The sequence below is a fragment of the Cnephaeus nilssonii genome, assembly GCF_951640355.1.
Source record: "Cnephaeus nilssonii genome assembly, chromosome: 3".
NCBI lineage: Eukaryota > Metazoa > Chordata > Mammalia > Chiroptera > Vespertilionidae > Cnephaeus > Cnephaeus nilssonii.
This window is the reverse complement of record NC_137074.1, coordinates 35,657,823-35,802,001: the sequence shown is the minus strand read 5'-3', so window position 1 is coordinate 35,802,001 and position 144,179 is coordinate 35,657,823.

Below are 144,179 nucleotides of genomic sequence, written 5' to 3'. Positions count from 1 at the left end.
GAACATTTGTCATATTTACTAATGGATTTATCAGTCTGTATTGAGTTCCCTGGTGGCCTTAACTTTCCAAACATCAGTTTGTCATATATGATCTGAAGATGACTTAGTGTTGCCACAGCCCCGTGGACTGCTAGCAAACAAACACCCCATCTTTAGGCATGGTTAGTTTCATATATTAGACATTTCATGACTTGCAAGTAATGGCACAGAAGAGCACACAAACTGGTTCACAATGAGTTTCATTATGGAAGAATAATACTCTGGACAAAAAAAAAAGCGGGGATAGATTAATCACCAATGCTATTCATTTGTATTTGGTGCTGGACTCTGTGGATTATTTATGTGTCTGGGCATGGCCTGGGAAGTATTTCAATGAAGCCTAATTTGTCAAGGTTACTTACACTTTACCATATTTTTTCCTAACTATATCTTTCTGGATGGTCCCACACATAAATATTTTCATTGTACTGTGCATTTATTTGCAATATTGATGGCACTGTAAAAAGTGGGATATTAGCACCTCTTTAAGCAACGTCAACTGAGGAATTAAGATCGGAAACACCAGTGCCTTCCTTTTAGAAATATGGAAGTTAACTTTGATTATTATTCAGCTTTTGTGGCTGATGAGCCAGCTATAAGTCATACTGTGGAAAATTTAGTGTCTAGAAATCATGCTGCTGAATATTTTATCTTACTGGAAATGTGCTATAAAGGGGCTGCATCTTTAATCAAATACATGATGATGTTGCAAGCCCTTGGTTGGACTGTCATGTTGAAAAGTCGAGGATAAGCAAAACTAAAGGCATAGCTTCTGGGGAGAGCAGTGATTGTCAATGTGTATGTAGTTACTGTTTCTCTGAGAAGTGGTTTTATTTTAAACCCCTGTGCTATAAAGGAAAACTTTGGCTCATTTTAATGTTCGGATCCCGGTTACACCAGGTAGAGAAGCATGAGTGACAAGACAGGGAGGAAATAAAGAGGAGAAGCAAATAATGGTTGTTCAAGTGTTTGCAGTTTCTATCTCTGATATATGTTCCAGATCTCACAGAATCTGAGGAAATTTCCTGTTCGTAGCAAAACAACTGGTTTAAGGGCAGAGAGAAAATGTCTGGTTGGTAAGCGGTGGTGCCTTAAGGGTGTACTTACTCTAAGTGCCTGGCTGGTGTGGTTCCACAGCCCTGCTCCCCCCGCCCCCCCCCCACCCCACACCTGGATGCTTGCTGGTTTGTGGTGTTGTATTGGGCTTTGTTTTGTTTAGACACTGGGTAGAGGAAATGATTGTTCATTGTTGGATCTGACTTATGACACTCTATCCAGATGCTTTTATTCCTTTCTGAAGGGGATTTCTCAGCTAGCCTGAAAAGACTAGCTGAGGAAAGATCTATAGGAAATTTGAAAACACTACTGAAATATTATCAAACTAGCATTAAGCTTGTCTAGATCTTGTTTAGCTTCTTTTAGTGTCAATCTTACTGTTCTAGTTTTCTCCCCATAGCCCAATTTCCCTTTAAATATCTCTTTCCCTATATCCCCCATAACCTGGAGAAGGCTGCTTGTTTATTGCACAAGGTTTAAAAGCACTTTATTGAGCCTTATAGTTGCTAGATCATTCTAAAGAATTGATATGTAAACCAGTACTGTTCAAAATAGCATTTTCTATGATGAAAATAGTCTGTACTGTGCTGTATGACACAGTAGCCACAAGCCACATGTCACAATTAAGCGTGTGAAAGTGGTTAGTGTGCCTGTGAAACGAAATTGTTATTTAAATTTAAACAGCCACATATGACTATTGGCTACCACATGGAAACTGCATAGCTTATATACATATATTCAGGATACTGTTGACACTTGCTTTCTGAGCAAGTTCAATGATAGTTATTAAATTTTTAAAAAGTGAGATAATTTATTATTGCATTAAAATTAATCTACATACACTCATTTTTGTGTCTTTGTCTATTAGTGTTGGGAGAAGTGAGTAGTATGTGATATAGAGACAACTATAGTCCTAGTTTATATATAATTAAAAGAATCCTACATGGCAAGCACTTTTGAGGACATATATTTTACCATTTTGAACTTAGGAAGGGCTCTGTTTGGTCCAACTTTGGGTCAGCCCATCCCTAGATCATTCAGCTATCGCCAGGATGGCAGGTCATGCTATCTAATAAAAGAGTAATATGCAAATTGACTGTCACTCCAATACACAAGATGGCTGCCCCCATGTGGTCAAAGATGGCTGCCCCCATGTGGACACAAGATGGCCACGACAGATGGCCTGCAGGGGAGGGCAGTTGGGAGGGACCAGGCCTTCAAGGGAAGGCAATCAGGCCTGCAAGGGAGGGCAGTTAGGGGTGACCAGGCCGGCAGAGGAGGGAAGTTGGGGGCGACTGGGCCTGCAGGGAAGGGCAGTTGGGGGGGACCAGGCCTGCAGGGGAGGACAGTTAGGGATGACCAGGCCTGCCGGGGAGGGCAGTTAGGGGCAAACAGGCTGGCAGGGGAGCAGTTAGGCATCAATCAGGCTGGCAGGGGAGTGGTTAGGGGGTGATCAAGCTGGCAGGCAGAAGTGGTTAGGGGGCTATCAGGAAGGCAGGCAGGCGAGCAGTTGGGAGCCAGCAGTCCTGGATTGTGAGAGGGATGTCTGACTGTCCGTTTAGGCCCAATCCTACTGGGATTGGGCCTAAACGGGCAGTCAGACATCCCTTGAGGTGTCCCAGATTGGAGAGGGTGCAGGCTGGGCTAAGGGACACCCCCCCTCCGTGCACGAATTTTGTGCACCGGGCCTCTAGTACCTGATAATATGCTATTTCACATAGGCCTATTTTGGGGAGTGGGGCAGCGACATAATTCCCAAAATATCAGGGTTTCTAGGTAGACAAAATGAATATCCTTTTTAGCTCAATTTTTTTTCTCTCCCTTCTTTCCCAAATCCAATGTATTCCAAGTTCAGTGCAAATGTCACCATAACCACAATATTACCCCTCTATAAAGCTCTCCTGGAATGTCGGAGGAACATAGTTTAGACTGATTTAAGTTCAAGTCCTGGGCAAAGTATTTACTGCTACTTGCTGCTTTGAGACTTGGGCCTTATTTTTTTTTTCACCAATGAGAATAAAGGGATGAAAGGTTAATCGGGATAGGATTGCACAACTTTAAAGGTCATCTAGCAAAAGAAGGTTAATATAGTTTTTTGAACAAGAAATTGTAAGTGGTATTTCAAGAATAATGTGGAAGCTGGTGTAGATTGGGAACCTTATCGTCAAATTCAGTGGTTGTGAAGAAGATCAGGATAATGTTTAACATGAAATCTAATCAGATAAGAAACCCCTAGGAGACACAGGATGTCATTTGATCTTGACAATAGGCTGATGGTTAGATGGTTGCCTTTTTCTTCCTATCTTAGCTCTCCCATCATCTTTTTCCCATCATGCACTATACTTAATTTCTGCCTTTTGCTGACCAAACCAGCCATTTTTCACTCTTAACTTCAGAGCTTGGTAGTTGCTTTTCTTTTTATCAAATCACTCCAGTTTATTTTTTAACTCTTAGCTAAGCTAGGATTTTTAGAGAGAAGATGAAGTGAATGAGATAAAGCTGAGAAAATTATGAATAATAATTGAAAATATCTAATAGATTATTGGAAATAAATTCAATTCAATAAATATATTTTTTTATTACCTACTACTATCAATGTGGTTTTAGTCCAAAGGACTACAGGAATAACTATATTTGGAAACTGAAATCAAGAAGGGGTACAGATTAAGGAATTACTCAGTAGGTTAGTGATTCTCACTTTGTTTAGGTGATAATACACCTGAAATTCATGATGCTTATTGCATAACTAGAGGCCCAGTGCATGAAAATCATGCACTTGGGGGGTCCCTCAGCCTGGCCTGTGCCCTCTCACAGTCTGGGAGCCCTCTCACAGTCTGTGGGCCTAAGCCATCAGTTGGACATCCCCAGAGCTTCCACGGAGGTGGGAGAGGCTCCTGCCACCACCACTGCGCTTGCCAGCCGTGAGCCTGGCTTCTGGCTGTGCGGTGCTCCCCCTATGGGAGCACACTGACCACCAGGGGGCAGCTCCTCTGTTGAGCGTCTGACCCCTGGTGGTCAGTGTGAGTCATAGCAACCAGTTGTTCTGCCGTTTGGTCGATTTGCATATTAGCCTTTCATTATATAGGATAAGCAAAACTTATAAAATATTACTATACAAAATTTAAAGGGAATACATATACAATTGCGTACTTAATCAGATATTATCGTTTGTCAGATTTTAGCAGAGATAATCTTTACTATCTGTCAAAGATTTAGAAATAATTCTAGGAGTAAATCTAGAACATACATTCCTATTGGCTTAATATTGTCTTCTGAATTTGATTTTAGTGGTGACATATTTGGATAGAGCTCAGTGAGAACATGATCTGAGAACCAGTAAATTAGAGCTCAGACTTTGAGTAAGCTCTCCAAGGGACTCTAGGGTAGACTTCATCTCAATGTGTTCTTTCCTTCCTGCTTCCTACCTCCAGTTCCATGGAGTTTAGGGTAAATGGCCCAGCACTGCATACAACAAAGGGCCAGGGGATCTTAACACTGGTTATAGTTAGAATTACTTGGTGAGCTTTCAAACAATTGTAGATGACAGAACCCACCCTAGACCAATTCTATTAGCATCTCTAGGGTGACACTTGGGCATGACTTAAAAAAAAAAGCTCCCTAGTTGTTTCTAATATGCAGATACTGTTGAGAATCACTGATGGAAGAGATGAAAGAGAGTCATGAATGTTCTAGTCTAGCAATCAAGAATTTTAAATTATTATTCACACTTTGGATAGTGAATTGCAACTATTTTATATCTCAATTTCCTTGGCTAGAAATGAAAGGATGAGACTAAAAGACCTTATGTATTTATCTAACTCTGACTCTTTAGATGTACTCCTGGACATTTGTATACAAATAAAATTTTATGGAAATAGGGCCAATATAGTTAAATAAATTCTATAACAAATTCTTTAGTCATGCAAATAATATATGTATAATGCATAAAATGTTTTTGTATATAATTTAATGAGATCAAATTCAGAAATTAAATCATTTATTGTTTCCCTGCCACAGATACTTCAACAAATTAAAAAAAAGATTTTAATAAAAAGACTAGACTCTCCATTATCATCATCATCTAGAGAAAAATTTTATCAGTTCTAACAACTCTCTTCTATTCAGTGTTTCCCAGTCATTCTCTATTAATTTCTCAATGTCTTTTTGAGAATGTCAAAGATATCATTGCACCAGCTTGCTGGGCCATCTGAACAATGTTTTACTTGTCAAAGGCCAAGAGACCTCTAGAATCATTTACCCATTTTTTCCCATGGGTTTAACCAGTGTACATCAAGAGGTTTAGCATGGAGGGGTGTAACTTCAGAGTCAAATAGTGGATAGAATTACTGCTTCACTTGAACTGTTATTTCTCTATCATTCTCACACTTTCTCTCTCATAGCTAATTTCTGACTTAATGCAACTGCGTTTTATTGTTCTCATTTCTGAGCTGGAAATCTGTGTGCTTTTCCTATGTTTCCCAGCAAATACAACAAGGGATTGGTATCAGGACCTTTTTTTTTACTTCAAACTGAGCAGCTTTGTGTAAGCTCCTACATGTTAAATAAAGTGTTCATTTAATAAACATTTAAGGAAAATAATTTGTGTTCATGGAGTCGAGGGTGATAGAAAGGTAATGAGATTAAGTCTCATTGGGATTCCTCTTAAGAGAAGAGAATGTAAGAGATTTTGGTAACATGATTTGATTATTGCTCAGGATGGAAGCTGAGATATAAGGTCTGGGTAGAGCTGCAGGGCTGGGTAAGAGGGAAGTTCTGCTTGTTGTTCCTGAGGAGGAGGGAGAGATTAGAGATGATGAGAAAGAGAGACCAGATAGAACTGGGAGATGATAGGAGATCATGCCCTACCTCAACCCTATTAAGTCTAGCTAGTCTTGAGTGAATTTCACGTGGAAACTAGTAAAAAAATCTTTGTTTTTCATCCAGAATGTCTCAGTATAATCGAAGATGTATGGGAAGGCTATGCCCAGAGGTATATAAAGAAGAAGATGGCCAAGCACTTATAGCTCAAATCATAAAATTGGATTCAGGACAAGTCTAAAAAGATGTCTGCTAGGCAGCAAGTGGGTATGGGGGAAGGGAGAGTTATTAGCTGACATGTGTTATCCCAAAATGAATGGACTATGACCCATTATCTTTGGCCACAAATATGAGAATGAATAATTTTAGAGACAACAGCGATGTGAAAATGATTTACTTTACTTTACTAAAAAGTAATTGCCAATGGCAGAATATCCCCTAATGTTTCAAGATTTGTAAAGGATTATCAAAATCTAAAAGTATAGAAGTATCACAAATAATGGTGGTATCTTACATTATTTCCTTAGCTGAGGAACGCATTGTGCTGAGGTAAGAATGCTGAAGAAGACCAACATTCGCATGATTATAAATGATTTAGAATTCAAGGATTTAGTTACATTATTTTGTTTTCCCCTTAGACACATAGTATTTCATTATGTTAGGCTTATGAGTGTGTGTGTGTGTGTGTGTGTGTGTGTGTGTGTGTGTGTGTATCTATGTGTTTTTTTAATGGCATCCACCTAATTTTTTAACCTGCAATTAGTTTTCTCAATGTAAAATTGCTGTAATGGGCTTTATTACATTCACTGTATTTGAAATCACTACTGTGGCCTGCTTTATTATTGTTGGTGATGAAATATTGCTAAACTTATCAGAATGTACCAACACAATGAGTTGGACAAGTGAATCATATATTTACATGATGTTCTTTTGTTTAAATGCAAAAGGAAATCTTAAATTATTTTAACAGAGCATATGCCTCTGTAATAAGTCAATCTTGAAAATGGTTTGTAATGAATATGCCAGTTTCTTTAGAAGATAGATGATTCTACTGGTTAAAAGTATTAAGCAATTTCCAAAGCACTTAAATTCAATTTGGTTTGACTAGTTCATTACAGTTTTTCATTTAAGCACAGACAAGAGTCCTCAGAATAATGAATCTAGCCCCCAAACTTTCATTCTAATTTTAGGTCAGGTAATTAGTGTGTGTTTCCCACAAGAAACAGGTAATTAAAATGGTAAATGCCATCTACCTGAAAGAGTAGATATCTTATTTGTGTGTTTCAATGACACTGGAATAATTTAAAACCAAGCCTGAACCACAACTTTAAAAATCTGGATTTTGCTGTTTGTATAAATTTGTCATACCTATTTCACACCTTCCTACAGAAACGGCACTAGAGATAACTGCTGCCTGTGTTCACCTTGGAAGAAAATCAAATGGTATATAATTCGGTATGAACGTACAATACCGTACTAAATTATATTTTCTGGCTAATGGAGACCAGCAAAGATATTTTAGGCATCAGTAAATGAGAACCCCGCTTAAGGAGTTTGTGTTCTGCTGTGTCTGCAGTTGCATAATCACTGGGGATCTGATTAGTTCCAAAGGTGTCTTTTCTCATTTATCATCTAACGTAGATTCATATCCAAATGAGAGTTAATTGGGCCATGATGTGGAAGTTGTCATAATTCCTTAGAGATATTACTTCCCCACACAAAAGAATAGTAATTGATTTTTTTTTCATGATAAGAGAAACACTTTTTTTCCATTTAGGTTTCTGGGTACTTTTAAAAATAATTAAAACATATATGATCTTCTTATAGGAGTCATTGAAAATGTATTTGTTCAGTACAGTGATCATTTTAAGCAATCCAGACAAAAAACAGCAACTGGTCTTCTGGTTTGACACATAAGTGTTGGAGAACTTGTACAGTAAGCACACATGAGCTTCTAAATTTCAGCGTGGTGAGCCAGAGCCTAGACTTTGGGGAATTCCTGGGATAAATGCTTCCCAATAAGTAACTTTTTGAAGATAACTTTTTGTCTGTGCTGGTGACTTTTCTGCTTCTTCACACATCGCTGCACTTTTTTTTTTTTTTTAAAGAAAATCTCTACATCATGCATTCCTCCCATCTTTGTCAGAAGTATTCATATGTGAGCAAGTATGAATTATATTCAACTATTGTCATTGATCCTCAACATTATTTCCCTCTTGCATAAAATGACTATATTGCATTTTCTCATTCAGCTCATTTGGTTTTCTTAAAAGCTGTGCAGTAAATCTATTATCTTAAGAATGTCCTATGTTGGTTACTACTTAGATCCAAAGCAGAAAGCAAATGTACCTTAAGGAATGAATGAATGAATGCTTTTAAGTGTTTCTATCCCTATTTTTACCCTAAAATATAATTGAAAATAAATTTCTGCTGCCAAATCCAGAAGTAGAAAATTCTCAAAAAGGGATAGGATTGGATGGAGTTTGTTCAAGTGAAGTTCTATAAAATCCAAGTTATTGACTTAGTTAGGGATTTCCCCCAAAGATCATGTGTAAAATGACCCAGTTTCTTTTCTTTACATCTAAACTATTTTCGGAAGATGTTCTACCCATGATAGATCTTTGATGAGGCACATAAAGAACTGATGTAGGTAGACTGATAAGACAGATGCCATCAATAAATGCCTTCACAAAAATACTTGCCTGTCACAAGTTAATTTGATGCAGTATTTTCTGTCATGAGGGTGGATTAATTTTGTCCATTTTCTCCCCTTGTCGTAATTCTTGTCATGCGAATAAGAATGTATTACAAAGGAGAACATACTAGACATTATAGTTCTGTGATAACTCATTTTTGTGACAAAAAATATAATGAGACCAGACAATAGTGCAAATTCATCATATTCTTACAGTGAACTTAACATTGACTTCCTGGCTTCCGCTCATGATTTTGAGGGCATGTCACTTATGGTTTTATACCAACCAAATGATTAAAGAAACCACCATTGAAAGACTTGTGCTGATTACATAAGCCTTTCTACAGGGAAATAATAGAACCATTTTGATTTTCTTTCTTTTCCAGCTTAAACACACATTTAATGTATACTTGCGATTTCATTTTGATGAAGACTCATTGATTTGATAAAGTTACTCAGAAAATGTTATAAGCTTGCAGATTAGACTGCATTTATCATTGAGGAAAGAGTGAATTTTCTCAATAAATCACTATTACAAGTCATAAAGGAAAAACAAAGTTTTATAATAAAGAACCTTTCAGAAATGTTCCTCATATTTTGTCCCAGTAGCTTAAGCAGCAGAGCAATGATTTTTAGCATGGTCTGTAGCTCGAACCAGAAAACCCTGATTCAGGAAATACCTCCTTATTAAACAGACTAGTAGTTTTTAATTGCCTTTCATTTCTACTACCCCTGCTCTAACTCCATGTATTCTCTCATTTCTTATTTTCATGTTGGAACAAAGCAATTATCCACAATCAACCATTTCTTTTGTACAACTTCAGGAAAATATTTAAATAGAAATATAGGAGATAGAATCTATAGAGAGTATTAGAGCTAAAACAATAATCTTACAATAGGAATGTCATCTAAGTAACACATTTACTATCATTATTATGCTCCTTGTGATCAGTGAAAATAGTACACAAGTACTCTTTCATTCTGTGTTTAGATAGCTCTTCAGAATCCTTCTTTTTTTAAAAAAAATGTTTCTTACTGGTTTTAGAGAGAGAGGAAGGGAGAGGAAGAGAGAGAGAAAAAAAACATTGATGAGAAAGAGAAACATTAATTGGCTGCCTCCTGTACACCCGCTACTGCAGATTGAGCCCGCAACCCAGGCATGTGTTCTGACTGGAATTGAACCTGTGACTTCCTGGTACATGGGATGATGCTGAACCAACTGATCTACACTGGCTAGGGCCTTCAAAATCCTGCTTAACACAGCACTAGAAATGAGCTGCTGATAATTGCCTTTGTCTCAGGAGTTGAAGTCTACTAATACTTTTCTTTCATAAAGTTCACTGTCTATATGCCTGGCATATGGATAATGTGAAATAAGTGCTCACTGAATGGATGATTAAATATTTCAAATTTAAAATGAGAAAAAAAAAACACCACCCTACATCTACATAGCTGGGTTTGATTTCTCTTGTGACATAAAATAGATGTGCTTCTGTTAACAAAGTTCTTTGTGATTTGACTCTCCTAATTAGAGAAGGTGAGGATCATCCATAAAAATGCATGTGAGGAATTATTTAGGTATCTATGTTCATGCACCTGAAATCTATACATTTTTTATTACAAACATAGACATAAATTCAGTCAGAGTAATGTGTTGTGGAAAGTCTGTCACACTTTGCCTTACTTTCCCATTTATATGACCTTGGGTCTCAATTTCCTCAGCTATAACATTTAAGCAGTGAATATTTCTCTTTTAATTCTAGCCTTCTGCGTGCAGATACACATACGCAAAATCAATCATAAAATAAAAGAATAAATTTCACTTGACCTGATTTTAAGGACTTATTTATATGTTAGATAATAAATTAGGCATTTTTCTTTAATTTTTCCCAAGGGTTTTTGATGAAGCTATCAAAACCCAATGGCTGGTTTTCCTTTTCCTAATTACAATTACCTGTAGGAAAAATAGGAGATAGTATTATTTTCTTGTTAGAAACCAGATATTCTATTCCGGTGTTGCAATAATATCTCCAGCCTCTTTGAAATTAAGCACAAAGAATAGACTCTGACTGAGGCTGAATTGACCCGGAGAGAGACTATCTGCTTCCTTCTGAGAACAAAAGGCCCAATCTGATTGGATTCTTGCAAAAGGTACTCACACAGGAAACCTCAGTTGACCAATGGGGAAGCAGCTATTTGGCCAGACAGTCTTGGTATGAATTTAGCTGCTGGTTGGCAGGTGGGGGTACATGTAAAACACCACATCTAGGCTACACAGTAATTTGTTTTTAATTACTGTATTTGCTTGGGAAAGGCTGTGAGGTCTACTTACTGCTCATCTTGGTGTGCTAATTGACTGTTTGGAGATTTACTAACTGAGTTTTACACAGTGTCCTTTCCATAGCCTGTGGTGTTCTGAATAACATGTCATTTATTTAGTTCTTCTAAAACTTTGTTTTAATATCTCAAAGATAAAAGAGAAAACGTATCTCTTATTAAATCCCTCAACTTTAACGAGTCAAGACTTTAAACATGTCTTTGATTTCATTTTGTTTCCTGGCTTACAAAATGGAATATTTTTGTGTGAAATGTTTATGAGTGTCAACAAGTAAATGCTGATTTATGTGCATGCTCTTACAGCCCAGGGAGGTGGGACGTGGGAGAGGAAGGTGAGGTGGGTGTGAGGAGAACAGCCAGGGCACAAGAGAAGCCAAACAAATGGTGAGCCAGGTGTCTGCCCAGCAGGAAGTGTGCCCAGGGGCAGAGCCTGGCAGCCCACGGTGGGTCGGATGGAGTTCAGAGGAGCACAGGTGCTGGGCAAGTCCGCACCCACAACTGGGAACAGTCATGGCTCAAGCTGGGCTGGATGAGAATAGGCAGAGAGATGACCTACATGAATGAAGAAGAGGCAGTCAGAACTGGGTCAGGGACACATTGGAGGCAGTGAGTGAGAAGGTGAGCATACATGTAGAAGGGCTGTGTGAAATTCTACTGGCCAGAGAGATAGTTCTGAACTGAGAGCAGAAATTGTATTATAATTATGTCTTCAGGGTCTCAATGCTGTTGGGGTGAGGATAAGAGGCTAATGTAAATTATTAGTAATCTAAGAAGGGGTCAGTGCTTGTTGCATTCGTATTGATATAAAATTCCTGATAACAAGTTTAAAATGTAAAAATCCCATGTTGCATATTTAGCCAGTCTGTGATTCCTGAGGTTGGGGGTGCAGTTTTTGTTTTTTTAACCAGGTGACTCTAGCTCAGCCCTTCAGGGTCTAAAATAGTTCCTGATGGATAATTGTTGCTTAATAAGTTTCATGTAATATTTATCAGATAAAAGGTAATTCTTCTTTCTGTAATGTTTTAGCCCTAGATCGTAAAGATAAAAATTGTGGCTCTGTGTCCATAGGAATTCAACATAAGCAGAATGAAGTTTAGAACCTCTCTGTGAAACGTAGGTACCAATTCATTTTGACTTGTTAATCTAAATATTTTTACTTTGCTCTTTTTGGGAGATGGTTATAGGTTATGCTTTCTGCATAATTTCCTGAATTTTAAAATATATTTGGTTATTGTCAATACTGTAGAAGTCATTATTGTATTGGAGTGCTATTAATATGATATTATGTGGTCAGGGATTTAGGAATTCTGACCTGGACCCAAAGTACCCACTATAAATAGAAAGATGAATGTCTCCACCCATGTGCTCAATGATATTTTATCTTTAAAAAAAAAATTACACTCCTAAAAACATGGCTAAATGACCACTTCTCCAACTGGAGCCACACCCTCTTCCTTGGCAATGATGGGGTGGTGGGATGAAACGAATATTACATAGGGTTTAGAGCAGCAAGTCAGATTTCTTTGGTTTTTTTTCATTGGATTCAATTCAGGTTCTCTACCACTTGCTAGTGTGATGATGTAGCTCAAGTCATCTCATCTGTAAATGGGAGCAGTCACAGTACTTACTTAATAATGTTGATGTGAGGATCATATACGTTCATATATGTAACGCATTTAGGACACTGTCAGAACACACAATAAGCACTTATGGGTTGGCTATCATCAATAAAATTATGACTACAATAATTATTAATTTTGATTCATATTTTAGAGGCAGGAAATGACTAGAGGCTAGAGAGAAGAATTTGACCATTCTTAAAGGCCAACAAATATAGTGGTAGATAGTATGAAAATAGAAACATTCATTAGAAAATTGGAGAAATTTTCTCTCTACCTAGACATTTAACAAAGATTTTATTTTCTGTCCAGATGTTTGATAACCTGGCGGGTACAATGTATAGATTTTTTATGAATAAAGATGATAAAGTCATAGACCACACTACAAAAGAATTACTTATACACAGATTAATTCTTTGTGCTTTTTAAAGCTGTGCTTTCATGACAAGTGTAATTGTGAGATAATATTGATAGAGAATTCAAGGCGTGCAATTAACACAAAATGGTAATAACCAAGCATGTTGTAATCTACTGATAATCATAAAGCAAATTTATTTTATTAAAACAAGAAAAAGAGTTCTGACATGAAAATATACATGGAGGAACCAGAAAGGTAAAGAAAAATTTGGATAGCCAAGTGATTAAAGTTGATCATCCTAGGACAGTGATGGCGAACCTATGACACGCGTGTCAGCACTGACACGCGTAGCCATTTCTGATGACACGTGGCCGCTGAGGCGGCCGCATGCCGAGGATGAAACATTTGCTGCTCCTGAGGATGAAACATTTGCGAAATAATGTTTTTTCCTCAAAGTGACACACTACCCGAGTTATGCTCAGTTTTTTGGCGAAGTTTGACACACCAAGCTCAAAAGGTTGCCTATCACTGTCCTAGGATAATCATGGCTCTTATAAAAGTTGTTATCAGAACTTTGCTGAGCGATGTTACCTCAAAGCCCAATTGTGATATCAAAATCAACACACCCACCTAGATAATTTTTTCCTGGGATTGCCTTCTATTGTTTGAAATCACATTTAATCCTTCCACAATAGGAGGCTGATATACAATTGTGAATGCCTGAATCACACTGATTTACTCCCTAATTTCATTTGAGAAAACCACTTTATAAACTAATATTCTGATTCTAAGCAGAAAAGGAATAGCATACAAAATAAAATGTCCACAGGGGGTTTTAGCATTTCATTTGGGGTGTCTTATTGAACATTAAAATGCAATGTAATAAAAAAATGTTTAGAAGAGATGAGATGATGGTGTCCTTTTGAATAACTCAAAGAAAAAAAAAACCTACTGCCTCAGATTTGAGTGCTACATTTTATTTATAGCTTCAACTCGTATCTTGACTTCAATCATGGAACCTCTAGTTAGTTTGCAGAGATGGTTTTATAAGCCTCCTGGGTGAAGGGAAATAGCCCCAGCTGATTGGCCCACCACTAGGAGGCTAGCTGCAAAAAACAAAGGAGGAAAGATGAAGAGAACTAGTCAGCAGTGTGAAAGGTGGAACAGAAGTTTCCCAGGGGAAATGTGCGTGAGTGGAAGATTAGTTCAAAACCTAAGAACTTGGAGGACAATGGAAGGGCAAGATAATAAGAGGAGAAAAATAGAAAGGGAGGAAACTCTGCTACACTGTGAGCAAATAGCTGGTTTAAAGGAGAAAAATTCAAACTGGATATTTAAAAAATATTTGTAGACCAAAGAGCTGAACATGGCAAAATAAAATAGTGTTAATAGCTATGCTTGTTAATAGCTATTTTATAGAGCTTTTCCGAATACCATGTTTTTAAACAAAACAAAATAAAACTGAATTTCCTTAAGTAAATTTTAGAGTATACTCATCTAGCTTATAATATACAAGAGGCCCAGTGCACGAAATTTGTGCACTGGGGTGAGGGTTTCTTCAGTCCAGCCTGTGCCCTCTCACAGTCCGGGACCCCCTTGCAATCTGGGATTCCCGCTTCTTACTGCCCGCCTGCTTGCTCCTTCCTGCTTGGCTCACTGCTCCTTAGTGCTGCCGTGGAGGTGGGAGCCTCTCCCACCACTGTGCTCACCAGCTGTGAGCCTGGCTTCTGGCTGAGCGGCTGCTCCCCCTATGGGAACGCACTGACCACCAGGGGGCAGCTCCTGCATTGAGCGTCTGCCCCTGGTGGTCAGTGCGCATCAAAGTGACCAGTCATTCCCATCGTTCTGCCCTAATGGTCGCTTAGGCTTTTATTATATAGATTTGTGCTAAGAACGTGTGTAGACTATACACTGAGTGGCCAGATTATTATGACCACCCATTAGTACTTCGTTGGGCCATCTTTTTTTGCCTTCAGTACTGCAGCGATTCTTCTTGGCATTGACTCCACGAGATGTTGAAAGGTGATGCGAGGAATCTGACACCATGCCTGATGACTAGCACTGTCTAGTTCTGTGAGATTTGATGGTTGTGGAACCAGCTGCCTGATGGCTCTTTTAACTTCGTCCCACAAATGCTCAATTGGATTGAGATCTGGTGATTGTGGGGGTCACCTAAGCAAGGTAAAGTCTCCCTCATGTTTTTGAAACCACTCCTGCACAATACGAGCACCGTGGCATGCCGCATTGTCTTGTTGGAAGAAGCCATCTCCATTGGGATACGCCATCAACATGATAGGATGAACTTGATCAGCAACGATACTTAGGTATGTTGTGCTATTCAGACATTGTTCCACATGAATTAAAGGGCCCAAATCATGCCAGGAAAACATGCCCCAAACCATAACACTGCCCCCACCAGCTTGAAGGGTTGTACTCATGCATGTGGGGTACATGCTTTCATGCTATTTCCGCGAAATTCTCACTCTGCCATCTGCATGATGCAACTGGAAACGTGATTCATCAGACTGTATGACTTTTTTTCCAATGCTCGACTGTCCAATCCTTGTGTTCCTGTGCGAATTTGAGACGTTTTATCTTGGTAACTGCAGACAGCAAAGGTATTCGAACAGGCCTTCGGCTTCCATATCCCATACGATGCAGTGTATGGCTAATTTGCCTACAAACTTCAGGTGGTCATAATAATCTGGCCACTCAGTGTATACTTTTGAATTTGTGAATAGATTTTTTTAATTTATATATTGTTTTATTATATTATTTTACATGACACATATGTTAGACTATGTTAATGTAATATATACTTAGTTTGTTCTAGCCTCTATTTTTCTTTAAGGTTAATATTATTTCCCTGAAAGATAAACGTTGTTTAAGAGTTGTTAAATATTATTTTGTAGAGCAGAGTCATTTCCAAATGGATAATGCTCAGTTAAGGGGACTTTGAGGATCAAATCCTGTCAGTTCTACCTTTCAAATATATGCAGAAGCCCATTGCTTCTCATCCTCTCCCCTGCTGCTCCCCACCATCTTTTACTAGATTATGGAAATAGGCTTCTAACTGGTCTCTTGGCTTCTACCTTAGTCCCGAGATCACAGCCAGAGAGATGCTGTGAAAATGAAAGTCACACCAGGCTACTCCTCTGCTCACACTGAAGGCTCCGTCTCACTCGCAGTCCAAGTCCCTGTGTGCGGCCCCTGCAGAAAGGCCCAGAAGCTCCTCAGAGCCGAGTCTGCGTGGTACAGCCTTTGTATTTGTATTACATTCAAAGCACTCCTTTTCACTGGGTAATTCACTTCAAAGAGGCTGGAAGTCACCCATTTTGCTTCCAAGTTCCACAGACCTGGACCTAATTTCTGGCACTACGTTCGCTATAACCCAGTTCTATTAGAATATAACCATTTGGCAGTTTTATGGAGTTTGTCATAATCTGGTTTCACCTGTTATAATTCACAATATGCGTTAATGATTCCTATCTGGGCCTGTTGCTCAGTGCCCAAGGTTGAGAGTTCCAAACTGACTTTTGAGGAAGTTGGAATAAATATTAAAATTATCATTTCGAGAGTAGAAAGTTAGAGATGGAGATGTGTGGCTGTAGAAATTTGAGGGTCTTTTTTTTTTTAATTGTAAGGAGGTATGCTTTTAACTTAGAGTGACCCATGTAGGTCAACACAGAGGGAAATGTTTTACTGAGCTCTTAAGATGTTTTCTAGTAAAGGACAGACACAACATATATAATTGATGACAATGCAGCATTAAATAAATATTAGATAAATTTTGCACTAGATACAATGGTTCCCAAACTTAGCGTTCATTGGTAAAGTACAAATGCAAGGGCTTGCTTATAATATTGTGATTTAGAACTAGAGTGGGCTCTAAAATATGTTTATTTATTTATTTATTTATTTATTTATTTATTTATTGCAATCCTCAGTTGAGGATATGTTCTAAATGATTCAAGAGGGAGAGGAAGAGAGAGAGAGAGAGAGAGAGAGAGAGAGAGAGAGAGAGAGAGAGAGACAATAATAGATCGGCCACTTCCTGTATATGCCCTGAATGACGGGATCAAACCTGCAACTCAGGTATGTGCCCTGACCCGGAATCAAACCTGTAACCGTCCTGGTGTACATTCCAATCAACAATCAACTGAACACCCGGCCAGGGTGAAAATTATGTATTTATTTAAAAGTAGTCCCTCAACCACCTGGCTGGTGTGACTCAGTGGTTGAGTATAGACCCATGAACCCGGAGGTCAAGGTTTGTTTCCTGGTCAGGGCATATGCCTGGAAATTGGGCTCAACCTCCAGTAGGGAGGCTTACAAGAGGTAGCCCATAGATGATTCTCTTTCATCATTGATGTTTCTATCTCTCTCTCCCTCTCCTCTGAAATCAATAAAACCACATATAATAAAATAAAATAAAAGTCCATGGACCTCTAGTAGAAGAAATTAGTAGAAGCTAGAAGACAAGAAGATGGGCTCTCATCTTGAGCACAAAGAGTTGTGGAACCTTGGCCATCTAATGTTCTGTCTCTTTTCAGTTTTTCTATCCATGATATTAACAATTCACATTTGTATATAAATTTTGCAAAACATAAATATTATTTTCATGAATTATCTAATTTAATATTTCTGGAATTTTGCAAGGTAGTTATTATTGTCTCCATTTTATGAGGAAAAAAGCCCCAAGGTTCAGAAGGGTTATCACAGTTCAGTGACAGATCAATGACAAAACCATGATGGGAAATCATGCTACTTTATTCCTATACTACTGGTATGTCTGTTACTGTACTGTAGATGCAAAACAGAGTAGATTCAGATTTTATATGTTTCCTTCTAATTGAATTCTATGATTTAGTGAGACAATTTAGATAGATACAGAGTTATTTTCAGCCCACATTTCTACCAGAGCAGGGTTCAATTCCAAGCTAATCTTTTGTTGGTCTAGACTATTCTGTTTTATTACTCACTGAATACAGATGATTTACTTGATAATCAATTCTATGGATTAGTACCCAACTTTGGAGGAATTAGATGCAATGGAAAGGGAAGGAACCAGCAAAAATGAATTGACTCACTCTAAGAAATAGCTGAAGACATTGCAGCAGATTTCTCCCATAGAACAGAGACTAATAATTTTATATCGGGAGCAGCAGCAATAACTCCCCTGCACATGTGCTTTCTGAACAAAATGCAAAGTAAGACCAAACAGTAAGGGAAGATGAGGGATCCAATAGCAATCTAATTGGATGCGGAGAATGTGGCTTCCTAACCTGAAGCAGAGAGTCAGACAGCCTCTCCTCAGGGAAGGGGACTTTCAGCACAAGCAGGTGTCCTGCTTCTGCAGGAGGGCTGCTCCCGAGAGGATGGGAGGTGTAGGGAGCTGAGCTGTGCAAGCCAGGTTCCTCTTCCAAGGTCACCAATAGGTCACTTGCTCCTCCTCCTTGGAGATGAATAAAGGTAGGGCAAGAGGCCAGGCGCTTTGAGGGAAAATCCCTCTTCAAGCAAATGAGAGGAGAGAGAAGTGGGGAATAAATTGCCCTCCTAGACACCATCTTCCATCTAATGAGAGAGAAGCGGGACTTGCAATGGAAATGGGAATCTTGAGTAGAATTTGGAGGGTCTTCCTTTGAGTGGAAGAAACAGTGAGATGGGTGGGAGTGGACCTTTTCTAGGTCTCATATAGAAAGTTCAGTGTCTGGTCTTTTTTACCTGCTCTGAAATGAAAGCTTCTGCTTTCTTCATACACTGAATTTCTCTCTTTTTAGAGGCTCCCTTGAGGAAACCTGTCTCCACTCTAGCTTGAGATTCCAGCCCATTGCATGCAGCGCATCTCCCCGCCTTGCACACATTGTTCCGGAATAATAATAAAAAAATCCCCATGTCCTCAGCAGACAGAAATAGAAGGGCTATATTTTTGAAAGGTTACCAAGTTGAAGACTTGTCTAGTAGCATTGTTGATATTTTATTTTCAGGACCAGAAAAGCATCTAATTTGAAGGAGTAGGGAGTAAACAGCAGTGCACAAAATTGGCATCATATTAAGCCTGCACAGTCCAACCTCACTGAGTGACACTGGCTAGAGAGAGCTCTATGGTAACCTAGGAAATAAGAATTTAGAGTGTCAGCCAACAGAGAAAATCAAATTATTGTCGACTTGCTACAGAAACTCTGTTCAAGCAAATATGTCATGCAGTCAGTGGCAGACATTTCAGAAGCCATACCTCTCAGTGAATATATTGCTTGGTTACTCCCTTAAAGCATTTTTAATCTCACCTTCAAGATCTTTTATCCCCAATTCTGTCCCTGTTCTCTTGAACCACATAGCTTTCTTCTGCCACCACCAGAAAAGATAACATGTTTAAGAATCAGAGTGGAGCAGAGTTGAAAGCAACCTGAACACTTCTAAGGGCTTCATTTTACCCACGTACACTGAGTCTCAGTGACGTTATTGGATTTGCCCTAGTTTCCCCTCTCCCCCATAAAGCAGCAACACAGACAGGGGTAGGTAGAACTCAACTCCCCCAAGCAACCGCTGGTGATGAAAGGCCACACAATTACCTGACAGCTGACTGTTTTCTATTTGCTCCCTTCTACTACTTTAACATTTAAAAAAACGATCTGATTTAAAAGTCATGCATAACCCTTTATAGCAGCTTATAGGGTTGATATTTCTGGAGATTCTTGGAGCTGTTCTTGTAGGAACTACTTGTTATAACAATGTTGTTGTTACTATTGATCACTCCATGCTTGACACTCTGCTAAGTGCTTCGCAAATCTAATTTCTTTTAACCTTCACAACTGTATTACACGGATCTCAGCGAGCTTAAGTTATTCAGGAGATACGATGTCAGATCTCATCAAATTCAGTTACAGCCTTTACCTTAGTGTCCCAGTGAGGACAAGGAAGGGATCATTATTTCTTTAAAGCAGAGACCCTGACTAATCATAACTGAATCCATTAGATCGTGTCAGATAGAATGCTGCTTACTCTGTGGGTGCCAAGTGCTATTTCTAATGAGTTGTTCAAGGGGGTGAGGGGGCGGGGAGGAGTATATTGTTAAATACAGCTATCACAGAGGTTGTCTTGAACACAGCAGTCGTGGCTCCAGTGAACTATTAACTGAGTCTATGGCCTTGGGCAAGACGCTTAATGAGGTGTGGGATCAGGGTGTTTGTTGAGGCCATAACTCAGGTGGCTTACATTCTGGACATGCATGTTGGGAACTTGATGGAATAAGTCTGCAAGCAAACCTTCAAATAGCACCTTGTCGTATTGAGTTACCATACAGGGTGCTCATCGCCCAAGTTCCACAAGGACCTGAACGAGGTGCTTTGGAAACTCCTTTTCAATTTTCATGACAACTGCATGATTGCCATTTCATATAGAAAAATATTGAGGTTTAAAGAAGACCTAATGCTAGTAAATGATAGCAGTTGCCCCTGGTGTGCGGGACTGGCTCCTCCATGTGTTATATCACAGAACCAACACCAGCCACCTCTGCCTCCCTTTTGCTCTGCCCTTTTCTACCCTGCCCTATTCATGCAGTTTGTTTAGAACCTCCTGCATATAACGTATACTTTGAAAACAATTAGGAATTCCATAACTGCTGATGAGATTGATTTCCCCAAGTTTCCCACTTGACTGATCTGTGATTGACATTCCTAGTCGTACCAGTTGTTTGAGTACTAGTACTTCACTGCAAGATCACTTAGCAATTGCTATCTGTACAATGCATCAAGTGAGTGTTATTGCAATGGCAGCTCATGAGTTCCAAACTGCTTTTATGAACCCAGCGTTTGCTATAGCAAAGATGAATGCTACCAGTTCAAATTGCTTTTCACCAGTAAAATTGTAACTTGGATGCATCTAATGGGCACAAACGAAAATGAGTATAGCAAATACAGTGCAGATGGATCATTTTATATTTTTACAGAAAATAGTTTGATTTTAACCATTCACTTAGTGTTTATTTAGTGCCTGCTATGTTCTGATCACTGTACTTCACACTAAGAGGAATACAAATATTGTTAGACATATTTCATCCCTAAGTTCATACCCTAGAAAGGATGGGAACACACATCCAGCCATAGCTCACATGAGCTTTATTCAGAAAAAATGTCAAGGCACATATACATGTGTGATAACATTCAAGCCTCATTACAGACCTACAAAACAGGTATCACCAACCCTAAATTTAATGAAAACACAGAGACTGAAAAGAGGTTAAAGAATACAGTGAGAATGTTGGAGAGCCAGGATTTGAACCCAAATAATTACTAAAGATCTGGGCACTTTCCACTATTCTGGTTTGCCACCTTGAAATGAATAGTGCAGAATTACATACTATAGAAAAGGGAGATCAGTTGGTCTTGGGTGATGGACAAGACTCAAGCAGATGAAGAGGAGGGAGAAGGAGGACTTCCAAGGAGGAGACATGAGAAGAATGTCTAATAGAAATATGAATTAGATGTGCTCAGGGAAGTAGATAAGCCAAAGTGAAAGAAGTAGAGAACTGGTCTCAAACAGGGCTCAGAGACTGGGTTGGAGGGGCAGGTGGGCCAGGTTATGCCAAGCCATGGATGCCTGTTTATCAAACTCTGACCTTCCCCAGGCCTGGGACTCCCTGGGGATTGAAGAAATGCCTCCTCTCTGACTCTCCTCTGCTGCCCTGCAGCTGAAACATATTATTTTCTTGTTTTAAAGGTCACTGTAAGTCTTTGGGAGGCTTTCACTGACTGTGACAATTCAGATATTCTTCCCTCAAGGAACTCCTAGAGCATCGGTTTTTGCCCTGCAAAAAACCACTTAATAAGATTCTTTGTTTTGTTTTTCCTTAATTGTTTTGAGTGAGTTTGTCTTATGATCTAACCCAGAAATTAAACTTCTGGATAACAGAGATTAGGTCTTATTTATTTGAAGCTACTGAAAATTCCTTCAAATATGCATATTATAAAGCAATGGTAAAATGTAGTTAAGCACAAAGAATCAAGAGCAGGGAAAACAGAATGGGAATGAGGACCAACATAAATAAGCACACTTTAAGAATGATAACACTATTTCCGATAGATGCCAGATTGTAAGGAAGCAAAGTATCATAATTCTTACCCTTCAAGAGGAAGAAACATTCTGTGTCTTCAGGTAAGCTGTACTTTTCTCAGCAATTACTTGTGAAAGATTAATTTTGACTTTAGATCAAGGCACATTATTTAACAAGTTATCAAAAGCAGTGTGCCAACTATCTATCAGTGTATTGCCGCTGAGCTCCAAGTCCACTCTTCATTGCCTGCTGTGCAAAACTGGAGCAGGACTAAGTATTTCTCCTTTGCCAGGCAGCATGGTGTTAAACTTTGTCCACAGAGGGCTCCAGAGAGACACTGCAGGAGGAAGCAGCTTCTCCTTCAGGTCCGACCTGCTCCTTGCAGAACCAGTCATGTCTTTATGGGCAGCGTCTCACAAAGTTCTGAGAGCTGTATCCCAGCAAGTGCCGCTGGTGTGGCTCCTCCCAGGGGTCGGTTTCCCCTGGCACCTTGTGCCAAAGCTCTGGAACTCGGTAGCAAGTTCCAAGGAATAACACTTCCCTACGGACAGCTTCCATGGCACCCCCCAGGTGGCTTCACAGTGAGTCACGAGGCCTGGCACCTCCCCATGGATGACTTTCTCAGCACTGCCCTGCAAGTGGCTTGTAAGCAAGTTCTGGAACACCTTCTCATGCATACAACCCCAGCACCCAGAGAGTTTTCTGGTGAGGGCCACTTTTACTGCACCTCCCCGCTGATGGCTTCTTTATCGGCACCCCTAGAGGATGGCTTTCCAATGAACCCCACCCAGGCAGCCATCAACAAACTTTTAACATCCATTTCCTTACAGAATTGGTACAGATTTAACATATGGGAACCATTCAGGAATGTCTCACTATGCTATCTGGCCTCTAGCCCTGATGTTGACCCTCAACGGGGATGTGACCATGAGCATATTTCTTGAGGGCATTAGGCTTAATTTTTTCTTCTACAAAAGGAAATGAAGAGAATAAAATTGTACATCTATGAAATATATTTCAATTATTGGATTCACATATCCTCAAGGTGTCTGTTCACTTATAACCCCTACTATAGGACTAAATTTAATTCCTAGTGTTGTTGTTAAGTAAGTATGACGCTGAGTATCTGCTACCTCTCAGGGACTTTGTAAATACACTCTGTTGTGTTCTCCAGAGCTACCTACTGCAGGAAGGAGACCTGGTAGTCTTTGTCTCTGCTCCTACCATACTCACTGATCAAGCTAACCACCATGAGTCATGGTCATTGTTTATGTCTTATCTATGGCTGCTTTTGCTCTATCATGGCAGAGCTGAGTAGTTGGTACAGATACCATATGTGGCTCTCTCTCTCACTTGGCACTGCTACTTGGCCCATAATGAATGGCAGTTAAAACTCAATAGCATTTTGAGTGCTAGTCATACCACTGACATTTAGTTCTATTTATTTTTTACTTACCAGTGCATACTAAGCATGTCAAAGCAAGGGGAGAAAAACAAAAAGCCTGACCATTGTGAACCTTTTCCTGGGCTATGTATAAATACAATTCTGTCTATATGACTAATTCTATTTCTTAAACTTGCATTAAGCAACTGACTGTTGAAAGCAGTGTGCTAGACAATATGGTGCTTCATTTTCTTCATGGCAAATACTGGCACAGCAATCAATGTATAATAAGACAGATTTAATCAAGAATCCCTGAAAATATTCTTACCTCATCTGTTTGTATATTTAACAAATGTTTATTGAATGCCTATGTCTCAGGCATGTTTTTAGGTTTTAGAGGAACAATAGAAAGCACAAATACCCAGTCATGGAGCTTACCATTAGTGGAAGAGGTAAATAATCCTACTATATAAAAACCCAGGGTTTGTAATGACCCACTGAAGGCTCAACTGAACACTGGAAGTCAGTCCTGCAGTCAGTGCTGGGTTGCTATGGCGACCCAGCACTGACTGCCACTGGTGGGGGTGCAGTGACTCAGCACTGACTACCAAGGGGGCTGTGGATCAGGCCTGGAGAGAGGCTGGAAGAGAGAGGCAGGGTCTGATCCACAGCCTCTGTGGCAGCTGTTGATCAGCCATTGCCTCTCTCTTTCTCTCCAGGCTTCGCTAGCAGCTGCGCCTCTGTTTCTCTCCAGGCCTTCGCGGGGGGGGGGGGGGGGGGGGGGGAGGGCTGCTGATCAGCCCCACCTCTCTGATCAGCCCCGGAGATAGGCCCGGAGACGCTGACTGGCATAGAAACCAACCAATCAGAAGAAATCTGGGTGAACTGTGAGGAGCCAATGGCTGCCTAGGAGGTGGAGATTTTGACACTGACTGGCATAGAAACTGACAAATCAGAACCAAATTGGCCGGCAGGGGAGGGTAGTTGGGGGCGAGATCAGATCAGCAGGGGAGGACAGTTGGGGGTGAGATCAGGCTGGCAGGGAGGACAGTTAGGGGTGATCAAGCAGGCAGAGGCAGTTGGGGGCGAGATCAGGCCTTCAGGGGAGAGCAGTTGGGGTGATATCAGGCCTTCAGGGAAGGGCAGTTAGGGGTGATCAGGCAGGCAGGCAGAGAGGTTAGGGGCAATCAGGCAGTCAGGCAGAGGCAGTTAGGGGTGATCAGGCAGGAGGCAGGTGAGCAATTAGGAGCCAGCGGTCCCTGATTGCAAGAGGGATGTCTGACTGCCGGTTTAGGCCCAATCCTTGTAGGACAGTTGGATATCCCTCAAGGGTCCCCGATTGGAGAGGGTGCAGGCTGGGCTGACGGAACCCCCCTCCATGCACAAATTTCATGCACTGGGCCACTAGTATCAAATAACCACATGCAGGAGTCTGTTTGCAACAATGAACAGTGATACAATTTGGTGCATGGGAGTATGAACCTAAAAGAAAGGCTTTCACTTAGGGATGTCAGGGAAGCCTTTACTGAGAACTTATCCTTGAGCTGAGAACAGAAGGATGAATAGTAGTTAACGTACTAATAGGAGAGGGAACATTCCTCCATTCAGAGAAAAGTATATGTGCACAGATTCAATGTCAGGAAACAGCACAGAAAGTGCAAGGAGAGGCACAAAGCCCTGTGTGACTGAGGAGCAGGGAACAAGGGGAGGATGATAGAGGATGGGTGGATAGGCAGATGGTGACCAGGCACTACAGAACCTCGTAGACTCTATTGAATGTTGTGTTTTTCCAATAGGCTGGGGAGCCATTGAAATATTTTAGGCAAAAAGGTGGGCACTGCCATGTATTGTTGCAATTTACAACTTGGCGATCTCTCAGGAAACCTTGTAGAGAATGAACTGGAGGTGGTCAGAGTGGATCCATGTGGGCCAGTGAGGAGGCTGGTAAATAGAATTAAATATTTACCATGAAATAATTTGCCTCAATTTTAACTGAAGACTGTTGGGTCTTTAGAAGAAATAATTATTTCCTAAACCAAACTGTGATGCAGGCCTTTGCACTCCTCATCTCCCAAATATTTGTGCTTATTTATGGGCTGGGTTTATTGCCAGTTCCTGGACTGTCTTGCTGTAAACAACTAAAGCATCCTGATACAGTGTAGTAATTGCAATGTAAGATCCAAATCCTTCCCTCCAGTCATAAACCAGACATGAATTCCTAACAGCCAGGCAACTGCATAGAGTGTACGGAGGCACAGTTGAAACAGGGTTTATATCTCCTTGATGAACAAATTGGCTTATCACACAGGCTGTCTGATCGTTAGCCTCACAGCCAATTGCTAAGACAACAGAAAATTGCAAATCCTCTTAGCCTGTGAATTTGGCAGTGTCTTGTGGACTTGGTAATAAACTCTATTTCCAACTGTCTTCATAAAAAGTAAACATATAACAGTTGAAAACCACCCTGCAGGATATAGCAGGCATTTTTCAGATTTGTTCTGGTGATACCAATGTTGTTATATTAAAACTTCAATTCTATTGCTTAAATGAAACTTAATTTCCTTTATTTGCCTTTTGTCTTGCTTTGCCTCAACTAGAAGACCTAGGATTGGACTTTACCCCCTAAAATTTTCAGTGGTGTATGGAAGTGAGAGTGATCTACTCACTAATTAAGCTAAAGACAAATGTAATCTTTCCATTTAGGTCATTGTAGACATCCCCTTTAAAATTACAAACTTGCTTGGTGTATAAGACTTAATAAGAACTAGTGCCTCAGGCATGCTTGTTATAGGTAAATAAGTATTTCTACAATAGGAAAAACATGAAAATAAGTTGTTATGTGCACTGCTTTATTCTAACAGAAAAAGTCAAATAGAAAATATTTTGCATTGAACTTAGTGATTACACAGCTTCATTTTATAGGAACATGGATTATCACACAAAAATTTCTGAAAAATAATTCACAAAAATGATTTATTTTCCTATAGACGTCCCATACCAGATGTTTACTAATGAAGAGATTTACCAAATTAAATGGTGCTCTCTTTAACAAGTTAAGAATCTAAAACTAAGCTGTAACTCATTTTAAGTTCCAAGAATTGTAGGACTTGGGGAAATTATTTGGGAAAGTGGTATATAGAAAAAGTTCGACATACTTTCTCTCCTGTGGCTTTAACAATACCTAAAAGTACCTGATAGTTCTTTATTAGTTACTACTTATAGAATCTGAGATTCTTAACATGATATCCAAGACATTTCTTAAGCCCTTACCATGTTATAACATAATTTTTTGTTTAATGTATCCATTAGCATATCATGATATGTTAATTTTTTATTATTTTCATAACAAGTTACTACAGATGTAGTAGCTTAAAATGACACAAATTTAGTATCTTATAATTATGCATGTAGCAAGTTTTATGGAGCTAAAATCAAGGTGTAGGCAGGATGCGTCTTTTCCCAGAGGCTCTTCCAGGAGAGAGTCCTCTTCCAGGCTTATTCAGTCCTTATTGTTTCAGAATTCAGTTCTTTGCAGTTATCAGACCCAGGTACCCATTTCCTTGCTGTATGCTGAGGGGTCCACCCATCTTCTAGAGATCATCACATTTTTTCGTCCTGGTCTTCTTCTCCATCTTTGAAGTCAGTTATGCCAAGTCATGTCCTTCTTATATTTCATTTCTCTGACACACCATTATGTCTCGTCCATGTTTAAGGATTCACTTAATTAGATTGGACTCATCTAAATAATCCATGAATCTCCCCATCTGCAAGTAAGCTGATTATCAACTTAATTCCATCTGCAGCCTTAACCCCCCTTTGCCAGGCGATGTAACTGTCACAGGATTAGGATGTAACCATCTTTGGGAGAGTGGGTGGGTGAATGGGGAGGGAAGTTGTCTGCCTACCACACACTTTAATAGATTTTTTATGTGTTTGCTCATTCCTGAGGTGAGGACACTATAAACAGTTTATCTGTGTAACTGTAGCACTTAGTAATATAGGGTCTGGTTGTCAGTGGTCATTCAAAACATCCTATACTAAAGACCCAGTGCATGAAATTCATGCACTGGGGCGGGGGTCCCTCAGACTGGACTTTGAGGGAGCCCCACGATTGATTGCCCCACAGAGGGAGGCCCTGCCCACCTGCTGCAGCCCGCCAGCCAGGTAGCCCGGGTCTCCCTCTTTGGGGTGATTGATTGCGGGGCTCTGCTATTGATAGCCCCTCAGAGGGACGCCCTGCCCACCAGCCGCAGCCTGCCAGCCGGTGGCCTGGGCATCCCTCTGCAGGGCAATTGTGAGGCAATGGCAGGGCCCCTTGACCAATCACATCACCCTGCCTTGGCTGGCCTGGTATAAGTGTGTGTCATAGCGTGGTTGTCTGGATGGTCATTTTGCTGTTCAGCCATTTGGTTGATTTGCATATTACACTTTTATTATTATCCTATATAATAAAGAGGTAATTTGCAAATTAACCCTCACACCCTCACAAGATGGCTGCCTACTATCAGGCTGGCAGGGGGTTAGTGAGGGATGACCAAATGACTGAATAGCAGGCTGCGTGGGGTGACCAGGCCAGCAGAGGGGCAGTTGGGGGCGACAGGCCAGCAGGAGGGGCAGTAAGAGGCGACCAGTTCGGTGGAGGGGGCAGTTAGGGGCGACCAGGCCAGCAGGGCGTGTGCAGTTGGGTGCAACCAGGCCAGCAGGGGGGGAAGTTGGGGGTGATTAGGCTGGTGGGGGGCAGTGAGGGGCAACTAGGCTGGCAGGGGGGCAGTTGGGGGCAACCAGGCCAGCAAGGCGGGCCAGTTGGGGGCAACCTGGCTGGCATTGGGGGACACTTAGGGGCGACCAGGCCAGCAGGGGGGGCAGTTAGGGGCAATCAGGCTGGCACACAGAGGCAGTGAGGGGCGATCAGGCCAGCAGGGTGGGGCAGTTAGGGGCAACCAGGCAGGCAGGCAGGTGAGTGATTAGGAGCGAGTGGTCCAAGATTGTGAGAGGGATGTCCGACTGCCTGTTTGGGCCCGATCCCCGGGATTGGGCCTAAACTGGCAGTCAGACATCCCCTGAGGGGTCCCGGATTGGAGAGGGTGCAGGGTGGGGTGAGAGGACCCCCGCTCCCCCTGTGCACGAATTTTGTGCACCGGGCCTCTAGTAGATAATAGAAGCTTAATATGCTAAGTGTCTAGTCGTCTGGTCTTCCGTTCAACCAATCAAAACATAATATGCTAATGATATGCTAAGGCTGCTCAACTGCTCGTTATCACGTGCACTGACCACCAGGGGGCAGATGCTCTGACCCAGGCGTCCTCAAACTATGGCCCGGGGGCCACATGTGGGTGTTTTTGCCATTTTGTTTTTTTACTTCAAAATAAGATATGTGCAGTGTGCATAGGAATTTGTTCATAGTTTTTTTTTAACTATAGTCCGGCCCTTCAATGGTCTGAGGGACAGTGAACTGGCCCCCTGTTTAAAAAGTTTGAGGACCCCTGCTATGACCCATAGGTTAGCTTGCTGCTGGGGTCTGGCCAATAGGGACTGAGCGAGACAGGCTGGACAAGCCCTGGACCCCTCCTGTGGTCCCTCCCTGGCTGGCCATCCTCTCGCATCCCTCCTTGGCCCCAATCGGTCTGGCCTACACCCTCTTGCAATTTGGGACCCCTTGGGGGATGTTGGAGAGCTGGTTTTGGCCCAATCCTGCAGGCCAGGCCATGGGACCCCACTGGTGCACGAATTCGTGCACTGGGCCTCTGGTGTTTAAATAATGAGAGAAAAATTAAGTTTTTAAATAACTAGCCCCAAATATAGAATCTCAATTACCAATAAGCAAGGAGTCTTAGTTCTACTATTTAATGTGTTAGATATGAAGATGCTCTGAAACATAAATATTACATAATAATGACATGGTATTATTTTTAATGTTATGTTTGCTTTGGTGGCTAACATAACATCTCTCCTCATTCCCTTCAACCTTGCTTGCTTCCACTATGGGTTCTAGGACAGATGCTCACTTCCTCAGTCTCTCAGCAATGGAAAAAAAAAAGACACATTTCTGGCCAATGGGTTTAAGCAGGCATCTGCTAGGGAAGATTTGGGGAAGGCTTGTGGCTTTCCTGATAAAAGGGACAATGCAGTCAGCACAAAGTGCTACAACCCCAAGAGTTGAAGGGCAGCCGATCAGAACCTGAGTCTTTCATGGCATTATTAATTAATTACACTGACATTGGTGACCAGCCACATCCAAACTTTGTGTATAAGAAAATAAATCTAATTCAGTTCTGTTGCTTTAAGCCAATAGTATTCACACAAACACAGAGACTTTGTGCTCATGCTTATTCTTTATCAGTTTCTCAGAAACAAATTGAGCCCAATTTAATAAAATATGGGTTAGCATACTTAAATTTGTGACAGCAAACAGTCTTGAAACTTAGTTGAACTAGCCTAGTGAAAATAAAAATCAAAAACCTAAAAAGAAAATCTTTAAAAGGAAATTTTAAAGGAGAGAATAGTGTTCACTTATTTCTTTTTCAATAGTACAAGAAAGTCTTTCAATTTAAGGCCTTCTTCCTTATTCTCTAGAACTAAAAGTGGAAAAACAGTTATCTATTTATCTTTGATCTAAAAACCAAGGCAATTCATTCAGTAACTTTCTTATTTTCTACACTAGTTTAATTTTCTTGAAAAAGTCAACCCATTTGGGAAATTCTAGTCCCAATTTATAAAAAAATGTTTTAGAGACTTAGGTCAGCTAGATTTACAGAAAGGCCAAATGCATGAATATTTACAATTTTTTTTTTGTTTTACTTTCATCTATCAAAGTATCTAGAGATCAAAGCTTTTATCTGATATTATTAAATTAATTTCAATCATAATAAAAATCTAAGGCTTCTCTGACATACACAGTTATCTGTACAATTTTGTAAAATGCTTTAAAGATAGAATAAAGGGATAAAACAATTTAACAATTCAATGCATCCCTTCTGAAGTTTAAGCCTGGTATGTACAATAATAAGATATCCTATTGGTATGGCTCTACATGGAATATCAGTCATGTTATAGTACTAATAGCATCTAGCAAGGAAGCCTTTGTAGAAATCATCAGGCATAATATATAGGAATAATCATGCTATCACTGTACTTAAAGTTCACAAATATATTTATTTTTTAGTGAGAATCAATACTTGTTTGGTAAGTGTTAAGATACCGTGTCAACCTTTCGCATGCTTTAAGTTATGCTTTAGTCCTCTAGCAATCCTGTGAAACAGGTATTCTTATTGTTATTCTCATTTTTATGGATGAGGAAACAGTCTGATGAGCAGTGGGTGATTTGCTCCTAATGGCACAAGTAAGGGGAACAAAGATTCAAATTGCAACAATCTGATTGTAGAGACATGTCTGAGCTGCCGCTACTGGGGCAGAAGACTGGAGACATCACATACACTGGGCTGAGCTTGCTCAACTGCCAGCAGACAGAGCATCTCATAACCTCCAAAGGGCAAATCATCAGGGAGATTGAACGAACCTCTGCATGACACGTCTTTGAAAACCAAACGTAGTGTAGTAAACATTGTACATTTTGGCCAGGTGAGGTTGCCATGAATCTGAGGATCCTTATACTTCAGGTTTTCTTAATTGGTCTGGACCCTTTCAAGGCTGTGTACCTGATTTTGTATTAATAATTCTTTTTTTAAAACCATAAAATGATCCCCCAAATTGTGCAAAGTTCAGGTTTCTAAATCTGAGATCATCTCGGGTTAAGCTAAATACATTGTTTGCATTCAGGAAATTACTAGTGTGAAACTATCTTAGTTACTTGGAAAAATTCAAGCTGGTGAGTAAATTTGTCAATCTCATCCAGTAATTATCAAATGTTTTGTGGTTTCTCCTTAATCAGAGCAGGTGAAGTAATTGGACTTCATGCTATTAAACTGAAAAAAGTATTATCATTTCTAATATTAATCAAGCTTGACAACATTTTGTTTAGCCAATATGAGATGTAAATTGCTATCAATCATTTTTATACAAAACGGCACTGGTGATATTATTCTTACCTCTCCACATTTATCAAAAATGTGTTAATCCTTCCATTTGAGAGGTAACAGGTTTATTTGAGTGGATTTTATGTCAGACCTACCCCTCAAATAATTCCTCCCATTAAAACTCTATCTAACGCTACAAAATGCTGGTGATGCTTAGGAAAATAAGTTGTTCTGTATCCTCAAACATAACATAGAGATTGAAACTTTAAAAGTACATTGAAAAAGCAAAGCTATATCAAATAATTAATCTGTCTCTAAATGCTACAAACTAAGTTGCAAATCTAATCTAATAATAGACAAATATGCAAATTGACCACACCTTCGCTACGTCCAAGCCACGCCCACCAGCCAAGCCACGCCCACCAACCAATCAGGATGAATATGCAAATTATCCAAACAAAGATGGCGGCTAATTTGCATATCGCGACAGCTTAGAAAGAAGCCAAGAGCTGCAGAAGGGAGCAAAGCTGCAGAGAAGCAAGCAAGCCGGGGGGAGGAGAAGGGAGGAGCGGAGGCGGGGCCGGGGGAGAAGGAAGTTGAGCAGGCGGGGCCGGGGGAGAAGGGGCGGGGCCGGGGAGAAGGGAGGAGCGGAGGCGGGGCTGGGGGAGAAGGAAGTTGAGCAGGCGGGGCCAGGGGAGAAGGGGCGGGGCCGGGGAGAAGGGAGGAGCGGAGGCAGGGCCAGGGAAGAAGGAAGGAGAGCGGGCTGGCGGAGAAGTTAGAAAAGCAGGGGGGCTGGCAGAGATCGCAGGGCAGGGGACAAGGGAGGAGAGCAGGCAGGGTGGGGTAGAGTGCAACAGGAAACCCTATTGCAGGATTTTTCCTGCAACGGGAATGCTAGTTTAAGAATAAAAGAATGTCTTCAGATTCCATCACCTATAATTAAGGGATCAGATGGCTACTGATTGCAAACAATGGGGGTTTTAGGTATACTATGGAGAAGTAGTCAATACTTACCAAGACCACATTTGCATGATACTTACCAAAACCACAGCTCATATTTGAATATCAGTTGTTGCTTAAATCCAAATTGTTACAGGAGGAATCTTGTTAGTAGGCAGTTGAGTATAATGTTAAGGCCTTGAAATTTTAAGCACAGAAACTTGTTTGGATTCTTTGGATTTGGGCATGAACATTTAATTATATACATACTAGAGGCCCAGTGCACGAAATTTGTGCATGGGGGGGGGGTGTCCCTCAGCCCAGCCTGCACTCTCTCCAATCTGGGACCCCTCGAGGGATGTCCGACTGCCCGTTTAGGCCCGATCCCAGTAGGATCGGGCCTAAACGGGCAGTCAGACATTCCTCTCTCAATCCAGGACTGCTGGCTCCCAACTGTTCGCCTTCCTGCCTTCCTGATTGCCCCTAACCGCTTCTGCCTGCCAGCCTGATCAGCCCCCAACCACTCCCCTGCCAGCCTGATTGATGCCTAACTGCTCCCCTGCCAGCCCAATTGCCCCTAACTGCCCTCCCCTGCAGGCCTGGTCCCCCCCCCAACTGCCCTCACCTGCAGGCCTGGGTCCCCCACAACTGCCCTTCCCTACAGGCCCGGTCGCCCCCAACTTTCCACCTCTTCCAGCCTGGTCACCCCTAACTGCCCTCCCCTGCAGGCTTGATCACCCCCAACTGCCCTCCCTTGCAGGCCTGGTCCCTCCCAATGGCCCTCCCCTGCGGGCCATCTTGTGGCGGCCATCTTGTGTCCACATGGGGGCAGGATCTTTGACCACATTGGGGCAGCCATCTTGTGTGTTGGAGTGACAGTCAATTTGCATATTACTCTTTTATTAGATAGGATTAGATAGGATAGAGGCCTGGTGCATGGGTGGGGACCAGCTGGTTTGCCCTGAAGGGTGTCCCAGATTAGGGTGGGGGTTCCCTTGGGGCATGGGGCGGCCTGGGTGAGGGGCCTGTGGTGGTTTGCAGGCCAGCCACGCCCCCTGGTGACCCAAGCGGAGGCCCTGGTATCTGGGATTTATTTATCTTCTACAATTGAAACTTTGTAGCCTGGAGCAGAGCCAAGTCTCCTGCTCGCTCCGTGGCTGCCTCCATTTTTGTTGGTATTTATTTATGTTCTATAATTGAAACTTTGTAGCCTTGAGTGGAGGCCTGGGCCCACCAGAGTGTGCGGAAAGCTTGGCTTCTTCCATTGCCTGGGGCAACTCAAGCCTCCTGCTCTCTCAGTGGCCGCAGCCATCTTGGTTGGGGTTAATTTGCATACTCGCTCCTGATTGGCTGGTGGGCATGGCTTGTGGGTGTAGCGGAGTGATGGTAAATTTGCATATTACTTTTTTATTAGATAAGATACTGTATATTATAATTAAACTAGAGGCCTGGTGCACGAAATTCATGCATGGGGGGGTGTCCCTCAGCCCAGCCTGCACCCTCTCCAATCTGGGACCCCTCGAGGGATGTCCGACTGCCCGTTTAGGCCCGATTCTGATCGAGGGATGTCCGACTGCCCGTTTAGGCGGGATCGGGCCTAAACGGGCAGTCGGACATCCCTCTCCCAATCCAGGACTGCTGGCTCCCAACTGCTCGCCTGCCTGCTTTCCTGATTGCCCCTAACCGCTTCTGCCTGCCAGCCTGATCACCCCCTAACCACTCCTCTGCCAGTCTGATTGATGCCTAACTGCTCCTCTGTCAGCCTGTTTGCCCCTAACTGCCCTCCACTGCAGGCCTGGTACCCCCCTCCCCCCCACTGCTCTCCCCTGCAGGCCTGGGTCCCTCCGAACTGCCCTTCCCTGCAGGCCTAGTCACCCCCAACTTCCCTCCTCTGCTGACTTGGTCACCCCCAACTGCCCTCCCTTGCAGGCCTGGTCCCTCCCAACTGCCCTCCGCTGCTGGCCTGATCGCCCACAACTGCCCTCCCTTGCAGGCCTGGTCCCTCCCAACTGCCCTCCCCTGCTGGCCTGATCGCCCACAACTGCCCTGCCTTGCAGGCCTGGTCCCTCCCAACTGCTGTCCCCTGCTGGCCATCTTGTGGTGGCCATCTTGTGTCCACATGGGGGCAGCCATCTTGTGTGTTGGAGTGATGGTCAATCTGCATATTACTCTTTTATTAGATAGGATAGTAAAGATTTGTGAATAAAATGTGAATCAATTCTTTAATATTAAAGTCAATGGGAACTTTTGCTTGCAAAGAACAGATGAAATAGGTTTATTAAAGTTGGCTTGAATATTTTAGGAATTTTTTCTGAGTCGTTATGAAAATCCAGTTAAGGGTAAATGTAGCTGACTGAATTACTTCTCATGATACGTTACCTGCACTTTTTCTGTACCATTTATCAACAGATTGTTCCTTAGGTATTTATGTATCAGCTTTTTCTCTCCCAAGATATTTTAAGATCTTACAGGCAGGGCTTCAGTCTGAATGCTCTCTTTTGTCCTTTATTGCATCTTTATTTGATGGTGTTCGATGGATTGTTGTTAAATAACTGAGCTTTTGTTCAGTTTAGTGGGAGTAAAGTTCAAGAGACACGCATTTGCATGTACAGAACATTTGTTACAGGATAGGAGAGGGCCTTGTCTCCCTCGGTTGCTGGTGGGGGTGGGGTTCTTGGAGTACCAGTGGAATAAGAATTTCCAGAGGTCCCATGGGTGAATGGGGTAAGGAAGAAAGCTTTATTTCCTTGATATTATACCCCTGACTTTCCAAAATCCCATTTCCCTTTGCCCAGTCGTAGAAGAAGTGTAGCTGGGGTTTCAGCAGAACTAAAATCAAAGCCAGTGTCCAGAGTTTCCTTTCCGGGTCCAGTACAGCATCGGGCTAGCTTAGCTTGTGTTGGAGCTGGGTCCAGTACAGCATCGGGCTAGCTTAGCTTGTGTTCCTGCTAAGTGGAGGTCTGCATGGCCGCAGGCCACCAGGGCAAGAGAACCAAGAGAGTGTGCCCCGAGCAACAAGAGGAGCAAGAAAGGGCACCCCTGTGTTTAGGGTATTATGTATTCCCCAAATTTTCATGCTCGTAGCAGCCATGCCCATTCTGGGCAATTATCTCTGTTCCCAGGTTTAATTGACAGGCACTTTCCCTAGTCACCCCAACTTTACTGGGCATGCATCTATCCTTTGTTGGATCCCTCCCCTAGTGTTTTGCAGGGAATAGGCTGTGGTTCCTTGGAAATTGCAAGACCATGCTGAGACTTTGGGATAAGGTTTGACTGCTCATGGAGGTCAGGCTCACATACAATACCCAGGAAATATCTGGAAAAGTTAACAAAATCTCTAATATATAGTTTGCCAATGGGTGTTCTAAAGAACTTGCATTAAAATCTCTTGGGATATCTATGAAAATACAAATTTCTAAGTATCACCCCAGTCCTACAAAATCGAACTTTCTAGAGAAAGGGTCTGTAGATTCTCATTTTCACTATACTTTCTAGTGATTCTTGTGGGCACTGAAGTTTGAGGGCTACTGGTGTTCAGGCCATGGAATCTCTTAGCTGCACCTGGAATCCATTTTTTGTTTGTTTGTTTGTTTGTTTGTTATATTATACTAGGGGTCCGGTGCACGAAATTCGTGCACTGGGGAGGAGTCCCTCAGCCCAGCCTGCCCCCTCTCACATACTGGGAGCCCTCAGGGAAATGTCCTACTGATGGCTTAAGCCCGCTCTCCATTGGGAGCAGACCTAAGCCGCAGTCTGGCCTCCCTTTGTGGGAAGCGATCAGCTGATCAGGGGAAGGCGCCAGCCCCATCACCCTGCAGCTTCAGCCACTGCCAGTCACTGCAGCTACCAAGGTATTTTCATCATCACAGACTACAGTCCCTTCACCATGAAAAAAGGACAACTTTCTTTTAAGCATTTTCAAGATGTGCCTTTCATAGGATATGACATTTCTTTCTTTATTTTTCTTTTTATCCTCACCTGAGGATATGTTTCCATTGAATTTTTCCCCTTCCCTCCAATCCCAGGCTCAGCCCCTGCCCAAGCCTAAAGCCTCTGCCCCAGGCTTTATGCTTGGGAAGGGGTTCCCCCCCACACCTCTGATCACAGGCTCGGCCCCTTCCCAAGCCTAAAGCCTCTGCCCGATGGCCGGCTGGGAGTGACCTGGGTGCCGAGGAGGTTCCCAGGACCCAGGTATGTATGCAAATTAACCGCCATCTTTGTTGGGTTAAATTGCATACTCACTCTGATTGGCTGTGGGTGTAGCGGAGGTACAGTCAATTTACATGTTTCTCTATTATTAGGGAAGTTGCTTTTTGTGTGTTCATACTTGAAAACATCTTAAGTTGCTACTCTTCCACAAGAAATTGGAGGTTGTTTTTTGGGGAGTTATTACTAATGTGTGTGTGTGTTTTTTCAGGGATCCACAAGAAATTTAGTTTACATGGAATATAATAGTCTCAAAATGGAACCAAATACACCATAATGGTTTGCATTAAATCGACTGAAATTGCTACTAAAGAAATGAGCCCTAATTGTCATTCTTCATCAAATTATTCATTTTTATAAACTAGAGCTTTTAGTGCATTCATGAGATCCAAATCAATCTAACTGGGAGCACAGGAAGCAATTAAAGTTTTGTAGGGAAAGGATGCAAGGAAATTACTGATAGTATAAAGTTTTCTCTGACTTAAGGAGAAATGCTTTTAAATAATGGTAAGGCATCCCAAGATAATAATTACTGTCTTTCACAAATAGAGCTGCTATGAAATTAACTTTCGAACCATTTAGATCAATTATTGTCCTTTTATTCACATCTTCAAAAAACGGGTCTGAAAAAATACCAGAAATAAATCATGTTCATTCCTTTTTATATATTTATATGGCATAAGTTAAGATTATGACCTGCCAAAAATGTAGTGGCTACAATATTACCCTTGAACCACTTACTGTTTTTATTTTATTCAGTCAGTAAAGACCAGAGTGCAAGCAATTATCAACAATGTGTTCAGGTTTCACATGGCACAGATGTGTCTAGGATAACACAAATGAAAACATCCAGCAATTTCTCAGTCCCCTAACTGCTTTTTTTTCTGCATTACCTTCTCTGCCTTCTCATGAATCATAAACATGCTTTAAAACTTAGCTCAAATGTAGCTTCATACTCAAACATTTTTCTGTTCCTTTAATCATGTCACATCTATCTCCTACATGCATTTTATACTATCTAATTATACTTATGTAATAAGTAATATTATATGCATTTGTATGCATATGTTATCCCCAATTATTGTCCAGATTTCTTATAGTGAATGCCATGTGCTACTTACTTCTGTACCCCAAATGCTGCTTAATACATGCTGCTCAATACATTGTGAACAAATAAGAACATTTGAGAATGAATCCAGTTTGAGTTCTAGTTTGCTTACAATATTGTGTCCCAAGTGGGATTAAGACATGTCCAGTGATCTGGTGAGACAGACTTGCCAGGGGCCCGTTTATATGAAGATCAGGGACCTCTTGGAAGAGACTGCATCATAAGGGAGAAAAGAACCTGGCATGATAAGCTTGCCAAGAGGAAGTCCTTAGTGACTGGAGAAGAGAGCTGATTGTGTAGAGAGTATGGGGTTTGACTCTATCCTGTGCCATCTCTCACTGGACTCAAGTGTGAGTCCTTTCACTTGAAAAAACATAAAGGGGATTTTGCCCTGAAAACTCTTCAAACACTGGGGCATCAGCATTACTGCCCAGATGCCTTGTAGAGTGTTGATGATCAGAGCGGGGAGATGCAATGTTCTTCCTCACTGCCCGATAGAGCAGAGCTGTGCAAGGTGTAGTCCGAGGACTGGTGCCAGTCTATCAATTGGTCCATGATGAGATAAGGAGCTGGAGTCAGAGCATAAATCAATCATGCCAATGAGCACACTGTTTAATTTAGCTGACATTTTCATTTTATGACAGCAAGACATTCTTGATGAAGGAGGAAAAGTGTTCATTTTCATTCTGGCAGGAGCTCCTTACTCTTGGTAATAAAAAGTTTGTGGACTCTTCATTAGTTTGTGAGTGTATCTTTGCATCTTTACAGGATCTAGCACATAGTAAATACTTAAAAAACACTTTAAAAATGTAAGGAAATGACCAACAAATAAATCTGGATAGTTGAGTTGAATGGACAAAAAGGATAAGGTATTCTGAGGCAAATCAGCCCACAAAATCCTCACTTCTCCTCCTGGATGACCTAGTTTGACCCTAATTGTACCTTTGTTTGCTGAGACCTAATGTCCCTGCAGGCGGCCATGGTTGTTTCCCTGGGCCATTTAGTTAGAACTCAGCAATTTAGCATTTCTGTTGTGTCTGAATAAAAGTACATGATTTCTGCTTTTTTTTAAAAAAAATTATATTTTTATTGATTTCAGAGAAAGGGAGAAGAAAAGAAAGGTAGAAACTTCAATGATGAGAGAGAATCATCAATAGGCTACCTCCTGCATACCCACTTCTCGTGATGGAGCCCACTACTCAGGCATGTGCCCTTGACTGTAATCGAAGCCGGGACCCTTCAGTCCACAGGCTGATGCTCTATCCACTGAGCCAAAGCAGCTAGGGCAATTCCTGCTTTTTTTTCGTGACCCAAGAGATAGTCAAATATTGGACCATGTTGGGATCTCAGAGACCCACTGAGTTTAATCATCTCATTTTACAGAAGAAACTGAAGTTCAGAGTGGCAGAATTAATTGTTCTAAATTAATGCTATTGATTATTCCGCTTAGACTTTTTATTTTTCCTGAACAGTTGCTGGTAAAAGATAACCCAGTATCCTCCCCAGGCACTTTGTTGAAAAACCATGTACCCAGTGATTACCTATGCAACATTCAAAACTGCTGGCTCCAATAAAATCACTACATTCATTTATTTAGCTCCAAATCCAGTGTTAATTTACTTAGAGTATTCCAAAACAACTGACAGCACGCTACCTCTGTCCTGGCTCAGCACAGTTTTATAGTTTGACAATTTGCCATTGTCTCCTTCCAGCCTGTTTTTATAGCTTCAATTTGTAAATGTTTTATGACTGACTCACCATCAGTCCCTAGGAGTCTTTTTGCAAAGTGTTATCATTTAGAAAACAACTATTGTCTTCCAAACAACCACACTATGTGATATCCATGGTGGTATGACTTCCACGGGCCTAGGCCCCCTAGGTCCTAACACAGATCCTCCCTCCTCTTCTGTCAGCATGCCTGGAACTCATCTGACTTTTATATCTCCCTGCAACACAGCTTACTAGTAAAGTACCTGACTTCAGAGTGGGTTTATGAGCAAAGCACTGAGAGCAATTAACATTTGAATGAAAGCTACCTGTGATTCCCTATTTAACAGCTGTTAAATGGAATTACTTATCTGCTTCAAACTCCAGGCTGGTGGGTTGTGTGTACCAGACAAGAATTATAATGCACACAGGCAGGTGGGGATTAAGTGGGTTGGATAGCATAAATCAAATTGCAATTTTGAAATCCAGGCAGTAATTCCAGTGGCTTCTGAGGAAAAACTTATAGAGATAGATCCATATAGGATACATCAGGAATATTTCAGGATATTTCAGTATTTAATTGTCCCAGCTTCATTTGCCAAACCATGAGGGCTTCTGGATAATCTAGACCTAAAAGAACAGAAACAGCACTAATATCTTTTCTGTGAGCTAATATGTTTCCTCACATTTCAAATTTGTTTTTCAATGAAATGTTCTCCCAGATGAGTATTGATGATTTTGGCCAAACCAGAGGTTTTGTCAGATACAAAATTTTGTGCTTTGATGTAATTATTTATGGCCCTTATAGAGAACATAACACTGGGTTGTAAATGGCCAGAGTGAAGAATGCATTAACACGTTAGAGAGACTGTGCTGACTGAACCAAAAATAAAAGATTTGGCAATCACTCCCTGGATGTAAGAAATTCAGAAACCAAGATACCCATATCTCAAAGTGAAAAAAAGATTTAAAAATATTTTTATTGATTTCAGAGAGGAAAGGAGAGGGAGACAGAGATAGAAACATCAGTGATGTGAGAGAATCATTGATCAGTTGCCTCCTGCATGTCCCACACTGGGGATTGAGCCTGCAACCTGGCATGTGCCCTGACTGAGAATTGAACCCTGATCTCCTGGTTCATAGGTCAATGCTCAATCATTCAGTCAAACCGGCTGTGCTCAAAGTGAAAATTTTTACCTATAAATCCTGCCTATGTTAATCCAAACCATATAGACACATTGGTCAAAATATACACTTGGCCAATGATGTTATGCATGGGTCACTTTGGAATTTGGATTATCTGTAGATAATGATGCTCAAATAAGTCAAATACTAAAACTAAAATATTTAGGATTGTAGTAGGTCTCTATACTAAAAAGTGCTTCAACATATTCTATCTTTTGATCCTTACAGCAACCCAGAGTGCTGTGATTAACAAACACATGTATAGTTGTAAATGTTGAAGCACAGAAACAGTGTGTGATTTGTGCTGAGTCACAGAGGTTAGTAGAGCCAGAATGTACTACTAGTATTGTGGTAGTCTGATTCTCCAGCCTCAGTTCTCAGTCTCTCTATCCTATATTGCAGTTACATTTCCTCTCTGGTTATTTCTGGTTAACAAACATTTGTGATGCTAACTGGAAAATAAATGTAAGTTTATGTGTGTATGTATACACACACATAGACACACCCACACACCCTCAGTAATGGCTTAGTAGTTATATTCTGGGCTTCACCTCTGTGGCCTATTATAATAATGTCAAGACTTGTGAAAAACCTGTCTTCCTCTGAGCCTTCTGTGGTCCTACTGGGCTCTCCCTCTGCCTTTTGGGTCTTTTGTTCTGCCTTGAGTTACATCTCTACTGTTTCCTTTAATTATTGTGTTTGGGTTATGAAAGTTATTATTTTAAGACTTCAAAACTGAGAGTTAATACCCTTTGGGAGAAAATCTTTCTCTTTTTTTGTTTTCCAAAAATATATCAAACAGTATTCCTAGACCCATCTGTACCACTCCTATATAAATGGCACAAGTTCTATTTAGCAAAATGTACATTATGCAGATCATCTGGTATTACATTTGCCATTAATATTTTTATTTACATTGTTGTTTTAGAGCTATTTTAAAAAATCAAGTAGCTGTTCATCATTATCAGAGCATTGAAAAATACTAATGCATTTTCATTAGTTACCAATGTATAAATTATAGATGAAAGAAATGTATGTTTTAAGAAATGTATTTTTTATATGTTATTAGTACTGAGACATTTTTGTTTTCTGGCATAAAAAATTTGTAAATAAACCATAAGTAGCAACTTCTTTCATGTAATTAAAGCTACAATTTTTTTACATAGAAACAATCCATAGTATATCCACATAACTAGAGTGTAACAAATATCTAATTGTGAATTTTCCAGAAGGTTTAATGCAGTGATATTAATGGAATGTTTTACCCGCATAATTACTATTTAGAAAATTTCATTTCTGTAACATTTAACCTTCAGTTCAATTAACACTAAATGTAAAATAAATAATGGAAGTGAAAGCCATTTCTTTATTTAAAATGCAAACTATTAATAAACAAAAACTAAATTGGGTGAGAAGCAATAAAACATTATGTTACTAGCAATATGCTGCTGTATATTAATTTCCATAGTAACTAACCAGAAGTTGAATCATTTACTCTGGGAATAACATCACAGACTTCCTTTAGGCAAAGCCTGAAAACTTGATCTTACTGATGTCTGCCAACGGCATTAGCTGTCAGAAAAAGGCAAAAGAAATTGATGGGACCAAATTCTGCAGTTCAATATGTTTGACAGAAAAAAAAACCCCAAACACTACCTCTCTTTGATCAGATCAAGTTTTTGTAATAATTCCCAGAATATACAGACTGACTCAAATTAATTTTTAATTAAATAAGAACATATTACATAGGGTATGACTTTGTTCTCTTCTCAGTAAATTATACTTGTAAGGTAGATTGGAACTTTTGCACGTAATTTTCCATGGCCTTTCAATATTACAATTGTGTGTACATCCATGTCTTTTGCCATACGACTGTGCAATACTATCCACTGTAGAAGGTGGAATATATTTCCCTACCTGAACAATGTTGACCTTGGTCATGTGACTTCTGCTAAAACCAATGGAATGTTGGTAAAGTGAAAATGGCCAGTTTGGTGGCCAAACCTTGAGAGGCATTATGTGGTCTTGAAATCCTCCTGTGGTCTTACCAGTTACGATTGGAAAAACTAATAGGAAGATACTGGCCCAAGGAGAATGAAAAACACATGTTGTTCCCTTGAGCATAACCCCTGCCTTCCCCAGTGCATCAAATCAGAGCCAAACCCTTCAGAGCCAACTCATAAAACCGCATAAAAATAAATGCTCAATGTAGGCCATTGAGTTTAGGGTGGTTTGTTTTGTAGTATTATTGCAGTAATAGCTAGTTAATGTAACCACCATCCACCTAGTTTTCTAAGCCAGAAACTTTGGTATCATAATTTGTTTTTAAGTAAAACTAGGCTATACTTTTAAAAAATTCTTGTTGTAAAGAAATGATGCAATAAAGAGTACATAGATGAAAGATAAAAACATAGAAAAGAAAATTGTGAGATGCCAACCTCTTATCCTGCAAGAACATCATTTCAACATTAGGTGAACTTCACTGCAGACATCCTTTTTTCCCCCCCACAAACTTTTAATTTTGAAATAGTTTTAGATTTATAGGAAAATTGCAAAGATAGTACAGGAAGTGCTGTATAGCCCTCACACACTTTCCTCTATTGTTAATATCTTATATTACCATGGTATATTTATCAAAACGAAGGAAACAACATTGGTATGTTACTAATAACTACACTATACAATTAATTCAGCATTCACTATTCTCCCTATTGTCCTTTTGCTGTTCAAGGATCCCATCCTGGATACCACATACATGTAGTTATCATGTGTCCTTAGCCTTCTCTGCTCTGTGATAGTTTCTCAGACTTTCCTTGCTTTGCTGACCTTAACAGTTTCGAAGATTATTGATCAAATATTTTGTAGAATGTTCTTGGGATTGCCTGATCTTTTTCTCAAGGTTAGATTGTCCTAATGGCTTTTTCTCTGTCACATATCAATACTACATTGTGTTAATTTCTATAGCTCCATTGTAATTTTGAAATTGGGACAACACTCTAACCAACTGAGATACCTGGTCAGAAAAAAAAAGTATTTTGAATAATGTATTTTTATTTGTTTATTTTTTTTCAGTTCATCTGCAAGTGTATTGTACCATTGTTTTTTTTTTTTTTGGTTTTTTTTTTGCATACCATTGCAGCTCTTTTCAGGTCTTTCCTTTGCTGTGTGTTGTGGTGTAAGAACTTCTTGAGTAACCATCTTACTATGTATGCAACATGTGCTCAAACAGCTTCAGCTTGAGCGCTGGATGTTGTGCATTCTATCCATGTCTGTGGGCAGAAACACAGAGGTAGGGCCTGGTGGGATGCTGTGGAGCTGATGTGTAATTATACTTGAGGTTTTGCTGCATATGCTGGTGAGGGCTCCATGGTACTTTGTTGAGAGGTATGTTCTGCAGCTGTGGGAAATACTTTAGTGTTTCTATTCTTTCATTCAGCAAACTTCACTTCTGTAAAACAGTGTTGTAAGCTTCCAAATACCCACTGGTTTGCCTTCCTCCAGATTTGGGAGTAATAGTGAATATTGTAATAATTTATTTTTTCTTTCTGATTGATAAGTATCTGAGGCTGGGAACAGGATAGGAGGAGACGCAGTATTTGCATCTTTGTTCCACCCCTGAAATTTTGGTTTCTCTCTTTGGATGCCACTTTTTAAATTTGATTGAATCAGACTGTGTTCTTTTCCTTATTTGTTTGCTATTTATTTTGTGAATATATATTGTATATTTCCATATACATACAATAATGATACTATCTTACCTAATAATAGACAAACATGTAAATTGACTGTACCTCTGCTATGCCACCAGCCAATCAGGAGTGATATGCAAATCAACCCAACAAAGATGGTGGTTAATTTGCATACACAGGCGCTGAGTGACGGGGATGGGACACTTGCATTGTCGCCATAGCAACAATGCAGGCGTTCTGCCCCACCCCAGGTCTCTCAGGGCCTCTGGGCAGTGTGGGAAGGTGGAGCCAGAGTGGAAAGGGGCTGGGCCGGAGTGGAAAGGCAGTGCTGGCAGCCAGGGAAAGGAAAGCCCATTCTAGCAAGAATCTTCGTGCATCGGGCTTCTAGTATATACATATAATGAGAAAAAGAGAGAATATGAGTTTCTGTTGATCTGGTTGAACTTGTTAGGTATTTGGAAATGGAGATTCTGTGAGGTAATTTTAGTCAACCATTAAATCAAAAGACTTTATGGGTATTATTTTTGACTTACCTCTTTTTCTCAGCACTTATATCAAAGCAATTACCATTCTTTTAATTCTGAATTTTATCATTTTCTATTTTCCAACTTTACTGTTATTATCTTAGCTAGCTCTTATCATCTCTCTCCCAAATTACCACAGCAGCCTTTAACACTGCTCCTCTTCAGTGTGGCTTCTGTTTAGCTCATCCTTCACAAATATCCTCTAATCCAATCCCCGCAATAAATGATTTTTATAAAACAAAAATCTGCATATACCTGTGGTCTATAGTTTTAATGGCTCTTAGGAGAAACACCATATATTTGACATGACTTCTCATGTATTGCATATCCTTTCTCCCATTCATGTCTCCAGTTTCATCACTTACAAATTCCAAGCACCACCAACATCGTAACTACACACTTCTATGCACTGAACTTCTTAAGACCTCAAGACCTCTAATACTCTTTCCACTCCAGGCTTTTGCTCGTGCCATCACCTTCCTTTACCATTACTGTTACCTGCTTGGACTTCTCATTCCAACATCCTTGTCCCCTTTGATTAGCTAACTGCTTTTCATCCTCCAGGCCTCATTGCTTTCAGGAAACCTTCAGGATCAACCAAATGTGGATAAGAAATGTTTCATGTACTCCTACAACATTCTGCACATACCTATAAAAGCAGAAATTATATGTGTCTCATAATTCTGTCAGATTTTTTCAATATGAATGCATGTGGTTGTATGTATGTGTGTTAATAGTGACATGCCTCAGGGAAGGATTGTTAAGACTTAACATTTTTTTGTTGATCTGTGTTTTTTAAATCCGAACATATACTGCTTTTCAAGGAGGAAGAAAAAAAATTGAGATTGTATTAAAGGTGTTTCACAGGTTTTAATGACACATGAATCTAGTGTAAAATGCCAGACCATAATGATAATGAAAGAGGACCTTTCTATCCAGATAAAATAGCTACAAGTAGTTTCCATCAAAATATGGCCAAATAGAATTATATGTGGGTTGTGTTGAAGTCAGAAACTGAATAATTAGGGAAAAGTATAGGGATATGTCTGCATTAGTAGACAGCAATACAAAACTGAATTCATAGGCCAGGAAAGTACAAAGGCAAATAGGATCCTCAAAACAGTTCCTCATGTTCAGATGAACTCTCAAATCTTAATTGTTAAGGAATAAAATAATCTTGTTTATGTGACTCAAATTAAATAAACTATATGTCACTATAAATAGAATTTTCCATCAGTCCATTTTGGTTTGAAATCAGGACACAGGCAGTAGTATAACAGATCCTCTTCCCACAGTTCACAACAGTAATGTTTGTGGAGAAAATAATTTATAATAATAAAAGTGTACTATGCAAATTGACCAAACAGCCAAACAACAGAACGGCTGTCCAGATGTCCTTCTGGACGAAGCCAGGGCTGTGAAGGCCTACTTTTGCATGAATTTCGTGCATCGGGCCTCTAGTGATAATAATTACAATAATAGAAATTATTAATGGCAGGTAAATAAATACTCAGTGGACAGTAATGGTAATACCTTCATGTGCCAAGTATTACAAATATATTATCTTTAATTCTTAACACACTATGTAATAGGTTTTTCATCAACAAATAGAGAAAATTGAGACTTTGAATGTCAAGTGACTACATCAAGATCACAACTGGTAACATAATTGTGGTAACACAGCTTAATATTGATCTATGCTTTCTTATGATCTTTCTGCTGTAGCAAACTGGAAATGTTTAATAATCTGTCCGACCCATGTTCTCTCCAAGCTAGTGTTATTTTCTACAGGGTTATGTCTAAGCACTATGTCATGAAAGGGACTGACTGTTCTTGAAGTCAGTTAATGTCAAAGTGAGCAAGTATAAACCAGTGCCAGACACATAGTATGCAGTTAATTGATTCTTGAATTAATTGAGAAATGGTCCAGCTTTTCTAATAAACACCATTGTCTCATCATTCAAAATTATATTTCTAAAATGTTTGAATCGATATTTGTTTTTGTTCTTATCTCTATCCTTACTATTTAGCTAGTGGTTCTTAACAGAGGGCAGTTCTGTCCCTGATACTTGGCAATGCCTGGAGATGTTTTGGTTTTCATAACTGTAGGAGTAGAAGTGGTGAGGGATACTATGGCATCTAGTGAGTGGAACCGAAGGATGCTGCGAAACATCTGTTAATACACATGACAGCCCCCCACAACAAAGAATTTTCCATCGTAAAATGTCAAGAGTGCTGAATTTGAGAGATCCTGCCTTAAACTAAGGCATTAAGATTCTTGAGAAAGACAGAAAAATACTTCTTAGTGGTTCAATAAAGATTTTTTTAAAGTTATTTGTGATTTCTATTTCTTTGTTATTTTATATTCTTTCGTGCTTTGGTTGAGCTAAAATGAGCTTCTAAAATTTAAAAAACCTAGGGCTTTATGTTTTCATATTGCTACTTTCGGATCACCATGGTTTCCTTTGATTTTTTGCCAACCCTATAAGTCTTATCAAAATGCTATTTCGTATTTCAATATAGAATCACTAAATTTGGCTGTAATGATTATATTTTGAGACTGGGCTTTGAAACAAAGGGTAAGTTGAAGGGACCATTAAAGAGATGCTAGTTCCAGATGTATGTCACCCTTTGAAAATCTTCCTTTATGAACAGCAACAACTGCTCTTTAGATTATTATACCCATCCCGTTTTTTCTTGTCTCTGGCACCAAAATATGCGTAAGGAAAATTAGAGAATATGTTTTAGAGGCAGACATGATGGCAAAAAGCCCAGAATTTGGGGTGGTTAATTTGTGATAGCAAAGGTCACCAAAGTTGGCAATCATGCATGACAACCACTTTGGCTAGCTGGACCCAGAGTCACTGTAGTCTGCAGTCACTCTCTGGGGGTGGGAGGCAAAGGACATGTAATATAATACAAATCATTTAAAATTTGTTTCTCCTTTTCATCTGGAAAGAAAATTAGCTTTTGCCACATTTGGGGCCAATTTATGCATTCTTACATTTTCTTTCTTTAATATATATATATATATATATATATATATATATATATATATATTATTGATTTTTTACAGAGAGGAAGGGAGAGTGATAGAGAGTTAGAAACATTGATGAGAGAGAAACATCGACCAGCTGCCTCCTGCACACTCCCGACCAGGGATGTGCCAGCAGCCAAGGTACATGCCCCTGACCCTTCAGTCTGCAGGCCGAAGCTCTATCCACTGAGCCAAACCGGTGAGGGCGCATTCTTACATTTTCTTGATGAGGTCTTCTTGGCCAGAGAAATACTTTTGGTAAGGATTTTAGTTCTAATCATAGAAATTTTAATTTCAAATGAGGAATATACGAAAACTCCTGAATAATATGTAGTTTCTTAACTGATTAAGAATTTTAAGAATGTCAACAATATTGCACTAACAGGCTTGCAACTGAATGTGTGTCCCCTCAAACTTCATATGTTGAAATCCTAACCTCCAGTGTGACTGATGGTAGGAGGAGATGAGCCCTTTTGGAGGTCTTTAAGTCATGAGAGTGCAGACACGAGAGAGCTTGCTTCTTCTCTCTGCTCTGTGCCATGTGAGGACTCAGTGAGAAGACTGCCATCTGTGAACTAGGGAGCAAGCCTTCCCTTGCCTCTACATCTGCCAGCCCCTTGATCTTGGACTTTTCGCCCTCCAGAACTGTGAGAAATAAATTTCTGTTATTTAAGCCACCCAGTCTATAGTATTCTGCTATAGCAGCCCGAATAGACAAAGATAAGACTGTTGGAGATAAACAACAAAACAAAACTTTTATTAAATGCTAAGAAATGTTACCCCATTCTGACTGAGGGCAGAAGGTTAGATATCTACTAAGAACCCCAACTTTCAAGTGTGGAATGAAATAGTCAAAAGACAGTCTGAGCTCATCTTTGAAAAATTCAACTCTATGAATGCATTAAAAAAGGAGAGCTAAATAATTCTTTGCTTTATCTCTAAAAGGGATTTAACATGCAAAGAGCAGTTGATAACTAACATATATACATATAGGTTAGTTATTAACTAACATTAATACATATATGTTAGTTATTAAATCATTAAGTGATTGCATGAATATAGGTTAAAAGTACAGTTTAACTCGTCAAGATAGGTTAATGTGTGCAAGTTACCAGGCTGAGCAGCATAGAAGATATGAAGATAAGACATATTCCCTGCTCAGTTAAAATTTTGGATCAAATAAAGGAAATGTGTACACTTGAAAGTACATTAACAACCAAAGGGAAGTAATTGTCACTGGGGTAAAATGGGTTGTTTTGAGTTGAATTGCTTGTAGAAGTAATAAGCTTCAGTTGCAAGTTTAAGTCACTATGTCAATAGGCTTTACTTTGGGAGGGCACAGAGCCACCTTGGTCTTAGTTTTCATGGTTTTAAACTTAAAATAAAAATTTCTTCTTCAAATAACTTACAGGCTATTTATAAGAACCAAAGATATTATGTAGATTAACCATTTATAAACATCTGAGGTCTGTTGATGTAAGTAATTTTTGTGGTAGGAAAAACTAAACTCCTAACCAAGAAAAACTCTGAGCCCATTCTGCCCATATCTTTTAAATGAATCTCTTCTCTATAAAATAATATGCTATTTCTTCCAAAATACCTCAATTCTAATTTATATATTGCACTTCTTAATGTATTCATTCATGGTATAAAATATGTAATTTAGTAAAATAGGGTCTAGTGTGTCCAAGTTCAACTCATTGAAATTCAGAATTTACCTTCAATCAGCTTACTAAAGGTAAAAAAAAAAAATTAGTCCTGGTTCAAGATATGCATGTACCATGTCAGACCTAGACTTATTCTAAGTCAGGCAAAGACAATCAAATTATTTATTAACATATTTGTTAGCCTTATTAACCCTCCCAAGCTAAGGCCTTAAGTTAAATAAACTGACTCAAGTGTAATAAACACAGTAATCTATAAAAAGACTGATCACAGTTTTCTCTTCTGAAAGATGAAGTGAGGTCAGACCGTGATAGTCCTGACTTCAGCTCCTGAGGGCAGAAGTTATGACAATAATAACCAAGCAGCTTGCATGCCTTGGAGGAGTGGACATCATTTCATGTTTTAGTCCCTCTTGGACCTGGAACCCTCCTTGACAAACAAACATTCTGAAGACCAAGATAGTCCTATTGTCACTGAAGTGAGCGTGTGGGCATCAGATCTGCTCAGATCACATTCTTTGGCTGTCACTGCAAAACCCTTCCTCTCAAGCAGCTTAGCTTTCCTCCATCTGCAATCTGGTGCTTAAGAAGTCATTTCCTTCGTTAGTCAAATGGGATAAGAATTATTTGTCATAAAAGACAATGATCATGTTTCATTTTCAGTCTCAAGAAAGCCTGCCAAGACTGAAAGCTTATGCATTATATGAAGAAAAAATTTAACCCAAGAGAAGCTACTAGTATTCTTGGTTTTAAGTGCCTCTATTCTCTCTGCTCAAGGAGGAACAACTGTGTCATTGTGTTTTATACCACACCACAAACTATGAGAACATTTGCTGCCTTTTCTTAATTGTGTCCTTTAGAGGGATAGGATATATATATATATATATATATATATATATATATATATATATATATATAATGTTTGAAAAATAATACAATAATTAATAATATTTATAGAGATAGCATATATGACATATATATGTATGTATATGTATATATGTATATATTGAATACCTCTTTGAGGTATGATGTTTCAAAGATTAGTATATGCATAAAGCTCATTAAGCTGAATAAATGTGGATTCAGATGAACCTTTGAGTTCCTGAAAGCCCATCCCTTAGCAGCAGGTGCAGGGCATGTGATTAAGAGAGAACCTAATTGTGAGAAGCAGGATTATAGCAGCAGCACACTAGCTTTTTCACTCATCTGAGGTTGCACCTGTGTGTTTGTAAACTTTATTTTTAATTAAGAACTATTTCTTCTGATAGGCACTGGATGAGATTTTAGAAGAGATTAGTTGCAAAGGAGAAAAGTTACTGTGAGGCTGTGATAATAGAACTGAAATAAAATGCAACTGAGTTCTTTTAGAGTATATCTCACATGAATTTTTCAACAATAATAACATAGTGAATGACATAATTATAACAGGAAGCACTGGCTTAAGTTTTGGAGGACATTTATCATCTGTATCTCCTTGCAACTTGTTTAATTTCTTAGGACCTCAGATTTCTGAGGTTTGTCAGATACCATTAAGGTATCTTTATACCGCACTACTGAACTTAATGTTTTAAAATGCTGTGATCTTGAGCTTGTAGCTAAGTTCATGGAGTAGGCCCTGTTTATGTAAGCCGAAGAACTTAAAGATTGAGCCTGGCCGGTGTGGCTCAGGGGTTGAGCATCAACCTATGAACCAGAAGGTCACGGTTAGATTCCAGCTCAGGGCACATGCCCAGGTTGTGGGCTCAATCCCCAGTGTGGGGCATGCAGGAGGCAGCCAGTCGATGATTCTCTCTCATCATTGATGTTTCTATCTCTCTCTCCCTCTCCCTTCCTCTCTGATATTAATAAAGATATATTTTAAAAAAGAAGTTACAGATTGAAACCAATTGGAGGAAACAAAGCCCTGAATGCTAGCTATTTTGCAGTAACAAGATTTTGTTTGGGTTAAGACTAAAATAAATATGGAATTGAGAGCCTAAGAAAATTGGAGATATATTTGAGATTCATATTTACATTTTAAGGCAAAGTAACAGTCTTTCAAAAGGCAGCAACTTGAATTAAATTCTGAGGGAGCAGCAGGCAAGACTCTAAATCCAAAGTGTTTTCCCACTATCATTAAACTTTTATTCACTTGGATCTTACAAAGCTATCATTTTTCTTTAATTTCCCTTAAAATCTTTATATGAAAGAAAGCACAGCACGAGTGGTTCAGCTAATACATTGATTACCATCTAACACTTTGGGGGATTAGCTCATAGCCAGCTGAGAATAAAACTGGGTTGGAGTAGATGTTTGGAGGAGAGGCTTCCTTGGGTAAGACAGGCCTCCAGGAGGAAGGAGAGGATGGGAATGGGGAAAGGCCTCAGGAGAAGCTGAATTTGCATTTGGGAGGGGAGAACATCTTGATCACTCAAAACAAAAACACAATGCCTTGAAGGCTTAATACTGGGATGAATAACAAGTGGAAAATATGAAAATACTAAAAGTAGTATGAGTGAAATAATAAAACATAATATTTTTTAAAAAATTAGAAGGAAACCTGCAATAACTTAAAACTACAGAAAAGGTGCTAATGTTGAGGCATTTGAGCTGCATATGCCTTAGATGTAATCAGATTGAAGACTCGCTGGGCACTGACACGCACTTCTCCTTTCTGAGAAGTGAGGAAATAGCAGGCAGTGGGCAGAGGAGACCTGGACAGAACTCCTCCAAGGCGTCCCAGGTGGGCCAGGTGAGGGCAGCCTGTGGAACAGGGTGTGTCACAGAACTGAGATTCCTTCCATGTTGTAGGAAAGCAGCATTTAAGAGAGACAGATGGAGAGAGAGAAAGCCAGACTAGTAAAAATTCAAAAAAACATTAGTTGGATGTTTTAAGATATCTTCCCAAGATGGTTCTTCTGTTACAGGGTAGTATGAGACAAAGATGCCCATCCATAGCACCCTGCTTGTGAGACAGAGCCTTTCTAGAAGAAAAATCAGTATTTTCTCTCAAATTATGCAAAATGTTATCCGAATTCTAAAAACATGCATTGACCTTTGTCATAATAAGTGTGATTCTAGAACAATATTAAGGCAGAACTTAAAGATGCACACAATGTGATATGAGCAAAGACATTCTCTAAAATATTCTCTTTGAGCCCTGGCCAGTGTGGCTCAGTAGGTTGGAGCACCGTCCCCTGCACCAAAAGATTGTGGGTTCTATTCCCAGTCAGGGCACATACCCAGGTTGAGGGTTCTGATCTCTGGTCAGGGTGTCTACAGGAGGCAACTGATGGATGTTCTCTCTCACACTGATGTCTCTCTCATTCTCTCTCTCTTTCTTCCCCTATCTCCAAAAATCAGTAAACTAATAAGCATATCCTTAGGTGAGGATTAAAAGATATATAAATAAATAAATAATTCTATTTGAAATGGGGAAAATAATTCATGTTTATATCAGTTTAGAATTGATTAATCATGGCACTGTCTTATGATAGATTAACATTTTCACACACCATTAAATGACATGGAAAATACATAGGGAGAAGCAGATACATATGGCAGTATATAGAATATGATGCTAAATTTGTAAAACAAACATTATATAAAAGAAGGCAATGAAATATAACATGACAATAGTGGTTATATCAGTGTGCTGTGATCATGAATCATTTTTATTTTATTTTCTGTTTTTTAATATTTTAAACTCTTTATAATGAATGTCAAGTCGTTTACTAATCAGAGAGCTAAAATAAACATAAATTTTTTAGTGAACGCTACACTTTATGAAATTCCAGAAAAGCCTGTAGCCTTCTGAAACCTTACATTTTGAGCTTTTAGGTTTCAGCCAGATGCCAGACACACTGACTGACATTTGGTGAAATGGTTTCTTGGTTTAAAATTCCCTTGGCCCAAGTCTTAGAAGTTTATGGAACAGATGGCTTCAATTTGAAGGACATATCTGGTAATAGACAAAGGCAAAGGTGTCCCTCTGTGCTAAAGGAAATAGGGCTTTGACCAGGAGACATTTCAAATTCTGGCTTTTTTTCCCCCCGCCTCTTTCATTCAAAGATTTTTCTTGCTGAACCCTGGCTCACAGAAAGGATGAAATCAATGTCACAGGATTTTATGTAGATAACTTAAACACCTCTGTGGTCATTCCCCTTACAAAGAACGGACCAATGGACAAGCACAACAGTGGCCCAGAAAGACAGTGGGGACACATTTCAACCGCGTGGCGGTGATGTTCTACTTGAGATGTCCTGGTTGGCTCTCTTTTTTTTTCTAACCCCCTTTGCCCTTTGAGTGTGCTTGGGGGCAACAGACACAGAAAGACACCTGCAGGTAGCTGCTGTCAAAGCTGCTTGCAACCCACAACAAACCTATCAAGATATCCAAAGAGGTAGGAAGGACAAACTGGATGCCCAAAGCACTGAGCTTAATTCATTGATTAATACAGCCAAAGGAAGTCCAGCACATCTGTGGTATCTCAACATCCGACAGACATACTGGCCCAGAAAAAAGAAACACTTTCACTTATAACTTCTATGATGTCCTTTGCCTTTTGTACAAATGTCTTTATCCTTCCCCAAAGGGGAACTGGCAAGGCTAAGTGTTGCTCTGCTCTGTTTACTATTTATATTACATTAAGGTTTATTACTATAATGTATGTAACAGGAGGAGGAGGTCTTTAATCATGGCAACACTGAGGGGAGCCTGTGTAGTCCAGGTTCTGGCAGAAAAACCTTTTATTTACTTAGCCTGGCTCCGCCTGTTTCCTTATTTTACTTCACTCTTATAAAACGTTCATGCTAACAAAGATAATTTCAGTACAACCTTAAAGACCTCTAAGTAGTCATATCCAAAGTGTTAACTCCTTTTTCTTAAAAAAAAAAGGCTTCTTACTAAATATAAAAGTTTCCTGATGAATTTTTATTTTAATTTGGTAAATAATTTTTATTTATTTATTTATTATTACGTGTCATCCAATACTGCCCTATCTTTCTACTATTCTCAAAGTGATTGGGAAAAATGAGACTGGAAAAGGGTAGAATATAGGAAATGGTATGGCTATTTTCTACATCAATCTAATTCTTAAGTCAAATGATTAGATTATTGAATCTACTTCTTGATTCTGATTTACAATTGAGCAAAATTGCCCCGCTGGTTTCCCTTAGCGATTGAGCGACAACCCATGAACTAAGAAGGTCACGGTTCAATTCCCGGTCGGAGCACATGCCTGGGTTTCAGGCTCAATTCCCAGTAGGGGGTATGCAGGAAGAAGCTAATCCATGATTCTCTGTCATTATTGATGTTTCTATCTCTCTTTCCCTCTCCCTTCCTCTCTCTGACATCAATAAAAATATATTTTAAAAAATTGAACAACATTTTCAAAGAATATGGTATATCCAAAAAGAAGAGTGAAAACATTAGACTGACAATCTGAGTCAGTTTGAGTCCTGATTTTCATGGTCTAACTGTATGACCTTGAAGGAAATACTTCGGTTCTCTCCATTGTCTCTCAAATGTGGATGACTGCTGCTTTACCTGCATCCCATGCCTGCTGTGAGAACAAATGGGACATGGTGTGTGGAAAGAAACTGTGACTCTCTATACAGATATAACATATCATCACTGCTGAAATATTAGCTTTGGTATCTGCATGAGCCTGAAAAATTGACAAATAGTTTTATGAATTGAGCTAGTTCTAAAACAAAACAAAACAAGAAAAATTCCCTCAGTATCATTGTCTTTCTATGTTTGGGACCTTTTCATTTGGACCAATATATTTTGAACTACAGGATCTCAATCTCAATAGAGATTCAGATAAGAGAAAATTCAAGGATATACATGTGGAAATATACTGCATACTTGTTAATAGATTCCCACAAAAAATAAGCTAAAACTTAAATTATGAGTAGAGCAAGTTAAATCACAATCTTGTAGATTTCATTTAATTTTCATTATGTCTGTTACCTGACTACCATTATGTCAATTATTATTTCTTTAGACTGTTAGAAATTGCTGGTTTTTATGGATTGACTATTAAAATGAATAAGTCCCAACTGATTCACCCTATTTTCATTTTTTTCAGATAGTGATTCTTATTTCAACAACAGTGTTTTGCTTTGTAAACCATTTAAACATGTAAGAAATCTCATGATCCCCTTGTGTAATAATGTGTGTAACACTGTGTGTGTGGCTTGTACAAATGCACATTTTAAACTTTTATTGGGAAAAGTTAGCTTGAAAGAGATTCATCGTGTACATTTTATAAATATCTGATTTAATAAAGAAATAATTGTAAAAACGAATAAAGGAAAACCTCACTAAAAAGGAGTTGGGAGGTCAGTAGGGGGAGCTCTCACACAGTACCACTACATGTCATTACAGGAAGAATTGTCAATTCCAGACCCGACAGAAGTATCCTCAACAGGAAAGAAGCATCAGACAGGAAAAAATGTACATTGCATCTCCTATAAGAAATCAACTACCTCAGCGGCTCAGCCAATGAAAAGCCATCAACTCCCTGAACTCTTGCCTTTCTCCAGGAGATCTCTATTCAAAACAACCCCTCCCAACTTCCTCCTTTTTCTCCATAAAATAACATGTCTATCCTTATTTGACAAAGTTGCCTATGGCTTTTGGTATAGCTTGTTTGTCCCGAATTACAATTCTTAGCTGTTCCTGATCAAACCCATGTTTTTTTCTGGTAACATGATTGACTGTTTTATTTTTCAGGTCAACATTATGAATGAAAAGGTGTCTCTAGCATATCAACCAAAGGAGAAAGTACCTCCTGGGATGGTGGCAAGTGAACTGAAAACTCAAGGAGGACAAATAGCAAGAAAATGACGAGAGGAAAATGCTTAGGATCCACAAAGACCAAGCTGCTTCCAAAGCCACATTTTGCTAAAGGCGTTAAAATTCATATTTTAATAGGAGTTCTTGAGGTAACTTTTTGTTGTTGAGATTTTGTTCTTTTGGAAGAATCCATTTGAGGTGAAACAAAAGGAAAGTATTACTATTTGTTCATTTTAATCTAGAGAAATGTTCAGTGGTTCATAAGATGTCATTTACAAAGAATATCCTGCCGAAAAGCTGCCTCACTTATATGAAAGTACCTTATTAGTATTGTTTTACTATCAGTTTTAATTATTTAATTACTAGAGGCCCGGTGCAAGAAATTCATGCACGGTGTGTGTGTGTGTGGGGGGGCGGTTAGGGGAGGGGTGTCCCTGAGTCTGGCCTGCACCCTCTCGCAATCCAGGACCCCTCCGGTAGGGTCCCTAGGCCTGGCTGGCAATTAGGGCCTATGGGGCTTTCCTTCCCCAGGCTGCCGGCAGCTGGCCCCGCCCCCACCACTGCCACTGCTTGCCATCTGTGTGGCACTGCTCCCCCTTCCCTCGCCACTGGTCACCTGCCTCTGCGGGTGACAGGTATGGGGTGTGATTGTTTGGCTGGCCTGGGCCTCCCTCTGTGGGGCGATCGCTGGCCTGCCCTGCACACCCGCCACAGCTCACTGGCTGGTGACCTAGGCCTTCCTCTGCGGGGCGATTGTGGGGTGATGGCAGGGCCCCCTGACCAATCGCATCACACCCGCCTTGGCTGGCCTGGCACTAGTGCGTGTCATAGCGTGGCCGTCCTGAAAGTCGTCCGGATGGCCGTTCTGCTGTTTAGTCATTCGGTCGATTTGCATATTACGCTTTTATTATTAGAGCTGTTAGGCAATGCTGCTTAAATACTCAAAATACCCCACCAAATACATCTAACAACATGGTAAAAAGAGTTGAGGTTCAGTATTTTGAATTTTCTGTTTTAGGGAGTACAATTTATAAAAATATTACATTTTATCCATAATACATAAGTATTTGTCAAAATAACATTTTACTATGAGTAGATTGGTCATGCCAGGAAGTACAGCCTGCCACATGGATCCAGCCTCTGTATGTTTGTAACCACCACTCTCTCCCCAGTTGCCTATATCTTTGGGTATGCAAATGTCCTAGGTTGAAGATCAGAGTTTTGGAATAATTTATATAGTATTCCTAGATTCGCCAAACCTAAAATATGTTGAAAGTGTTATTTATTCTAATTATTTATTTTGTAGATAAAAATTGCTACCAGAAAGGTTAAATGACATTCTTAAAGTTTCAGAGCTAAAATATAACAATTTTAGAATTCAATGTACTATATTTCCTGTGCCAAGTTGTTTTCATTGTATAACACCTTCTGATTTTTTGTCTTTTAAAGAATAATTGTATTTGGAAACAACAGGAATATTCAATGATGGGGACCAGATTGAATTATAATATAGAATAACAGGTAGCCATAAAAGTCATATTTAGAAGTGCATTTAACAACATAAAAATACTCATGAGGTATTATTAAGTGAAAAACTAGTTATAAAAGATACACACAGTATGAACTTCATTTTGTAAAATTTAAATTTATATAAAGCCACCTAATATTATTAATTAGTATCTTCCGGTAGCAGAATTACAGGTAATATTTATGTTCTTTGCAGTATCCTCTATATTCCAAGTTTTCTAATGATGAACTATATTACTTTTATAATTAGAAAAATGAATAGATGTAAACCAAGCAAACGAACTGCCTAGGGTAGGTTAAATTATGCTTTATTTAATTAATTTATCATATGTATGAAATAATATGAATTAGCTAATGATAACTAGTTGTGTGACCAGGGACATATTTGCACTCTCAAAGGATCCATTTTCTTATCTGAAATGTGGAATAAAGGTAGTTATCTTACAGATTTTTGGTAGTGATTAAGTGAGATCATGCATGTAATGCATATTAAGTGCCTACCCAAGTGGAGACACATAGTGGCCATTTAGAAAATGTTAGTTCATTTCACTTTTATGAGCTCATAAATTTTTGGTAATGAAAATGTCTATAAAATGCTATTTTCATTAAATAGTTACAAAAACCTGATTTTTAAAATCATCTATATTGTTGCTAAAATGCCTTACTGAAGAATAAAGTGGCAATGCCAGGGAGGGAAGAAACAGGCACAAGAATGGGTTAGGGTTTGTGATTCTCATGTAAGAATGTAGGACAGAGGGAAGAGTGTACCTCTGGGTTTTGTTAAAATGTTTTAAATGACTCACTTCACAGCACCAGAACTTCATCAATATATTGGAGGCAAAAGCATTTTCTGGTTCTATTCAAGACACTGGAAACTTAAATACCCTGAAAACTGTCTCCAGATCTTTGAGGTAATTTACCTAAATGCATGAGGCCATATATAAGGTGTCAAGCAACCTTAACTCATTAGGCTAATGATTTTTCGATGTCTGAGAAACAGCATGATCCAGATGTTAGATAATACCTATGTGAGCCAGTAACTCACTTTATTTTAGCACTTTAGCAACTGGGTACCATTACTGCCCTGGCACTCAGTAAAAATGCGGTGTTGCAGTTCATCAGCTACACTACACGATTAACCCCTATTTCCACACATTTGTCATGCAATGTTTAAGAGCCTTATGGATCATCAAGGAAATGTTACATTGCACACAGCCTAGATATAGTGGTAAGCCTAGGTAAATGTACTACAATCACATATGTGAGGATTCTTTAATCAAAACATCTGATTTTGCAAAAGAATTCTTTCTCTAACAGTATTAGAAAACAGAGAGATGTCGATATAGGAAAACCTCCTGCTCTTTGCTCCTTTTAAAAGTGTCAAGTGTCAAAACATCTACCAAAGCAGCCAAGGAAATGAGTAAGTCAGAATGGTGTTAAAAGGAAGGAGCAGAAATGAATAGTTTCACTGGATCAAATTTATAATGGAAAGCGAGTGAAAGCACCTTTCAACTCCCTTGTTTCACACCTGCATGATATTTTCTGTCACGAAACAGTTTAAAGTACTATGTGGTCTAAAGAATAGGTAATGCATCTGATGAAACGTCAGGTTTTCTAACCTGGGTTGCTACTTCCAATCATGAGGCTGACTGTTTAGAAGTCTGGATAAAACAGAGCACATTTTTTTCTTCTAAGAGTTGCAGCTGCCTCTTGTCATTCATGGAGAAATATTTTCATGTTTCATTAACCTAGTGTCTACTGGGCAAATATGTGGTAGCATTTACTGCTTGTACAAGTGCTTTTGTCAAGTCAGGACAAGTTATTGCAAAATGTTAACCTAAAACTAAATGGAAAATAAAGTTGACATTTCATTTTCTATAATCTCTACTATGGGTATTGAAGAACATATTTGAGTTGTCACAAATGAAGGCTTTTCAAAGTTGGCTAAATGACATTTTAATATATGGCATAATTTCTTTCTTATCAATAGGCTTGATACCATAAAAAGTAACTCAGAAATACATGTTTCCCTGTTGTGGCAAGATAGGCAAGCAAGCTCAGGTACTTGTCAAGAGAATGCATTGCTATGGGAAGGTTCTGAGAAAGCAAGGGTTTGCAGCACGGACTTAGTTCCACTTAGAGGACCAAGTTCTGCCTGTCACAGTTATGTAGCCAGAAAATAATACTTGGCACAGTGGATTGTTTCTGCCCAAGGGGAAATGCTTTTGTTTTTATCCATTTCTATTTTTCTTCTTCATGCACAGACAGGCACCAATTTGTGGCTTGCTGATTGTGGAAACAGAGACCAACTGCTGTGAGTGACATTCATTTCCTTCACAGATGACCTTGATTTATACTTTTAACTGCGGCTTTGCCTCCATGTAGGAAAAGGTCTAGGACTGAACGAAATGCAGCAGAGACTGCTAGGCCCATAGAAGTCTTCAGACACTTTATTCTGAAGTCCCTATATCTTCGCTGCTCAAAGTCATGTAGATGGATCTGGTTGGAAATGCAAAGTCTCAGGTTCCCCCTCAGACCTGCAAGTCAGAATCTGTATTTTAACAAGATCCCTAGGAATGTGTATGCATCATAATGTTTAAGAAGAATTGGTCTAAATAATGGTGGATGGGGGTTATTGGTTATTGTAACTGGTTATTCTGTTAGATCCGTGGTCGGCAAACTGCGGCTTGCGAGCCACGTGCGGCTCTTTGGCCCCTTGAGTGTGGCTCTTCCACAAAATACCATGGCCTGGGCGAGTCTATTTTGAAGAAGTGGCATTAGAAGAAGTTTAAGTTTAAAAAATTTGGCTCTCAAAAGAAATTTCGATCGTACTGTTGATATTTGGCTCTGTTGACTAATGAGTTTGCCGACCACTGTGCTAGATAATTCAGCCACTGGAAGCGTTAGCTGATTAGAAAGCATTAATGACCATATTTGTCATTGTGCTCCAGAGAAGCAGAACCAAGAGGATATATATACCTATAAAGATACTAGAGGCCCAGTGTATGGATTCGTGTACTGGTGGAGTCCCTCAGCCTAGCCTGCAGGGATTGGTCTGAAACTTGCTCTCTGACATCACCTGAGGGGTCCCAGATTGCAAGAGGGTGATTCTTGGGTGACGCACCCTGGAATCGGGCTCCCTCCTCTCTGATTCCAGGTGCGACACCCGAGAACTGCAGCTGCCAAGTCACCGCAGCTCCGCAGCTCCTGCGTTGAGCATCTGCCCCCTGGTGGTCATTTTGTGTCATAGCTACCGGTCAGACAGTTGAACGGTCGGACGGTCGCTTAGGCTTTTATATATATAGATGTATTGTAAGGAGTTGGCTCACATGACTATGGAGGCTGAGAAATTGTAAGATCTGCAGTCAGGCAGTCTGAGACTCAGGAGAGGTAATGGTGTAAGTCCAGTCTGAAAATTGCCAGGCTCAAGATCCAGGAGGAGCTGATGTTTCAATGAAAGTATAAAGACATGAAAAGCTCGGCCACTCAGGAGAGTGGCTTACTCATGGGAGGGGCACCCTGTTGGTTCTAGCCATACCTCAGATTGATTGGATGAGGCCCACCTACATTAGGGAGAGCAATCCACTTTACTCAGTCTACAATTCAAATGTTAATCTCATCCCAACATACCTTTATAGACATACCCAGAATAATGTTTGACCAAATACCTGGGTACCCAGTGAAGCTGAATATACAGTAAAGCATCATAATTGTCGTGGTAAAAGTATCCTGAGAGAAACATCGTCCTGGCCAATTCTGGATATTTCCCCTACACACTTGGCCCAGGTCCCTGAGAGCACCATAGCTACAACAAAATATTGTGCTTAAAAATCTGGGACACATTTTTCCTTTCTCTATCACTGCCATTCTACCCCAACAACCTCCCATTGTGTGGGTAACAGCAGCACTATTAGAGAAAGTAAAACCCTAAGGGAAAGTTATACTTTAAGCAAGTTGTGTCTTTCACCATTCCTTGCTTTGGTGTTTAGGTATCTTCTGTTTCACCTTTTCTGCCCTTATCACATTCTCTCTATTTGGAGACATTTTGGCAATGGCTGTAATTTTATTATGTTTTTATATTCATCATTAACTATGATAATTTATGTTACTTATAAATAGGTCTATTACTATAAATTAGGGATTATTTATTACATTTGATAGTTGATCCAATCAAACAACTGGTTGTGTATGTGAATGTAAGTGTGAACTTCAGGTTGTGTTGTGGCTGGAATCTAATCAGGGCACTGTGTGATTTGATTATTTGAATTACTTGTCATTCCTTTAGTCAGTAAGTGATCCACATTCATAAAAATGCAAGGTAGAGCAACCTCTCTTTAAATGAATTAATATTTTTCAATTTCTGTATTTTAGAATAATGTTTAGTAGTTTAAAAATATGCAACATTATCTAGCTCAACAGACTATGTTAATGAAATTTCTGAAGGGAAATTTTTCTCCCTGTGAATTTCTGGGGAAAAAGGCATGCATTGCTATGGTATAGTTTCCAAAAATTTCACATTTGTGAATAAAGAGAAAGCTTTTATGAACAAGAATGTTAAGGTCTGCATTTTCCCTTTTTATTCAGTTCTGTGTGGCAGAAAGCCTGTTTTCCAGGGCTAATTTGCCGTGTGGTAGAACCTTGTGGTAGTTAATGAAATCCTTCGATGGTGGGTTAGAATTTACTTGTGGTTCTCCTCAAGCCTTATTTTCCTCATTCCTGATTTAGAGTGAAGTCACCCAACCATCCAAAGATGCAAACAAATTCAGGAAGTCCTAGGTTCTGGAAGAATTTATGAGTGAGGCTGCCAATCCTTGTCCTTTTGAGAGAAATAAAAGAATTTCTAGCTATTGCAATGATTGATGCTAAAATGTGAGTTACTTTTCTTATGTTTGCTATAGTGACTATATACTTAAAAAGAGGGATACATGAGTTTTTTATTAATCAATCAAGAATTGGTTTATATGAAATAATCAAAACAATAAAGTTAACCTGTAACCCATCAGACATTAAAAAGTCACTTTCATTGAAAATAAATTTAAAAAAGACCCTGAAATTATAACAGTCTTGAAATGTCATTTCATGTGCACATAATATTTAAGGTTTGGCTAAAGGAGACAGTAATGAAATACTTCTCTGTTTTCATGTCTTAATGAATCTGATTTTTCAAGGTTTTTTTTGTTTGTTTGTTTGTTTTTTGTTCTTGTTTTTTGTTTTGTGTGTGTATGTGTTACTCTGGCATTTTCTACTATGGTTTTTCAGTAAACCTAAAAAAAATCTTTCTTCTGTCTCTTTAATTTATCTTAATACTTTATATTTTATCCTAAATGGCTAAAACAATTTAATTCAAATGCATCTTCTTACCAAGTTCACTTCTTTACTAGTAGCTTTCCTTGCCTTATTTGATTTCAGAGGCTGAATCTCAGAATAGGTATATTTTTTTCCTCCCTCATATTTAAAAAATTTTGTTTGTGCTGATGCCATTTGGAAGAGATCAATTAAAAAATTAAGCAAGGTGTCAGCCTCTATATGAGGAAGAGCTATTATAATGTCATTGGGATGTTTTCCTCTTGATAAAGCCATACAAATTATTCTGATTGTGTTTAGCATAATACATGCTTTAATTTAAAATTGACAATAAATAAAAGATAACTTTGTGTAGTTTAGCAATACTTGACTGCATGAACATTTGATTTTTTTAACCCCATACTTCTATTTAGGACTTAAGTAGAAATCAATAATTTTGATTGTAGAGGATCTTACTTCTAATATCTGATAATTGGTTCTGCTCTAGCATTTGACATTGGAAGATTATACTTTTCATTGCCCATGAAATTGGGCCTGCTGAGTAGACTTGCTCTGCTCAAGAAGTCATCACCTGTGCCACATCTTACTGAAAGCATTTAACTATTGATGTGCCACATTGGAGTCTGCTGTTGCTGCTGTTATAATTTGATGAAGGTAAAGACTTCATCAATCTGGCAAAGTGAGGATGGCAGAGATCAGATATGCCCACCAATAGCCAAAGCCATTTGATAAGAGTAAATCTTTAAAAGTTATCACAGCATAGACTAGTCTATCCTGGAAAATGCTCTGATGAGAAGTTATAGCTTTAGAGAACACAGACTAGGTCAAAGCAGACTTACTTGGCATAGGTGGAAGAGATGAGACTGAACCTTGGCCAGGGATTAAGATTATATTTTTTAGATGTTACGATGATGTCTTGAGGTCCAACATGAGTGCAATGACTTCCCATGTAACAACAATAACAAAAACCGGAGGCAACAACTGCCAGGTCCATGAAGTTCAATATTATACCCTTCTTTGTCCAGATACTACTTCAAACTTGAGAGCAAACATCTGCATATTGAAAGTATCTTTCTGTGTGATGTAGGGGGGAAAAACAAAAAAAAGTAAATATGATCAATTTGTATCAATTTCTACCTTTTTTCCCCCTTTGGCCATAAAACATAGTTAATGAATCCTACTTCCCTTTTTAAGTTCTAAATTCAGATTTAATTATTGTTGCTTATTTCAGTGAAACATTTCTTTATACTGTGTATTTTTATTTTTCCGTTCCATTTGTTGAATTCTTGACTTTAGGGATACTAATGATCATTAGGTTGTCTTGGGCTTGCCTGTCTTTCATGTCTGCTAACTTTCTTCTATTAATTTAAATTCTTCGTGTTTTTATCTCCTTTCACTGAAGTTTTTTCAAGCTCTTCATCGGTGATATTGATTTCCAGACATGTCTATTTCTTCCATGACTTTTCAATATATTTATTATTTTAAAAAATTAATATGATCATTAATGTTATACATATTGCTGTAGGTTGATGACCTCTTACCCCTCCCTCCCTTTGAAAAAATCTCATTCTGAACATGATGCAAGATCATTTTTGAGTTCTTATTGGTTCAATGTATATTCACAAAATAAATGTTCTATAGTGCAGTGACATTTTTTACTGGTCAGGGGAATATGTTTTCCTTCCAGTTTAGTTTTTACCATGCAAGAGATTCGCCTTTTCACTTACTGTTACACCTTTGCCTAGTTGCCATGTGGATTCTGTCATCTTGTTTATGCTTGGGTGGTTCTGTCCCAGCCTCTTATTCAGTTTGATGTAGAGTCTCACTGAGAATTGTGTCTTTTCTCCTTCAACAATAGATTGAAGACTGAACCTTTTATATGCCTTCTATTTTTTTTTCTTTTTGTAGCCAGGGGAATTGTCAAGGGGAGGCGGGGATCTCAACTGTGGAGTACACAGATTTATTTGGGCTACAGTCTTCTGAAAGTTTATCAAATGTATTGTATAATGTTTCACTCCATCTGGTTGGGAAGGTGGAATTTACATTTCCACCGGGGAACACTTAGATTTCAGCCTTTGTTCCAAGTCAGTGTGCAGTCCTGGGGGCTTTATTTCTATAAGTCAGCCCTGTTGTTCACTTCTCTTATTTATCTGTTTTCTCCAGCAAGTGTTTCCATTACTTCTCAGTTAGAGTTGGAACAAAGATGCTAGTCACTCAGTTTGCCTTCCTTTGTATTCGGAAGTTTTACTGCCAGTTCTTAGGAATTTTGCCACACTGTGTTGTATGGTGCCTTTTCCCAGTGTTCAAAATCTTATCTTTTCTACTTTGACTATGAGCTTTGAAGTTTATGGGTACAGGCAATGTTTCTTTCTTTGGTTGTTACTAGGTTATATTTTTCTTCCTTGAGTTATTCTTTTTTCTTTGTTTGCCATTTTGTTAGTTATGAGACAGGGAGATGGCTTATTCAGGTTTATTCTGCTATTCTAACAGATTTGCTGTCCCGTTTCCTCTTTGGGTCTAATTCCTCGTGAATAAAACTTGGGTGATAACAAAGAGCAAGAACTTCATTGGGTAGTTACTGGTATATAGGGTACAGCAAAGGACATCTTTGAAAATGACAGATATATAAGAAATACTCACTACTTATAGTTTGAACACTTGTCCACATGTCATTAGGGCCATACTAAAATTATATTGATATGTGCTTTTAAAAGCAGTTAAAATAAAATTTTAAATAATTTTGTTACATTATGGTATTTTTTATTTTTTAATTTCTTTATTGATTAAGGTGTTACATATGTGTTCTTATTCCCCCATTACTCTCCTCTAGCCCTCCCCCCCCCACTAATGCCCTCACCCCCCTGTTGTCTGTGTCCATTGGTTAGGCTTATATGCATGCATACAAGTCCTTTGGTTGATCTCTTCCCCTTACCCCCACCCTCCCCTACCTTCCCTCTGAGGTTTGATGGTCTGAGTATTTTTATATGTTTATTATAAAAAGAAGATAAACCAATAAAATAAAATAATCACAATTAACCAAAACTTCAGGTTCTATTTTTAAGGAATATTGAATGTTGCTTCAAATTTTATTAGTAATGGTTCACTTTCTGTAGCATCTATGCCCTGTGAATTTAGATATAAGCTTTTATTCATTATGGGAAATTTCAGTTTCTGGATTTAGCTTCTTTTTGTTGGCCTCCACTGTCCTTAAATAAATAATGCAAAGCAGCAGAGTTTGCATGGGTTTGAAAATCTCAGTTGACCTAGAAAAAAAAATATTTTCTGTGAGAAATATCAAGTTTGCAGTAGAGAGAAGTGAGAGAAGTGAAAATCATCAAGGTTTTGTCCAGTGTCACATCCCCTGACTGAAATATTCAATGAAGTTTTTTTTTTGTTTGTTTGTTTGTTTTAGGCTTCTATATGCAGGCTGGTGTAGGAGTGACAAGAGCTGGTGGGCAGGCCTTAGAAAATGGCCCCAAGGTCTGCTTGCTAGCTCAGACCTCACTTGCTCTGGGTTTTTGGTTTACACATCCAGAGCCATGAAAGTTTATCATGCTGCTTTGCACTAGCCTTTATATATATAGAAGAGTGCTGCAGTTTTACAAATAACGAAATTCAAATGGTGGCTGTTATCTACTGGACAGCTGTCATGGGACCACGCTGGGAAATTTACATCTATTTTCTCATGCGACCCTAACAACAGCACTGCAAGGAGAGTATTACTCCTCACTGTAGCGATGAGGAAAATGATCCCAGAATCGTCAAATAACTTCTCACTGTCAAGTGTCTCAGCTCCTCAGTGACACTCAGCTCTAAGTGTCACTCAGCTGTGAACTGCCAGCAAGACTGTATGGCCTGGTTTTTCAGATTATAAAGTTCTCATTTTCCACTACTCTCTATTGCTTCCTAGAAATCTCAATTAACAAGAAGTTATTTTCTTCATTATGTGTTGTAACAGCTTTATTGCAATATAATTTACATGCCAAAGGTTCACCCATTTACAATGTATAACCCAATGGCTTTTAGTATCTATACAGAGTTGGCTAACCATCACTATCACTTAATTTTAGGATATTTCTAAATGTTTATTTCCAAAATGGAAATTTAGATAATAAAGATGCAAAATGCACAAACAAAAGCAAAAACGTAAATAAATAAATATGAAAGAATAATTTTATAGCATACTCAATATGCATTCAGCTCCAGTTATATCTTCTATCATAGAACCTCTGATATTTGAAATAATAACTCCAATGAAGTGCCATTCAATAAGATTTATGTTTGGCTCTTGACCCATCTTTCCAAATTTAACCGCTAGTTTCCTCCTTGTACTCCAATCATGCACTCTGATAATACACAGTTACCTACTCTTTTTTCAGTATATCCAACACTTCTGCTGCTCCTTTCCTGGAGATTTCAGCTTCCCAAGAATCTTTCTCTGTTTCCTTTTCACCAGCCTTTCCCATTTTTACTACAGTTTTCTGATTATTTTTATAGTCATAACTATTTATTTATTTAATTATTTCCCAAGTGTACAACGCATACTTAACATTTATTTCTTTTAGTTTTACAACTGTATTTGGTAGAAACAGTTACCTTTTAAAAATATTTTTTATTGATTTCAGAGAGAAAGGGAGAGGGAGAGAGAGATAGAAACATCAATGAGGGGAGAAAATTATGGATTGGCTGCCTCCTGCAAACCCCCCACTGGGGATCGAGCCTGCAACCTGGGCATGTGCCCTTGATCATAATTGAACCTGGGACCCTTCAGTCCGCAGGCCAATGCTCTATCCACTGAGCCAAACCAGCTAGGGCAATAGTTACCTATTTTTAATAAATAAATAAATAAATAAATAAATAAATAAATAAATAAATAAACTTGATCTGAAGGATGCCAGGACTATAACTATCAAGTGATAAAGCATTGGGATTTATGACCACAAAGTGGGTAGATTGTCTTAGCCTTAGAGCAATAAATTTGCCAAACTACCTGGCTAGAAATTCTCTTGCATAGAATTACTTCTGTGCAAATCTGAATTGCCTACTAAGATGTGGACCAAAGCAGAAAATTTGGAACAGATGTCCCAAGCTGAGATCACTTGCAAAGAAGCCACTAGGGGACTTGGTACTATCGATGGCTTCTCTTCTCATTGATCTACACACTTGCTTCACCTTGGATTTGAGCCTGTTCGGCTTCCTCTGCCCAAGAGCTGCATAAACCTTCTGCTGCTCTAACACTCTAAGAAGGAAAAGGCTCTTATATTTACATGCCAATCCTGCAGCAGGCTCTGGGCTGGTTTGCCAACTCAGTCCTCCAGGACTGAGCACCAGGCCTGCCCCTGTGAATGTGCCAAGTAACACATGTCTGAGGATCAGATAGGCCCTTTCATTAACACATTAAAGAAATGTGACTGAATATACTCATAAAAGAGAAGTACAGTGATTAAGTCTGGACACAGATGAGACTGTGTGCATAATAGTTTATAGGATTTACTCCTTCAATCCTCACAACAGCCCGATTTGTAGGTACTCATGTTATATCTAATAGATGAGAAACTGACAGAACCAGCCGAGTGACAGAAACAGGCGAGTCTCCAGGCCTTTCTGATACTACAAGGGCAACTCTTAGTTAGTTCAGGATGACACAAAAATTGAGTCATTGTAGCTATACATAAAAATGTATAGATACATACATTTATAAATGTTTACAATATTTACATGTATACTTCCAGCTTTTGTTCCCATTGTCTGATATAGAGACAGTGCCATATATTGAGTATTACTTACAATATTGACTCAAAGTGTGAAGACATTAATTTTAGAATGCTTTATATTAATTTTTAAAAAGTAAATGTTTCAATACATTTTTAAATAGAACTTTCCCATGAAGTAGCTTTACAGTTGATAACAAAGGGCCAGGTGATACTTTGCCTCTCCTTGAGTACTTACATCTATTTTATTATCTAATTATGTTAGTCAAAGTAAAGGACTGACATCATTCAATAAAAAATATATGATTTTCTTTGTGGAGACTATAAACCCCTTGGTAACTGCTTTTAAGCATTTAATTTTTATTTAATTGAAATCACTGTGCAACTTAATGTCTTTTCTAATATGTTAACTATGTTTTCCTAGTTGTAGAATATGATGGGCTTTCATATGAATTTATACAGAATTTCTAAATCTGTCTGTAGTGTGCAGAGACTAATAAATATTTACATTTATATGCATATAAAATTAATTTGAAATTTAAAAATTATTCAAATGTCCATGGTTGATCACCTCTTATTTTTCAATTATTTTATTTTTCTCCTAAGCATTTAAGTAGATTTTAGGTATATCTGTTGATTTTATTTTTCATCAAAATTAGTAAGGGGCCAAACTACTGTTGTCAGATAGGGATCTTTTGTAGTAGAAGATGATCTTGGTGAATATACTTGCTCACGTCCTGAACCCATAATCTTGAAATTTGAGATTGTGTATAAATTCAAAAAATATTATCACACTGGAAATTAACTTTACAGAGATGATTTTTTTTGTTTTTATGTTTATAAGTGTATTTATATTATTAGAAAGTGAACTACTTATGAACAATGATTGTGTCATATTCACAATTATAATCCCAGAACTCAAGATCCTGGTACATAGTAGGCACCCAAAGATGTTTTCGGAATGAATAAATAAGTTAATGAACGAGTGAGTAAAGAGCATATTAGGTAATTGGCAGATGCCTATGACCTTACAACTGTAAGCAGTGATTTCATGCATAATAGGAAGATTTCTTTATACCTAAGAAGAATGTTAAGATATATCATTGCCCCTATTCCCCAAACTGTTTTTCTTTAATTGAATGGGAGTGAGACTGGAGTGGGGGGAAGTATTTTTGAGCTAATATTCTTGGCAAGTAGATACCCTCACATAATTCTGTCCAGATTGTAATAATACATTAAGAGAAAGTATGGGTGATTTCTTTTTGTCCCCTTTCTATCAAAATTTGGATTCCTTTGCTTCTCTTCCTCCTATGAAGTTTGTTTTCATGGCCATATAGACCAACAAAAATATGGAAACTTTTATATTCACCTTGTATTTAGAAACTTCCTTGAAGCTTTCATAGTTTCTCTCTGGAAACTGATGCCTTTCAGAGGTCATATTATGCAAATCCACACACCTACCTGTGACTTGAACTAGGTGGTGGCAATGTTAGTGGAAAAAGTCAATATATTGGTAGGTATATTTTAGAGTAGATGTGGTAGTGCTTGACCAACTAGATTGTACAAGGGAGAAAGTCAGAAGAATTCAGGACAACAAGTTTTTGGGGGAAAAGGAAGATATCTATAATATTTTCAACAATAAAGATACATTTTTAAAAATCCCCTTAAGTCTAGTACATTGGTAAGCATATTACATATTATATATTTTATTCATGTATAGAAAGGGATATAATTCTTTTGCTTTTACGCTTAATTGTTAAAACTCCAATGCTGCAGGAACGATAACAGAATAGAAAAAATAATAATGTTTTGTAGTTGGAAAAAGTTAGATGCTTAATACAAGTTTTATATTATAAAGTGTGTGATTTAGCCAAGTTATTTAACACTAGAGGCCCAGTGCTGCACTGCGGGGGGGGGGGGGGGGTCTCTCAGCCCAGCCTGCACCCTTTCTAATCTGGGACCCCTCGGGGGATGTCCGGCTGCCAGTTTAGGCCTGATTGCACAGGGATCAGGCCTAAACTGGCAGTTGGACATCCCTCTCACAATCCGGGACTGTTGACTCCCAACCTCTCACCTGCCTGCCTGCCTGATTGCCCCTAACTGCTTCTGCCTGCCAGCCTGATCACCCCCTAACCACCCCCTGCCAGCCTGATCAATGCCAAACTGATCCCCTGCCAGCCCGATCACCCCTAACTGCCCTCCCCTGCCGGTCTGGTCACCCCTAACTGCCCTCCCTTGCAGGCCTGGTCACCCACAACTGCCCGCCCTCCCCTGCAGGCTTGGTCGCCCCCAACTGACCTCCGCTGCTGGCCTGGTTACCCCTAACTGCCCTCTTCTGCTGGCCTGATTGCCCACAACTGCCCTCCCCTGCTGGCCATCTTGTGGCAGCCATCTTGTGACCACATGGGGGTGGCCATCTTGCGCGAGGGTGTGATGGTCAATTTGCATATTACCTCTTTATTATATAGAATGACATTGCACAAAAAGATGATATTTTGCCATGTTTGCATTAAGTAACATAATGCATAAGTGCTCTTAAATTTTCAGTTGATTTCTTTGACTCTCCACTTGGCCTAGTAACACTCGGTTTGACTACAATGGCTAAGTCCGCATTTATTTTTTTCTAAATAAGAACAAGAATTACAATGTTAGGTACTTATGCAAAATATTGTTTTATAGATTTATTGGTAGCAGTGGCAGAAATGGCAGGGAAGCTGGGACTTACATGGGAACTTCCAATGCTGCTTCTTTTTTTAAAAAAAAAATATTTTTTTATTGATTTTTAGAAACAGAGGAAGGGAGAGGGGTAGAGAGATAGAAAAATCGGTGAGACAGGAACATCATCAATCAGCAGCCTCCTGCATGTCCCACTTTGGGGATTGAGCCTGCAACCCAGGCACATGCCCTGACCTGGAACATAACCGGCAACCTCTTGGTTCCTGCGTTGACACTCAATCTCTGAGTGTCAACCTCTGGCCGGGCCCATGCTGCTTCAGTTTTACTGGTGAACTTCAGGCAATCAGGAATAGACCAGCAAGTACAACCCCACAGAAAAGGTGCCTTTTCCTACTTGCCAGAATTAGCAAGGAATTTAGCCTATGAGAAACAGAACTGAAGTTCAAAAACTAACTTAAGCCTGTGCACAGCATCGTTTTCTCTCCTTGAATCAAACTGCTTTATGCCAAAAAGGAGAAATGCTCGGGAGAACTGCCCCTGCAAAGCTGAGTTCAACTTCTTTTGATCCAGCAACGAGACATGGCAACCTTGGAAGGACTAACACTGGGTGGAGAGTCACAAAGACCTGAGTGCAGGTCAAGCCTGTCATCTAAATAGACACAGTTCCTTCCCTGCAGCCCATGCAGGCAGCAGAGAGGTGTTATGGCTGGGAGGAGAAGACTTGCAATTCATCTTATCTCTGGAATCAGGTTTATTCCCTTTACATCATTAACTTCTCTCTCCATACTGACGCTTTTGATAACATGCATCCCCCTGAGCTATTAAAAGAAGAATCTTCAGGGATCTAAAATGGTTTTGTTCCCATGAAAACAATCATAGGAATTATGTAAATGTAGCACTTGAAAAGAGTTGAAATCATATATATGAGAAATAAAGTATTAGGAGGCACTTATATCTCTCCCTTTGTGGATTATAGTTAAATTTGAGGCATGAATAGAAAAAATGTAAATAAGCCTATTCTATACCAAGTAAGGAGATAAAATGTTCAGTGGCATAGTCAAGATCCTCTCAATTTAGTTTAGTGCAGGGAGTATTAAAGTTTAATTGAAATGTTGAGACTGAAATTTTCCCCAATAAAAAAGAAATGGTATTAGCGAAAATGAGGTGCAAAACAACTGTTGCCTGGGAAATATCCTTGTTCACGATCCGCAACAGCAGATTAAAGTCAAAGCTGAGTTTAATTTTCTTCTACTCATAAACCTAAATGACCCAAACAACCTGAGATACTCATAGTGGACTTTGAAATAATGTAGTCAGTTGTCTGGGTGCCTTTATCTGTGCTGAAAGAAGCAGGGGGTCGGGGGTAGATTTACAGCTTGGTTTTGCTACTTTCAATTTTTCTAGTTTCTGAAATGAAAATTGTATTTCCTGGTGTTCTTGGAGCTAACTACCTTATGATAAGGGGAGCATGAACGAAAGTCCTCCATTTAGTTTTTGTTTCCATAGAAAAAGACCTTAAATTCTTTGCACTGTCCCTGGAATATCTTTCATTCCTCAAAAGATTCAGCAAGCAATCAGTCTTAGAATTATGATCCTGATATTGATTAAAATGCCAAAACATTATTAAAAACACACTATTAGGCTGGCCAGCCTGGCTCAGTGGTTGAGCATCGACCTATGAATCAGGAGGTCACGGTTTGATTTCCAGTCAGGGCACATGACTGGGTTGCAGGCTCAATCCCCTGTGTGCGCGCAGGAGGCAACGGATCAGTGATTCTCTCTCATCGTTAATTTTTCTACTTCTCTCTCCCTCTTCCTTTCTCTCTGAAATCAATAAAAATATATTTTTTAAAATGCTCTAATAAACAAAGAATTCTAGTGTGGTCCTTGCTTCCTGGAGTAGAATCCATAGGAGCTTTAGAAAAATGGGGACTAAACACAATGGCTCTTGGTTATTTAGTTTGTTTGTTTCTCTGCAAGTTTACGTATCTTAAAGAGTTTGCTGAATCTTTAATTTAGAAAAAATATGTAATGACCTGTATTATATAATTATGAAATATTTCATCTAGAGAGAAAAGTAAAGAAACAATATAATGAAAATATAAAGGCCTTTTATAAACTTTTGCAAAATCATATCAGTTTGCCAACTTCATTTTAGTATTTCTTTTACATTTTTAAAGCAGCATGATATTACAGATATAGTTTTAACCCTTTGTATACTCATTTCTGAACCTCTTTCCTTTCCTTCCTCTATTGAAATAAGTACTATTCTAAAATGGTATTTTTTATTTCTATGTAAGTTTATGCTTACGCTTAAGTATACTTATAAAATATAATACATATATATTTGACATAAATATATGTTTTTATATAATATGTGCAGTGTGTATAATGTGTAAGCAATATGTATGTATACATATGCAGATGTTTTTCACCTTTTTAAGAATGACTCATAATATAAGTAATCTTTTTCAACTTTCAGTTTAGTCATTTTAGCTGCTATGTATGATCTCCTAGAGTGAATAGATCAATACGTATTTATCCATTTCTTTTATATTAATATTTTAAGTTGATTTCCTTTAGTTTTTTGGTGAATGTATAAATGTTGCAATAAACATTCTTGTGAATGACTCATTGAGCACAATGGAGAAGTTTCTCTAGGACATGTGTCTAGGAGTGGGACTAGTGGGATGAAGGGCATATATACCTTCAACTTTACTTTTCATTGGTAACTGTACTAATTTACATTCCCACCAGCAGTAAATTAGAGTCTCAGTTCTTCTATATCCTTGTCAATACTTGATATTGTAGAACATATTGTATATTGATTGGACTGGTCATAAAAGCAAATCATCACAGCTCTAGAAATGTTATAAATTGCTACCATAGTCTCACCATCCCAAGGAATGTTTACCTATTAGGAAATTTGATGGATCAACTTCTTAAATTTTGGGCATTCTGCAAAGAGTTGGCCAGTCTATATAGCCCAAAAAGAAATAAAAATTTGAGGTTATCTACCTGTTTCTTCCTTCCTCATTCCCTCAACTTTCATTCTATGGGGCACAGTAAGCATCAGAAGAGGCTCTTTTGAAGAATTTATCATCATCTGTGGTTCTGCATCTCTATTTGCAATTTAAAAAAATATATTGAATTAGTTTCTCCATGGGGAAAGCATGTTATGGATCTCATAACAGGTCTTATTTCATTATGTAGAAATGAAGAGGTTGAACTAGACTAGCGATTTTAGAGCTTTAACTTCTATTATTCTATGTCTTTAAAGTTAGTCATTTGCATATGTATACAAATCTCTGGAACTAGTAGTCTTATACCTGGTAACTGGTTATAACAAAATTAACAAGTTTGTTTTGCTCATATAGATATTAGTTCTTACTAAAAAAATGTTTTAAATGTCTTTCTTTCTCCTTTCTTTCTTTCTTTCTTTCTTTCTTTCTTTCTTTCTTTCTTTCTTTCTTTCTTTCTTTCTTTCTTCTTTTCTTTTGGTGAATTTTCTAAGGAACTACATATCCTACCGAGTGCTGCATAGATTATTATTAAGGTAATAAATAATCTTAGGGGCATTCTCCAAAATGTCCTGCAAAGGCTCCCTTGTGGCAAGTGCCTGCAGTGGAGTGCTTGTTTAGAAGAGACAGCTCCTTGGGGTTTCACTTTAACTGTTCAGTGAGCCACAAATCCTATACAGAACTCTAAGACACTTGCTCTTGTGTCCCCAAGCGGGTGGGTGATTTATTTTTCACTGAGTTAGTGTTGTTTGGGCCCACATCACACAGTTCCAAACTAAGACTAATCCCAAACTTATTACTTTGTCATAAGACCCACATTACTGGCAACCTGTCATCTCTCAATAGACATAGTCCAGCATAAAAATGTTATAGGAATTTAATTCAAACTAAAAAAAAAATAGTTTTATTGCCAAATTAAATTAATTTCATCTCATTTTTGTCTTCATAAAGAAGCAAAGTCCTCCAATTGATTTTTCTCCCAGTACTTTTCTGATGATGGCAGAAATACAATAAAGGCTATTGGGACTGGTATCTAATTAGATAATCAGAAAAGTTGGCTAAAGCAGGGGATCATGTAAGTTATATAAGCCCATGATAAATATTTTATTTTGGCTCAAAATATATACACTCATTTACAATATTTTTAAAGTAGAGTTAAAATTTTTCCTAAAGTACAAATCTATTGACTAAATTTCTATTTTTATAGCATAAACAATATATAGAATTCAATCTACAATTTTCAGTTTAGGTTCTTTATTTTTTTTATTTTTTTACAGAGAATTCTTTATTAAAACTACAATGGAGTTCTTATTAACCTTACGTAGTGATACAATTATAAACAATGTTTTTAATTTTTAGTCTGGTAGTGCTCAGTCCTGCAGACATAAATATCTGCTTTCTTTTTATACTTACAAACAGTTCTTTGGGATACAATGTTGCTTTAGGCCTAGTCCCAAGGTTATTTTGACCCATTTTATTTTATTTTTTTATTTTCTTTATTGATTAAGGTATTACATATATGTCCTTATCCCCCCATTGCCCCCCCACTCCCCCCTCCCCTGCTCTTGCCCTCACCCCCCTAGTGTCTGTGTCCATTGGTTAGGCTTATATGCAGGCATACAAGTCCTTTGGTTGATCTTTCCCCCATCCCCCCACCATCCTCTGCCTTCCCTCTGAGGTTTGACGGTCTGATAGATGCTTCTCTGTCTCTGGATCTGTTTTTGTTCATCAGTTTATGTTGTTCATTATATTCCACAAATGAGAGAGATCATGTGATATTTATCTTCCTCTGACTGGCTTATTTCACTTAGCATAATGCTCTTCAGTTCCATCCATGCTGTTGCAAATGGTAGGAGTTCCTTCCTATTTACAGCAGCATAGTATTCCATTGTATAGATGTACAACAGTTTTTTAATCCACTCATCTGCTGATGGGCACTTAGGCTGTTTCCAAATCTTAGCAATGGTAAATTGTGCTGCTATGAACATACAGGTGCATATATCCTTTCTGATTGGTATTCCTGTTTTCTTGGGATATATTCCTAGAAGTGGGATCACTGGGTCAAATGGGAGTTCCGTTTTTAGTTTTTTGAGGAAACTCTATACTGTTCTCCACAGTGGCTGCACTATAAGTATTTCTCTTTTGGACTGCAACCGGCACAGCTAGAGAGCGGACACGAGTCCTGAGACAGGGGATTGAGAAAATGAAAGAGACAGACACAGAGATAGTAGGGAAAGCTGGGAATGGGTGAGACAGCTGGCCCTCTGATGGAGAGACAGTGACCCAGAGCCAGTGCAGCACATTTATTTTATACAGTACCAGGGGCCCAGTACACGAATTCATGCAACTTGAAAGGAACTGTGGGCCAGGAGGCTGCCCTGCGCACAGGGGCAGGTCTCAGCCCATCCTTCATGCCCCCGCCTGGTCCCTCCTGCCGTGGCCCCCCGTCTGCCGACAGCCCTGATCCCACCACCGCTGCTCCCATGTGCTGACGGCGCTGGCTCTGCTTGCATCTGCTGATGGCGCAGAGCGATTGGGGCTGGCAACAGCAGTGGGTATGAGCAGGGCCATCGCCTGCAGTGGGTGCGAGAGGCAGCTGCTGGCCCCGATCGCCCCTCAGAGTCAGAGGGAGGTGGAGAAGCCCTGAGGGGCGATTGGTGCTGGCAGCCGCCACTCACACCCGCTGACGGCGCCAAGAGATCAGGGCTGGTGCCGGGCACTGGCAGCAGGTGCGAGTGCTCGGCAGGACTGTGGCCCACAGGAGCAAAGAATTTTCAGTAACCACCACAAGGCTCGTCCTGATGACAGTGACCGGTGCCCCCACTCACCTGCTCCACCATCCCGCCGTGGCCTATGCCCACCATGTTCTGCGCTCTACCGCCTGCTGCCGATGCCTGCCATGTTCTGTGCATGCCCCCTGGTGGTCAGTGAATGTCATAGTGACCAGTTGTTCAGTTGTTCCGCCATTTGGTTTATTTGCATATCAGGATTTTATATTTATAGATAATTCCAGGAAGTTTTACTGGAGTTTAAAACAAAGGAAATTATGTAAAATCATGGTTAAAGATCAAGCTGTAATTTTTCATTTTTGTGGCTTCTTTGTAATCGTCACTCCTGGCTAAGCCCGGATAATTGTGTCCGTTCCTTGTGCCTGGATGAACTTAGATAATGAAACCCACCCCCTGGCACCTGAGCTAAGGGTCAGGCCAACAACGTACCTGCCTCTGGCACAGTATGTTTCCAGGACATGGCTCTGCCAACTCCACTGGACTCAGCTGACAATAATTAAAGAAATGCTCATGTGCCTTCCCAGGTGCTCTCTACACTGCACCAGTCTGCATTCCCACCAGCAATACACGAGGGTTCCTTTTTCTGCACATCCTCACCAGCACTTGTCATTTGTTGATTTGTTGATGATAGCCATTCTGACTGGTGTGAGATGGCATCTCATTGTCATTTTGATTTGCATCCCTGGGGATGATTAGTGACTTTGAGCATGTTTTCATATGTCTCTGGGCCTTCTGTAGGTCCTCTTTTGAAAAGTATCTTTAGGTCCATTGCCTATTTTTTTATTGGGTTGTTTCTCTTCCTTTTGTTAAGTTGTATGAGTTCAGTTTAGGTTCTTTAGAATAGAAAATGATTTAAAAGACACTTGCAAAGAAATCTTTGTTTTTATTATATTTCCCTAGTCTTCTGCATTGGCTCACTCACATATACTTCAATAGCACTATTATTTAGCGACTTACGATAACCAAGCTTTTGAAACCATTCCATTAAATTTTCATTTATTACATCCCTTTGTAGACTTTCTGGGTCAATTCTTTAGTAAAGTGTTTTAATTATCTCAATTTTGTCTGTGATTTTGCCCAAATTAGCATGCAACCATAATTCAATTTTACTGTTGATAATAATTGACTTTATAACAATCATCTGGTTTTTATCAATATCTGTCTTCTTTTGTTTCATTTTTTTCTTACTTTATGAATATTTTTTCTTCCTTTATCACTTTGAGGATTTTTCAAAGCTGTTTAAAGTTTTTTCCCCCAACAGGATTTTTCAATTATTCTAATCAGCTTGAGTTTCATTCAGAAATGAGCAAGAAATACAATACTTTCAGAAATACAAAAGCTGAGCATTTGTACTAGAAAGAATCTTGCTGAAGCATTACTAAAAGATGTTCTTCAGCAAACAACAACAACAAATAATAATCCAAGAAAAAGAATGTGATGCTAGAAGTACTCGTGGGGAAAAAACAGTGGTAGATGATGTTGGTTAGTCTATAAAAGATAAGAAAAAAATTACAATTCTAAGTTATCCTATATAATAAAAGGCTAATATGCAAATTGACTGACAGTTGCTATGATGCGCACTGACCACCAGAGGGCAGACACTCAGTGCAGGAGCTGTCACCTGGTGGTCAGTGTGCTCCCACAGCGGGAGTGCTGCTCAGCCAGAAGCCAGGCTCACTGCTGGCCAGCACAGTGGCGGTGGTGGGAGCCTCTCCCACCTCCACAGCAGTGGTAAGGATGTCCGACTGCCGGCTTAGGCCAGCTCCCTGAGCCAGTTGGACATCCCCCAAGGGCTCCCAGACTGCGAGCTAGTCTGGGAGGGTGCAGGCCACCAGGCTGAGGGATCCCCTCAGTGCACAAATCTCGTGCACTAAGCCTCTATTAGAAGATAATTGCAGAGGGTTTGGAAGATAACTAAAGCTTATTAATTATCTGTTATTTGGTAGGAGAAGAGATATATTGAATAACTTTAGATTTTGTTGGGACTATATCAAGTCAGATTCGTCCAAGAGTCAACACAAATAATATGAAAACTCTTATTTTCTCTTAGAGAACTTGTTTAATAAAGTTATATGTATACAATATAGAGAGATCTAAGCAAAACTTAATCCAACAAATGGGGGGAAAAACGGAATGGTAGATAAAAAAAAAAAAGATTGAATGAATAGTTTCACAATTAAACCAGTAATCATAAGACTTGCTAATGCACTAAACTCATATATAAAGACATCAAAAAACACCACTATATATTTGCATGTATAATGTAGGCAGGTAGTCATAAGTTTTACGTAGAAAAATCAAGGAATAAAGAACTATGGGTGTGGCTCTGGCCAGATAGCTGAGTTAGTTAGAGCATCATCCTGATAGCCAAGGTTCCATCCCTGTGGGTTCCATCCCTGGTCAGGACACATACTAGAAGCAACCAATGAATGCATAAATAAGTGGAACAACACATTTATGTTTCACTCTTTCTCAAACCAATAAATAAAAAAGATTCAAAAAAAAAACTATAAGTGTGCACACTTACATGAACATGTGTAGCATTTTAGATATTTTTGATGGTATGGTCCAGGACTGCCTTTTTGAGGAGATAAACATTTGGGTTGACACCTGAATGGATACAGGAAACAATCATTGAAGAAACATGAAGGAGGAAGGTTTCAGGCAGAGAGAACACCAAGTAAAAAATTCTACAGTTGAAACTGCTTTAGAGAGTAATGTGTGAGGCAGATTGAGAGATGTAGAGAGTAATAGGAGATTGGGTCAAATAATATAGAATCTTAAAGGTCATGATTAAGACTTAGATTACATTTTGCATCTCATGGAAGGTCAATCGAGATATTTGAGCACAAGAATGACATAAAATAATTTACATTTTTCAAAGTTCACTATACCTGTTGATAAAATTGACTCTCAGGACAAGAGAGCAGTAAGAAGGCCATTGTAGTCCACATGAGAAATGATAGCTAGGTCTGTATGAGCTGGGAGGTGAAAATGACTGCTTATGTTATGGTATCAAACTTAAGGTTCATTGGATCTGCCATTAACTTGAGTGTGAAAAATGAAGAAAATAGAGGAGTCTGGAATGACTCCTAAATTTGGACCTGAGTGTCTGTGTGAAGGGTGGCACCATTTAATGAGATGGGGAAAGTTAGGAGAAGAGCAGATTTGGGGAGGAAATAAAACTAATTTTGGGCACATTAGGTCAGAAATAACTATAAAATGTCTAAGAGGAAATACTGAGTAGGAAATTTGTTATAACTCCTAGAAAACCAAGACTACGTACAGACTTTTCTTACCTTATAAATGGCATTTGCCAATCAGGAAACACCATAGAATTGGTAAAATAGCATCATTTCTTTCAAGGTAGCAATAATTAAGATGCCTGGCATTACTATTTCTCTTCAGTATTGTGCTGGGTATTATATCTAATGGAGCAAGACAAAATATTGAAAAACGAGGTAGTAGTATTGGAAAGGAAAAATAAAATGATGGCTATTTGTATGGAATATGTGTTTATGTAAAACTGAAGGGAAATCTAAAAAAAAACCTATTGCAATTAATAATAGTTCAGCACATTTACTAGATACCAACTGACTTATAATTTTACAGTTCTGCAGGTGAGAGATCTGAAATGGTGTCTGGAGGGCTACGCTCCTTCTGGAAGCTCTAGAGGAGGAATCTGTGTTTTTGTTTTTGTTTTGCCTTTTTCAGCTTTAGGGGCATCCTGCATTCCTTGGCTCATGAGCTCTTCCTTCATCTTCAGAGCCAGCAGCACAGCATCTTCAGATGTCTCCCTGACTCTCACTCTGTTATCACCCTCTTTCATTTACTAGTATAAGGACCCTTGTATTACTTTGTGTTTACTGGGATAATCCAGGACAATCTCACCATCTCAAGGTCTGTTTATCAGATTAGTTACTTATCTCGGTTGCATCACGTTTTTCTCTGAGGTTTTATCTTGCTCTTTTGTTTGAACATATTCTTTAGTTTTCTTTTTCCTTGACTCTCTGTGTTTACGTTGGTGTATTAGGTGAAATAGCTACCTCTCCCAGTCTCTAAGGGTCGGCCTTCTGTAGGAGATGCACCTTGTCCTTCAACCCTGCCCTAGTTCTTGGTTGTCTCTTGAAACTTTGGGATTGTCTAAACAGTCCAGTTTATTCTTGTAGTTCCCAGTTATTGAGGGTTTGCCAAGACCTGTTGGCTTTCCAAAGGGAAGGATCTCAGTCAGCTGATTAGAAAGGCTGATAGGAAGTCACGCCCTCAGGCAGCAGCTTTTAAAGTATGGCTATAGATACAGTCCTGTGGGACCACAATCATAAGTCCTGCTGGCTTTCAGACCAGGAGATCTGGAGGTATCCTCTGGGTGACAGCTTAGGGCTCAAACAAGTGTGTAAGCTCCTTTCTGGATATACCGCTGAGCTGTGGTAAGACCTAGGGCGAGCGCAAAGGTGGCACCCTTCCCTGCCTCCCCACCATCTCTGTGCTGTCTACAGGTGTAGCCCATCTGAAGCCTGGGTCTCAGACTGAAGCTCCAGGACAAAGAGATGGCCTTTTTCACAGAAAGTCTGGGGGTGTGTTTCAGCCTGCTGTCTGTGCAGTGCCTGGAGGTCATAGCCTGCCAAGCCCTATCTCTCTGATCTTGACAGCTCCTGGGACTCAAGAATGCAAGCCTCCTGACCATCAGAGCTGGGTGGCCAAGGATAGCCAGCCCCCTGTTGGTCTGTGCTTGCCAGCTGGCTTTGAGGAGGCACCCGGAGAGTTCAAGGGTGGGGCATTCCCTCCAGGGTGAGCAGGGCAGTGGGAGAGTATAAGAACTGCACACCCTGCCCACCCCAACAAGGAAGAGGGAGAGTGCAAATAGGGCCTCTGTTAGCGCCTCCCTCCTCAAGAGTCCCAACAGGCCCCTCTCCCTGGGCAAACTCTTCAAGCTTAACTAACAAATGGATCTCCTTCATGATAGGCACTTTTCAAACTGCTGCTTTTGCGCTGGGCCTCAGCGTTGAGTGAGCCTGCAGTGAGCAGTATCTCAGTTCTTTACAGCCCTTTGGGTCTCCTAGCCCTAAATGCTATTGTTTTCCAAGCGAGATGTTTTTGGGACTCATCTCTCTGATGCAGGTACCAAAGTTTAGGGCCCCTGCTGTGCAGCACAAACCCCCTTAATCTGCCAAAGGCCTTGACAGTGTATGCCTTTGAAAAAGTACTGTTCACTAAACTTAAAAATATATACATGGTAACTATTGCGCCAGCTACCAAGGCTCCTTGAACTTACTGTATCTGTAAAAAAACACAGAGATTTGGGATTATAACTGGTGTATGATAAAGCGAGTGTCTTTATAAGAAAACCAGTTTTCTATTACTGTTAATTTTTTTAGTGTTTTCTATTTCCAGGCTCTGAAACCAGGTCAAATAAAGCAAATGAGTCTCTTTCAAAAGCAAAGAAAGGTAGCATTTTAATTTATCCCTGAAAACATTGTGGTAGGTTTTAGCCTACACACATACACTGAGTGGCCAGATTATTATGATCTCTGAACACATAAAATCTGGCCACTCAGTGTGTGTGTGTGTGTGTGTGTGTGTGTGTGTGTGTGTGTGTGTATGTGTGTATTAGAGGCCCGGTTCATGAATTCGTGCATGGGTGGGGTCCGGCCAGCCTGGCCAGGGGGAAGGGACATGGTTGGTTGGCCGGCCTGCCTGCTAGTTGAATTCCTGGTCAAGGGGACAATTTGCATATTAGCCTTTTATTATATAGGATATACTCTGTGGCCAGATTATTATGCGTTCAGAGATCATAGAAGTGTTAAAAATAATGGGATACAGTGTCTGGTTTTTCAATATATAGCTCCATCACAGAAACTACTGCAGGGTCATTTGTGGAGACTGAAAATGTGGCATGTGTGTAAGAGGTGGAAAGGTGAAAGAGCAGCTGGTACTTTCCCTTCTTTTTAAAGGTTTCTCAGTTTTTCTCTCTGTTTTGAAAATTCTATTCCTCTTTCATTTCTTTCTCTAAATAGATTGACTCATTTGTTCATTCATGGCCAGTGTTCTTAGTGGTTAGAGTGTGTTCATACCCCCTGCCCCTGAAGAAGGTACATGGGTCATGGGTTCGATTCCTGGTCAAGGACATGTACCTGAGCTGCTGGTTTGCTCCCTGCCCCTGTTAGGGAGGCAACCAGTTGATGTTTCTCACATCTCTCTTTCTCTCTCTCCCTCCTTCTCTTCTACTCTCTTTGACAAGCAATGGGAAATATATCTTCATGTGAGGATTAACAACCACCACCACCAACAACAACAACAAATAAGTAACCAAAAAAACAAACCAAAAGCCCATTTGAGGTAACTTACTATTTTCTCATACTCAGAGACATTGAGGTAGTTAATGTTTAATGTCCACGTAGAGATTTTAAATCACTGGAAAGCCTTCCTCTCAAGAATAAACAATCTGCTAACTGAAAAAACAAAACTCTATCATGTTAAAATGTGTTTGTTATGAAGTGCCCAGCTCCTTTGGTGGTACAGGCTATGTGGAACCTTGTATTTCCTTAATACACTTTATTTACAGCTCATCACTTGTAATTGCATACTCAAGGGCACCTTCTTGCCAGACACTGAGATAACTAGATAATGGCCTAGGGCTGCTTATCCATTTCTACAGCCCTATCACCTTACATAATAGTTGATGTGTATTAGCACACAGAGGAAGCATTTGTGGAATAAATAAATTAAGATAAATATAGTGTAATGCATGTTTAATGTGTCTCTGCTACTCTGTTTCTTGCCCCTTCTGACAGTGCCAAGGCGCTTGATTTAGAGCAAGATTCAAGGTGAATCGTTATGAAATAGCGACTCTTAATGGACAATGTATTAGAAGAGGTGCTTACATTTTTTATTCCTTTGTATTAATGCTTTTGTGGTCACTACAATTTTTGGAATACATCTTACTATTTCTACTTGCTCTTTAAAGTTAAGTAAAGGGAATATTAGTCTTTTAAAAAATGGGCATGATGTATTTAATAACTAAATATATGCAAAAATATATATCTATTTACAATTATATATATTTTAATAAATATATACTATATATATACACATATATGTGTATATATATATATATATATATATATATATATATATATTAGTATGTATAATTTTTTAATACTTACAATTTCATGTCTAGGTCAGCATGTGAGAAGAACAGCTCTGTGGTGTGAAACGTCTAGCTGACCCAATGCCCAGTGGCCAGGCTGCAGCAATGCATGCTCTCCGACTAGTTTACTTTGCCATTTTTTATTGCATGAGCACTGTTGTTTTGCATCAACTGATTTTCTAAAATCACCACTGTAGCTGTTTTCTGATTCTTCCCAGTCCAGACTGTCCATTTTATCAACATATCCTATTGGTTCTAGATTCAATTTTGAATATTTCAGCTTCTGCACTGTTTCCACTACTAGCACCCTGGTCAGAACCATCACCCTCCCTCCCATGATTTGTACAGTAGCCTCTCATTTGTTCTTTCTGTTTCTTCTCTTGCTCCTACTGTCTATTCTTCACAAGGAAGCCACAGTGAGCCTCCTACAATGTCATCCATGGCAGCCTCTTGCTCCTGGTGCTCCACTAACTTCCTGTCCCCTAGACCAGTGGTCGGCAAACCTTGGCTCACGAGCCACATGCGGCTCTTTGGCCCCTTGAGTGTGGCTCGGCATTAGAACCACTTCTTCAAAATAGACTCGCCCAGGCTGAAAACCAACTTCTGCGCATGGGCCACGAAGTTTCAATCGCACTGTATGTGCACGCCCGCATGTGGTATTTTGTGGAAGAGCCACACTCTAGGGGCCAAAGAGCTGCATGTGGCTTGCGAGCCACAGTTTGCCGACCACTGCCTTAGACTAAAACACAAAGATCTCTCCATATCCCATAAGGCTCTATTCTGGCTACCTCTTTGACTTCATTTCAGACCTTTCCTACCTCTGAATCTCTGTTTTTTTCCTATTCCTTCTGCCTAGAAAGGCTAAACTGAAAAATTTTAACTAGCTTGTTTCTGCCTTTAAGTCCCACTTTAAGTGTCATAATCTGAGAGAGGCCTTCTCTGACCTTCCTACTAAAATAACTCAACTTGTTCTTCTTTATCCTTTTACTAGAGGCCCGGTGCATGAAATTAATGCATGTGAGGGGGTGCCCTGAGCCCAGCCTGCACCCTCTCCAACCTGGGACCCCTTGGCAGATGACCGGCAGTCGGACATCTCTCTCACAATCTGGGTCCGAATGGCTCCTAACTGCTAACCTGCTTGCCTGCCTGATCGCCCCTAACTGCCCCCCCTGCCAGCCTGATCACCCCTAACTGCCCCCCCTGCCAACTTGGCTCCCCTCAGCTGGCCCCCCCTGCCTGCCTGGTCATCCCAACTGACCCCCTCTGCTGGCCTGGTCACCCCTAATGGCCCCCCCCACCAGCCTGGTCGTGCTTACTGCCCCCCTGCCAGCCTGGTAGCCCCCAACTGTCTCCCTGATGGCCTGGCCACTCCCAACTGCCCCTCCCTGCTGGTCACCCCACACAGCCTGCTGTTCAGTCGTTTGGTTGTCCCTCACTAACCCCTCTGCTGGTCTGGTCACCCCATGCAGCCTGCTGTTCGGTTGTTACTGGTCCTGTGATGGCATTCTGGAAATTTTGCATATTCCTCTATTATTAGTATAAATTATGTTTTACCAGGTCTTGCTCTCTCTCTCTCTCTCTCTCTCTCTCTCTCTCTCTCTCTCTCTTCTCTCTCTCTCTCCTTTTCTCCTTCCCACTGGAATGTTAGCTAGGGGTTTTATTTTGATTTCACTGTAAGCCCAGGGCACAGGAAGTGCCTGATACATAAAAGGTGCTCAGTAAACACATTTTGAACACATTCTTTTTTCTTCTCCTTCATTAAGGCCTCCCTTATGGCTAGTAGTGCCATTGATTTTCTTCCTTTTTTGTGCTACCTGGCATTGTTAGTACCGTGCTTTAAGCACAAACATTGTCTCCAGAGTAGATTGCAGGTTACATGGACAGAAGGAACCTGCCTTTTATCCCTCTGTGCTCTATATTTTTGCTCATGGTGGTGATCATTGGGTTGTCAATGCCTGCTATTTAGAGTAAAGTAATAGGTAGAACATAACAAGAAAGAACTCAATATGGTATGGCTTTTTTAACCTGCTGTCATGTTATCCTGAAGTGTCCAGATGGCTTTAGAATTTTGCCAGTGTTGAATGGTACTTTACTGTTGCCTATTGGCAAAATAGTTCTCATGTTAGATAGCTTCTTAGCTCATGAATCCTGACAATTCTCTTTTTATCAGAAGCTCTGCTAGTGTTTACTAATTACTAGACATGTCCAACTTTTTTTTGTAATTTATTTGCCATTAAGAGAACCGAAGAGAGCTACATCCTAACATAAAAGACTATAAATGCAAATTGTACAAAGGGGCAATTTTATAAAAATAATGATTAACACTGATGTCTCTGTAGCTAGACCTTCTTGGTTCTCATCTCAATCTGTCACAATTATGACTTTTGTCAAGTTGTTAAAATTCTCTGTCTCAGTTTCCTCATCTGGTAGTTGGAGGTAACAGTTCCTACCTACTCCCTGGGATTTTTGTAAAGATGAAATGAGTTAACCTATGCAAAACACTTCTAATAGTGTCAGAAATATCAATTACTGAATAATTATTAGCTCTAATTATTATTATAATGACACATTAAAGGCCCACATTTTTTAGAAGAGTTTATTAGTATTTGCACTTGATGTACAACATATTTATACAAATTCATGCAACATATTTGAATAAAAACTTTGATTATCTTAATAAAACTATATTGGCTAATATGGTTTAAGTCTTGCAAATTACCCTTGAACAGGGAGATAACAGGCAATCAGTAATTCATTTGAAGTAGTAATCTCAAATTTTTTTTTTTTTAATGTTTTAGAGGTGGTCATCTACTATACTCTTGTTAGAAACATAAAAAAAAAATGTCATTTAAAGAATGCAAAATACAACCTGCTTTGTTTTCTATCCTATAAAGCCTAACACTGAGCTCTTCAGTAAAATTTTAATGTGTTGGAAAGTTATTCTTCATTGCTTTTAGCCTACAATGCCAAATCTAATGTCAGCAAGTTAAAAACATGCATCAGGACCAGAAAATAAAACTAATTGCAGAAAGATGAAGTGATAAGTAAATTTTCCAAGCTAAGTCAAGTGAAAAGCATAAATGTATTGAAATGAAGTTATATTAAAAACTAAACATTTGCTTTCAATTACATTGTTTTTGCATTTCTATGATGCCTTTTTAAAAGCTTATTGGTGCTTATTTGAATATTTACTTTAATCTGGTTCTGTACTTAACACTTATTAACACTGAAGACTTTCTATGAGCAGTTTGTTGAAAGATATACTTTGAAAACTTCAAGGTAACTTTTGTTTTCCTTAATGTAGTTAAATTTATTTGCCCTTTGGAAGTTAGTGAGTCTCTCTAACTGAATTATGGAAGTCTTTTATTTTTTAGCAAAGGCAACCTGCTTGCTAAGATTCAACCCACAGCAACATTTATATAGAAACTTTAATTCAATAGATTATGTTTATGATGTAAGCATAATGCAACATTAACAATAGTTAAAGTGTGGATATTGCTGATTATATGAATGTTATATTTTCTCTAAATAAAGGTCTTGCCATTTTACCATCTATTTACTACTTGAAAAAAAAATTGGTTCTCATTTATTCCCAAAGAAACATCAGTCAGCATGCATCTGATACAATTCTGAGTGCCAGTGAATCAGTAAAGGCTTTGTTTAGTGCCATTATTTCCTAGGCAGAATGAAAACTGTCCTGTAAATAAAGATACTCTCATCATGAAATCACTTCAAAAAGCATCACTACCTGACATTTTTATTAAGAATGCTAGTCATGGTAAATGCACTTATTGAAACAATTGTTACTGCTCAGCTACATAAGCTTTATCAATATTTTACTTTTTATTTAATGTCTTATAAATTAATTATTTGAATAGTTTCCTTTTTGAAAATATTGCCTAATACCCAGCCTATTCAGGAGTGTAAAGGACTGCATTAAGAAGTTATTCAGTCTATATCAATCATAATTCTTGGCCACTGTAAAAGGACATTAGCCACAAATCATGCTACCTCTGTCTACCGGCATGCCCCATATCCCAAGATATCAGGATGTTTAATGTCTAGTCTATTTGATTAAGAGCTGGTGGAGACTGAGGTGCAGGATGGGTAAGTTTTGATCCAAGCAGAAAATCCTAACTAAACCAAATCTAGAGTCAGATCGTATATATCTAACTTCCTTTTGTAATTTGGGCAGAGTTGGGTGGAATTGAAGGAAGATTTAATTAATGTCTGAGTTAGACTCACACTATTTATTGTTTGCTGTTCTTTGACTACTTATCCAGCAGAGGCAGCCCCAGAGTCCAATGTTCCCATAGGCAGTTGACATATTTGATGGCATTTGGGCTAAAGCACAGCATAAATAAAACCCTGTTGGCTTGTACCATAGTAAAACCATAGAGAGGGAAAAAAACATCAATGTTTTTCCAAATAGAAAAGTATGGAACTTATGAAGAACAAAATTATATTATATAATTTTGGGTAAAGGCAATATAAGTACATTAATTGTTTCAGACTACTATTATAGATATAGATGCAGATATATATATTTTTAAAAATGTATTTTTATTGATTTCAGAGAGGAAGGGTGTTGGAGTAAGTTTCTCCTTGACCCTTCTCGCTATAGCAATTGCAGGAGTACTCACTCCTTCATCCTGCTCGATTACACTAACTATTGGATCTGAGTCCCCCTGCTATGGACTGGACCTCCTTAGAGGCCAGGTATTAGAAGACAGGGAAGACATGAGAAGTCGTAGGCATATAAGAGAGTCTTTATTGCAGCCCAAGTAGCCATTGCCACTAAGAAGCCATTAGACAAAGTAGTTCTTTAAAGTAGCCTTACAGGGGCAGCTCTTACTAATGCAGTAGCAAACACAGGAGCCATCCTAGTAAAAAGAGCCAGCACCAGTTGGTTAGTAATACATCTTCCCTACAATGCAGCCCAAGTAGACATTGCTACCAAGGAACCATAGACAAAGCAGTCTATAAAGCAGCCACATACCAGCTGGTTAGCAATATATCTTTCCCATAAAGCAGCCGCACACTGGTTGGTCAATAACATACTTTTATACTAATTTTAACATACTTTTAGACAAAAGAGGCTTTTAGCCAAATAGTGACACCAGTCTTTTGGGTTACAGAAAGGCACACCTGCACAATGTCTGCATCCTTGCTTTTGCACCTGAGTATAGCAAATTAGCCTTGAACACTCTGATTAGGATTCCCAAGATCAGATTGGGCTTAAACATCTGGCATACTCTAGACAGGGCCCCATACTCCAATTGGCCTTGAACATCTGGCATAATTGGTTAGGGTTCCCACACAGGGAGAGGGAGAGAGAGATAGAAACATCAATGATGAGGAAGAATTTGATCAGCTGCCTCCTGAACATCCCCTCCTAGGGATCGAGCCCGCAACCCAACCATGTGCTCTTGACTGGAATCGAACACAGGGCTGAGGCTCTACCCACTGAGCCAAACTGGCTAGGGCTAGATATTTTTATATGTAATGAGAGATTGGACCAATTCTATAAACCTTGATTTAAGAGGAGAGCAGTTAGGTTACATAATGCTAACACTGATTTGATGTGTGCATGGTATGCACTGTAAGGAAAACAAAAATCGATGTTAAAATGAGGGTAGCATCTCTGAGGAGTACAGACAGATGGATACTTGTGTAAGTCACTGACTATCATCCTCTTGTAGGAGCCTTGTAAGAAAGTGAAGCGATTCTACTGAGATGCTTTCCCTTTCTCCCAATGAACTGTAAATTAACATAGTCAAACCTAATGTTCCTTTTTCTTTCTTGGAACTTAAAAGTCCTTGAAATATTAACTGTCCTGAAAAATAATTAAATGAATGTTTTCTTTGACTTTCTTATGAAAGTAGTCTTAATTCAAGATCTATTTAGCTCAGGGCAGATTGACTACTCAAATGACTGGGTATACAAATTTGAGCTAATTCAGAGCCATCCAGCTAGTCAATCTCAGGCACACTCTCAATTGGTGGTTGGGGATATAGGTTAAGTTACCAAGTTCTTCTCCAGTTCATGTAGCCCCAAAATGAAATGGCTCACTTGTAGACTCTTCCTTCCTTCCTTCCTTCCTTCCTTCCTTCCTTCCTTCCTTCCTTCCTTCCTTCCTTCCTTCCTTCCTTCCTTCCTTCCTTCTTTCCTCCCTCCCTCCCTCCCTCCCTCCCTCCCTCCTTTCTTTCCTTCCTTCCTTCCTTCCTTCCTTCCTTCCTTCCTTCCTTCCTTCCTTCCTTCCTTCCTTCTCTCTCTCTCTCTCTCTCTCTCTCTCGCTGTTTTTTTATTATTTGTATCTTTTTTAAATTTTATTTTCCAATTACAGTTTATATTTTTATATTATTTTGTATTAGTTTTTTGATGGACAGCATAGTGGTTAGACAAGCATATGCTTAACAAAATGGTTTCCTCAATATTTCAATTACCCACCTGGCACTGTACATAGTTATTATAATGTTATTGACTATATTCCCTATGCTGTACTTTACATCCTCATGATTATTCTGTAATTACCAATTTGTACTTCTTAATCCCTTCATCTCTTTCAACTAGTCCCCTAAACCTGCTCCCCTCTGACAACCATCAGTCTGATCTCTGTTTCTATGAGTCTACTACTATTGTCTGTTTGTTTATTTTGCTCTTTAGATTACATAAATGAGTGAAATTGTATGTTATTTGTCTGACTTATTTCACTTAGCATAATACCCTTTAGGCCTATCCATAAGCCATAATATATTTCTAAATAAAAACTCCTACTCTCTGTAGATGGAATCAGATTAAATAGATTAGTAAATAGACTCATGGAAGTATTTGGCTCCCTTACTGGGGTGTCCTCCCCACATTTGTTATGCCTCTTTCATGCCATGATGAATATGAGCAGGTACCTTATAAAAGGTACATTACACACATCTCCCAAGCATGGAATGGAGACATTATATAATCAGAGGTTTATTCATTCTCTGCTTCAAGCTGCATTTAGTTTTTATGCCCATAAATATCTACTGTGCTCCCACTTGAGCCCCTGTGCAAACATTAAAGTAAGTTCAACTTCAAAGAGAAAAGAAATAAGTCTCAGGAGATTCATTTGTATAGTGTTTGAATAACATTATGTGAACCAAGCAAAAATAAGATGCTAATGATATTAGTGTAGTCAGATTTTAAACTTGATGAGTATAAACAAATCCTCTGACAAAGTATAACTGCACCACCTAATATGTTTCTCATTACAGTATTTGGGAAACACTACGATTACATCTTGAAATAATTCTACTTTTAAAATATATTTTTATACTTCTTGTTGCTCTTTCTAAAATAAAAAGTCTATTGGGAGAAAATTTGATAGTCCTGTATAACTTAATCATCAAGACTAAACTGACTATTCTTATTTACCCTAGTATTTTAAAGAAATTATAACAGCCCGGCTGGCTGGCTCAGTGGCTGAGTGTCCATCTATGAACCAGGAGGTCACGGTTCAATTCCCAGTCAGGGCATATGCCTAGGTTGTGGGCTCGGTCCCCAGTGGGGGACCTGAAGGAGGCAGCTGATCAATGATTCTCTCTCATCATTGATGTTTCTCTCTCTCCCTCTCCCTTCCTCTCTGAAATCAATAAAAAAATATATTTTTAAAAAAGAAATGATAATATATGACATCATTTATTAAGTACCTCTAGCTATCTACTAATAATATGAATAGTTTAGATAATACTTTAAAAATGATTCTCCAATGTGTTTTATACAGAACATTTAACTTAATATTCACAACAATCATATGAGATAAAGTTCTTTTCTCCTTTTTCTCTTTTCTCCTTGAGGAAACAGAAGTTCAGAGAGGTTGTGACTTCCCAATGGCATACAGTTGTGAGGGGTAGAATGTGTTCTAACTTGTAAATAATTGCTCTGCAATTTTATTCAAAAGCATTTTTTTTAACCATTTTCTAGACTTTGTTCAAAGTGAAGCCATTGCAGAACAGAATTTACCTTGTTAGAGCTTATAACTGAGAGCAAGCATTTGCAAGAGAGCATGCACAGGTGAGGAAGAGAGAGAGAGAGAGAGAGAGAGAGAGAGAGAGAGAGAGAGAGAGAGAGAGAGAGAGAGAGAGAGAGACAGGTACAAACAATTACAATAAAATGTAATAGAAGCTAAATGTGATAATAATTTAAAATGTATAGTATTAGAAAATAGAAAGCAAATATTACTTTGAGGAAATATCAGGGAATCCTCAGAAAGGAAGTAATTTTTTATTTCAGTTGGGAAGGAAGAGTGGATTAGGTATTAATCAAGCAGAAAAAGAAAAAAAAAAGGCATTTCAGTCATAAACGAAAGATGTGAAGTGAAAGGAACTCAGGATTCTTGAGTGGCTGAAATGTTTGCGTGTGTTTCTGCAGCCCACGTGTGATTGCCAAGTGAGCACGACTATAAAACTAAAAGCCATCAAGAGCCTCAGAGGCTTTTTGTGTCACAGTAAGGAGTTTGGATTTTACGTTTGGTCAACGGGGAACCATTAAAAGTGCTGAAATTCATTCTAAACCTGAACTTCCTTTTTCTAAACAAAGTTCAGTAAGCATTAGTCTTGATGCCAAAGTATTTTGAGTCAGGAAAGGACATTAAACAACAAACTATGCTGGGAATGGATAGGTGAAAGTGATTCAACTGCTCTGCAGGAGAGTTTACCCCAATGGAGGACAGAAATGACAGCCCAAACTCTCAGGGTATGAAGTGTAGTCTGAAAATGATCGATGCAAATTTGTAAAGATTGTCGATTCATATGTTATTATTAGAGAAATAACACATCTACACACTCTCACACTTCATGTCCTTTATAGAAAACCATTTGTATAAAAATAATAAAGACATTTTGGAGACAAAATGTAGTCTAGATAGCAAGGATATGAACAGCTGGTTTTAAATTTAGCCCTCAACTAAAAAAAATAAAAATTTAAATCGTCATCTGAGGATATGTTTCTATTGATTTTGTTTTGAGAGAGAGAGAAACATCAATTGGAGGGCGACCAGGGATCGAACCCACAACCTAGATATGTGTTGTGACCTGGAATGAAACTCACAGCACTTTGGTGTATGGGAAGATGCTGTAACCAAACTGAGCCACCTGGCCAGGGCCACTGAGCCACCTGGCCAGGGTCACTGAGCCACCTGGCCAGGGCAGCCTATCAACTCTTAAAACACTGCCCTTAAGGCTTTCTATATGGGAACTCATTCTTCCCAACCTCTTCCAGGTGACTAACAATACTTTTGGCCTGCTGTTAAGAGGTTGTTAGAAGAAGAAATAACAAAGGGGTAGGTGTCCTTCTTATTTTTATTTTCATAAATGAGAGTTTCAAGGATAGCCTTGATGGGTATAATTTTAAGATGATAACAATTAGAAGTCAATTTTAAACGAAAGAAAAATTAGCAAGATAAAGACATTGAATTCTATTTACAATTTGTATTAAACATTTTATATTTATTAAATTTAATTTTAATAAAAATATAAATATACACAAACCACAAGTCACCTGTAGGTTGTGAAAACCTGACAAGTGGGAGCTTTTAATGCTTCATAAAATGCCTATCTTTTTGAAAAGTTTAACTCTAACCATGTAAAGGTACTTAGTCCATAAAGGGAAAATGAAAAGTCAAGTAAGAAAAGTTGAGAACATAGTTGATATGTAACTTGAAAACTGGGTATATTCAGATCAACAGACTCTGAGGAATGATGCTTATATAATATTAAAGGAATTTCTAAATTATTAAGTATTGTAGTTCTATGTTCATTATTTTTAAGAATGTTAGAAGAAAGAGAAAAGCTCAGATTACTATAAAGAGTAGAGAAAATGCCTTTCTTGAAAAAGGAATGCGGAGTAGAGGAGATGACTGTGATAATTATATGCTTTTCAGTTTCACTTTGACAGTAGACACCCGAAATAATTTTCAGTGATCTCTTTTAAATCACCTAAAATTATGTAATTTGTTTAGCCTTAAACAACCAAGTTAACATGCGTAGTTTTTCTGAATTCTCTCTAGAATCTTTCCTTAGACATTGCAACACCAAGCTTGCTAACGGAAGGGTAAATCCTCCCAGCCCAATTTAACCTCCTATAGGTAATTGGGGCAACAGTAGATGGAACCTGTTTGAGACTTACTTAAGCATTTAATGGCTTGGGACAATAATGGAGCTCAGTGGTTCAAAGGTGGAGCTCTGAAGTCTGACCGAACTGGTAACTTTGGTGTAACCGCTCTTATGGTCCACTTATGCATCCAACATAAAATGGAGATTATAATGCTCATTTCATAGACTTATTTTAAGGTTAAATGAGAACCCAGGCACAGGAAGACCTATAAAAAATTTTACTCATGTGTAGTGTTATATTTTATAATCCTTCTCAGAAAATTTCAATAGTTTAAATTTATCAATTTTGCTTTTTAATGATTTTGTGTAAATTGGTAACGCATTAATAAAGACCTGGCTAGCTAGATAGATAACTTCCATTATGTTTATGCCTTTTGTTATTTTTTTCTCACCTAGCATTAAAAAAGACTTTAAATTTAGAGTACTTTTTAGGTTTACAGAAAACTTTCTGTTAGTTTATGAGCAATGTATTTTTATTATTTTGATTTTAGTTAGAATAAGAATACAAATAAATGCATGACTAATTTATTCATTAAAATCTTGTGATCCAATATGTACTTTATCAACTATACACACATACACATGCACATACAAGTTGAGTAACCCCTCATTTAAAAAAGTTGTCTGCAAACAAAGCTTTCATACTTATTCTTGACATTTCTGATTTTAAAAAGTTGTATTTGAATAAAATTTCATATCTTCTAGTAATAAGTTTAATTATACATTAACTTTTTATTGAACTATTACCTCAATATTCTTATCTACTTTGTAGGTTTTGAGCAAGAGTGCCACACTCTGAAAGTGACCAGGTCAGGTCACAGTCTGCTTATTGATCTCTGATCTTGGGAAAGGCTCTTTGTCTTGACTGATTCTGACCAAGAGTTTTGAATCCTGTTAACTAAAAACATGGCAGATAGCACAGTGCTGTCTGAGGAACTCTGGACATTCTGTTATGATGTATAATAGTTTAAAAATGCTATTCTTTGCCATACTGTGCCTAACCAAAGTATACCACCTTATACTGTCACATCATATCATTACCATACTTTATTATTTGATTGTATATTGCCATAATCTATAGTGGTATTACACAAGTGTGAGATGGATTCCTTAGCAACTTGAATTAGGATAATTGTTTTCAACAAAATAAGATTTGTTTGTATTTTTCTTTAGCACCATGCAATTTGTTTTGCAGTTACTTAGCCCGTGATTTGTTGCTGCCGAGGTCATGGAACAGAGTACAAATGTATTGGAGCATTCTATTCTATTGTCATAGAAGCTCATTCTCTAACTAGTGCTAATCTGCACCAGAACTAAATTGATGCAGCCTGATCTTTATGACAATTTAGTCCAAGTTGAATCCTATTCACGTACAATTGTATTGATTAATAATGATGTCATATTGATTTTAAGTGCTTTGTATATTCAATGGCCATAATTAGTTACTATTGAAGCTTAAACAAGAGCCTCTTACATTCTATGTCTCTCAATGTAACTCATCACCCAATGTTAGTGCTGCACAAAGCACATTTCTGGTGTTGGTATTTCTCCTTCATGCTAAATATCTGGGAGCTGAAATTGCCACTAGATTCAAAGGATCCTGTAGTCCTGAAAGGCAATTCAAGATGAACACTTTGGAAAATAAGAAAATTTATCATAAAAAAAGGAAAACAAGTTTTGAGAGATACAAGTAGGAACAACTACATACCTCGGGTCATCATAAGTCATAGAATATCATGAGAAAAATAAGTCAATAGTTATTATTTATACCAACTTAGAGGATACCGAGATGCATAAAGTCAGAGAACTCAAAACTTTTTCTCTCAGAGAGGATTTTAGTGTTCTTTGAAGACTTACTATCATTTGAAGGTTGATAATAATAAGCAAAGTTCTCCTGGAGACTTCTGACAATGCCATTTTGAGACATTCTGGTTGTTATTGGTTGTGAACCCTTATATCATAGCCTCTTGTTTATTTTTATCTCAGAGAAACTTTGGCATGCATGCTGTAGATCTAGTGATATATAATAGGACAGGGCCTAATTATTTCTGTTGCTTTGTTATTATATTTGATTCATTTTATTGTTTTATTGTGATTTAGTGAACCACATAACTAAAATAACTGAGTAGTTAAATATCAATAACATGTCTAAAAACATAGATATCTATATTATTATGTATATAGTTAAATGAGTTTCTGGAGATATTATCTGGCTTGTGTATTCCCTTGAGTTTTCTGAGAAGCAGAGCTCAGTATAGGATTAGACATGCAAGAGATTTATTAGGGAAAATGGTTATGAAAGATAACATCTAAAAGGGAGAATAGGCGTAGAAAGGAAGAAACCCAGTTTCTGATGCAGGTCTGTCACTTGTGAAAGGAGAAAGGGAAGGAAGACTGGGTAGGAAGAGTGATAAAACTCTTCTAAGAAAATTTTAACCAGAATCATGGGGATCCTATAAACAAAAGCCTCAGGATAGAGTAGTTCTATTTCACTGCAGATATGTCCTGCACTAATACCCTGCTGTGCTCAGTCATTGTTGAGAGCATCCCAGGAGTAGCAAGACCTTGGAGCAAAAATGGTGGTGGATCCAGTGGAAAGATAGCCACTAAGGCTGTCAGAAAACTATGTCCCTGCAGCAGGAGATCTGAGCAATGCATTTTCGTGGGAGGCAGTAAGGTAACAGAGGGAAGGTCAGATATGAATTTATATCCTGGCTCTGCCACTTACTAGTAGAAGTTCCCTGAACTTAGACAGTTTTGGTTACTTTACCTGTGAAATGGGGAAATCAGTGCATATTCCATTTATTGTAACAGTTAAACATAAGAGAGGGGAGAGAACGAGTTTAGGAGTTTCTAAGATGCAGACATAATATAAATAAATTTAGGAGCAATAGGAATCATAATGGTTAAGAGCCAGACCCCCCTGGATTGAACTCTTGAGTTCATTCTTCATTGGTTGCATGACCATTTTTGTTTCCAAATCTCTGTTTTTATTCCATACCTGTTACATGGAGATAATGGGATCATCATGAGAACTGAATAAGTTAATAAATGATTAGATCCATGTCTGGCAAATAGTTAAGTATTGTATATGTGAACTTTCAATGCTATGATTGCTTGGACTATGTTTATTCAAATGTCTGTTCATTTGGGCTTTCTCATTTTATGATATTGACTTCTTATCTTTACTGTATTTACCTTTTCTCTCAGAGAGGATTTTAGTGTTCTTTGAAGACTTATTATCATTTGAAAGTTGATAATAATAAGCAAAGTTCTCCTGGAGACTTCTGACAATATCATTTTGAGACATTCTAGTTGTTATTGGTTGTGAACCCTTATATCATAGCCTCTTGTTTATTTTTACCTCAGACAAACTTTGGCATGCATGCTGTAGATCTAGTGATATATAATAGGACAGGGCCTAATTATTTCTGGTGCTTTGTTGTTATATTTGATTCATTTTATTCTTTTCTTGTGATTTAGTGAACCACATAACTAAAATAACTGAGTAGTTAAATATCAATAACATGTATCTTCTTTCCCCTCTTTAACAACTGTTTCTTATCCGTGAGCGATTTCTTCTCAGAGATTTATCTGATATTCACTTTAAAGGGGGGGTTCCCCGAGCTGGTGGTCAGCTAGAATACTGAAATGGAGCCTTTTCAAGGGCCATTCCCTTTGATATGCCCTCTGTTCTCTGGCTCTAGCAGCTGGTCAGCCCCTCTTGTGTTCTCTCAGTTTGGTTCTTCAGGAAATTGGCTTAGCTAGGGATTTCACAGGCAGGTAACATGAAACTTCAACAGAGGACCACCAAGCTGCTTAGCTGGAGTGATTTTTATGCTTCAAAGCTCATGATTTCTCAAACATTCATTCCTCTTTTACTTTAGTGTGAAAGCTTAGTGATTTTGAGCTAGTCAGGAGGGAATGGAATTTTGAGTAGGTAAAATTTCTGATAAGATGTGATAAAAGTACAACCACAACAGCAACAACAATGAGTTTATCTTCTTCCTTAGAGAAAAGACTTCAGAAGAGTTTAAAAAAATGTCAATTGTCTTGTTGCTTTCAACCCAACTTGGGGAAGTTTGTTATCATACTCATCCTTGAAGAGATGATTAGATTAAGGTGACACATCAAGCCCTAACATCATGAGGAATGTAACATTCTGATCTGGAGGGTAATGATTTGAAGCCATAATTCATTCTCCTTTCTCACTCAGCTGCAGCAGGAGTTTGGACTCTATAGGCCAGGACGACACCCTGGAGTACAGCTTGCAGACTGCAATGACATTGAGCTCATAAATGGCTCAGTTGGCACCTCAGGCAGGGAGTATATGAACCAGGCTCAGATGCTAATGATTTGATGTCTAGATGTGAGGAAGGGAGAGAAGGGGGTTCAAAGCATCAGCAATAGCTGATCATAAAGGAGAACAATAGCAAGGGAGAGAAATGAAAGGGAAACACAGCAAGATGACAAGGCGAGTTGGAGGGGGGAGCATCATTCATCTCCTGTGAAAGTCCCCACAGCAGAAAGATGGATTAATGCTGTCAGAGCTGTTATATATTCCATCAGCTTTATTATATGGTAGAAAGTTACCTGTCACTGTCTTGGCTGCATGCGGTGATACAATCCTGGCACCTCTCCCCCAATGCATTGCAAACACTTTCTAGGTTTTTTCTCAGAAGCAGCTTTAATATTTGTTTCGATCACAGGTAGATCCATCATATGCATTTAATTTAAAAAGTCATAACAAGCAGAATTTCTGTTCAACATAAAGAGCTCATAAAACAAATGCTACTATTCATCAACTTTAATGGATTTTTGTAAAGGCCTATAGGAATAAAAAATAAAAATCCAATGATGATCTTACAATAAATATTTAATACTTTATTGCGTATTTATGGGGTAATCTTGCCTTCCCACAATATATGGCTGTTCGAAGTCTTAAATTGTGGTTTACTTGTTAGGAGGTAGCAATAGTGATTTATTTCCATGTTAATCCTTACAAAAGAGCCCATTCCACCAAAATTAAACTAAGTACCAAAATGATTGGGATTTTCAATTTGGTTTCTTTTCCTTTTTTAAAAAATACATTTTTATTTATTTCAGAGAGGAAGGGAGAGGGAAAGAGAGAGATAGAAACATCGTTGATGAGAGAGAATCCTTGATTGGCTGCCTCCTGCATGCCCCCCACTGAGGATTGAGCCTGGAACCCTGGCATGTGCCATGACCAGGAATTGAAACAGGAGCTACATCAGCTGGGCTCAATTTGGTTTTCTAATGCAAAATGATCCATATAAAATCTTTGAATTAAGTTGTTTCTAATCACTCACAGTTTAATTTTTACCAAAAGTGTTGTCCTGACAGCTTTCAAAGACCCAAAAATAATCATTTTGCTCTCCTGGAAGCAACAACATAATTTTGGAAAAAACAACTACACATACAATCAGTTTTACAAAAGCCATGGGGACTGAATTAAAATGGGAATGTGGTAAAATGATGCTGATTAACACTTAGACAAGGATCATTGAATCTTTAAGGAATGAATCAGATGAATAACCCGGAAATTGACTGGGGAGGTCTTTTTGCACTTGATTGCGATCAAGCCAACATTTTTCTATGAGTTCAGTGCTATGCTGTCACTGTTCAACCTGAGTGAGACTGAAAATGTGAAATTATCAGCCCTTTCCACTGAGGGTGTATACATTTCCTCATATTTGTCAGTGGGAGGTACAAAACCCAACATTTTTCTCTTTGTTTCAGCTCCTACAAAGCTCAAGCATAATTGTCATTAGCAGATTTCATGAGATAGTTTTATTTTTTATTCTTTTATTCTTAGCCTGTCATTAATTCTGGGATAATGGTTCTGTTTTCTTGTATTGTATTTTTATTTTAATTCACGTTGATTCTCTTTGAGAAATACACGTGATGTATATTCACGAAGGTGATGCAACAGTGTGATCACTCTGGATAATAATTCCAGCCATTCTTTGCTGTGATGGTTGGTGGTTCTACCCATATATTACATAACAATTTTCTTACAAAACAACCACCATAACATGAAAGTCACCATACTCTTTTATTGGTACTATATACAAGAAAACTGCTTGCTATTTCTCAGTTAGGATATTTTTTTTTAAATATAAAATGTCCACATTTAGGCTATATTAAAATAAAATTATTTTTTAGTTTGTTGCCTCTAACATTTCTTTTTTAATTGCTATATTCGAGTAATTTTACTCCAGTTCATAGTTTATTTAAAGTTCATGGTCTAGCGCATGGTTTATTGCATAGCCCCGTGGTCGGCAAACTGCGGCTCGCGAGCCACATGCGGCTCTTTGGCCCCTTGAGTGTGGCTCTTCCACAAAATACCACGGCCTGGGTGAGTCTATTTTGAAGAAGTGGCGTTAGAAGAAGTTTAAGTTTAAAAAATTTGGCTCTCAAAAGAAATTTCAATCGTTGTACTGTTGATTAATGGCTCTGTTGACTAATGAGTTTGCCAACCACTGGCATAGCCTGTTGTAAATGGGTTACATGTAGCTCCTAAGGATACCATGTGAAGCACTTTTAGCTAGTTTGAAGTAAAGAAAAACATTATTTAGTAAATTGCATGGTCATCAATGGTTAAAAGTAATAGTATATTATGAAAATAAATTGTATTAAAGTGATATCTATTATGATAGTATTGGATCCCAGAGTTTTAAAAACCATGTATGTAAATTAACAATTAAATTTATTTGGTAGAGTATTAGTTGTGTTGTCATATGTGATTAAAACATAGTTTTATCAATAATTATTTCCATGCAATTCAGTTGATTATATCTACTTGATTGCAAGGGTATGCTGCCGAACTAATAATTGAATATTAAAATTAATAATATGACTTTTGGGGATGAGTTGAATTTAAATAACGTTATTTTGTTTTTAATCTTTGGTTAGACTTACTGTCATACTGAAAATCAAGGCAAGTGTTCATGTGTTGGTTCTGTTAAATGGCATGTAAGCTGAGCCAGTCCTGGGACTATTCCTCTCTTCACTCCTGCTATTCTGTTCTGTATCATGGGAGACTGACTCCTGAAGGCTGCATTTCCCAGGCTCCCATGACAACTGATTCAGCTAATGGGGGGCACTTGTGGGATTTCAAAAGGTGGGAAGAAAGAAAAAGCCAGGACATGCCCCCATCTCTTCTTTGGGCAGGGTCTCTGGCACCGCCTGATTCTCCTCTGGTAGTGCCCCCTTCTGCCAGGCATCCTCTGCTGCTGTGCTCGGGGTCTACCTCCTCCTGGGTCCTTCAGCCTCTGGTATTGCAGGGTCTTCTTACCATTACTCATCTCTGGGCTGCCTCACTGTCCCTTGCTGGGTTTCTCAGCCTCTCCCTCACTCACCTCTATAACTAAACTTGCATTAAATGTTCTCTGTTACAAAACATAAAATGATTTCTACTTTTCTGGTAGATCTTCACTAAATTATGATTCAGCATAAATACACTTAGCATGGAAATATTCTGTATATCAATGTTATTGTGAGTCATTTTTTATGTACTTTTCAAATCAGCTTAAATAATTTTTCAACTTATATCTTATGTTCTGAGTGCCAGATTCCATGACTACCATGTCTTTGAGTAATAATATATTTTGCTAAAACTACAAAGACATAAGTGAGAAAGGACATAATAAGAGGGTAAAGGAGCAAAAAAAGGTAAGCAGGACTCAAAGCATGTAATATTTAAAAATAATCAAACCTCAGAGGGAAGGAAGGGGAGGGGAGGAGTAAGGGGTAGAGATCAACCAAAGGACTTGTATGCATGTATATAAGCCTAATCAATGGACACAGACAACACAGGGGTGAGGGCATGAGTGGAGGGGATGGAGAGGTAATGGGGGGGATAAGGACACATACGTAACACCTTAATCAATAAAGAAATTAAAAAATAAAATAAAGTAAATTCTAAAACTTGAGATTTTAGAGTATCTCATTTTCCCTCAGTTGTTTTACAGGAATATTAATTTTATTGTATTTTAATGTTACATGGGGAAAAGTGTGCTATAGTCAAATAACTTTGGGAAACAAAGGGTTCACCAAAACAAAATAGCTTTTTAAAAATAGCATTGCCCCAGAGAATTTACTTTACTGATGAGCCTTGTGAATCTCCAGACCAACCTATTTTATTCTCCCAACTCACAGATATTGATTTCAGGATCCATTCATTTATTTATTCATTCCACAAATACTTATTGACTACTTGAGATTTATTAGGCACTGTTCTAGGGATTAGGGATATGAGGGTAAAGAAAGCAGGAAAAAAACTATTTCCACCTAATTTCTAGTGGGAACAGATAGACAACAAATAAATAAGTAAACTAGACAGTAAGCCACATGGTGATAAATGCTATCCTATATAATAAAAGGGTAATATGCAAATTGACCCTAATGGTGGAATGACTGGGAACAACCGGTTGCCATGATGCACATTGACCACCAGGGGGCAGATACTCAATGCAGGAGCTGCCCCCCGGTGGTCAGTATGCTCCCACAAGGGAAGCTCCACTCAGCCACAAGCTGGGCTGATGGTTGCGAGAGCAGGGGTGGTGGCGGGAGCCTCTCTCATGGGGAGCTGCCTAAGCTGCAGTCGGACACCTCCCCCCCGCCCTCCCCCCCCCCCCCCCGAGGGCTCCCAGGCTGCCAGAGGGATGTCTGACAGCCAGTTTAGGTCCAATCCCCAGGGAACGGGACTAAGCCAGCAGGTGGACATCCCCTGAGGGGTCCTGGACTGCGAGAGGGCACAGTCCGGGTTGAGGGACCCTCCCTCACCCCTCCGAGTGCATGGATTTTCATGCACTGGGCCTCTAGTAAAAAATAATAAAGAATGGAAGAAGGATGGGGAGTGCTGAGGCACAGATGAAGAGTCTCACTTTTAACCAAGGTGACCTATAAATGCTCCATTGAGCAAAAGGGGCAAGTTATGTGGCTATCAGATGGACAAGTGTTCCACCTGGATGGCACAGCAATTGCTAAGCCTCTGAGCAGATTCAGCCTGTGATCTTTGAGGAACAAAGATGATATACATTTTAAGAGATACCATCAACTTAAAAACAGCTTTGTGAGCAAATATTTAAAAGGAAAAGAAAAATAAAACTACTATATTCAATCTACATACATTTTTTTAATAACTAACTATAGCACACATTTACCACTGTATGTTACTTTTTTTTATTGGGTTGAGGCTATTTTTTTTTTTTTCACATCATGTAAAATTTCTTCTGAATTCCTATGACCAGTAGTTGTAATGTGCCATATTGGTTTTGACATATTTGCTTTTATTACTTTGGCTTGTATCTGTACCCTCCATGGAACTGACAATATAATCTGGACTCACATTGAAAAATTCTTGGATTTTGTTCTGCATTTTTTTATTTAGGTACTCCTTTAATTTCATTGTCCTTCTTAAATTAATTACATATTGCTAGAAGTTAAATAGCTTCTCTTCAAAGACAGCTAAAAACTTTGATATCTAACCTTTCAGACTCCCTTCAGAACTGTCAATCAGTCTCACCAATTCTTCCTCGCTTTGAAATGCATATGATTGGTTTTCAGATCTTTGGTTACATTTGCCCAAACAGTCAATGACTGCTACTTCACAACTAGGTCTCTGTCTGAAAGCTGAAGAATTTCTTTTGAAATTAATTGGGAAATGCCTCTCCTCTAGAGAAATTTAAATATGTGAATCAAAAAATATATTTGATCCCAGAATCCATTTGCATGAAGCATCTCAGGAGACTAGTGTTTCCTGGAACATATGAGAGAAAGATTGATCAGATCAAGTCTTAACTTTTTAAAATTGAAGAAAGATATTTTCATAAAAAACACCTGAATATATTGTCTTAGTATAAGATATAAACAATGTGAACATGCATAGGACACAATATAAAAGTCTTTTGTTGATGCTAGTCCCATGCTGGCTCCTTTCCCCAGAGATGGGCTCTGTGAACAGTCGTGTGTCTTCCTCAGAGCATCCTTTCAATGCATTTACAGGTATGTATGCACAGCAAGTCATTTAATGGCAATGATGGGTTCTGCAACTTTAAGTGAAATAATATATAATGAAACCAATTTGAGCGTAGGCTAATTGATATAAATAAGAGTTAAGTTTCTACAGCATCTCATTAATGTTAAAACAAAAACAATGTTGAACAAAAAACCGTTATTCAATGATCTGCTGTGGATGCATACATATACACATATATGTTTTTATATTTTATATGTATATACACATACATATAAAAAAGCAGATGTAGGTTTAAAATATAAAAATAAAAGCAAGCATAATTTTTATATAATATGTATTACAAATCTACATTGATTTTGATTAGCTTTGTTTACATATCTTTCAGAAAACTTTCCATGTCATTGCACATTAGTATATCTGATTTTTGTTAGAATGTCATTATATGGTTTTACCAGAAATTATTTAATCTTCCTCTATTAAACAATATTTATTTATTTATTTATTTATTTATTTATTTATTTATTTATATTTTTATCCTCACCTGAGGATATTTTTCCATTGATTTTTAGAGAGAGTGGAAGAGAGAGGGAAAGGCAGAGAGAAATATCGATGTGAGAGAAACTCATCGATTGATTGCTTCCTGAACGCCCCCTGACCAGGGCCAGGCCAGGGAGGAGCCTGCAATCAAGGTACGTGCTCTTGTCCGGAATCAAACGCAGAAACCTGTAGTCTGCAGGCCGATGCTCTATCCACTGAGCCAAATATAAATTTAGTTCATTTATATTTGGAGGGGTTATTACAAGCAATGTTTCAGAGAATATTTGTAATTATATCTTTTCATAAATATAGAAGTACTAGTAAGTGCTATTTAAAAATAACAGCTATCTAGAAACAGAATTGTTACTTAAAGTATGTTCATAATTCAGATCTAATAAAAAGTGGCTAGATTGTCTCCAGGTAGATTCCCTGGGCTACACTCACACTCACAATGCATGACAAGGACAGTTTCTCTGAGTTGTCCCCATATTAGTTTTTTAGTGTTTAAATACTTTTGTTTTGTTTTTGCTAAATTCTCATTTTTTTTACTAGCACTTCTCAAATTTCTTTGCACTTTGAATACCTCTAATTTATTTTTCTGTGAATGTCCTGTTTGTATTTCTTTGCCCATTTTTCTATTGGATAGTTTTTCTTTTTTAAAATTTGATTTATTGGAGTTCTTCTTTTGCACAAATTAATCTTTTAAATAGGATACAGATATTTTCACCCAAGCCATCATTTGTTTTTTAACGTTGTTAGTTATTTCTTTCTCCAGAAAGATTGAATTTTATAAGGTGTAATCATTATCGTCTTCCTTTCCTATTTTCTGGGTTTGTGTGACTTATCTCTTTAATCCACCTAGAAATTAGTTTTTTATTTATTATGTGAAACACTGTATTAGTTAGGGAACATTACTGCTAAGGCAATTAGATTAAAAAAAATCTGAGTTCAAACAAAATAAAATTTTTTCAGTTAAGGGCTAATTTCCATCCCAGGCTAATGATGGCTGTAGGTTTGGAGGTGGGTAGCTAGCTGTTATTGTGTTTCCCCAAAATTTATTTGTTGAAACTATAATCCCCAACATGATAGTATTTGAAGGTAGGGACTTTGGGAGCTAATTAGGTTTAGATTAGGTAATGAAAGTGAAACTGTCATTATAGGATTAGTGACTTTATAAAAAGAGGAAGGTACTCACTCCTCTCTCTCCTCCTGTAAGCACATAGCAACCTCACCTGGAACCCAATCTGCTAGCACCTTGACCTTGATCTTCTCACCCTCCAGAACTGTGAGAAGTAAATTTCTGTTCCTTACACCACTCAGTCTGTGGTATTTTGTTACTGCAGTCCCAGCAGACTAAGACAGTAGTGATTGGCCAATTAAGGAAAACCCTGGCTCTGCTACATTTTTTTTTCTTTTTATTGAATTTATTGGGGTGCCACTGGTTAACAAAATTATACAGGATTCAGGTGCACAATCCCACAAACACATCATCTGCACCTGTATTGTGTTTACCATCCCAAGTCAAGTCTCCTTCCATCACCATTTATCCCTTCTATACTCTTCCACTTCCTCCTGCCCCTCACCCACACACATCTAGCAATCACCACACTGTTGCCTGACATTTTTCAAATGTGGTTTGCAAGGCTTGTCTGAAAGTCTTTTTTTTTTTTTTTTTCAACAATGTCATTGTGAGGGAAAAGATGAAAGGGAACATGTGTGTGAGTTTTTCGGAACTGTGTCTGAAAGTGCTATGTATTATAACTGCTCATGTGCCATTCTCTAGAACGAACCACAGGCTCAAACTGAATTCCTCAGAAAAATAAATGGATTTAGCAAAAAATTGGCCACCTCTGTCACAGAATTCAGATTTATTTTGTTTCTATAAAATGATCATTTCCCGGCCAGCGTGGCTCAGTGGTTGAGCATCGACCTATGAACCAGAAGGTCACAGTTCGATTCCTGGTCAGGGCACATGTCTGAGTTGCAGGCTGAATCCCTAGTCTGGGGCATACGGGAGGGAATCAATCCGTGATTCTCTGTCATTATTGATGTTTCTATCTCTCTCTCCCTTTCCCTTCTTCTGAAATCAATAAAAATATATTAAAAATAATAAAGTAATCATTTATTGAAGAGGCTAATGTTTGATGCGAAATACCAGCTTTATCATACATTATCTTGGCATATATACATGATGTGTAACTATATGGAACTTAGTGGCTTACTTTTGAAAGCACAAGATAGAACACAAATTCTTCAAATAAATAGTTCTTTGTGATTAAATGCTATCCAGTCACAGTAGATCCATACTAGTTCTTCTCTGGGTATTATTTATTTTTTCAATTTTAGGGGTGGAAGTAAAGGAATTAATTCAAATGTCACTTTTCCAGTGTTGTGCAAATGGGATGATTTCACACACCAGAGTTAGAACACCCTTAGTCCTCTCAGCAAAATCACTAACTTAACCATCTGCCATCATTACTCTCCAAAAGCTGTTTCTTAAGGGATGTTTTCCCCATAACTAAGAGTGATTTGAATACAAAGCAGAAGAATACGCTGAATGACTTTGTACATCATTCTTGGGTGATAGTGCATTTTCAAAATTATCAAAATGACAAGCACATTATTAAATATAATTTCTTATTTGAAGCTCCCATAGATACTTTCAGATTTAAAAAATATTGAGTAAAATTTTATGTAGCTTAATTCAGTATAATAATGAAATGATTTACAAATGCTTTCCAAATCCATTCCATTTTTCAACGTCCAGCTAAAAGATATATCTCCTGATGATTCCTTCAATCATCACTATAGTATTTCAGAATATCCATAGAGAAAATTTGTTTTAATTTATAATGAAGTGCTTTAATATTTCTTTTATTATCTTGAATTGATAATTATTTAACTCTACATTTCCTTTTCATATCTTGTTTACAGAATTTGAATACAAACTCCTTGAGTATAGAGGTATATTATTATTATTATTTTAAAATATATTTTTATTTATTTCAGAGAGGAAGGAAGAGTGAGTGAGAGATAGAAACATCAATGATGAGAGAGAATCATTGATTGGCTGCCTCCTGCACACCCCACACTGGGGGGGGGGGGGGGAATGGAGCCCATAACTGGGGCATATGCCCTGACCCGGAATTGAACCGTGATCTCCTGGTTCATAGATCAGCGCTCAACCACTGAGTCATGTCGGCCTGGCAGTATATTACTTTGTGCTGTTTTCTTATACCTAAAATCTCCTCAGAGTGTCTCTTCTAAAACATCTGTATCCATTCACTAATTAAATATGCTTTTCAAACCTTTTCACCAGAGTATTTTTGATGAAAAAATAAATTTAAAAAATATTTCTCAGGATTTAGGAGTCTAAACTGAAGAGGAACTAGAACTTGAAACTTAAGAGTTTTCCGGTCTTATTCTGTCCTAAAATATTGTGTATATTTTGCATTTTCCTTAATAACATATCCTTTTGTGTTGTTTTGTTTTCAGACAAAAATAAAATGGAAAAATAGAAAATGATATACTGTATATGTTTGGGCCATGGTTTATTTTTCCTTATGACCAGGGCTATACAAACCAGCATTAATAAAGTTTTTTACATTTGGAATGCACAGGAAACAATGAGTTTAGAATCTTTTCCCGAGGATTCTGGGCCTCCTATAGTTTTGCCTTAGCTCATAACATTCCTACTTTTTCTCGTTAGAAACTACCTCTGGATGTAGCCAACTGTATTAGTTTCCTAGGGTTTCCATAACAAAGTACCAGAGATAAGTGGCTTAGATCAACTGAAATATATTGCCTCACAGTTCTGGAGGCTCAACATCCAAAATCAAGGAGTTGGCAGGGCCATTCTCTCTCTGAAACCCATGGGAGAAGGCTCTTAACTGACCTTTTTTTCACTTCTGGTACCTCCTTGGCTTGTGGCAGCATAATTCTGATCTCTGCCTCCTTCTTCACATCATCCCTCTATGCACATCTGCCTTTATGTACAAACTAGAAGCCCGGTGCACGAAATTCGTGCATGGCGGGGTGTTGTCCCTCAGCCCAGCCTGTACCCTCTCCAATCTGGGACTCCTGGAGGGATGTCCGACTGCCCGTTTAGGCCCGATCCTGGTGGGATCGGGCCTAAACGGGCAGTCGGACATCCCTCTCACAATCCAGGACTGCTGGCTCCCAACTGCTTACCTGCCTGCCTTCCTGATTGCCCCTAACCGCTTCTGCCTGCCAGCCTGATCACCCCCTAACCACTCTGCTGCCAGCCTGGTTGATGCTTAACTGCTCCCCTGCCAGCCTGTTTGCCCCCAACTTCCCTCCTCTGCCAGCCTGGTCACCCCTAACTGCCCTCTCCCGCAGGGTTGATCACCTCCAACTGCCCTCCCTTGCAAGCCTGGTCCCTCACAACTGCCCTCCCTTGCAGGCCGGGTGCCTCCCAACTGCCCTCTCCTGCTGGCCATCTTGTGTTGGCCATCTTGTGTCCACATGGGGGCAGGATCTTTGACCACATGGGGGCAGCTAGATTGTGTGTTGCAGCGATGATCAATCTGTATATTACTCTTTTATTAGATAGCATAGAGGCCTGGTGCACGGGTGGGGGCCAGCTGGTTTGCCCTGAAGAGTGTCACAGATAAGGGTGGGGGTTCCCTTGGGGTGTGGGGCAGCCTGAGCGAGGGGCCTGTGGTGGTTTGCAGGCTGGCCACACCCCCTGGCAACCCAAGGGGAGGCCCTGGTATCTGGAATTTATTTTCCTTCTACAATTGAAATTTTGTAGCCTGGGGCGGCAGCCATTTCTGGGGCGGCAGCCATTTCTGTGGCAGTTAATTCACCTTCTACAATTGAAACTTTGTAGCCTTAAGTGGGTGAGCCCGGCCAGGGTGTGTGGAAAGCTTTGCTTCCCCTGTTGCCGCCAGCAACCCTGGCCTGCTCTCTCAAGCTCCATTCTGCTGCCATTTGTTTGAATTTGTTTACCTTCTATAATTGAAACTTTGTAGCTTGAGTGGAGGCTTAGGCCTGCAACGGCTATGGAAAGCTTGGCTTGCTCTGTTACCTGGGAAACCTTGCTCTCTGTGGCTGTAGCCATCTTGGATTGGGGTTAATTTGCATACTCGTCCTGATTGGCTGGTGGGCATGGCTTGGCTGGTGGGCGTGGCTTATGTAGCGGAGTGATGGTTAATTTGCATATTACCATTTTATTAGAGAGGATTTCCCCTTTTTTATAGGGACATCGGTCACATTGGATTAGAGAACCACCCTAATCACCTTATTTTAACTTGATTACCCCTATAAAGACTCTGTTTTGTCACCATATGAGGTATTGGAGCCCTCCTGTGGTCCTTCCCCAGCTGGCCATGCTTTTGGAGGGACATACTTCAACCCATAACATCAACCAAACCACCCTCTTTTTCCAGTATATCCCTGTGCTTTCCTCTCCAGGTAGTTGCCAAATTTAACAACTAAAAATACAGGAACCTCAGTTAAATTTAAATTTCAGATAAAAATAAGTAATTTTTAGTATAGGTATAACCTAAGTAGTACATTGTGCATTCTTATATCAAGTTTTTGATGTTTATTTGAAATCAAAATGTATCTAGGCATCCTGGATTTTATTTGGTATTCCTAATAACAGGTCTTTGTCTTCCTTACTTTGTTTAAATGGTCTTTCAGAATTCCCAGTCTGTCTTTCCCTTCAAGACTTGGCTCAAGTGCCACCTACTCCAAGAAGATTTTCCTGCTCTCTCCATCTGGAAGTAATCTCTTCCTTTTCCTAACTTTGGTAGAACTTAATCTACACTTCATCTGTGATGTTTACCAGATTCAACCTTGTATTAAAATTATTGATATATGTATCTAATCTACCCTATTTGATAGAAATTATTCAGTGGCCAAATGTTTTCATGAGTTAGTTTTCTACCCTATATAGCATCTAGTTCAGCTCTTTGGGACAATAAGCATTCACAAACAAACAAACAAGCAAACAAAAACAACTTTGTTTTTATTTGATTTGGCTTGCTCAAGTTAAAAAGAAAAATACCCCAAAACAGAAAAGCAGCACCACTTAATAACCAGGAGAGATAGCAGTTTGTGCAAATAATTCCTACCTGATAGTGGAACTGTGAGTTTTAAACAAAATGCTCCCAGTTCTCTAAAATGCTGCCTCCTCAACAAACCGCTGGTTTGACCTACACTAAAACTTCATCATCAGGTACAGACTCCTCATTCCCTTGATTTATTATAAAGGATTAAAGTGCTCACTGGTATTTACTTTTGATGATTTATGCTTAGATTATATTTACAGTCAGTGTAGAAGAAATATTGAAGAGTGTATTCATTCCCACATTTTTCAGAAACAGCCTGGCTTAGTGAGGATTGGCAGCACATAATAGAAAGAAGAAGGAGAACCAGACTCATTTTCAATAGCAATGATCTTGCTCAGTACTAATTTCGGGATAGAGATGCTTTTTATTTATTCTTTCATTTATTCAGCCAACCAACAGGGGTCATTGTTCTTTGAGTCACTTAAAAAATATACCTATGTAGTGGGTGTGAATGCCTTCAAGGTCTTTCTTATTGTTGATACTTTTACAATTAAAATCAGTGGAATTCCACAATATTATTCATATCAAAGGTCACAATTAGTATTCTCCCTAAATTGTAATTTAAAATCTTAATATCTTAAAAAAGTATGTTTTCCCCAAACCAGTAAGCTGTAGGTCACTGGTTTGTCTAATACTAATAGGTATACATCATCCCCCACACTAGAAAAAAAAAAAAAGAAAGTACACTTAAAACCAATATAATCTTATTAACCAAAGTCACCTCAATACATTTAATTTTAAAAAAGAAAGAAAATAGCTTGTGTCCACAATAATTAGGAAAATATTGGGTTAAAAAGTTTCTTAGATGTTTAAATATATCAATGTGCTTATGTAATAACAGCTCTAATCTTTGTGTGCTGTATTTATAAAATACTCTGAGAGACAGCACTATCTTATACTAAGCTCTCACTGTACAAAGGTATTTTGAGGACTCAGGCTTGATCAGTATATGTAAATGTGTACGCTAATTTATGCCATAACAGCTTTTTTTCATTGTAATTAATATCTTCTAAGCATCAGCTTAGCAGAGCTCTTTTTTATCTCTCAAAAAGTGTGCAATATATGCCAATTAATGTGTTAATTAGGTGTGTGAGTCAGAGTCCTGTCAGGAAAGCAGAAGCACTGTGTGCATTGTGGAATAGGAAACTTATTGTAGGGTACTGGGACCCACATTGTAGGCGGTGTAGAACCCTATTCAGAGTATACTAGATACTCAAGGTCAATTGGAGTGTCGAGGCCTTGTTCAGATATGCCAGATGTTCAAGGCCACTCTGAGTGTGGAATCTTAATCAGAGTGTTGAAAGTTGAGGTGCTATTTGCCGGTGCAAAGCAGGGACACAGCAAGCTATACACTGCACATGTGTGCCCTTCTATAACCCAAAAGACTGAGGTCACATTTTGGAAAGAAGCCTCTTTTGTCTAAGTAATATAAAGTTGTTACTGACCAGCCAGCACAGCTGCTCAGATAATAGAAGTGGGTACAGAGGCTGCTGCAACTATGTAAGGCAAGTTGCTGTTATGTGGGGCTGTATTATGGGAAAGTTGTATTACTGACCAGCAGGCTGCTGCTATGGGTGCAGAGGCTGCTGCTGCTGTGTGAGGAAGATGTATTGTTACCTAACTGGTGTGCAGCTACCTACTGTATGGACTTTGCTTTGAAGAACTGTTTTGTTTAGTGGCTCCTTGTTGGCAATGGCTGCATGGCCACTGGCTTCTACAAAAAAGACTCTCTTATATACCTACAACTTCTCATGGCTTCTTCATCTACCACCTGGCATCCAAGAAGGTCCAGCCCCTGGCAGAGGGGCTCAGACCCGACGTTCAGTGTAGTGGAGCAGGATAAAGGAACTGAGTTCCTAACAAGGGGTCACTGGGGAATGAGGGTCTGCAAGGAGGAGTTAGAGCATCAGAGAAAATTCGCTAACAAGCCTTCTACACCTACAGACCTCCTGTTGTTAGAGTGGGACCCCAAGGAAGAGCTGTTGGAGAGGTCTCTGGAAGGCTGCTTTCTCTGTGGCTGAGGTCACTGTTGGCCAGCAGGATCAGCAGAAGGGAAGGGGAGCTAGAAATGATTGTGAACGTAGGAATCTCATGGCCCCTTAGCATCTGTATTTCACACCTAAATCTTGGTGATTTTAAAACTTTAATGGTGGCCATTTTGCTTTTTCCTTCCAAATATCTCACAAACTTCTTTTTTGGGCAACTCTAAAAAGACAATAATCAGGGAATGTGATGGTGGGAAATGTAGTTCCAGCTTAGGTAAACTGACCCAGAATACAGTCACCACAATGGGATTTGGGATATGCTCCTGAGCTCCTATCAGAAAAGAATACTTTGCAAACACTGTTGTGGTTCTAGTCCTATCCCTGTCATTACTACTATGCGATTTTTGGCAAGTGACTGAATACTGTGAGGGGGGTCAGAGGGTTTCTCTCAGTTATAAGATTTGAAGAGCATCGTGGACATTCTTAGCACATTCCTGCATACAATATATTAAAACATATTTTATAGAAGCACAATATATATTATATACTCCTATTATATTATAGAAGTGTAAATAAAAATTGAATTCAAATTTTAAAAAATCATTAACTTCTTTTAGGATTCAAATGAAACTTTCTAAGGAGACATTGACTATATTCTGTAGACACTGGGACAAGTTTAAATAATAATATTTTTTAAAACATTTAATTCTAATCTGGAGGATTTAAAAATATTTACTTCCCAATGTTATTTCTCCCAAATTATTAAATGTTTCATATTTTTCTAAGAAATTCTAAATATTGTTTTTTTGCGTTTTGTAATTACTTTAGTGTTATAAAAGATAAAATTTGCCTCACTGGTAAAATAATTTCCAAGTTAATTTAAATGATTAATAGAGGAAACAGTTTGACAATACTGAAACAAGATTGCTTTTTCTGTAATTAAAGAGCATGTATATATGTTATTATTTTTGTCAAATATTTATGAGTCATCAGTCAGTCACTTTGCTGTAACAGTACAGTAAGAAACAGGCTAATTAGATGCACAAACATCAATACAGATAACTTTAATAGGGGGAGCTGAATTCAGTGATAGACTTAGTCACACAATCTTATGAGAACACTAAGAAGAAAGCCAGAAAAAGACATCTTTGAAGAGGTAGTATCTGAACTGAGGTGATTTTTTTCTTCTTCTTAATTTAGTTTGTCTGTTTGTTACAATTTAATGAAAGGGAGTTAGCTTGATGGAAGGAAAAGAATACAAAAGGTCACCCTAACCGGTTTGGCTCAGTGGATAGAGTGTCGGCCTGCGGACTCAAGGGTCCCAGGTTCGATTCCGGTCAAGGGCATGTACCTTGGTTGCGGGCACATACCCAGTAGGGAGTGTGCAGGAGGCAGCTGATCAATGTTTCTCTCTCATCGATGTTTCTATCTAACTCTCTATCCCTCTCCCTTCCTCTCTGTAAAAAATCAATAAAATATATATTAAAAAAATGGTGAAGATGGTCAATTAAAAAAAAAGAATACAAAAGGTCCCAGCCTGCATGGCTCAGTGGTTCTACCTGTGAACCTGAAGGTCATGGTTCGATTCCAGGTCGAGGTATGTGCCCGGGTTCTGGGCTCGATCCCCAGTGTGGGGCATACAGAAGGCAGCCCATCAATGATTCTCTCTCTCATTACTGATGTTTCTATCTCTCCCTCTCCCTTCCTCTCTGAAATAAATAAAAATATATTTAAAATAAAGAATACAAAAGGGAAATAAATCCAGTCTTGGAGACATCAAGTGACATGAGGCTGGAGAGAACAGCTTATCTTGCAATGTGTGCCAAGTATTGGGCTGTGCACATTATTTTAATCCCAGTAAAAGTCCCATGAGGTGGAAGTGTTATTACTTTGTGAATGTCAGAGATGAGGGGAGAGGAGGCAAGAATCCAGGCTGCAGTGGTGAGGGGAGCCTGGATTCATTTAGTGAATAAGGTAGGGCTTGTTTTCTGAAGGAAAAGATATATAAAAGTGTTTAGCACAAGTTTGGCAGGGTCAAATTTGTATTTTTAAACATGCTGACAGATATTAGAAGGTTGAATTTGAAACGGGTAGGAGTTTTTAAAGTGGGAAAATATTTAAATGTGATAGTGATGATCTAGGCCTACCTTAGGAGAGTGATGGAAAAAAATGAAAAAGAAGAAATGAATAAAAAAAAATATTTAGAGCTGAAACCGGTTTGGCTCAGTGGATAGAGCATCGGCCTGCAGACTCAAGGGTCCCAGGTTCGATTCCGGTCAAGAGCATGTACCTTGGTTGCGGGCACATCTCCAGTGGGGGATGTGCAGGAGGCAGCTGATTGATGTTTCTCTCTCATCGATGTTTCTAACTCTCTATCCCTCTCTCTTCCTCTCTGTGAAAAATCAATAAAATATATTTAAAAAAATATTTAGAAAGCATTTTATTACATAGTCTAATTAAAACCATTGGGCTATGAGGAAATCAAATTTCATCATCCTTTCACTGTTAAAATAATTGTGGATCTGCATACTGTATAACGTAAATTATAACTACAACTTGATTGTAGTTTCAGTCAGTTGTTTGGAGTTTATTTGCTCAACTTATGTGCCCTCATGTTTCCAAGTTGTTGAGTAGATAGAGTTCATATCCCAGCCAATGTAAATAGTTGATTGTTTATCATTTGTTCCTTTCATCAGTATTAAAAGAAGGATAATGGGGCAGCAATCGACACAACCAACAACAAAATGTGTCTTTCCCCAGTGTTTCTTGTAGTTACACGTGGCCATGTGACATAAATCCATCCAATCCTATATAATAAAAGCCTAATATGATAAGTGTCCGGTCATCTGTTCAACCAATCAAAATGTAATATGCTAATGATATGCTAAGGCCACTCAACCACTTGCTATTATGTGCACTGACCACCAGGGGGGCAGATGCTCTGACAGGTAGGTTAGCTTGCTGCTGGGGTCTGGCCAATCGGGACTGAGCGAGACAGGCTGGACATGCCCTGGAGCCCTCCTGTGGTCCTTCCCCAGCTGGACAAACTCCTGTGTCTCTCCCCAGCCCCATGCACCAGTGGGGTCCCTTGGCCTGGCCTGCGCCCTCTCGCAATCCAGGCTGAGGGACACTCCCCCCACCCCCAATGCATGAACTTCATGCACCGAGCCTCTAGTGAGATATTAAGTGGGAGAAGACTAGGATTTCTGGGAAGATTTACCTTGATAAGTAGACAATGTTTGTTTTCCTGCCTTCAATGCAGCTGTAGTGGTCTGCAAGGCAGTGTCCGTCTTCTGACCACACATCAGGAATGTTAAAGCAGAAAGACTGAGAGACTGATTGCTGGAACATCTGTACCAGTGCTGAATTGCCAAGCCCAAGCCCCTTATATTTGAGAAAATAAATCCATTTTCTGGTTAAAACACTGTTGTCTGGTTTTTATTGTATATAGCTGAATTCATCCTGATTTCCTGTTAAAATTGCATCATCTTCAAAAGGCATCTCAAAAGAAGCAGTCTCTGAAAGGGATGGTGATATCAGTTATATCTTAAGCTTACCTAGTTAACTCATCTTGACATTCTCCAAGCAACAGAATAGTTCTTGGTGAAAGATAGCTCTCTAAAAAAAAAAAGTAAACCTTTGTTTTTTTCAGTAGGTGGCTCAGTTTGTAAATTTATGTTTAAGAGGAAGAAGAAAAGTAGCCAAGTAAGGCCAGAAATGGTTAAAATATCCACTGGACATGACTGAATTCTACTACCTAGTCAGAATGTTGTCAAGAGAAGTGTCAATAGGTAATATAGAGAATGAGATTAAAAAAAAAAAGCTAGCCTGTTTTTTGTTTGTTTGTTTTATTTTTTTCTGGAGCTGGAAAGAACACATTCCAAGCAATTACTTGACAAACAGTTCTCTCACACAATTTTCTTAAAATACCTTGAGGCATGGACCTTTCTTAGAGATCATCTTTTTCCTTTTTTTTTTCTTTTTAATTCAATTTTATTTTAGCAGTATTTCAAAGCATACCCTAAAAGTCACACACCAGAAAACATCACCAAAAGCTTAGGCCCAAAGTGGAACACGTTCTTTGTTGTAGGTTAGAATATGCTACCTTCAGTAGCAAAAGTATGTGCAAAATTGCAAAAGGAAACTGAGGACAGATAATCATTTTGAACTGAAAAAAGTTTTTTAAAAAATACAAGTAAATGGGGTCTTTCTGATAAACGACATGGGAGCAATTGGACATTAATGCAAAAAATGAATCTAGACACAGACCTTATATCTTTCATATATTCAACTCAAAATGGATCATAGACTTAAATGTAAAATACAAAATTATAAAACTTCTAGACGATAAATTAGGAAAAAAATATAGGTGACCTTGGATTTGGTGATGAGTTTTTTGACACAACACCAAAAGCATGGTCGATGAAAGAAAAAGGAAAAAAGATAAATTGGATTTTATTTTAACTAAAAACTTTTCTGGCCCTAGCCAGTTTGGCTCAGTGGATCGAGCGTCGGCCTGCGGACTGAAGGATACTGGGTTCGGTTCTGGTCAAGGGCACATGCCCAGGTTGTAAGCTCAATCCCCAGTGCGGGGTGTGCAGGAGGCAGCCAATCAATGATTCTCTCTCATTGATGTTTCTATCTCCCTCTCCCTCTCCCTTCCTCTCTGAAATTAATAAAAATAAAAAACATAAAAACTTTTCTGTAAAAAACACCATGAAGAGAACAATATGATAAGATACAGACTAGAACAACACATTGCAAATCACATAATAAAGAACTTATATGCAAATTATATCATGAACTTTTAAACTTCAACACTAATTAAAAATGGGAGAAACACACAAATAAACAAACAAAAGCAGACACCTCACCAAAGAATATATACAAATGACAAATAAGCCTATGAAAATATGTTCAGTGTCGTATGTCATAAGGAACTGCCAATCAAAACAGTGAGATATCAATAAATACCTATTAGAATGGCTAAAGCCCAAGAATTTCACAATAGCAAATGCTGGCAAGTGTGTGGAGCAGTAGGAGCTGTCAATCATTGTGTTGGGAATGCAAAATGGTACAGACATATTGAAAGATAATTTGGGAGTTTCTTATAAAGCCATACATAGTCTTACCATATAATCCAGCAATTGTGCTTCTAGGTACTTACCCATTTCATTTGAAAACATGTTCACAGAAAAACTAGCACACAAATGTGTATAGCAGCTTTATTCATAATTGCTCAAACTGGCATCAACACGGATGTACAATAAATAGGTACATTAAAAAACTGTGGAATATTATTCAGTAATAAAAAGAAATGAGTATCAAGCCATGAAAAGATGAGGGAAACTTAAATGCATATCACTAAGTGAAAGAAACCAATCTGAAAGTTCACACACTGTATTAGTCCAATTATACCGCTAGCAGGGTCACCTAAGACCATCGGAAAACACAGATATTTATATTACTATTCATAACAGTAGCAAAATTACACTTATGAAGTAGCAACGAAAATAATTTTATGGTTGGGGGTCACCACAACTTGAGGAACTGTATTAAAGGGTCGCGGCATTAGAAAGGTTGAGAACCATTGCCCTAACCTGTTAATCCTTTTACTGTTTACCAAACTTTACCTTTGATATGCCTGTATGTATTGCTAACGGCAAATGTGTATTCAAGTAAATAAAAGGCGGACCTGGCCAGAAGATGGTGTATCACTTCAAGAAAGAGGCTCCACCTGGCCCCCAATGCCTTCTAAATTCATATTTCTTGTATAGCATTTTCATTTGTGCATCCTCCTTCAGATCCTGAACTCCACTGCCAAGGTCAGGGCAGAAAGACTCTTTTTTTTTTTTTACTTTACCCTGGTGTTACTGGGTTTGGTGGGGAGGAAAAATTAAAGTCATGTGAGAATATTCTCCTGATCTGCCTCTAGAAACAAATGTCGTTTAACCACTTCTCTGGGAGAGTCTGAGGATAACTGAGCAAAGTTTAGGAAACATCAGTGAACTACCACTGAATTGCTCCATGTATATGTGGCCTCAAAACACAGTCCCTAAAAGGGTGAGAGGCAAAGGCTGGTAGCTATCTTCTCTGGACCAAAGAAGGAGGATGTTTTCTCTAATTCTAGTAGATAAAATCTTAAAATAAGCATGGAGTCCAAGAAAGGGTGGAAATTGAGTCAGGCTCTTCATGTGACATGGACTCTGTTAAGGACTGAATGTTTGTGCATCCCCAAATTTATGTGCTGAAACCCTGATCTCCCTGGGTGGTAACATTTGGAGGTGGGGTATTTAGGCAGTAATTAGGTTTAGATGGGGCCCCACAAAAGGATTAGTGCCCTTATAAGAAGAGGAAGGGCAACCAGAGCTCTCTTTCTCTCCCTCCCTCCCTCCCTCCCTCCCTCCCTCCCTCCCTCCCTCCCTCCCTCTCTCCCTCCTTCTCTATCTCTTTCCCTTGACGTGCGAGGACACAGTGAGAATCAACCATAATCAAGGCAGGAAGAGAGCTTTCATCAAAACCTGACTATGGTGGTACCCAAATCTCAGACTTCCAGCTTCAGGAACTATGAGAAAATAGATTTTTGTTGTTTAAGCAACCCACTGATTCTATGGTATTTTGTTATGGAATCCTGAGCAGATTAAGACAAACTCTCTTTGGGCACGTTGATAATCATGATAGAACCAGGAAAAAGTGGGGAGGGGAAAAAAAAAAGGAGAGAAACCGCACCTGAAGTGTGTGGCTCTTGCTTTAGTTAACAACACAAAGTATATGATCTAAACTGAGCTAAATAGGGCTGTACAATGTAACCAGAGAAAAGGCTCTCAGGGGTTTGTGCTACCAGCCAGTTATTTTGAGGCTTTGAAGATTATCAATTTCTTTTCAGATCCTTGTAAAGTGATACAATTCAGGTTAGATAATATATATCATCTCTTATCAGTTGTAAAACACATTAGTTTTTGTTCATATTTTCCCCATATCTAAAAAATGGCATCTTACAAGATTCAATACAATTTTCCCCTTGTTTAATAGCTCATAAAAAATGATGTAGTTTACAATTGAGCTTCTTAGATTTGATAAACTATGATGTAAAAAACATGACTCAGTACTTCATCTTCTCATGAAATAATTTCTTCATTCATTTATTCAATATGTATTTACTTAACTAAAAGCATTCCAGGTTCTATCTGATGCTAGGGTTAAAAATGAATCAGGCTCCTGTCTTCAAAGAACTCACTACTGAGCAAGACAGATTTGTACACAAATAAAAAAAGGTGTAAAATAATAAGGCTTGAAATAAGGCAGTCACAGTGAGGATGAGAAAGATCAGAGAGATGTGGGAACTAGCGAGGAGATAGAGTTGAGAAGGAACTGGTCAGTTTGCTTTGGTTAAGTTTGGGTAATTATGTGAATTTTCAAGATAGAGAATACAAAAGGAAAACAGATTTTGATAGAACCCACATACATTTTAGATCTCTATCAAACATTCAGAACTGGTCTTAAGGAAAGAACTCTGCGATGGTCATTTGGATGTGTGAGTCTCATGATATGTAGCTGGCATAGATTATCAATAAAATTGTTCAGGATAAACATGGAGAGTAAGAAAAAGCCAAGGATAGAGCTTTGGGGGTACTCCAGGATAGGAGTAATTTGAGAAGGAGGCAACCTGGACAGAATGGTCTCTAGAAGCCACAAATGAGAGTTACAGGAACAAACACTGCTATCGAAAGAATCAAGTGATTTTAGTCTGCAGAGTCTATTACTAGGAGACGTGAAATGCCAATGACAGTTGACATTATCAATAAAAGCATTCTCTGGGCTAATGCTTAGTATTGCTTCCTTGGTTTTTCATTAAGCAACCATGGTGTTTCTAATAACTACATGAAGAACATGTGTTCATCTGTTGCAAACTGCTGAGGAACACTTTGTTGTATATGTTACACAATGTGATTGGTATAGGTCCTGTCAAGTTTAATTCCTTCAAGAATTCAGTGCAAGAAATGTTTCTGTCATCTGTAGAGCTATTGCATTTCCTTTAATTTGATGGTGAGAATATGTGATTCTTTATTTAACGTTTTCTCTTGGCTGCCAGGAAGTTCAGAGCTCAAAGAAATGCTCAACTGCAGTGTCTCTCTGACCCCAGGTTCTGGGTAGAATAATCTCTACCTCTTTTGCTATCTCTTTCATGATTTCTTTTTGCTTTTACTTTTATGGTCTTGTGTGTTTATTAAGAGGAATTTCAAATATATTTTGGAAGAATAAGAAGTATAAATTATAAATAAATAAAAACAAGTAAAAAATATGACCATCATGATGTATTTTAGAATTCATTTGATTTTTCTACTGAAATAATGTCTAGGGCATGAGTTAGTAATTAATATTAATGAGCAGAAATGAAGGCTTGCATTGTTGGTATCCCGTTGTGTGATCTGTGACAGCAGCTCTTTATTCGAACTATTTTAAGAGTTGAGCTCATATTATTAATGATTCAGGTGCACTAATCAAATAATAAATACCAAACCCACATTGATTTCAATCTCTATTCAGGACACTAGGGAAAATAATCAGTGTTTGCTGAAGGAATGAGGAAAATTGGAGAGGAAATAAATTTATTTTTAAAACCCCTTTGGAATATATTAAATAGGGAAGAAAATTTAACAGCTATTTTAAAGATAATTGAAAAAAATCATCATATTCTGTACTAATGTGACAATTATGCCATAACAATTTTAGAGCTTATAGTGTAGAATATAGTGTGTTCTTAATTGTTTGTGTGTTGCTTAACTTTATTGTATTGGTCATTAGGAAGAATTATAAGTATATTAATTTCTTACAGAACTTTTATGGAGTTTTCATTAGGTGTGATCCATTTCCAATGGTACTATTAATACCTTAAAGGAAAAGCTGATAGGAGTAGAGGAAGGCATAGCTATAATTTTTATGAAATTGCAACATATCAGACACTGTGCAAACAATCTCATATGCATGTTAAATTAAATTCTCAGCCCTAACCGGTTTAGCTCAGTGGATAGAGCATTGGTCTGTGGACTGAAAAGTCCCAGGTTCAATTCCAGTCAAGTGCATGTACCTTGGTTGTGGGCACATGCCCAGTAGGAGGTGTGCAAGAGGCAGCTGATCAATGTTTCTCTCTCATCGATGTTTCTAACTCTCTATCCTTCTCCCTTCCTCCCTGTAAAAAATCAATTAAAATATATTTAAAAATAAATAAATAAATTCTCATACCAGAATGTTTATTATCATCATTTTTCAGAGGAGTAAACTGGGACCTAGAAAGATCACACAGCCAAAAGAACCAAAGGTGGGATTAAAATGTACAATTTTAACCATTATGTTCTATTGATCTAGAATTTATTCTTCTCAAATGCAATTATTCTTCAAGTTTTACCCTTTTTAAAACTTTTAAATATTTACTACACCTATTCTAGGATCTTCATAAATATTCATCCTTAGTTCAGATTGTCTTTGTGTTTTATTGTTGAACTATTGCAAAAGCCTTATAATTGGGGGTTTCCAGCATGGTAGAGTGAAGAGTTCACCATATTCTATCCTCAAAAGGCAACTATAAAACTGTAGACAATTATCAAAATCAACCAGTCTGAGCCCTTGAAATTGGAAATGATTTAAAACAAACTGAGAAGCACTGATTAGTGAAGAACTACCAATCTTCAGAAAAGGAAAATGGGAATTCAAGGAATTTTTAACTGTAGCTGCATCCACTTAGATCAAAAATAGCAAAATAGCAGTCATAAATCTAATCATACCAATAATTACACACAATATGAATGGACTAAGCATCCAAATCAAATGCAGACAGACAAAAAAAGTAAGATCCAATTCTATGCTCTTTTAAAAAACCAGACTGTAGATTAAGACTCAACAGATTGATAGTGAAAAGATGAAACACACACACACACACACACACACACACACACACACACACACACCACAAACCATACCCATCATTTATGACTACATTAATTGATTTTAAGACAGATTATCCGAGACAAACAGAAACATTTCATAGGGATAAAAAGGTCAAGTTTTTTAGAAGCAATAACAAAAATATATATGTTTACACACCTAATGATAATACCCACAGATAAGAAAAAGCAAAAGAGAAACAGACCTGTGAACAATAATAATTGGAGATTTCTAAACCCTGCTCTCCAAAACTGATACACAAACTAGACAGAAGGTCAGGAAGGACATAGAAGACTTAACGCTATCCACTACCTTGACCTAATTGACATTTATAAAATACTCCAACCAATAAACAGTAGAGTACATATTTTTTTCACATGGTGAATTCTCCAGGTTAGGCCATAAAACAAGTTTCAATTAATTTAAAAGGAGCAAAATAATACAAACTATGTTCACTTGACACAATGGAATTGAACTAGAAATGAATCAAGTCCCAGACAAGATCCCTATTTATTATCTAAATGGATGCAGTTATACAGGTAAAGAGTACAAAATGGGAGTTCACTGTGTTTGTTTTATACCTTATTCATCTGTACTTTATTTATGCCTGATGATAAGTATCTCTAAAATATTTAGACTACATATGCAGAATACTGTTAATTCTACCATGAATATTCAATATGCATATTAATGAGGAATTAATCTAATTGATTCAGTTGTAAAATATTTCCTGAGTGCCCACTATGTGCCAGGAACTGTGTTTTGGAGGATACAGTAATGAGCAAGAGCAAACCTCAAAAAAAAAATTCCCTGTCTTTACTTAGCTTACATTTTAGAACATGATAAAAGAAAATAAATGTAAGTAAATGTAATGCATATTAAAAAACAATAAATATTATGGGGAAATATTAAACATGGGATGAGGAATGTTGGGATAGTGAGGTAGAGTTGCACATTTAAAATCAGGAAAGACTGTTTGATAAAGTGATAATTGAGCAAAAGTTTGGAGATAGGAGCCATGTAAATATCAGGAGGAAGAGCCCTCCAGGTAAAAGAATTAATAAATGCAATGGCTCTGGGGTTCAGGCAAGCTTCCAGTGTTGGCAGAAAGCAGGAAGGCTATTGTGTCTAGGGAAGAGTGAACTGGGGAGAGGTTGGCAGGAGATCGTTTGGCAAGGACTTTGTTTGATTTAGTGAGCCATTGGGAGATGGGGGGTTAGTGAAAAGAAGAGTAACGTCTTCTAGATTTCAATTGCTAAAGCAGCATTCCAATGGATGCGATGATAAGAGAATGTAGGAGGCCAAGGATGGTAACAGAAGGGTAGTTCAGGAGGCTACTACAATTATCCATGCAAGACATGATAGAGGCTTGGGTTAGGGGAGAAGGTACTGGAAGTAATGAGACATGGGTGAGTTTTACATATACAGTATAGTGAAGGAAAGCCATTGGGGGTGTGGAATGAGAAAATAAAAGAAATTAAAAAATGACTCCAAGGTCATAAACGAAAACCTGTTTTGTATATGCATTTTGGTAATAAGCAGAGCCTGTGCCCTCACCATTGCCTGAAGCACTTGTAGAAGCTCTGGAGTGTGTCCTTTCTAATTAAGTGCTTGCTGATTGCTGATTGCTCATGTCCCATGCATTCCTCATTAGGACAACCGGCGGTAGCTGTAAAGGGCAAGACAGCAAATATTTAAACTTTGCAAACCAGACTGAACTCTACCACTGTAGCAAGAACACAACCATAGGCAATACGTAAAAAACTGAGTTCAGCTGTGTTGCAAAACAATTTTAGTTACGTAAACAAGTGGTGGAGGGGTAGGGGGGTGGAGGGGGTAAATGGGAAAAAGGTCTTCACCTCCCAGGCTTTCACCACTCTGTTGTCTGTGTCCATACCCTATCTAATAAAAGAGTAATATGCAAATTAACCATCACTCCACTATACCCACAAACCACACCCACCAGCCAATCAGGAGTGAGTATGCAAATTAATCCAACCAAGATGGCTGTGGCCATGGAGCGAGCTGGAGGTTTGGGTTTCCCCGGCAATGGAGGAAGCCAAGCTTTCTGCACACCCTGGCCGGCCCAGGTCTCCACACAAGGCTACAAAGTTTCAATTATACAAGAAAAATAAATCCCAACAAAAATGGCTATGGCCACAGAGCGAGCTGGAGGCTTGGCTCCACTCAAGGCTACAAAGTTTCAATTATAGAATATAAATAAATACCAGATACCAGGGCCTCCACTTGGGTCGCTGGGGGGTGTGGCCAGCCTGCAAACCACCACAGGCCCCTCACCCAGGCTGCCCCATGCCCCAAGGGTACCCCCACCCTGATACGAGACACCCCTCAGGGAAAACCAGCTGGCTCCCACCTGTACACCAGGCCTCTATCCTATCTAATAAAAGAGTAATATGCAAATTGACCATTACTCCAACACACAAGATGGCTGCCCCCATGTGGTCAAAGATGGCTGCCCCCATGTGGACACAAGATGGCCACCACAAGATGGCCAGCAGGGAAGGGCAGTTGGAAGGGACCAGGCCTGCGAGGGAGGGAAGTTGTGGGAAATCAGGCCAGCAGGGGAGGGTAGTTGGGAGGGACCAGGCCTGCAAGGGAGGGCAGTTGGGGGTGATCAAGCCTGCAAGGGAGGGCAATTAGGGGTGACCAGGCCAGCAGAGGAGGGAAGTTGGGGGCGACCGGGCCTGCAGGGAAGGGCAGTTGGGGTGACCCAAGCCAGCAGGGGAGGGAAGTTAGGGGCAAACAGGCTGGCAGGGGAGCAGTTAGGGGTTACCAGGCCGGCAGAGGAGCGACTGGGCCTGCATGGGAGGGCAGTTAGGGGTGACCAGGCCAGCAGAGGAGGGAAGTTGGAGGCAATCAGGCTGGCAGGGGAGCAGTTAGGCATCAATCAGGCTGGCAGGGGAGTGGTTAGGGGGTGATCAGGCTGGCAGGCAGAAGTGGTTAGGGGCAATCAGGAAGGCAGGCAGGCGAGCAGTTGGGAGTCAGCAGTCCTGGATTGTGAGAGGGATGTCCGACTGCCCGTTTAGGCCCGATCCTACCGAGCCAAATATCAACAGTACAATGATTGAAATTTCTTTTGAGAGCCAAATTTTTTAAACTGAAACTATATAGGTAGGTACATTGTTATTAACTTAATTAGGGTACTCCTAAGCTGACCTTGGCTAAAAACTCAAGGGGCCAAAGAGCCTCATGTGGCTCGCGAGCCGCAGTTTGCCGACCACTGCCCTAGCTGGTTTTGCTCAGCGGATAGAGCATTGTCCTGCAAACTAAAGGGTACTTGGTTCAATTCCAGTCAAGGGCACATGCCTGGGTTGTGGGCTCAATCCCCAGTAGGGGGCATGCAAGAGGCAGCCAATCAATGATTCTTTCTCATCATTGATGTTTCTATCTCTTTCTCCCTCTTCCTTCCTCTCTGAAATAAATAAAAATATTTTTTTAAAAAAAAGAATGGGACTAAGGAAGATGCAAAGGGTCAAATTAAAAAATAGAGTCCTCTGTCCTTAAACTTTATAACATTTAGGATAATTTTGTGTGATTTGGGATTCAGACTTATGTAATGCTTATGAAAGAGCCATCTTTTTCATATTTTCACAACAGACTAATGAAAGAAATTATTTTTGTGTGATTGGTTGTATGAAAGCTTGACCAGTATGATCAATCAAAATGTCAGATACATTTCTCAAAATTTAGTTATAACTTTGTGAATCTGCTTCCTAATACCTCCTGAGGATAAATTCCTGGCATGTGCTACCAGGTCAGTGCCACATTTGATTGTGAGGCTACATGGCACCTTTGCATCACAGGGGTGTACAGCAGCAGTGGCCATTAAATATACCTGTGTGTGGGGAAAGCTGGCTTACAGTGTTTACTATTCTTTTGCATGCTCTTGGTTAGGGCTTCTACTCTTCTGAGGAGAAAGGCAACAGAAGAAGGATCTTGGGGCCATCACTGAAGGTCATGATGGTTAGGGACCATCAAATTTGCTGCATAAGAAAGGGAGTATTTTTAAAATATATATATTTTATTGATTTTTTACAGAGAGGAAGGGAGAGGGATATAGAGTTAGAAACATCAATGAGAGAGAAACATTGATCAGCTGCCTCCTGCACACCTCCTACTGGGGATGTGCCCACAATCAAGGTACATGCCCTTGACCGGAATCAATCCTGGACCCTTCAGTCTGCAGGCCGACACTCTATCCTCTGAGCCAAACCAGTTAGGGCAGAAAGGGAGTATTTATAGGCATTTGCTTATAATATAAAAAAATGATACTCTATAAAATAAGTGAAGAAGTAGATTACTTGTCCCAATTAATAGTGTATTATCATCCCCATTTTATTTATTCATTTTTGTTTTTTGTTTTTTTGAGAGAGAGAGAGAGAGAGAGAGAGAGAGAGAGAGAGAGAGAGAGAGAGAGAAGGAGAAACTCCTACATATGCCTCAACTGGGTATTGAACCCAAAACCTGAGTATGTGACCTGAACAAAAATCAAACCTGCCAACTTTTGGTTCATGGGACAAGGCTACAGCCAACTATGTCAGACCACCAGGGTTATCTTCCCCATTTTTAAAAAATTCTTACCTGAGGATATTTTTTTTTCTGCCCTTGACCAGGAATCTAACCACCCCCGACTCTTCAGTGTCAAGACAGACACTCTAACCACTGAGAAACACCATGAGGACCCCATTTAAAAAATATGTTTTTATTGATTTCAGAAAGAGGAAGGGAGAGGGAGAGAGAGATAGAAACATCAATGATGAAAGAAAATCATCCATTGGCTGACTCCTGCATGCCCCCTACTGTAGATGGAGCCAGTAACCCAGGCATGTGCCCTGACTGGGAATCGAACCATGACCTGGTTCATGGATCAACACTCAACCACTGAGCCACACCAGCTGGGCCAGGGTCCCATCTTCAGATCAGAAAACCAAGCTGGAAAATGTTGGATAACTTGCTCACAGAACAATTGAAAATGACAAAACCAGGACCTGAACTTTGGTACACTAATCCTTAAGAATATGCTCCTAACCACTATACTATACCAAAACATTTCATGTTACTAACACTTTTTGGGTAGATCACCTGTGATCTCTACTCCAACAGCCCATTATGCCTTAAGACCTGACTTTTGAATCTCTTTTCAATTTAGCCTTGAAAGGAAGGCTTCCTCAGATTTTATCTCTGCTTCTGTATTTTTTTGTGTTTGTGTTTTTAAATAAAACCTATGGCCTCACCTGTTTCTTAGAAATAAGTTGGCCATGAAAATTGCCCACTTTTAAGAATTTGAACTTCTGATTATTTGGAAAAACAAAGGCTTTGTCTCTGGAAAAGCTTTCTCAGAGAAAATACAGTGCAATGAGCTACTTATTTTACAAATACCTACTTAGTCTAGTTGTTCTTAATGTCTTTGAGACCAGTAGTTCTCAAACAGTGATCTCTGGACCAGCAGCACATGCATCACCTGAATCTGTAAGAAATTCAGATTCTCAGAGCATAGCTCAGAACTACTGAATCATAAACTGTGGGAATGGGTCCCAGCAATCTGTGCTTTAACAAACTGTCTTGCTAATTATGATGTATAACCATCTACTCACCCATCCCCTTTATTACTCTGCTAGGAATTAAAACAATGAAACAAAACAAAATGCTTTGTTCCTTTGAAATCTCAGATGACATTTTCTATGTAATCATTACTCTACCACTCAAACTCATTTAATATATTGAATATTAAAATATTTCAGGAGAAATAAAATTTTGGGGTAGTGTGATCAACTGGCATTTATCTTCATTCAACAGTAAATTTAATATAGAGAAGTTTTTTTTTTTCTTAAATCATTTTTTTTAACCACATAGGTGGATTACTACTCATTTCTCTCTGTTTTTTACCTATCTGGCTATATTTACCAAGTTGATAGGAATGTGCTGTGATTGCCATCTTCTCAAAAGATCACCAAAAATCTACTGGTTAAGCAAAGCTAAGTTTATTAGTTCCACTGAAATAAAAATAAATTCCTCTCTAATAGCATCTCAATAGTGTATCAAAGACTAATGTAAGGAAAACATGTTTATAAAGTTATGGAATCTGATTCGAGAGGTTTAGTGCTTTTCAGACAGAAAACCTAGTAGGATTAAGGAAGTTTTGTGGCGTAATAATTTAAGGTTGGATACAGTGAGGTGAGAACGCTAGAGTGAGTCTTGGTAAGAAACAGCTGTTTGATATGCAAGCTGTCTGCCAAGTGAGCAAGATACTGTCTTGAAAAAAAAAAAAAGCTGTTTTCCCAGATGAGCAAATTATTTTTTAAAAAAGACAAATTGGTTGCAGGAGTTTTCTGAAGCAAACATTGTTACATTATTTATTGGTCTACTGGTTTATATTCTGGGGCAAGAATTTCCTAGAACACATAGTTGAGTCATGTTGACACAGGTGGCCTCTGTTCTCTGTCCTAATAGTTGATTTAAGTGGATGTAGGTGTTCTCAGTTTTCAACCCTGACTCCTTGATCCCCAGGAGCATTCTTCAGCAGGAGTGGGGGAAGTGGTCAAGCCATCTCTGCAGCGTGTCTAAGGTATGGTGGTCATGTATCAACTTTCCAGGGGTGGTGACTTCAGCCACTGTAACCATCAAGTTTTCCTGTTTCTTTTTCTTTTTCTTTTTGTTAATGATGATTTCCAAATCATTTAATGGGAACAATAGCATTTAAACTTCTGAGAGCCATATACTGATGAAAACTAACTGAATATTTATGATCAGAGTTTGTAGCCTACTATTAATCTAGGAGCCAAGAGTGTAAATTAAACCAAGAGAACAAATTCCATCCCCAACCTGAAGAGCTAACAGAAAGACTTCTGAGGGTATAAACCAAATGACCTAGTTTCTTGTTCCATGACTTCTTTGGTTTTTGGTTTGTTTGTTTGTTTTTATACCAGAGAGGTCTGTAGCAATATAACTCTAGCATTCTGCCCCTACGATAGCATATGTTCTTAATTTTTTAAAATGAGCATCTTATCAAGATGGCCAATTTTAATCCACTTTTTGTACAATTTTATCAAAATTTCAGAGGATAACTCGATGGACTTACTTACATTGTCCCCTTCTCCTACTATATTTTAAACAATAGCACTGGAGCTGGCTACATAATTTGCAGGATGCAGTAGAAAATAAAAATGTGAGGCCTCTTGTTCAAAAATTTAGAGATGTGCAATTAAGCATAATGAAATATAAACCTTTAAAAAAGTATCATTACTTATGAAATGTAATAGGGGTAATGGCAACACATCTATAATAATAAAACTGTAATATGCTAATTAGACCGAACGTCCTTCCAGACGACCTTCCAGACAAAGCTGGGGCTGCACGGGAAGCCTGGGTCCCCAGTGCCAGAGGAAAGCCGGTGCCGGCAGCAGAGGGCGGGGGAGGGGGGAAGGAAGGCCTACTCTTGCATGAATTTTGTGCATTGGGCCTCTAGTACATCTATAAAAGCTCATGTTATACTCAACCTTTAAAACAGGATTGTCCTAACTGTATTTAACTTTAAGAGGCAGTGGAGTTTTGAGGATTTTTGGCTACCAAAGTGAAAAGGAATTGCGTCATAAAGAGAATATGAGCAGAGGGTACTGGAGAAGCACAGGTTGGGGGGAAGACAACAAGTCAGGTAAAGGTTACTAGGTTCATTGTGATTTGGAATGCTGGGGGAAAGCCCCCAAAGTCTAAATTCAGGATTGATTGAGAAGAACTATCATGTAGACTTCTTCAAATTCATAAGAGCTTTAATAGGAAAAACTTACATACATAGGCAAAGTGGCTGCTGTCTTCCAGTGGTGACTGCTGGGAATAAATCCACATGCTCCCAGGATGTTGGTTTTTTTTGTGTTTTTTTTAGAGGGGGTTAATAGTAAAACCATACGGTGGGTAGTCATGTAGACCACCAGAAAGAACAATGCATTTCTAAGTTAACAGATAACATCAGGGAGTTTTCCACATTCTATCCATTCATTAACCTCCTTCCTGGGGCCTGACATTTATCTTTGGCTGCATTCCAGCTTTCTGGGTAGTTAGCCAAACCTGAGGCTACAGAGAGTTAAATAGTCACAGAAGGTTAAACAGAATCCTACTAGAGACATATTGCATCTCTGAGCTCCCCTACAGGAAGATCTAAAATAAATTTGAAGTTTTTACATTTTTCATGTCTTTGCTAAAAGCTCTTTTAAAAAAAATTTGGAATCTGAATTTATTGGAGGAGTTTCTTCATAAAAAGAAAAATTTATTCAATGTATATTTTCAATTTTACTCTTTTTTTATTGTTGTTCTAAGGTGCCTCTGGTATGAACAAGTTTGCTGGTATCAAAACTTCTCCCAAATATCCACTATGTTTAATTATGCTTGGTATAATTATGCAATTTAGAAAGATAAACAATAAAATTAGATTTATAGTGCAAAACCATGTAATAAACAGGAATCTGGCCCACAGGTGTATGAACTGACATTGAAACGAGCCCATGAGTGTCTGTCTGTCAATAGCTGCTAGAGTAAGTTGCTGTTGTACTTTGTATCTCAGACTCCCCAAACTTAGTCGACTCTCTACAATCGGAAAATGATAAGTGAGCATTTTTTTTTTTTTTTTTTGTAGATGGACTGTTTTGAGGAGAGATTGCTTTCAGAACCACACTCTCATGAGCTTCTCCAAACATGACACGATGGGGAAAATGTTTCTATAAGATATCGGTGACTCAAGGCAATTTTTCTCCTATAAGGACATCAGTGTATTGAGTACCTTTGACATTGTGAATCTTTGGAGTCTGCTTGAGAGATGGATTTAACTGTTCTCTTCCCTGGGATCTTCCTTATATAGACTAACCACAAGTGATGCTGAGGGCAGATAAAGTCAATCAATATTGTAATCAATAACTAGGCAGATTTCTACCAAGGAAAATATTTTTTAAATCGTGAAGATAAAACAATTTCTATGCGAGTTCCTCATTTCTGATATATAAAATAAATCAGAAATTAAGGGCTATAGAAAATGAGCTCAGATTCAACACCAGGCTTACCTCCCCTTCACAGTAGGAAGCTCAAGGGCTTGAGAATCATGTGCTGTTCTCGAATGGAAGGTCTCAAGCTGCAGTGGTGGTGGTGGGGTCTCCACTGGATCTCAGGGGGACTTCTGAGATTGTCGCTTCTGACTCCCTAGCTACCTACTAAAGCATGTCAGTCAAACCGAGCACATTTTATTAGATAGTAGAGGCCTGGTGCACGAAATTCGTGCACAGGGGGAGGGGTGTCTCTCAGCCCAACCTGCACCCTCTCCAATCTGGGACCCTTTGGGGGATGTCCGACTGCCTGTTTAGGCCCTATCCAATAGATTGGGCCTAAACAGGCAGTCGGACATCCCTTTCACAATCTAGGACTGCTGGTTCCCAACTACTCGCCTGCCTGCCTTCCTGATTGCCCCTAAACACTCTGCCTGCCAGCCTGATCACCCCCTAACCACTCCCCTGCCAGCCCGATTGATGCCTAACTGCCCTCCCCTGACACCCCGGTCACCCCCAAATGCCCTCCCTTGCATATTCCCTCTTTATTAGATAGGGTTTTTTCTTTAGCCTATTGGACAATCCTAACTGGTTTGGCTCAGTGGATGAAGCATTGGCCTGAAGAATCAAGGGTCCCAGGTTTGATTCTGGTCAAGGGCATGTACCTTGGTTGGGGGCACATACCCAGTGGGGAGTGTGCAGGAGGCAGCTGATCGATGTTTCTCTCTCATAGATGTTTCTAACTCTCTATCCCTTTCCCTTCCTCTCTGTAAAAAATCAATAAAATATATATTATAAAAAAAAGAAACATTTAAGATTCCTCCATATCTGCCTGGCTGGTGTGACTCAATGGTTGAGACCCCAGGCTGCCACCGCTGGAAGGGGTTCGGGCCCTGGCCAGGCTGAGACCCCAGCCCAGAATGCCATCTCAGCCTGGCTGGGGATAGTCTGGTGGGGGTGCGCAGCTCTAGTGAAGATCGCGCATTGGGGGTTCACTGCCCTGCCAGCCTGAGACCCCCTTTTCCCCGAGCCCACGGCCGCTTTGCCCTGGATCATGCCAGGGCTCAGGGTTGGGGCACTACCAGCCGGCCTGAGACCCCCAGCCCCTGAGCCCGTGGCCACTTTGCCCCAGGTCGCGTGCTGGGGCTCAGACCTAAGAGGACTGGGCACCGCCATCTTGTGGCCATGGGCGCCGCCATTTTGTTGTGGAGTGATGGTTAATTTGCATATTAGTCTTTTATTAGATAGGATACTGCAGTGAGGAAGAGCACTACATTGGCGGAGGCTTCCTGGTTTCTCAGAAGTGAAACATCAAAGAATGTTTACACAGCTTTAGAGTCTATGCTTAGGAGTTTGTGATGGGATTTTCAAGGAAGAGAACTGATTGAGTTGAATAAATTTGGGATTGGTAGACAGTGAAATGAGGGTCATGAGTCAAGTCTTGTTAAGTAAACTTTTGTGTAAGCTATTCGTCCAGGTGAACTATTTATTGTCCTGATTGAAAAGATTTTTGCCCAGATGAGTATTTTTTTTTTTTGCCAGAGAAATGGGTTTGTGAGAATTTCCTGAAGCAAAAAGTAAACATATTTATTTATTGTGTAATAATATAATTTTACCCACTTATCTGTTCAAACAGGCATTTATATAGAACTAAGTCAGACACCCAATATCTGTGAAATTGAGCAGGCATTTCAGGAGAAGAAGAGTATTAAGTAATAGATTGTTTATAAATGACTATCCCCCATAATTATCATGTTTCGTAATTGCATGTTCTCTTTAGTTCTTTTGCATTAGTCAAGAGGTATCTTAAATATATTAAAGAATTATTAATTCTATTAATGTTAACTTTGTGGTTCTCAGAAATAAATGGAATACAAAGAGTAAACAGACTGGGCAAAAAATGCTCAATAGATGAGTTGTAACATTTCAAAACATTGCTTTGGATACTAGATAGAACAATAAGCAATAAATCAGAAGGTAACTTCTATTTCCTCAGGCCCGAAGCCCCAGGGAAAACGAATTCATAACAGTGTTCTAGGTGTCAGTCTGGCTTGCTCTTATGGAATCTCCAGGGCTCCTAGCATCTAACCCACTGAGCTATTTTTGTGTGTCTGTAAGTCAATCTCTTTTGGTTATTATGCAGTGTAATCCTCTGTTCTTGCAGATCCAGCTGGTGATGCCTGAAAATGAGGCTTTCACTATCTGTATTGTTGATGCCCAATATGCATGCCATGGCCATTTGCATGCTCTGCATCCCCTCCCAAAGTCCTCAGCACCATATCTTCTTGTCAGGGCCACTTGCAGGTTGCAGTGTTTGATATCCAAAGGATTTCACAATCCTGGCTTTATGTTCCTCTCAGCCTCATGGTACCTTACTATTATATTTATTAGTTAGAAATGGTTGTTTTAGCTTTTGTTCTTCTAGATTTCTAATATGTCGTGGCAATCATGGCTGTGGAAAAACCAAGTATGATTATAATTTAATTTCCTTTGATGACTGCTGGCTTATTGTTTGGCCATATTTGCTGCTTTGTTTACCTTTGTAAGGTGAGGTGTTTTCCAGAATTGTATTTAGCCCCTAAAACAGATTGGTCCCTGACTGGGTGCCCCACCTATGCTTAATCAGGCTATGAGAGCCAGTCCACCCAAAAAGCAAAACTTGAATTTGCAATGTGCTAAGCACTCTGCTGAATTCACTTCAGTGAAGTGCTGTCGAGGATTACCCTGCTGTAACCTATAAACAAATATACCTTATGTGCACATACTATGCTATCTACACTAATAAAAGAGAAATATTCAAATTGACCACACCTTTGTGACACCCACCAGCCAATCAGGAGTGAGTATGCAAATTAACCCAACAAAGATGGCAGGTTAATTTGCATACACAGGCGCTGAGTGGCCGGGGGCGGAACTCTTGCGTCATTGCCATGGCGATGACGCAGGTGTTCCGCACTGCCCCAGCCGCTCCAGGCCTCTGGGCAGCGTGGGAAGTCAGAAAGGCGACTCTGGGCCAGAGCAAAGGTGGAAAGGTGGCTCTGGCCGGAGCGAAGGTGGTGCCGGCAGCCAGGGGAAGGAAGGCCCATTCTTGCACAAATCTTCGTGCATTGGGCCTCTAGTTTTATATAAGGGACTGGGGTATCTATGGATTGTGGAATCCCTGGGGGCCTCTAAAACCAATCCCCCTTAGACACTGAGGGACAGCTATATCTGAATGTGAAGGATGAACCAATAGCTTAAGCAGGGACTTAAGAGAATGTTCAATTAAGAGTGGAGGATACTTTCCTAGGAGGAGTGCTTGGGTAGAGGCTCATACAGGGGGAAAAATATAAAGATATCATCAGGGGTTCCTGGAAAAACATTTGTAATGGGGTATAATTCCAGCAAGTAGAGACGTATTTTTCCCCTCAAGACCAAAGTCTGTGGGAGAAAGAAAACAAACAACAACAAAAACTGAGGCAGAGTAAAAGCATGTGAAAGGGAAAAGAAACTCTCAGGTATTAAAGCCTCTTAAATATGGCATCTAAAAGAAGCTAGGTAGCTGCATGACTTTAGGCAGATAGCAATGTTTCCTCATAATTAGTTATTTCCTCATATTTAAAATAGAGAAGTTTGAATTAGGTATTCTCCAAGTTTCCTTCAGTTATAAATGCTGACTCCCAGGAGAGAATCCAAATTAATCTACTAATCTAGGTAAAGTTAAACTCTACGTATATCATACATATGACCTTCATATAATTTATAATATTAAAATTCCATACTTAGATAAAATAGTTTTCTTTCTCAATACTCTATTTGGTAGACTAAGTATATAATCATTTGAATTATTAATAAAGAAGTGATATGCTATGAATTAAGGGCTCTGTTTTATTTTCAATAAATTCTGTCTTAAAGACTAAAATCTCTACTTAACATCTTATATTACCACGTAAGAATGTTAATTAGGAGGTAAGTTATTTTTAGGTATACCTAAGGAATTTCATCAAGTTAGAAAAATCAGGGGCATCTAAGGTCAAAATAATTCTTACTCTTACTAGAGAAATGTTTAGAAATGAGGCATGTTCATTTTGGGGAGTGAAAATTGCAGCCAACATAATTTTGTGTCTGATTCCTAAATATTTCTGAAACCAAACACACTTTATACTGTGTGCAAAACAATACTGGGGCTAAGAAATAATTACTTAGCTACTTGTTCCAGGAAACACTTTCTCCTGAAAGATAAGACAGTGAACCGGCATATAAAGCAAACAGTTTGATCATCAAGCCTTGTTTCATGACCTGAGCTTTGCTGTATCCTCCAAGGCAAAGCTTCCCTGTCACAATCTTTGCCCAGTTCCAACCATTCCCTTCCTTGCAAGATCTTCCTTAAGATTGCCTCACCTAAACTCAAGAGATATCTCCTTTAATTTCTACTTTTGGAGATAAAACTAAAACTATCAATGTTATGGTCTCCTTTTGTATTAAGTCTAAAAAACTTACATTTGATCAAAAGATATTTTTGGCACTATTTCGAGACATCAGAGTTCACATCATACATTTATTAATTTATAAACTAAACTAGAGGCCCGATGCACAAAATTGTGCAAGTGGCTAAGCCCTTGAAGCCCTGGCTTCATCTGGAAGGTCATCTGGAGGGTTGTTCCACTGTCTGTTCTAATTAGCATATTATCTTTTTATTATATAGGATGGTTAGTCTATATTATAAACATCATTATAGCTGGTCTTTCTATATCTAGAATCACACTTAAAAAAATATCTGTCATGTGAAGTGTTTTAACTCTTGTCCATGGAAATATCATTTTCACATAAAAAGCTTATTTATTAAATAATATGTCCTGCTTGGTTTATCACTCAAAACTAAGATTCTCTAGTTACTTACCCTTAAGTGAAATAGAAAACAAAAACAAAAACAAACAGGATAAAAAAAAAAAAAACAACCTTACTCTGTCAAATGCTCCTTACACAGTTTGTCATTTCCTATTAACTCTGGCCCAGGATTGAAAAGAAGTTGGCTTTCTGAACTTTCATTTGCATACTGTGCTGAAGCTGGGGCTCTGGCTTCAGCTTGTTAAGTTTATTGACTAAAAGTCCCTGGAGCTATTGAAGACTGACTTACTGAGTTTGCGAGATGTCACTTGTAGCCAGTTGAAGCTTTTTACTTTCTACCATTTTCTCCACCAACACTTCATCTCACATATTTTTTCCTTAAACACACACACACACACACACACACAAACCACTTGTTCCAATCTACTGGTTGTTTCATTTGCTTAAAATATACAATCATAAAAAAAGGAAAAACAACCCAGGAAAAAGTTCCAGGGATGCATCTACTACAAAACTGTCTGAGGAATTAACCAAAGGCTATAAATCTGGAAAGATTTTTCTTGGGCTGCAGCAAGCTTTGTACCAGTGCTAGCAAGGCAGCACAAGATTTGTTTTCTAACAACCTTAATACTTCTTTTCTAAAAGAAAGCTCTGAAGTTTAGAGGGTCAATATATTTCTTGAACCTGGATATAAAATAAACAAGAGAGTACAGCAATAACAACAACACAATAAACTTTCCCCAGAATCAGATTTACACTTTACAATGCTTAGGAATATGGGCTCCTTGTTGACCATTAACCACTAGCATTAGAACCTGTATCCCTACCCTCCTAAGAAGGGTGTGGGGAACTTGGGGTGCTCCCCTCATGATAGACCTGCCTCTGTACTCAGTGCTCTCAAGTATAAAGGAATTGTTGGGTTAGCTTCCTTGGAATGATAGATGAAGTCCTGGGGGTGGTGAAGGAAGGTCAGTGGCTAAAATAGGTATATCCTATATAATAAAAGCCTAATATGCAAATCGACTGAATGGCGGAACAACCAGTGGAATGACTGGTCACTATGACACACACTGACCACCAGGGAGCAGACACTCAACAGAGGAGCTGCCCCCAGCCCTCAGGTCTGCAGAGGGAGGTGACTGGCAGCAGTGGCAGGGTGATCAGGGAATGGGGGTGGCTGGTGAGTGGGCGGCACTGCCACCCAATCACCCCACAGATCACCCCACAGATCAGCCTTTATTGCCGGCCATGCCTAGGGACCCTACCCATGCACAAATTTCATGCACCAGTCTTCTAGTATATTAATTAGACTGGACAGCCAAACAACCTTCCAGACGTCCTTCTGGACAACCTTCCGAACGAAGCCAGAGCTGCGAGGGCCGAGCCTCTTGCATGAATTTTGTGCATCAGGCTTCTAGTAATAGCCCGGTAATATACTAGAGGCCTGATGCACAAAATTCGTACAAGAGGCTTGGCCCTCGCAGCTCTGGCTTCGTTCGGAAGGTTGTCCAGAAGGACGTCTGGAAGGTTGTTTGGCTGTCCAGTCTAATTAGCATATTATGCTTTTATTTTACACACACACACACACGCACACACACGCACACACACACACACACACATATATGTTTAGCTGCTTGTCTAAAATTTTTCTTTTTGCCTTAGAACCTGTAGAATAAACTTTATAAAATCAATTAAGGTCAGGCTTAATACATAAAGAAACACATTTTGCCACCTTGTTTTTGTGTGCTCCATTTATGTTTTTTTGAGATACTTATGTTTATTTTTTTCATATATATGTATATATATATTTACTTTTTTATATTCTAGTTATTATTTATGTCCTTGCCATGTGTGTATAGACGAGAGAGTACATCATGCCTCTACTGGCCAACTTGATTGGTAATTCTTTAAGTTCCAAAATGATTTTTAACTAGTACCTAATATTTTAAAATCAAAATTGTTCAACTCTGGTCTCTGTTTTAAAAATATCAGATAACCTAAAAATACTAAATGTGTGTTCTCATGTGGCAACAATTACCTGGGCTGAGTAGGTAGATTTCTTTAGATGAGGCCTGTGTTAGCTACTCTACCCATATTGCCACTGTTCCCTGTTTTTCTTTATATCCCAGCACATTCATTGTTTTCATTACTTGCCTGCTACTGAAAATATTGGACTTTATGTTTTATGATATAGGAGGGGAGGGTAGCTTAAATGAAGTTGGTGAGTTCAGTAATATCAAGATCATATAGGGTCTTGGATTTGGGACTTTAGACTTTTAAGGAAAAAGCAACCTCATATAATTAACATAGTAGTATCATGAAGGAAATAGTTAACCCTTATTTCATAGATGAGAAAATTAACATTCAAAGGGTTGCAGAATCTTCTCAAGGTCACTGAGCAACTATGACTAGATTAGAGATATAGAATTCATATTCCAAAACATGTAAGCTTTTACTATTCTGTCTTGACTAACACAAGTCTCTGGAATGAGACTGAAAGATCATTTGTCAGACTTATATCAAACTAGCAATTAAAGTAAACAGTGAATAGAAGTTTGCAGGGACTGACCAGCAGACCCTGACTGGTGGATGAATGATTACTCTGACACACATTTCTGTGAAAGAGAGGGCTAAGGGACTTCCTGGCTAAAGGAACCAGACAGCCTCATTCACCTGCCTCCTTAGGCTTTTATTGTAGCAATAGTTTGAACTAAAATTAACCTCTAGACACTATCAGCAGGGTAAATATCCTTGAGAAAACACATGTATCTGTAGTGTCTTTAAAATAAGGACTTTTTGAAGTCTAACCATAAAGATTCCAGTAAAACACATGGGGGCTCAGACTTGTTTGGAAAAGTCAAGTCAGGGTCTGCCATCTTCAACAAGAATCCCCTAGAGGCCTCTCACCTTTTGGAGAATCCTCTTTATAGACTTTCCAACCAAGTCCAGTTCTTTCCAACCAAGTCCAGTTCTTCCCCACATCTCCCCCCTTTTTGTTTTGTTGGCTGCAGGAGACAGAGGGAGGCAGAGAACTTTCTGCTTTGGAATGTCTTGGTCCGTGTTCACTGCTCAAGTTCTGATATTGTAGACTAAAGAAAAACAGAGAGAATTACAATGACAGAAATGGTTAGTCCGATCAGGTACCAATTGATTCTAGGAAACCATGAGGTGGGGTCTATCCACCTTAAATGCTCCTTTACCATATTCTAAGCAGTAGTCTGTTTTTCATGTTTACTGATAGCAAGTACGGATTCTCTAATTTGCCTTTGCAACATGTTTACTTCTTCAGTAAGGTTATCATGAAAGACTCCCCATAGATGCTTTTTAAAATCAATCCTCTGATGGTGACTACTGTTCCATTTTTAAGGGGGTGACACGTATATGCTTATGCTCCCAATTGCAATTGAGCACTTGCCTGTATGCTATAGCATCCTGTCTTTCCCCTAGATATTCAATGGCTGCCTCTATTGCCTATAATTTAGGTAATATTTTTTGATCTATGTGCTGTTGTATAGTGAATTCCCTAGTTACATTATAGGCCATATAGTCTACAAATGTGGCAGTCTGCACTAACTCAGAAAGGGCTGCCATGGTGACGCTGGCAGTAGTAAGAATAACAACAGCTGAGATGATGGCTGCGATGAGCATTCCCAAACATCTTTTGGGCCGTAATTGGCTCAATGCTCTTTCTAAGACTTTGATTGCTGATGAACCTCTCCATTTCCTGGTGAGATTAATAGGTATTAGGATTTCTACTTGTCTCCTAAGTATCATAATAGTGCTGATGTTCAATGAGGTAATATTCTGGGTGGTAATACAGGATGCAAATGAAGCTCCTTCTCCAACCTGCACTAGAAAAGATGAACTGTAGTTTATTAGTAGATTGGGGGCCCATAACAAAGACATAGGGGTGAGTGGTGCAAATCAGCAGACCCTGAGCGATTGATGCTACAACACAGGCTATTGTCAGTAAGATTATCAGTAAAAGTCATACTATAGTGGCTGGAGGAGTTCTGGTAGTCACCGTGCCACAATTTCAAAGGGATGAAAACATGACCTAATCTCCATAAAGTTTCCTGAACTGGCAAGCCTAGTACTCGAGGTCATGGGGAACTCATCCCTCCCTCAGTCCAAACCACAGGCATGCCTGCACAACCGATGTAACTAGTATTAGATGCACAGTGTACCAAAATGTCAGTGTGGTTGGCTTGCAAATGACCATGTGGGCTCCAATCTATAACTTGTTGGCCCACTAGGACTGTCAAATGAGCATGATTTCCTTGACAAACTTTCTAATGGAATGCTTCAGCAGAGGGGTCCCACTGCTTATTTTGCTTACACGGAGGGATGGGAGGCACAGTTGTATTAGTCAGGTTGCTGCAGGCCAGACTGCCTGCTGAGATAAATATTTAATTTACCAAATTGCTTTAAAAATGCTTCCTTATATCTGAAAAACAAAAAGTTTAAGAATTTGCAATACTTTCAACAAAAGTTACAAAAACTATATAATTATTTTCTATTTATTCAGCTCTATATAAAAAGTGTTGTTTCTTCTGATTTTTCCTGCTAGTATTTCTATAAATTTAGATACTTTATAGAGTAATATAAGTGACATGGAATCTTGTCCTTTCTGTAAAACACAATATTCTAGAATAATAATTAGAGCTATAAATGAAAGTATAATATAGTTATTATTATTTGACAAATCTCCCCATGTACCTTAAACAGAAAATTTTTCTCCATGAGAATGAAAACAACACTCGAGGCATTCTAGAGCCTATTGGAATGATCTAAAGCAGTGGTTGGCAAATTGTGGCTCGCGAGCCACATGCGGCTCTTTGGCCCCTTGAGTTTTTAGCAAAGGCCAGCTTAGGAGTACCCTAATTAAGTTAATAACAATGTACCTACCTATATAGTTTAAGTTTAAAAAATTTGGCTCTCAAAAGAAATTTCAATCGTTGTACTGTTGATATTTGGCTCTGTTGAATAATGAGTTTGCCAACCACTGATCTAAAGCCAATTCTAGGTCAAGAAAAAGTTTCTTAAAATTCAAACCCTGAGAAAGTAGTCACATACATTAGACTAAAAGATTATTATTATTAAACAGTATTAAGTTATTCATTTAAAGTAATCAAGTTCCTGATTAATATAATTATATATATACTAGAGACCCGGTGCATGAAATTCATGCACAGTTGGGGGGGGGTGTGTCCTTCAACCCAGCCTGCACCCTCTCCAATCTGGGACATACCTCTCACAATCCAGGACTGCTGGCTCCCAACTGCTCACCTGCCTGCCTTCCTGATTGCCCCTAACCGCTTCTGCCTGCCAGCCTGATCACCCCCTAACCACTCCCCTGCCAGCCTGATTGATGCCTAACTGCTCCCCTGCCAGCCTGTTTGCCCCTAACTGCCCTTCCTTACAGGCCTGATCACCCCTAACTGCCCTCCCCTGCAGGCCTCGTCACCCCCAACTTCCCTTCCCTGCAGGCCCGGTCGCCCCCAACTTCCCTCCTCTGCCGGCCTGGTCACCCCTAACTGTCCTCCCCTGCAGGCTTGATTGTCCCCAACTGCCCTCCCTTGCAGGCCTGGTCCCTCCCAACTGCCCTCCCCTGCTGGCCATCTTGTGGCGGCCATCTTGTGTCCACATGGGGGCAGCCATCTTGTGTGTTGGAGTGATGGTCAATTTGCATATTACTCTTTTATTAGATAGGATAATATATATATACACACATACACACACACACACATATATATGACCTTTGCTTCTTAGGCAAATACAGGAAAAAACGTTTTTTTCCCCTTTACCTTTAGAAATAGGCTTATTTTTCCAATGGAAAATATACTCATATTCTTAAGAAGCTAACAGAGATAACATGACCTTGATAACACTCAGGGGGCTGGAGAAAGGGTTGGTGTGTATGTGGGGAGATAGCAGGTCCTGGGTTTTGTTCCTAGGACTGCAGTAACTCCTGGGCTTCTAAGGGCTTTAGGGTAAAAGTACCTTTTTTTTTTTCCTTTACAAGGAGAGTGCCCCCTAACCCCGCTGATGCCACTTCTGCAGCCTATTCAAGGGTACTTCTATAGCTCCAGCCCTCTAGGATAAATACTTGGGGAGTTTAAATAATTATTTCCCATATTTTTCTCTTTCTGAGTAGACTAATGATATGAAATCTTGTATATAAGAAGATATTTTAAAAACAGAAACAAACAAACAAACAAAAACACCCCACAGTAAATGAATGAGTATTCACAAAAGGGTGGACTGGGACATTAGCCTTGGAATCTTATTTTATACTAACCCAGTACAACAAATGGGGTTTGAGTGGCATAAAGCCCAAACAGTAGAGAGGGAGGATTCCGAATGTTTATAAAATGGCGAAGTGCAAACTAAGTCCCCTAAAGATAAGAAAGTAAGCAAAGAACATCAATCAGTAACCAAGTTACATTACAGACAGACAAGAACTTTTACTAGCTATGAGTTTCCAGTGGCTGATGCCTTGAGAGGGAGAGCAGGAAGGGCCCCCAAGATTAAGAATTCTTTGGCAGCTGCTGGGAAGTTCCTGCAATTCCTACCACGTGTTCAGCCTTCTACAGGTAGCTGGGGCCCCTAGCAAAGTGAAATATGACCCATCTTTACACAAATTAAACCAAACAACAAAGACACAAAACAACAATTAACAGAGACACTATGTACAATATTTATAGGTGTGCACAACCTACAGACAAGACTTACTAAACCAGAGTTCTTTCCATGGGTCTTTCAGAAGATGTTGTAGAGTGCCCGGGACTTACAGCCAGAGTGCAAACCAGAGGGCTTCCGGGTCGGGTGGCTAGTGAACACCCACAAACAGCCAGTTGTTCACAGATCTCATCATATTCTGCTCTCCATAATAAATGTTGACTGACGTCCAGAGTTGTTTTGGTTAAAATCTGCCAGCCCCAAAGAGTCATGTGATAATTTTCAGACAAGGCTTTAGGAGTCCTTTTGTAAATGGACTCTTCACCCTATTTTCTCTAATACTTTTCTTATTTCTTTAAAGGTATTAAAGGAGAGCGACTCATGAATTCTATTACCTTGTTGATCTTGTATAATTGGGCAAGCCAAAAGCTCTCCTTCTAACACGACTTGCCTGACACAGGACCCCATAATCCAGGATCTAGTTGGTGGACTCTCCCACACCAGAGGTGGAGGATCAGAAAATATTTCCTCCAGCGGCAGGTTTAGGTATTATAGGCTCTACAG